We start from the raw sequence: 144,179 nt of genomic DNA, 5'->3' as shown, positions 1-144,179 counted from the left end.
ACACTGCTGGTAAGCAACAGACACAAGCATGAGCATTTAAAAAGCAAGGGCAGAAACTAGTCTTATGAATAGAAGTTCAATGAATTAGAGTTTTGCAAGCTTAGAAATTATTTTCTCCCATCTTCTAATCTCAACAAAAGAAAATATTTATAAAGACAATGATAATGAATTCTTCCCTGTGCATATGGAGGAGCAGAGAAAAGGAAATTGACTTAAATCATAAGTGTTTTTAACTGGATAAATGATAGACCTTCCTGTAAGGGTATATTTTTTAAGCCAGGGCATTTATGCTGTGATACAAATAGCACCGGACAAGGTTGCTGGGAGACTTGAATTTGAATTCTGGCTCTCCTACTAACTTGGCAAACTGCTTCAGTTTTCTAGGTCTAACCTCCCTCCACTCCACCTGCTCTCAGCTGAGAAAAAGGAAGGGCTCCAACCAGATTATCTGATGATTCCTCCAGCTATCGCAGCTTGTGTTCCCAAAAGGTGCTTCATCACAAGGCTTCCTTCCTTGTAAGAGCCATAAAAAAAGAGTAACATATGATCCTATGTCCCCAACCAAGAGCTTAAGAAGTAGGGCATCCCCAGCCACCAACGGGGACCACCTCTAACTTCACCTCCTGACCTCTCCCAGGAAGATGCTCACTGAGTCTGCCTGAAGTGCCAGTTGATCCCCAGTCCACTCTGAAGCCAGTCACGCATCTACCCCTTTCAGGTGCTATTCCATCAGCTGGGTTTCTTGGGGAAACCACTCATTCTTAAGTTCTTTTTTTATGGCTTTTATCCAGAATTGATTTGAATAAATCAGTCTAACATTCTCTCTACAATGGGACCAATTGTAAAAGAGCTTTATTTGCTTTGCTTTCAAAGCAGTTTGGAGTTACCTTCTTCTTATTCCAGGCTGATAAGGAAAAACAAGGAAATGGGCACAATGATTTCAACAAAAGAGGATTCTTCAAAAGGTGGGGACCCAAAACCCCACCAGGATTCTCTGGCAAAAAGGTCCCCTATAGGACCCACACTTGGAGAGGGAGACCAGAGGTGACCAGGAGGAATTCATCTTCTACTATTGCTAATGCCTTGAGATGATACCCACTGTGCCCACCCAGAGGCTTGGGGAAGAGAGCTTTCCCTTAAATCTTGTTTCTCTGACTCTCCTGACTTCTCATCTCTCCAAAAGGACAGAGCAAGAGCTAACCTCTGTTGAGCTCTGCCAGTGTGCCAAGCACTGTACCAAGTCTTGAAGGCACCTCCAATTCACAATCCTAGCTGCAGGAGCTTTCTTTCTATACTGCAAATGCCCCCAATGTCTTACCTACCTCAGGACCTTTACGTGTGCCAATCACTCTGCCTCTCTTATTTTTTATTTATTTGTAGAGAAGGAGGGAGAAGGAGAGGGTGAGAGACATCGATGCAAGAGAGAAACATTGATTGGTTGCCCCTCAGGGGCTCCCCACCAGGGGACCAAACCACCAACCCAGGCATGTGCCCTGACAAGGAATCAAACTAGTGACATTTCATCACATGGGAGGATGCCCACCAGCTGAGCCATATGGGTCAGGGCTCTGCCTCTCTTTAATTCCCCGCATGCACCCAGCTCTGCAAGACTGGCTCCTCCTCTTCCTTAATATCTCTTTTCCAATGTCAATATGCAGCTGCAAGAAAGAAGGAACTCCTACCTTTTGTGACAGCATGAATGGAAATGGAGAATATTAGGCTAAGTTAAATAAGTCAGGCAGTGAAAGACAAATACCATATGATCTAACCTATAAAAGGAATCTAATATACTAAACAAACAAACAAGCAAAATAGAACCAGAAGCATGGAAACAAAGAACAGACTGACAGTGACCAGAGGGGAGGGAGGAAGGGAATAATGGTGGAAAAAAGGGGAAGGGATTAATCAAAGAACATGCATGAATGACCCAAGGACTGGACAACAGTGTGGAGATTGACTGTGGGAGTGGGGGAGTGAGTTGGAGAAAGAAGGACAGAGGGGGAAAAATTGGGACAACTGTAATAGAATAACAGTAAATTATTTTTTTAAAAGACAAAGCAAAAATGGTTCTCATTTTTACCACTTAACAGATGGAAAAATTAAAGCTAGAAATCCTGATTTATCCAAGCCCGGCCAATCAGGTGTCCAAGCAAGGTGAGAGCCCACATGGCTGGTACTTTTCCCACCAGAGAACAGGAAGCGTAGACTCAAGACTATCCCCTCTCCCTCTGGGACCTGGGGATCTGGGCATAACATAGTAAAGATGTTATAGCTCCGTTCAGAAACCAGGGAATAGGGCTTCAGCACTGTCTGCATACTTTCCCACCTTCCCTCCCCTGGGGGTCCTAATGAGCTACAAAGATCAGGCTAAGGGCCCTGGCTGATAGTGCAATAAAGGGACCAAGACAGCAATACTGAGGCTGAGGACCCAAGAGCTCAGAGGGCCCTCACTCTTGAATAAACACATTGATTAGAATGTCTCCCACCCAAGGGAGTGCACTCATGAAGTGATTTGACTTTCACAATCAAGTAGAGGTGAAGACCACATGCACTTTTATTTATTGTTATTCCCAGCACTCTTGGCAAAGAGCAGCCCTTGATAATTATTTGTTGAATGAGTGAATGAGTAAACTGATGTTTGAATGAGTGAAATGCTAAATAAATAAAACATAGCAATAATGACAACACTTACTTGTCCATCTTTCCCCGTTCTCTCCCTAACCCCTGATTTCGAGGAGGTAGAACACTATAGAAGCTCAGAGGGCAAACTTTGAAAACAGACTGCCTTGGTTCAAATCCCAGCTCTACCACTTATTAACTGTGCCTCAGTTTCCCCATCTATGACATGGATGTGTCAATCCTTTCCTAGTGAGACTGTAAGGATTAGATGAGTTCATACATAAACACACTTAGAACAGTGTCTGGCAAACAGCAATTTCTCAAAATATGTGTTAGCTGTTACTATTACCATACTGGCTTTTCTCTGTATATTTATTATTTTCAGCCTTGTTCATTCTTCCTCTTGCTATAGGCTTCCTTAAGCCCTTTCAGAGAAGATGCAGGACACAAATCAATTTAATAAATGAACTATTCAAATATAACATTTACAAGGTAAAGTTAATCTAACAGATTTTCTCCTAACTAGACAGACTTGCAAATAAAACTGTCTTATTTGGTAATTTTTTTTGAAATGTTAAATGCTTATACCCTCTGTCCAAGAAACCTTATTTCTATGGAATGATCCTAGAGTTACGCTAACATGAGTCACAAAGATGGTGTATAAAGAAATCCATTGCAGCATCATTTGGGAAAGCAAATAACCAGAAACAACACACATGCCCACACATGGAAGATGGGCTAAATAAATTTATGGTGTGATCATAAAGCATAATATACACTGCTCCTAAAAAATGGAGCAAAGTTGTATGTATTGACATGGAAAGATCCCCAAGACATATATATTCTTTATGGAAAAAAAAAAAGTTGCAGAATGCTGTTTAGACCGCAACTTCATTTGTGCTTCTAAATACACACACATACCATACACACACACATATGCACATGCACATGCACACACACACACACACACACACACACACACAAACCAGAGTCACCCACATTTTACAGATGAAGAAATTGAGACTCAGAACCCTCATGTCTCAGGGTTAGGAAATGACAGCTTATGCTCTTCCCACTCTGCCTTGTGACAGGGCCTCAGCACAGAGAGACACATGGGAGATCAGAGCGAGCAGAGTCTCAAGGAGTGTTTCTGGAAACAGATAAAGAGAAACTAAAACAGCAAATGTGCTGACATTGAGCAGAGCCTCAGGCTACAAACTGGTTCTTTTTTTCTAGGTTAGTCCCAATGTCTTCTTGTATCTCTCACTTTCTGAACTCACCATTTGGGATAACAATTTCTAAAATTGTGTCATTCTCCAAAAAATAAATAAAAGACACAAATTTAAAAAACAAAATGTAGTATAACATGCTTCAACATGGATAAACATGAAGACATGCTCAGTGAAATAAGCCATACACAAAAGGACAAATCTTGCATGAATCTATTTATGTGAGGTACCTACAGTCATCAAATTTGTAAGCAGAAAAGTAGAATGGTAGTTGGGGGAGAGGACAATGGGCGTTAATGTTTAATGGGTGCAGAGTTTCAGTGTGAAAAGATGAAAAGTTCTGGGGATAGATGGTGGTGATGGTTGCACAACAATACGGACTACTTAACGTCACTAAATATTACACTAAAATGGTTAAAATGGTAAATTTTATGTTATGTATATTTTATCAACAAAAAAAGTTTTATGAAGATGCTCTTCTACTAAACCACATGTATAAAACATGAGGGTCATGAGTGGGATCATAGTTAAGGGCAAAAAATGTTCAGTTGTGAGTACCACCCATCTACCCTCACCCCAGCCTATCCGACCCTCAGCCCCAGTGTACCCATCCTACCCCCTGCCTTTGACCTGGAGCAGTTGGTTGAAACTCTTTTGTCTTGATTTTCTTTGAGAAAACATTTTATCCTAAATCAATGTATCCATAACAATTATGAATTACTTCCAAATTTAGTCAAAAGACAAACAATGACCTCATGACAGCATTCTTTGTGGGGGGGACCCCACATTGTACACCAGATGATGGGGGTACTGCATCCCATGCAGAATCCCCTCTGGGTCACCACTGATGGAGGAAAATAAAATAAGTCATTCCAGACACTTCTTGGTCTGCCAGGAAAAGGGGGTGGTGATTCCCTCTAGTGGAGAATGCCCTGAGCCCTTCTCTTGAAGTCGTTTTTTTTGAGAACCATATGTGCAGGGTTATACAGCATGGATGCAAAGCTCATCAATCAATGTCAAAAGGCTATGTTTACAGAAAACAAACAGATATCATAGATAACAATTGAAGGAACACAGAGATTTGCCTCAGGTCAGGGTCTGGTAGACAGGATGACACCTATTCAGCCCTGAAACCTGGAAAACTGAGCACATTCTATGCTCAACCCCAAACATCAGTACTCATTAACTCAAGGGCATTCTTAGCAAAGTAAGTTTCATAGGATTTAATGCATTCCTTTTCCAGGCCTAATTTGCCCTTGGAACTACCTGATTCAGTTTAGGGCTACACCTGCATTTACTATTGTTTCAGGCCTGAGCCAGGAGGGTGGAACAGAGCAGCCAAGAGATAAGGAGACTTCTTTCAGATAGAATGAGGACTCTGGCTATGACAAAGCCAAGGGATGAGTGTCTTTTGTCCCTTCTCCATGTCGCCCAAATCCCTCCCTGATGGCCCCTATGCGACTGTGCCTGTCTTAGGTTGCCCCTGCCATCGAGGGGTCTTACCCATCATTGACTAACTAGCCATCCTCTGGGGCCAAGCAGAGTGATGTGAGGGCGTCAGGGGCTGCACCCCTGCCAGGGTGACAGGTTTTGTCTCCTCAGTGACCTGTTTTCCCAAGGCCTCCTTGCTCAGCTCCAGCCTTGGGGCCTTCTCACCTGTCAGTGAAGCTACAGTCCCTGAAACCAGGCGTAACACTTCCCAACATTCTTGGGTCCCAAATTCATACTCTCCTGCTCCGTGCACATTTTCCACATAAGGGGAATTTCCACTCTGGCATACAATCCTGGTTTGAGGTAACCTGAAAAATATACAGCTTCCCTTCATGAAATCACCCTCAAAAATTTAAGGAGTGTCCCACAAATCACTCAGGTTCACTTAGTAGCCAGATCCACAAATTCATTCCAATCTATTTGAACCTTGTACTGGTTAGAATGCCCTTGAAGTCAAATAACAGAAAACCCAGACTGAAGTTGGCTCACCCAATAAGGAAATTTTTGTGGTCTGCTCACACAAATGGCAAGCCAGTGGTAGAGCAAGGTCCAGGTGCCTTATGCATCTGGATAATTTCATCAAGATCCCAGACTCTTTCAATCTCTCTCTTCTGCCAACTTCAATGGGCACTCCATCCTGAGGCTGGTTCCCTGCCTTGTTACAGCATGGCTGTGATGTCATTTGGGGCTTCTGCTCCACTTTCATTCCCAGGAAGATGCAGAGAAGCCCTATCCTCCACACATGAAATGTAAGTTCCCTTCAGCATAATGAGGTCAACTCCAGGACATGTTTACCAGACAGATAACAGTCATCAAGGTAATAATAACATGTACCAATCAGCCTAACTAACTCCAGGGGCAGCAAACTGCAGTCTGCAGGTCAAATCTGGCCCACCAGTTGATTTTGTAAATAAGGTTTTATTGGAACATAGCTATGTCCATTCATTCATATATTGCCCATTGCTACTTTCTCTCTACAATGGCAGAGAATGGTTGCAACATAGATATTCTTAGATATCTCCATTCCCAAACTGATCAATGTGGCCAGTAGGATAAAGCCCTCTGATTGGACAAGCTTGAATCACATGACCACCCTGAACCTCAAGAACTAAACAAGATTGCTCTGAAAGTGGGAGAGAGTTGCTCACCAAAAGAAGAGGTGCTGACCTTCCCTTTGTACCCAATAGTCAACAAGTACATGTAAAGAACATAGGAATATATAGGGCTAGGTGTGTACATGAAATGTCAGGGGGACCACCCTGTAAAGTACATGACTGTTTAACCACTGTGTTGTACATCTACAACTAATACAGAATAATGTTAAATGTAAACTGTAATTTTTTAAAAAAACATAGGAAATCACGAAGGGTTTTAAAATGTTCACTAAGAGCAATGCTCTAGGACCCCAAACGTTGTAAAACACACACACACACACACACACACACACACACACACACACATTTTGATGCCTTGGTCACCCTCTTCTTAGCTTTTCTCTACCCAGGCTTGAATAACTATTGCTATTACCAAATTCTAAAATGACAGCTAAGTGGGCTACTTGTTTGTTGGTTTTCATTCAGTAAAGAAAGATGTGAGCTCCAGGATCTCTTGGGAGGTTGCCAGAGAGAGAATCACGTGGTTAAAATTCACTCTTGGACCCCACACTCACAACAAATGCAATCATGCTTACACATCTGGCATCAAGAAACAGTAATCTTTCAGCAAATCTGAAATCTCACTTGGTGTATTTTTTTTCACCCTTGTCACTAGAGCTTAAAATTTATTCTGAAGATATTCCTGAGTTAGTAGGAAGCTCAACAATATTTCTGCCCTGACTAACCCCTGCACTTCAGTTTCAGCTATGTCTGGGAATGCACAGCGACTCCTCATTGGGAAAATACTGTGTTTTCCCCTTCCACAGAAAGGGCTGTTGCTCACCATAAGCAGTGAGGTTTTTCCAAAACAAGAAAGAAATATGTCTCCTTTACTCCATAACCCAAGAAGAAAATAAAACACAGATTCTTACAAATAGGAGAAGGTTGAATTGTGCTTGTTATTCTCAGCTTTGAGGCTGCATTGATTACTTCTAGAAGAAAAAAAAGGTTCCATTTCTAATGTACAGTCATTCCACATCAGATTTATATGCCTAAGTTTAAAGGAAGCCAAGTAAAGTTATCTGTTCTTGTTGTACCTGATTAACCTCAATACACAATCCTACAAATCAATAGTTAATTAAAAATGTGGCACTGCCTATATAGTTAAGTGACCTCATCCCTCTGCAAACACTACCCACCCTGTATATTATTAAGCTAAAAGCCATGCAAACCACCCTTCCAGACAATGTAAAATTATACAGACAAGAAAATAAACATATTTCTAAAATATGTCTACACAGAAACCTCAAATGTAATATTTTGGCTGTACTTACAACTCAAGGCATCTCTAAGAAGCTACCTTGTTTGGTCAGCAGAGGTTCTCATCTCTTGGAATCATTTCCTCCTATGGCCACAGCCTATATCCTTAGCATAGTCAAGATTTGTGAAGACAATCCCATGGTAACTGGAAGTACTGGGTTTCCATTTTCAAATTGTCTCCAGGCAGAGAGCCTAAGAATTCACCCTTATCCTGATCTCTTATTCACTCATGCTCCAAAACTACAAATAATCAAGAACAATAAGGCATAACTGATTTATTTTTCATTTCCTGGTTACTGATAACTCTCTGTGGGTTTCTTTGTTTTAACTTCACACTCATTTTTGCCATAACAAAACCATATATCTTAACCATAAATGTATTGGTAGCCTCCCTTATTCCAAAGAGGAGTTGAAGTGGCTAAGAAATAGTGTATTGCAAATAGCTTTGTCAGAGTCGTCCATTGTGATAGACCCACTTCACAGTGATTTCTCCTGGTGGCCTTGTCTGTGCCACCCCTCCCCCTGCCCAAGTTCTTCTGGTAACAGCTGCACCCAACCCAACCCTGGACTCAAGCTGTGTCAATCACAGTTCCTCAAATCCCTAGTTTAAATGTGGAAAAGTGCCCCAGGAGGGCCCATCATAACCCTTTCCTGGGAATTTTCACACTGGAGCCAGGAAAGGGAAATCAATTTTCTTCCTGACAAAAAAGTCATAAGAATGAATGCCCAAGACACTCCTGCCAAGATCCTTACCATATATAAAAATTCCATCTAAAGTAGGAGCAAAAAATAAATAAATAAACAGATATAGAGGTGAGAGGGAGGGGTAACATAGGCAAGAGAGAGCTGCTCCCTGGTCTGGTTATATCAACCAATACATTCCCTTTTCTGTTTCAGTGAGTTAGACGCAGAATTCTGGAAAAATACCCCATGAGGAGATGACGACAAGACACCCATCCCTCTGGACTTTACCAAAGTCAATGTTCACATATTTTAACTAATCCTGAACATCCAGCTTCGTTGACAGAAACCAGAAGACCAAGAATCACATCAGTCAAAAGCAAAGATCATTGGTTCCTGTCCCTCCATCCTCCTCAGTTGTAGCAGCTGGGGAAGACTCCACCCCTTAAACCAACCTCTACCCAAGAAACCAGGCAATCAGGGGTACCAGACCACTCCTCCTGAATTACCTGGGACTGGGCATCTGGGAACATGGGCTTGGCACTTGGTGCCTGCCATTAGCCAGTAGGATACCCAAGGAAAAGAGCAACATGGGAGGCAGGAAAGCAAGCTGGGTATCCAAATAGTCTAGATAGAGAGAAAGGACCTAAGGATCCCAGGGGAAAGGAGTTTCAAAGAAGATTGGGGAGACTCTGAGGGGACTGCCTATAGAGATGAGATAGTATCTGCAGCTGTTTGAGAGGAAGCCTGCAACATTAGGCAGAGGCATTGAAGATGTCAACGCAATTTGGGCAGGTAAGCTCAGGCACGAGCCATGGTCCTTGGAAGCCACCACCTTGCTGCTGTAGAATTATTTGTAGTGGTCCTGCAATAAGCTTGAAGGATCCACCAGCATTCCCAGCAAGCCACAGTCTCTGAGTTGTTATTAACAGTAGCTAACAGCCTTAGCTGGTGTGGCCCAGTGGATTGAGCACCAGCCTGTGAACCAAAGGGCTACTGGTTCAATTCCCAGTTTGGGCACATGCTTGGGTTGCAGGCCAGGTCCCCAGCAGGGGGTGTGCAAAATGCAACTACACATTAATGTTTCTCTCCCTCTCTTTCTCCTTCTCTTCCCCTCTCTAAAAATAAATACATAAAATCTTCAAAAAAATAGCTAACAAATTTTGAGCACTTTCTAGGTGCCAGGATATGTGATGAGAGCTTACCACATATCATATCAATTCATTCTAGGAGTAACCCTTTGGGGTACAGATTCCATTTTATCTCCATATTGTATATGAGGAGATTAAGATTCACAGAAAGTAAGTCATTTTCACAAAGTCAGTGTTACAGCCAAAATTCTAGGTGAGTTCTTTCTGACCCCAAAGCCACTACACCCAGAACCTCGTAACTCCCCCTAAGAGACTAGAGTCTGTTGCCCATATATTTAGGCATAGAATAGCACCATTTGCCCAATTCTCAGACCATCAAAATTGGATTAAGGATCAGCACTGGTTCAAAATTGCAGCTGGTAGTCCCCCCACCATGGCTAGACCACCTTGGATAGTGTCATGAGCCCAAAGTCTACTTATATTTTCCATTTTCCTCTCCACATGGTAATTGAGAATGCTGGGATCCACCACCTCCTCATTAAAGCTGAGTTGGTTCCCTCAAACTCACTTTGCTCAGTATCCCTGCCCCTCCTCATCAGCCCACCCCAGGGAAGCCCAGAATGCCTCATGGTCAAATCCACTCACATATTGAGAAAGGGTCACAATTTTCCATCTCAAGTTCAGAGCCAGGGTCTGCACTGGGCACAAATGAGAGGATGCTTTGGCTTATTTCCAATAAAATGAAAGTACAGAGCAGAGGAGAAATGATGAAAACCAGCCCTGAGGCTGCACCATGTCCCATAAATGACAACTGCTGTGCACTCATGTCAGAAAGCCAAGGCTATAAAAGCCACAAGTGAATTAGGAATGAGCTCAAAGCGGTGATGTCATGTGAGAACATCTTTATGTAGCATCACTGCCTTGCAATGAGGCTAGTGCTCACCTCCTGGTCAGACAAAGTTCTCACACCCTGGTGATGCTTCCCATAAGGAGAAGAAGGTGGAGAAAAGGCAGAATGAATTATAGAGTCACTACTTCTCTCAAAGAAGCCAGGGTAGACAGGGAACACAGCCCCCCTCTCATTCTCCATGAAAAGCATTCCAAGAAAGGTGGGATAGTAGGCATTTGTCAGTCTGTGGCTAACACCCCCATTAGCATCCAGATATGTCTTTGGGGTGTCAACAAAAGTTTGCTGTCACCAATCTAATGCCAATGGGAGTCCTTGATCTGAGTTGCAGTAAAAGAAGATATTTTATTCAGGTAAACACTTTGCAAACCAGGGAAACATACCCTTAGGTGCAGTTTATAGAGAAAGTGCCACCTCCACCCCTAGCCTCCATCCCTGAGGAATCCAAATTTGCACAGTTTGATTGGTCAAAATAGCACTGTCCTAAATGGTCAGAATTGTACATTTTGATTTGCTATTATGGAGGCACCCTGATTGGTCAGAAAAGATGCAAATAAGGATGTAACTGCACAGCTCTGATTGGACAGGGCAGGTTTCAGCCTATTGTTTGAAATATCATCCCAGGAACTCCTTTACAAAGTTCAGCTAAGCTGACAGGAACACAGCACAGAAGTGAAAGTTTAGTCTTCTGCTTTTCCCTGATATGCATTGTGTATGACAGGCTGCTGCAAACAAGGGCTGCTAGATTTTGATTATGAATTTGGACCCTGTTAACTATAAGGAGTCCTTTTGGTAAGTATATTCCTTCTCCAGGCCAACAGAGAGAAGCCTTCATTGTGTACAGCCTTGGCAGGGGGCATATCCTGAAGTCCATATCTCACTACCAACCCCCTTCCCAAATACCCACTATGCTTGCTACCAATGCTCTGACTCTTGAAAAAGAGTTGCAAAGACAGAGGTCAGTTCTATCCCAATGGATAGCTCAAGTTGGCTGGCTCTACACCCTCTCCCCCTCACACACACACACACACACACACACACACACACACACACACACACACATTCCTGCCAATTCCCCAAGTTTGTACCACAGCTATCTGTGTATTCTGAGAGCCCCCCCCGAAAAAGTTTCAGTGAACTCCCTACTTGCTTCATAAATGAGGTTAGTTGCTGTTGCTTGCAGCCAAGAATCCTGACTGATGCGCACTTTATTGTGTTCATTGTGTTTTGTTTTCAGAGCCAGCAGCCCTGAGGATATTTCAAACCATGGGCATTGGTGCAATTCTATATAAAGGAACCAAGAACCATGGAGATGCTTGCCAGAAAGAAGTACTTACAGATGCTTGAGGAAAGGTGAACAATAGCAATATAAGAATGAGGCCCAAATTGAGGGGCCAAGTCTTCTCTTTCATACCTCAGGGCCTCCATACATGCTTTTCCCTCAGGTTTCCATCTTTCTACCTACCCCTCATCCAAGTTTCAGCCTAAGTGCCACTTAGAACTGGTCATCATATGTTGACTTATTGTTTATTTGTTTAAGGTCCAAGTGTCCTACTAGCCTTAAGTTTCAGGATGCAAGGACAAGAGCTATTTTTCTCACTCCACTCTCCCCAATGCCTATCATAGCCTGATATATAATAGTCATTCCAAAAAAACATTTGTGAAGAATTTGCATTCATGGAATAGAATCACCTATCCAAGTAACTACTACTACTACTACTACTACTACTACTACCACCACCACCACCACCATTTTAAACCCTCACAACACCCATGAGATAGATATTATCATCCCTACTTTACACGTGAGGAATTCAGAAACAAATGCCATAAGTCACCTAGATGATAGAGGGTGGAAAGGGGATCTGAACTTAGGCATTCTGATTCCAGAGGCCTCTTAATTGCAGGGCTTTATGCCAAGTAGATGGTCTGATTATTTCTGTACAACGAACTACCCCAAAATTGAGTGGCTTAAAAATACATCATTTGTTCCACCAACAAACCTGGGATTCGGGTATGGATCCACAGGAAAGGCCCAGTTCTGCTCTTCACAGTATCAGCCACGGTGTCTTTGTTGCCGGACAGGAACTGGCCCAGAGCAGGGCTGCTACAAGCCAACCTATAGTGTGTGGGTTCTTGACATCATGTAGGAAAGATTCCACAAGTCCAGGTGATTTTGAGAGTACATTTATTAAGACTGGGGACAATGAAACAAAGGAAGGACTTGGGGTAAAAGAAGTAACAGGCACCCTGACTGATGTGGCTCTGTGGGTTGGGTGTCATCCCACAAATGAAAAGGTTCCTGGTCAGGGCACAGGTCCCCAGATGGGAGCATGCAAGAGGTGGCCAACTGATGTTTCTCTCCCTCTCTTTCTCCCGCCCTTTACTCTCTCTAAAAATAAATAAATAAAATCTTAAAAAAAAGAAGAAGAGTAACCAGGGAAAGCATAGGCAGTGCTCTGCTTTGGCTCCCTAGAAAAGTTATAGAAAAGAAATAAAGGTCACAGGGACAGAAGTGAGCTAAGGCAGGGCTGGGGTTAGCTCTCCAGGAAGTCAGAGAAAAGGGGGTCCTGGAGAAAGAGCAGGGGATAAGCCTGGGTGGGGCTGCCAACTGCTCCCCTGGCTGCAAGTCTTCTTGGGGCCCTTAGAGTTTAAGAGGAAATAAAAGGTTCATGCCTGGGAAGGGGCATGGGCGTGCCCTAGAGCAAACCCACCTTGAGTCTTTGTCCTGAGGGCTTTTTATCTTTTTCTATGGATGAGAATCTTAGAGGAGGTTTTCAGCAAAATATTTACTAGCAATCAGGTCCTTTGCGCATTTTTTAATTGGATTGTTTGTCTTCCTGGTGTTACGTCACATGAGTTCTTTATATATTTTGGAGATCAAAAGTTTGTCCAAGATATTGGCAAATATGTTTTCCCTTATGGTTGGTTCCTTTTTCATTTTGATGATGTTTTCTTTAGCCGTGCAATTATTTCTATGCCTTTTCAATTTGATGCAGTCCATTTGTTTATTCTTTCTTTTATTTCTCTTGTCCTAAAGGATATATCAGTGAAAACATTACTGTGTGGGATATCTGAAATTTTACTGCCCATATTTTTCTCTAGGACTTTTATGGTGTCACAGCTTATGTTTAAGTCTTTTATCCATCTTGAGTTTATTTTTGTGTATGGTGTAAGCCTGTGGTCTAGTTTCACTTTTTTGCATGTACCATTCCAGTTCTGCCAACACCATTTGTTGGAGAGGCTACTTCTACTCCATTTTATGCTCCTGCTCCCTTTGTCAAATATTAATTGATCATAGAGACATGGGTTTATTTCTAGGCTCACTATTCTGTTCCATTGATCTATGTGCCTGTTCTTATGCCAGTACCAGACTGTTTTGATTATAGTGGCCTTGTAATATAATTTGATATCAGGTATTGTGATACCTCCTACTTTGTTCTTTCTCAAGATTATTGAGATTATTTGGGGTCATTTTGGGTTCCATACAAATTTTTGAAATATCTTTGAAATATGTCATTGGTATTTTAATAGGACCTGAACAGACACTTCTCCAAGGAAGACATACAGAGGGCCCACAGGCATATGAAAGAATGTTCAACATCACTAACCACCAGAGAGATGCAAATTAAAACCACAATGAAATACCACCTCACACTGGTCAGAATGGCCATCATTAATTAATCAACAAACAACAAGTGCTGGTGAGGATGTGGAGAAAAGGGAATCCTAGTGCACTGTTGGTGGGAATGCAGACTGGTGCAGCCACTGCGGAAAACAGTACGGAATTTCCTCAAAAAACTAAAAATGGAACTGCCTTTTGATCCAGCCATTCCACTGCTAGGATTATACCCTAAGAATCCTAAGACACCAATTCAAAAGAACCTATGCACCCCAATGTTCATAGCAGCACAATTTACAATAACCAAGTATTGGAAGCAACCTAGGTGCCCATCAATAAATGAGTGGATCAAAAAACTATGGTACATTTACACAATAGAATACTAAGCAGCAGAAAGAAAGAAGGAACTCCTACCTTTTGCAACAGCATGGATGGAACTGGAGAATATTATGCTAAGTGAAATAAGCCAGTCAGTGAAAGACAAGTACCATATGATGTCACCTGTAAGAGGATTCTAATGAACTAAACAAGCAAATGAGCAAAAAAGAACAAGAGGCATAGAAATAAGGAATGGACTGACAGCAACTAAAGGGGAGGGGGGAGGAGAGAAGGGGATAATGGTGGAAAACAGGGCAAGAGTCTAGTCAAGGAACAGGTATAAATGACCCATAGACAAGGAAAACAGTGTGGGGACTGACCTTGAAAGTGGGAGGTGGGAAGGGCAGGAGAGAGCAACAGGGGGAAATTGGAACAACTGTAATAGCACAATTTAAAAAATTGAAAGGAAACCTAAAAATATTAAAATTCAAATTAAAAAGAAGAATATTCACTAGACTTCCAGGTGCATTTTAATATGTTTATGCATCAAAATGAATGTATAGGGGGGATATTCTTTCGGAATATTCTGTAGTCTGCTATACTGTTTTATTTTTATCTTGAGTCTGTCTGGCTTTTAATAGGTTTTGTTTTGGGTTTTTTGTTTTGTTTTGTTTGTTATTTGTTCTCCTGAATTCATCTGTCCTTGGGTTAGCTGCCACAAATGACATTAATTGGGTCTCGGTTCTCTAATTTTTCCAGACCAGGGAGACTTAAGCTGTGTATTCTCTTGTTAGGAAGGAGAGGTATAAACCATTTGCTCCCCAGTGTCCTTGGTTAGGGGAGATAAGTTCTTGCAATTCACCAGCTGGCCATTAAATTGCTCAATCTGCTTGGGCTTGTTTAATTTTCTTGTCTTAGTTTCCCCATCCCACTTGCTCAGGAATTTTCCTAGCTTCTTAGTATCCTGTCACATCTTGAGTCGGGGCTGAAGGGACCCCTCTCTAGGCGGCTCATTCCACGGCTGGATAGTTGGTGCCAGTGTCAGCTGAGAGCTGCCAGGGCTGTGGGCAGCGGATCCTCTCCAGGTGGGCCTTGCCGTGGGCTGCGTGGGCTTCTGCACAGCATGGTGGCTGAATTCAAAGTGTGAGCTTGTAAAAAGAACCAGGAGGAAGATGCATGGGCTTTTCTATCTCAGCCTCCAAAGTCACAGAGAGCCACTGCCACCACATTTTATTTGTGGAAACAGATTAAAGGGAGGGGAACTGTACTCCACCTCTCCATGGGAGTGTGACAAGCTTCTAGAAGAATCTATAGAACGGGAAATATTATTGTGGCCATCTTCTCAGAGAATACAGTCTGCCACAGCAAAGAGTATATTGCATGACTTCATCAAGCTGTCCTAATTTACACACCCAACTTAAAAATAACTGCTTCCAACAAGTCACCCCCGGGGGCCCCCACTGACAGTTTAGAAAAAGGGCCAGACTCAAAGGAAGGATGCCAGGATAACTATAAGCCACTCATGGGGCAGGCATAGGGGAGAGAGTCTTCCCTCACAATATTTACATGTTTGTACTTTATTTCCTTACAATGCCTGAAGCTCTGCTAATTAGAAACTCACTTGAGATAACTAGTAACCAATTTAAAAATGCAAACACCTTGGGGGCTAGCCAAAGTCCTCCAAAGAGTCCTATAATCGATTTCATCAAGGATTTCCTCCTAGCCCCTGCTGAGAGGCAGTTGCAAGGAGAGACTAGGAGAAGGCACTGGGTCACTGTTGCTAAAAGCACTTCTGGATAGAGACCTGGGTAAAAAGTAAATGGGATTCTGCAGAGGAGGCAGGGAAGTAAGCTTACTTATTCATCTGAACAAGGTTCCTGGTTGGGCTCTGCAAATACAGCCCCAGTCAGGCTACGAGATGTTGTGGCAGCATCATTTACACTCAGTCACTCCTGATGGGCCCAGTCGCTTTTCAAAACACCCTTGCATAGCCATGCAGAGCAGCTGTCTCCACTGGCAGCCGGCAGAGCCATAACTCACGCTGTCACCACTCCCTTTAGACCTCTTCTGTAAGCACTTTTAATCAATGCAACAGAAATAAACATTCGCTGCAGCGTGGCAATGTGCAGTGAGGAACACGGGTCCGCTTAGCTCAGAAAGCAAAACCTTCCGGCTGTTTGCACTTATGAAAGCCCGCAGGAAAAGCCCTCCATCCCGGCATGGCTGCCAGCCTAGGGCACATTTTCCCCAGCGGGGTGAGTTTCTCTGTCAGAGTTAATTTGCACTCTGAGTACCATCTATCAACAACACAATTCTCAGTTGACTTTTCAAACCATCACTACTCCCTAAGCGGTCACTAGCCCCTGCCCTGCAAGCCTCCAGGTGCCATTGAACTTAGATGAGAAAGCAGGAGGCTTCAGGGTAGATTTCAGTTCAGCATGTTAGGAGTCATTGTGTAGGGCTGAAATCTTTTTTCCAAAGCTGTGGGCCAACGCCTTGTTTGTAATCTGGTTTGGTCATTGGGAGCGTGGAAACTGATTTCCAGTGGAATCAGCAAGTGCACTGCAGTGGATGTGGGTCTGGTGATCGGTTAATATTAACATTAACAAGGGTTGAAAGCTGTGCTGAGAATTAGCTCATTTCATCCTCCTGGGAGCCCTGTGAGTCGGGCACCATTGCAATTCCCACTTTACAGAAGCAAAACAGATCTCAGAGATTAAATAACACAAAGTCATGTAGCTAGTGAGTAGTAGAGCTGTGACTCAAAATCATTATTTCTTGCCCCACAGCCTGTGCTTGAAATCATTCTGTTAATAGGATCAAAAAGAAATCACCCACTTCAGGTGGGGAAGGGGGATACAGGCTGGTGGACTTACAGAGGAAATAAAGCAGATGAGAGAATAAAAACAGGTGTGAGAGAGGAGAGGTGTCGTGAGACCCATGTCTCTGAGAAGCACATGGCTCTTCCTCCCAAGACAGATAGTGTGGACAGAAGCCCAAGGATTCAGAGCGAGGCGCAACTTGAGAGAGTATCAGTGTGAAAGCTAAGGGGAATCACAGGGATACCCGAGGCAGCTATCAGAAGTAGGAGGCAGAGGGGGGGGGGGGAAGAGAGAGAGATTTGGGTGGAGGTATGAGTTGCTCAGACCATTTGCTTCAGAATCTCTAGGATTCTTAGAAATACAAGTTCCTGTATATCGGTGAACCTCAAAAACATTTTGTTAAGTGGAATAAATCAGGCCCAAAAGGCCACATATTATGCGACTCTATTTATATAAAATATCCAAAATAGGCAAAGCCATGGGACAGAAAGCAGATCTGTGTTGCCAGGGGCTGGGAAGGGGAGTGAAGGGTGACTGTGAATGGGTGTTAGCTTCTGTTTGGAGTGATGGAAAAGCTCTGGAAAAAAATAATAAAAGTTGCAGTGATGGTTGCACAACAGAATGAATATGTTAAATTGTACACTTTCAAATGGTTAAAATGATAAATTTTACATTAAATGTATTTACCACAATAAAAAAAAAGTGCAGATTCCTGTTTAACCATTCATTTAACCGATACTTGTTGGAAGCTCACTATATCCCAAGTACTGTCCTGGGTGCTAGAGATACAGCATTTGAACAACACAGACAAAAATTCTGCTCTCATAGAACTGACATTCTGGTAGGAGGAAATGCAAATAAATAAGATAAATACTTTAAGTGTATATGCATTAGAGATGAAAAGGGTGGAAACAAAGCAGGGAGGGGGATAGGAAGTATGGGAGGAAGTGTGGGTATTGCCATTTTAGACAGGGAGCCCAGGAAAAGCTCACTGAGAGGTGAGAGAGCTGAAGGGAGAGACAGAGCAAGCAATGCGGATGTCTGGGGGAACAGTGTTCCAGGCAGAGAGAACAGCAAGTACAAAGACCATGAGGCAAGAGCAGACTTGGTATGATCATGGAACAGAGAAGAAGCCATTGAGGTTGGAGCAGAGGGAGTGATGAGGAGAGTGGTAGCAGATGAGAACAGAGAGGAGGCAATTAGGGGTCAGGTCATAGGGGGCCTTGTGAGATAGGGGACACCAGAGGGTCCTGAACAGAGAACGGATATGACCTGAATTCTGTTTAAAAGGACCGCTCCAGCTGCTCTAGGAGAACAGACTCTGGGATGACAAGGGCAGAAACAGGAGACCGGCGAGGAGACAATCACAGTGACTCAGGTGGAAGTCGAGGGAGGTTTAGTCCAGACTGGTGCTGAAGAGTGGCTGGATTCTGGATGTATTTTGAGGAGGGAGCAACTAATTCACTGACTCTTTAAAAGTGGGCCACAAGAGTCATCATTTGTAACAAACTTCCCATGAGATCCTAATGCATCCTGAATTTGAAGAACTTTGGGTTTATGTTCATCTTTTGTTTCATATTTTGGGAAGTACCTACTGGATTTTCTCCAAGCCAACTCAGAATGAATGCTAGGAGGTCATTTTCCAGCATCAGAACTTGAGTGCACAGCCCTAAAGCAGACCACACAGTATATGGGAAACAACATAAGCTTTGTCAAATGTCTAGTACTGAAAGTACAACACTGAACCCCCAAGGGCACTTTCCTCAATGAGTCTTTGCATTTTAGGAGGGAAATAAACCATTAAAAAATAATTTATGACTCAGAGTGCTAGGATGAGTGTTCAGGAGGAGCACATGAAAGGGGTACCTGATCTAGTATTAGGGGGTGAGAAAGACTTCCCCCAACAAACAACCTTTAAATTGAAGACTAGAAGGTAATAGGCGTTATCTAGGTGAATAAGGAAGAGGGTGAAAGATTGCTCTAAGCAGAGGAAAGAGCATAAGCAAAGACTGAGAGCTGACAGAGCATTTGAGGTGATGAAAGAAATTTATATAATTATAAGAATAAGAGATGAAGAAAGTAGAAATAAGTTGGAGCCAAATTATAATGGTTCTTGACAGCCATGTTTATCTGTAGGCAAAGGGAACCAGGAGGTGTTGTTAAGTAGAGGACTAACAATCATCTTCATGCTATAAAAAGAGAAGCTTGGCTTCATAGGATGGATAAGTAGTAAGGAGACCAGGTGGGGGGCTGGAACAGCCCAAGTGAGACAAGACAGTCGGCTGGGCCGAGGTTGCAGTGATGTGGACGGAGAGGAGAAGTAGACTAACTTGACTGAGGAAGGAGGAGGAATACAGGATGACATCTAAGTTTTTTGGAAATTTGTGAATCATGAGGTGAGTTGGACCTCATGAGCCCAGGAAGAAGAGGAAATCAAGAGACAAAGGGTAAGCTGAGATCAAGTTTAAGAGGGACATCCAAGTGGATATGACCAGTGAGCAGTTGGATATGCCAGAGCTGAGGTATACAGAGAGTTATGAAATGTAAATAAAAAGATGTAAGGACCTTGGGAGTAGGTGATCCTGCTCCCCCAAAAAAGGGTATGGAGAAATAAGAATAGAACCTAGGGAACAAATGAAGAGGAGAGAGTCGTAATTAAAACCAACCATCAGACATCTTCCAAAAAAATACACCAATTGGAGGTTTTCTTAGTAAAAGCTATTCAGGACCATTTCTAAAGATCATGTATAAAAATAACTTCTGGAAAGTCTCAAAACATGTAATGCTTTTTTAAAAAAATAAAAATAAAAAACAGAATTTCAGCTATTGCACAGACACTGAAGCAATTTTCCAGCAAGTGTCTATCAATCAAGAATCTGAACGGACTCAAGAGGGTGTCGCATCTAAGACTACAATTCCATTGTCTGTAAGAGCCTTTCTACCAGGTACAAGACCCTAATCCAGTTGAAATGATTTTCTTTTGATTAACAGGCTGGGAATACACAGGTTGTTGGTTTTTGTGATTCCCTTCCCTGGGTCCTGATGCCAGCTGTGAATAATTTTCACAGAGTCAAAAAGCTCCCAACCGTCAAAATAAAAATGACACTCGGTCACAGAGGAGGCAGATTACAGGTCAATCACCTTGATTATTTTTTAACTATAAGGAGCCATTAATGTTACTGAATAAGCAAATCTGTTTGCATAACCAGATTTTTATAGTCTACTGGGAATAAAGGTTTTCCTAAGTGGATGATTTGTACAATGATAGCCTTTAGGTCTTCGATGGAACAGCTCTGATGAGAAAATGTTCCTTTAATTATGTGCAAGGCCAATTACCATGTTATAGCCACATTGTTTTGCAGATTGCATATAATTTCACCATTTCCATAGCTTCAGCACTATAATTCTGGAGAAAACGCAGGCACCAAGAAGACACTTGAGGCACATTATGCTAGAGATGAAGATGTTTTAGCAAATTCAATTTAAGCTACAACATTAAAGTTATTTTGTTGAATAAAACATAATGCAATAATGAGCCTGTGTATGTCAACTCTATAGTGGGGGTAATAATAGCTAGAGAGGGAGCATCCCCTCTCCCCTTTTTCATGCTCATTAGAGTAATAGATAATGCTATAGAGAGAGCCTCTCTCTAGTATGTGCTTCATCTCAGGTTAATGTGTTTCCTGCAACTCTGCTTCAGGAAAAAATAAGGGGAGGGGGGAGCAGGTAAGGGACTAATTTGGAAGTCATTCACAGAAGTGCTACTACTTAATGTTTTTTACCCACTGAGATTTCTTATTCCCGATGCCAACCTGGAAAGGACTTTCTTGAGACGCTCAGATTAATCACTATCTTTACGTACTTAGCACTAGGAGATTGTGAGGAGAAACAACAGAAGTAGAGTGAAGATAGAGGAAGAAAATGATGGCAGAAAGGCAAAGCTATGGCAATGTTGGTCTCAATTCTGCCACTAATTAGTGGGACCAGTGACCTCCCCTTTCTAGGATTCAGTTGTTCTTGCCTGTAAAATAGAGAAGCCCCTGAAAGTACTACCATTCCATGACCCCATCTATCTATAAAATACTTTTAATTCATACTAATAAAAATTGTGACTACTTTGCCAAGAAGATAAAATAATCATCAAGCCGAATACACCAAACAACATAGTCTAGGACGATGTAAGCAAAAACTGAGGTTACATGAAAAGACAGACAAATCCCCAATAAGAGTAAGAAATGTTAAGCATGTTCTCACTGTGTGAGGCACAATACCATAGTCACCACACAATTTCTCTTCTCGGGCATGCAGGAAGACAACATTTCCCAGCATCCCTTATGGTTACATTGGGACCATGTGAGTGCAATTCCAGCAATAGAAATGTAAGAAATCACATGTGACTTCTGGTCTAAGATAATTAAATATGAGCTCACCATACTTCCTTTTTTTTCCATCCATGCATGCGGCTACAAGTGAAAAACTCTGAGATGGCAAAATTACAAGATGGAAACCTACCAGATCTCTTAAATAATGTTGTGAGAGGGCCACCAAGTAGCCCCTGACTGGACTATATCATGGGTTTCAAATAAATGGTTGTTTTGTGAAATCTCAGTATTTTCAGGGTTTATTAGTCATAGCAACATTGTCTTGTGTTACCCTGACTCATATGTAAAGTTCAAAGAGATCTAGCAGACAAAAAAAAAAGTTAAACTTCATTTACACGGTAACCTCAATTATTTATTGCGAAAATGAACAAAGGAAACATCATTTCAAATGGACTTGGGAGGCCTGGAGGGGGAGCTCTCATGCACTACCACTCCACATGAACTGCATATTTCAACAGGAAGAAACATCAGTTATAGACTCAACAAGAAAAGGTATACTTTGCTTTCCCGATAAGAAGTGTCTCTACGTTACTATCCAGCAGGAGGAAGATTTTCTTCTTGTCCAGCAACAAGCCCAGCCAATGGGAAACATTGCAACTCAGCCAATGAGAAACCACTACCAACTTGAACTCTCATTTTCTCCCAGTGGACTTTCTGTTCAAAACACCTCCACCCAACTTCCTCCTTTTTTTCTGTAAAGTAAACTCTGTTTGATAGACTTACCTGTAGTTTTGGCTATACCATGCTCATCCCAATTTACAATTCTCTGCTATTTCAGAAACCCACTTTTTGCTGGTGAAAATAACTGGTCGTTTTACTTTTAAGGTCAATAATATTTAAAAATGAAAACTCTCTCCTTAAAAACAGATAATCCAAAGTGCTTTTAAGCATATGTGACACATTTGTAAACAAAAATTATCACATATTAGTCTGTAAAGGAAAGCTCAACATAAACCACTACATAATTGGCATTGTACTGACCACAGTTTCTGACCATAATGCAGCAAAGTTACAAATCAACAGTAAAAAATAATAAGTGAACACAACAAACATGTGGAAAATTTTAAATATACTTCTGAGTAATTCATGAGTTAAAGAGGAGATCACAGTAGGAATTACTAAATATTTATAACTGATTAACAACAAAACTTTGTATTATGCCTCTTTTTATATCTGCAGCTACTTGGCTTTTGCTTTCATCATGTTATTCTCAGAGGCAGCAGTTGCTTATTCCATCCGTACTTTTATGACAACCTGTAATTGATAAGAACATGCCTCCTTCTCCTGGAGAGCTAAACACAGATGAATTATTTGGCAGCACAGATGAATTATTCGGCAACACAACCATGGAAGATGCAACCATGTGTTACTGGCAGAATGGTGAGTGTGCACACACTTGCAAACTTGTCCAAAGACAGAGATAAACAATCACTTGAGCAGCTCTTTCCTTATGTTGAGCATCCAGGCAGCAACCAAAAATTAATCACTAAGCCATCTCAATACTTTGATTTTATTTTAACTTTTGGCAGCAGGTTACAATTGAGAAAATAAAGTGATGAAAATGTAAGGTAATGTACACACATGTGTAAAAGAGAATGATGGGACTGGACTGTGTATTTATCTCTCTTTAGCTCTTCAGGCCATTTATCTTATCGTATACCAAGGAAAAAAGTACAAAAGTGTTCCAGGGGTAGTGCCCCAGATATATAAGGCCATTTCTAAGAGCCACCATGCAAATTAGTGCTGTGTGGCAAGGGTGAACTCAGTGAATCATGTACAGAAAGGAATTTTGGACGGCGATTCCCACTCACACTTTTTTTTTTTTTTTTTTTTTTGTCTTTTAGGAACCAGTTGAATTTCTAATGGAGTTTCTTTACAATGGTGGTGCCTGGTTCTGGGCCTGGCAGGGCAAGGGCTGGTGAAAACCTCCCCATGCTGCTGAGGTGTGAGGAAATGAATAGAAACAAAAAGTTTAGGGCTGAGGCCACTGCTATGCCCCAAATGCAGCAACGAAGAAAATCATATTAATCAAGAAAACAAAAATCCATCTAAACTCTGAGATACTATACTATCTTTTTTTATACTAGTCTTAAAAAATCAAATGAACACAAATAAGGTGCCTAAGCTGCTGCTCTCAGGATAATGATGGTCTGTCCACTCTGGGATGTGATTGGAGTTCCTTGATCAACCATGGACCTAGTCAGCACTCAAAAAAATGATTGAGGACCTACTATGTGCCAGGTACCACCTCAGGCACTAAGGATACAGTAGTGAGCAAGACAGACAAAAATTGTGGGTCTCATGGGGCCTACAATCTAGTTGAGGAGGACAGACAATAAACAAGTTACTATATTAACATGTTATTAATATATCATGTATGCAATGTCTTAATATATAGTTATATTTAATTAAGATATACTAATATATGGATACAAGGTATATAACTATATTTTAAGACATTACATATACACATATTTTATACTTACTGAGTTAGTTAGGTGGTTGATTAGTTAGTTATAAGTGCTAAGGGGAAAGTAAAGCAAGAAAGGGAATAAGGAGAGTCGGGGTGGATTGCAATCTTAGCTGGGTGGCCAAGGAAGGATTTTTTAAAGTGTTCTCCAAAGGCTTGAGTCAAGCCCTGCAGCTTTCTTAGGGGAAGAGCATTCCAGGTGGAGGGAGCAGCAAGAGTGAGTGCCCAAAGGCTTGGTTTGTTGCAGGATCACCAGGAGCAGGTGAGGGAGGGCACAGCAGCAGACGGTGGGAGACTTTGCTTTGCCCAAGTGAGACGGAGCCACTGGGCAGCTGTGAGCACAGGAGTGACATATTCTGATGGCTGCATGGATGTGGAGGGGAGGGTGGTTATTATAGAAGCAGAAGGACCAGCCAGAAGATGAAATAATAACTCAAAGGAGAGATGAGGAGGGCCTAGAGCAGGTTGGTAGCTGTGGAGGTGAAGGCAGGGAGAAGCCCTCAGGTATTGCTGATAACAACCACCGCTAGCATGGAAGTGGGGGAAGTGGATCTTAGGAGTGATTTTTTTTCTGTGTGTTTTCACATTTCTGTGCCTTCTTTTTCCCTATCTTAAAATTGGGCATAACATCACCTGGCCTGCTTCCCTGGGATGTTTTGTTCGATTTGGTGATCAAAAAGGCCCCGAGACTCGAAGGAGATAAACTCATGGTTTTGATGTGAGAATGACTTACCAAACCAATTACACTGTCATAAATGCTACACCCTCCAATTCTCTAAGAGAAAGTCCACACTCTGTTGGGATATGAGTGGTGGATAAAAACCTCCTCCTCCCCACTGAACCAGTCTCCCCTCAAAGCCCATCCCTACCTGGATCCTTTTCTATTACTCTCAGAAAGGTGGTGTGAAAATTTGATAAGGCATGATATCAAAGTTCTGGTATTGCTACAGAGAAGGCTTTCATTTGTTGATAATGTTCAGATATGGCAGGTCGAAAGTACTTTTTTATTGCTTTGGGCTCTTGCTCAGTATCAGAGTTCCAAAGCAGCTGGCTGAGTCAGCTCGTTCCCAGCCATTCAACCTTCTGCAGTGCAATGCTGATTTCTGAGATCATCCTCTGGATGAAAAGGAACTGTCCCAGCGGGTAGGGTGAAGTAGGCAGATGGTAGATGGCAGACACCCAGGCTCTCCCAAATGAAGGGTCACTTTCTGAGGGACACAGATGTTCCAAATGTAACATCTGTGAAGGATTCTCCTCTCCAGTTCAGTCCTGCCTCAAGAACCTCATTAACAGATGCAGCCATACTTAAAACTGTTAAATCTCTCCTTTGGAATATGCGAGCCTGGTGTTGCTTCTAAATAATCCAGGTGCTTGGTGGGAGAGGGAGTGAGGGAGTACATGAGGGAGCGTGTAGACAAAACAAGGTTGGCCATGAGTTGGTAGTTGTTATTGTTGAATTGCATGATGGGTACACAGCATGCATGAAACTATTCTATTTTTTATATATTTGAAATTTTCTATAACAAATTTTTAAACACTCTTAGAGCAATTTGACAATATCTAATAAAATTACAGATATACACACCCTTTGACTCAGCAATTCCATTTCTTGAAATTCATCAGATATACTAGCAAAGGTGCTAAGTAAAGCGTTACTCCTTGCAGCACTAGTTATGAGAGCAAGAGGCTGGAAACAAGTTAAGTGTTCATCAAGAGGGGATTGGCTAAGTAAATTATGGCACATCCAAATAATGGAATAATATATATGCATCTGATAAAAAGAAAGGAACACTCTGTACCCTAACACGAGACAATCTCCAAGATAAATTGTAATGGGCAGGTTAATGCACCCTGCCCCACAAAAGATGTCCATGTTCTTATCCCTAAGAACCTAAGAATATGTTACATGACAAAAGGGACTTTGCAGGTATGATTAAATTAAGAAATGTGAAATCAAATTAGTCTGGATTATCTAGCTGAGTCCAATGCAATCACAAGAGTTCTTACAATAACAGAGTCAAAGAGGTATTTCAAGATGTTATGCTGCTGGCTTCACAGATGGAGAAAGAAGCCATGAGCCTAGGAAAGCAGCAGCCTCTAGAAGCTAGAAAAGACAAGAAACAACTAGACTTTTAGCCCAGTGAGACCCATTTGGGGTTTTGGGCCTCCAGACTGTACAAAAATAAATTAGCAGTTTTAAACACTAAATCTGTGGTAATTTGTCTTATAGAAGCAATAGGAAACAAGTATATAATTGAAATGGAAAAAGCAGGGTGCAAAATAGTGTTTATAGTGAGCTATCATTTATAGGAGATGGATAGATATACGTGTAGATATAGATAGAAATATTATTATTATATCTGTATTGATACAGATATACTTTCTGGAAGAAGACTGGAAACTGGGAATAGAGCTTGCCTATGGGGAGAACTGGTGACAAAGAAAAAGGGATTGGAAGGATGACTTTTCAATGTGTACCTTTGCCTTAGTCCATTCAGGCTGCTGTAACAAAGTACCATAGACCATGTGACTTAAAAACAACAGAAATTCATTCTTCACTGTTCTGGAGGCTGGGAAGTCCATATTAAGGTGCTGGCAGATTCAGTGCCTGGCGAGGACCTGCTTCCTTGTTTATAGCTGGTGTTTTCTTGGTGTCCTCACATGATAGCAGGGGCCATGGAGCTCTCTGGGGTCTCTTTTATAAGGGCATTAATGAGGTCTCCACCCTCATCTCCCAAATGCCCTACCTCTTATACCATTACATTAGGGATTATGATCTCAACATATGAATTGGAGGGTGAGGGATACAAACATTTAGTATATAGCAACCCCTCTATACCTTTTGAATGTTGTACCATTTGAATGTATTGGCTTGTGAAAACAAAATTTCGGTTAAAATAAACCTCCCTCTATTGCCATAACATTCAGATTTTCAGGGTTCAGATTATTTAAATTGTATAAATTCAAGAAGCATAGAAACATCGTGATTGCTACCCAGTGGTTTTGGCTCATGAAAGACCTGAAATATCTGAGAAGTAGAGACAAAAAAGGGAGGAAAATTTCACCAGGTTTCATTGGCTACCTGGCACTCACCAATTCAAAGGGATTCAGCCAGTGACCCCTTTCAAGACTGACTCAGAGAAGAAATTTTTCCCAGATAACATATAAGACCATATTACAAACTTCCTCCAGTCTCCTTTGGAATCTGCCCCCTCCCTAACACACCCCAAAGTGGCAGGTGGAACACGCTCCAATGCCACCTACAGCATGTCCAGGAGCCTGGTCTGTCCTTCAGTGCTCCAGGAGGCCCCAGGTAACTCTTCAATAGCCCTCGCTATAACCAAAAAAAAATCCTCAATTCTTCTGATTTTATATATCAGCTAGGGACACAGAGAAAGACTGTAATAGCCCCAGGCAAAAATAGCTTCCAGACCTAAAGTGATTAGCTTTATGGAAGCCATTATGCAAATTTATGGCCATTTCAAAGCTATTCAGCCTTGAGGAGATATAGCAGAGAATGGGGAGTAGAATTGAAAAGTTTTTGATTATCCAAGTTCACTCAAATTCTAATTTGAATATTAAAACTCACTATGATTACTATGTGGCCCTTGTACCATCAGATCTTTTTAAGCTTCACTTATATTATGCTCAAAATCAGAGCTGTGGGGAATTGAAAATACTGATGACTCAAAGAACAAAGGTTGATCCTGGTGTCATCAAATCCTGGGGGGTTTCTCCTCTCTCACCTTTGTACCTGGACCACAGCATCAGCCAGATATTACCACTTATCTCTTGGACAACCAGCATGGGACAGCTGCAGACACACCCAAGCTCAAAGACTACGAACCAGTGTCCGGGAGGTCATCCCTGACAACTCAGAAAGAGACAGGGAAGCATTTACTGAGCACTACTAGCAGACACACTGCAAAATACCTCACTTGTATTAATTCATTTTCTCCTCTCAGCAACCCTGTGAGATCAGTACTGTTATTCCCAACGAGATTTGCCAAATGGGAAAACTGAGGCACAGCTGAGAAGTGGCAAAGCAAAGATGCCATCCTGTGATTCACCACTACGCCACACCATCTCCTGAATCATTGTACGTTTCTCTTTGAAAACCTGTAAGACTAGTAATTTGAGATTTCTTAGGTATGACATGAATATCTCCTACTTGGAAGGACAAAGTGAGGCTTGGGGTCTGGAAGTAGACTACCTAGGTTCAACCTTGGCCCTGGCAGTCCTCCTTGTGTCATTGTAAATGAGAATATTTTATTACTGTTTTATTATTATTGTTATTAAGATATGATTTACATACCATAATATTCACCATCTTAAAATGCACAGTTCAGTGATTTCTAAAATATTCACAAAGCTGTACAATAACTGCCATTCATCAGTTGATGGAAATTTGGGAGTGTTTCCACTTTTTGGCTATAATAAACAATGCTGCTATGAACATTCATGTAAAAGTTTCTGTGTAGACCTCCAGCCCCAAAGCATAACTCAGAAATTCACGAGACTGTTCAGCAATTTCTCTCCTGAGAAGAATTTTGTGGGTGCATATAAACCCTGTTTGATGAGTCCTGGACCCCACACCCAGCTTAGGGCTTGGATAAGACAGTCTCAAACTGGCCTGATCACGCCACTCCCTTTCTTAAGAAACTTCAGTGCCTCCACACTGTGCAAAGATGAAAATACAAGCATGACTCTCCACAATCTGACCTCAACCTATTTCCTCGAATGATCACTAATTTTTGGAAAGATTCCAGTTACTCTGGATAAGTTCCTTTGAACTCAGACTGATATGGTACCTCATGGTGTTGTCAGTGTGACCTTGAAAAATCACTTTACGTTTGAGCCTAAGGATCTTCGTCTTTACACTGGGGGAGATAATGGCTTCCTTTCAGAGTTGCTATGGTTATTAAATGGGAATATAATCAAAGAATACCTGGCACAGTTCCTGGCATACACTAGATCAGGTGTTATCTATTCTTTTTAAAGAGCAAATAATAAATATCTTAGGTTTTGTGAGCCAGACAGCCTCTATCACAATTACTCAAGGCTGTAGTTGTAGTGTAAAGGCAACCATATACCGTATGTAAACTAATGTGCATTACTGTGTTCCAATAATACTTTATTTACAAAAGAAGGAGGCAGGCCAGTTTGCCAATCTCTGTGTTTATTGATAAATATCTCTCTTGTTCACCCACTATGTTTTATTCTTGAGCCACACCAGATTCCTCACAGTTCCCTGCACACAACCCTGAAACCTTACTCAATGCTTCTACTCAGTCCAGTCCATCATCCCAGAATGTCCAGCCTGAACATCCCACCTCTTTTGTGGAGACTCATCTGGCTCTCCCATGCTCTGCAGGCTCCCAAAGTCCACATGTACCCTTATACATGTATGGCAACACCATCTCATGGTAACTGGTTTATAATCCTCCCTTCTAAACTGGAAATGGAACCCCTATAGTCTTTATGTTCTCAGGGCCTAGCATAGCACACAGCATATCACAGGGAATTGGTAAATGTTTATGGAAAAAATAGATGATTGGATCAAAAAATTATGGTACATATACACAATGGAATACTATGCAGCAGAAAGAAAAAAAGAACTACTAAACTTCGCGACAGCATGGATGGAACTGGAGAGCATTATGCTAAGCAAAATAAGCCAGGGGGCAAAAGACAAATACCATATGATCTCACCTATAAGTGGAACCTAACCAACAATACAAAGATGCAAGGAAAATAAGACCAGCAACACTGAAAGGAAAAGAAATCAACAGAGACGAGAGGGAAGGAGGGAGGGGGGGCAGGGGAAAAGGAAGGGAAGGGGAAAGTCAAGGAACATATAGCAAGGACTCATGGACAAAACCAAAGGGGAAGAGCTGAGGGAGGGAAGGCGGGAGGGGGCAAGGGGGCAAGGGAAAGTGGTGGGGGGTAGGCAGAGACAAATGTATTTGAAAAAATAAATTTAAATAAATTTTAAAAAAAGAAAGAAAAAATAGGTACTAATCTGTACATATAGCACAATGAATGAGTCTTGCAGATATGATGTTGTGTGAAAGACAGACAAAGAATAATTCCTACCAGATCATTTCAATTATACACAGTTCAAGAATAGGTAAAACATATCAATGATAATAGAAATCAGAATAGATGATTACCTTGGGTGGAGAGAGAGGTTATAATCAGGAAAGAACCCAAGGGAAACTTCTGGGTGTTAAAAAGGTTCTGTATGTGCATCTCAGTGGTAGTTACATGTATATCAGTTTGCTATGCTGCCATAACAAAGTACCATAAATTGGGTGGCTTAAGCCAGAAGTCTGAGATAAAGGTGTCAACAGAGTCTCTCTCTCTTTCTCTTTCTCTACCTCCCCTCTGCATCCACCTTCTCTGATGGCTCTAGGGGGAAAGCCCTCCATGCCTCCTCTAGCTTCCAGAGGTTACCAGCAACCCTAGACTTCCTTAGCGCGTACAGGCACCATTTCAATCTGCACCTTCTTCTTCACATGGCCTTCTCCATGTGCATGTCTGTGCCCAAGTTTCCATCTTCTTATAAGGACACAACTCTAATCCAGTATTATCTTTCCTTAAAAAACTACATTTGCAATCAACTTGTTTTTCAGTCAAGTCACATTCTGAGGTACTGGGAGTTAGGACTTCAACATAACTTTTTGGGGGGACACAATTCAACTCACAATAGGTGCATACATGAGTGAAATATCATCAAATTGCACATTTAAGATGAGTGCACTTTATCATATAAGTGTTATGTCTCCATAAAACAAAATGGAAGGAAAAAATAAGCATTGGATATGCACTCCCTCCCCATAAAATCTTCCAGGGCTCCTGGGATCTGCTTTTTCCAGAATTCAGGGAGAGACTGATGGTGAAGCAGCCGTCCTTTTCACTGTGAAGCTGCCTTGAAATTAGCAGGACCAGCCAGCTGCTCACTTTCCATCCTCATGTGCTGCCCTTGGCAGTCAAGAAGGAATTTTTAAAGACTGATTACACATTCTTTTTTATTGGTGCCATATTTGTAGTATTTGCTGTCCCCAGCTGGTGCCACAGTAGGTAATATAAGAAGATGTATGAATAATGTATCCAACAGCTCCAGAGTCATCAGTGAACCTCGCTGCCAAAACCAGGAAGGCACAGCAGGCCAAGATAAAGGATTTGAGTGGGAAGTGGGAGAAATGCATATTACTGCCCAGTTTTTCCCTAAAAACTGTGGCTATGGTTGGTTTGAAGATGAGCAAGCGGATCTTTATCTGGCCCTAGAAAAAGCTTCCAACAAGAACGTATGGGGTATTCAAACAGAGCAAACCCACATCCAGAAATCTATCCTACTAAAATACAGTCACAGATGTACAAATATTTATGGACAAGATGTTCATTTCAACACTGTCCTAATTGTGGGGAGAAAAAAAACTAGAGCTACTGAATTATTAATGATTCTCCAGAAAGTGCCCATCTTGGGGCATGAGCCTTCCAAACAAAAGCTGCCTGACATGAGTTGATGCATGAAGGTCTTGAAAATAGTAGAATAGAAGAGCATAATGGATTAGTTAGTAATTTGTTTGGCAAAGTTGGAGGGTTGTTTGTCCCTGGGTAGATGCCCCTCTTCAGTTTTTTCTTTCTTGTCTCTGTCTATAGAGACTTAATAAAAGATGCTTGCTTTCCCAGCCTCCCTTTCAGTTAGGCATGGCCATGTGATTTAGTCTTGACCAATGAGACATAAAGGGAGATTTCCTGGGGAAGATATCTCCTCCTTCATAGAAAGACCAACCTGTCCCTCCCACTGTCTTTCTCCTTCTTTTCTTCCTCTGATCCTCCTCCTTCTTCTTCTCCTGCTCTCTCTCTCTCTCTCTCTCTCACACACACACATATACACATACATGCACGCACAAGCACACACACACTCCCCCTGGTCATCCCAATCCCCCTTACTCACATTTCACACCTTTGGATGGAACTATATAAAGATTCCTGCTTGGGCCACAGCAGCGATCTTGCAACCATGAAGGAAAAAACAAAAAAATTTCAGAATCCCCAACCCAGAATCCTGATTTCATGGAACGGATAAACAACCCCCAGAAACACCAACCTTCAGGTTTCTTGTGGATTCCCCACTCACCTGCCAAGACTTGGGCTCTTAGTTGCTTGCAGGTGAATGCTCTCTAACTGCTCCGGGGCATAGCCTATGACTGCCTAAATAACACAATAACACTTACTGAGCCTCCAAAAAGTCCTGGCCTTTTGCTTGGGGCAACTGAAAGTACCAGGACACTCCCTGTAGTGAGCTGAAATGTCTCCCCCCGAAAAGAAATCATATCTAGCCCAAACTTCAGAATATGGCCTTATTTGAAAGTCTTCGCCAACATAACTAAGGTAAGAACTAATATGAGATCATTAGGGTGTGCCCTAAATCCAGTAAAAGAAAGTATCCTTATAAGAGACAGGAAAGGACATATAAATATTCAGGGAAGAAGGCCATATAAAGAGAGAGGCAGGGATGGGGGCAATGTGGCCACAAGCCAAGGAATGCCAGGAGCCACCGAGATCTGGAAGAGGCAGGAGGGACTCTCTCCTAGAGCCTTCCAAAGGACCATGACCCTGCCAATGTTTTGACCCCAGACTTCTGGCCCTCAGAACTGTGAGAGAATAGATTTTTGTCATTTTAAGCTATGCAGTTGTGATTTTTTTGTTTTGTTTTGTTTTGGAGCTGCTGGAAAAAATATTCACTCAAGTCTGGTCTGTGGCCCCAACACTTGCTGGGACACATTGGTTACACTGCTGTGTCTCCCTGACCCAGTGGCCTGACTCACACTATTCAGGGGGCCTCTCAAGCTGTAGAAATGACCACCCCACCCTCACCCCATGGCTATCAAACCTCATCCCTTCTTGCCTAGCTCAGAGACCCTCTACACTAAGTCTAGAAGTGGCAGGAGGCAGCAAGGAAGCATTTTTTTTTTTATTCAAGTCTAGAGAGTCTGTGTCCTCAGTATAAGGGCTCTTTCAGAAGCGGGGGGGGAAACCTTTTCATTTAATTCCACATTTACAACTATAAAAATGTATCTTTACCTAGATTAAACATAACTAAAATGCCCATTATAGGAGATGGGATAAATAAATTATGGAGTATCTCATAGCAGTTAAAAAGAAATGAGGCATAATAATATATTTATAAATGCAGTGATATGATGTTTAGAATTTTCTTCAAAATAATGTGGAAAGGAGGAAGTAGATGTGAGGTTGTATCTACACAAAATAAATCTGAACAGGTCCTGACTGGTATTCCTGAGTGGGTTGGGTGCCATCCCACAAAGCAACCAGTCAGGGTGCATGCCTGGGTTGCAGGCCTGGTCCCCAGTCAGGATGTGTGCAAGAGGCAACCTATTGATGTTTCTCTCTCACAATGATGATTCTCTCCCTCACTTCCTTCCTCCCTTCACTCTCTCTAAGAATTAATAAATAAAATCTTTTTAAAATAAATAAATAAATAAATTTGGACAGGAGTTGGTAACTACTAAAGTTGGGGAAAAGGGGACTCATTTTACTATTCTCTCTACTTTGGTATATGTTTGAAAGTTTCTGTCATAAAGAGAACATACAGATGGCCAAAAGACATATGAAAAAATGCTTAATGTCACTAGTCATCAGAGGAATGCAAATTAAAACCATAATGAGATATCACCTCACACCTGCCAGAATGGCTATCATCAATAAATCAACCAATAACAAATGCTGGTGAGGATGTGGAGAAAAGGGAACCTTCATGCACAGTTGGTGGGAATGCAGATTGGTGCAGCTACTGTGGAAAACAGTATGGAGTTTCCTCAAAAAATTAAAAATCGAACTGCCTTATGACCCAGCAATTCCACTTCTAGGAATATATCCAAAGAAATCCAAAACATGATTTGAAATATATGCACCCTTATGTTCATTGCAGTGTTATTTGAAATGGCTAAGATTTGGAAGCATCCCAACTGCCCATCATTAGATGAGTGGATAAAAAGCAGTGGTACATTTACACAATGGAATACCACCCAGCTGTAAAAAAGATGGAAATTTTACCTTTTGCAACAGCAGGGATGGACCTGGAGAGTATTGTGCTAAATGAAATAAGCCAGTCAAAAATGACAAATACCATATGATTTCACTTATATATGGAATCTAATGAACCAAATAAACAAACAAATAAAATATAAACAGACTCATAGATACAGAAAACAAACTGACAGATGTTAGAAGAGAGAGGGGGGTTGCAGAGCTGGGTGAAGGGATTAAGAAAAGAAAAAACTCATAGATACAGACAACAATATGGTGATTACCAGAGGGAAGAGCAGATGGAGGGGGAGGGTAGTAGAAGAGACTAAAGTGGGAATAAATGTTGATAGGAGACTTGAGTTTGGATGGTGAACACACAATACAATACACAAATGATGTATTAGAGAATTGTACGCCTGAAACCTACATAATTTTATTAACCATTGTCACCCCAATAAATTCAATAAAATTTAAGTTTATTAAAATGTAGTCTTCATGTACTCTCTTAGAAAGAAGTCCATGATATAAAGTAAAAGAAACAGGTAGTTGTAAAATAATGTACACAGTATAATCCCATTGATTTATGTGTGAATTTTATATGAATGTAAGTACAGACAGTAATCTATTATTATAGATAACAACTGTACAACCTATAATGATTTAATTGTAAAATCTATAAAGTATATAATAATCTATACAACAAACTCAATAATGGTTATAAAATTTGGTCCACTGTCATTCTCTCTCATATCACCATTTCTTTTCCATAATAGCTTTCTTGTGTTTGTAATTACACATTTGCTGGCCTGTGCATATTAATCATTCCATAGATATTTAACGGGTGGATGGGTGTCTGACTTTGCTACCTCGTACCCATGGAACTCAAGAACTTGCTAAATTCACCAAACAAACAAGTGAGAGCATGGACCTGAGGAGGCTCTGGAAGTTACTACCATTCTAGAACATTTTAGTATTATTTATTCTTTGAAAACAGAAATTCTACTCTTGCCAGAATAACCTGTGGGCTTAAGTGCAAAATTATAACATGAAGGCAGGCCTTGAGAACAACAGGGCAGCCACAAACAAGATCAGAGTCTTGAAATCTATCACACAAAAACCTTAGAAGTCTTTCTCACTGGCAAAATTCCATTTTGAAAGAAGCATTTCACTAGGACCCAGAGGTCAGCTCATAATGGGGAGTCGGGGGTGGAGAGCTTTGCTAAGGCCAAGGGCAGTGGGGAGAGGGGATACTACACCAGGAAGGATCTATCTTGATGGGGGTTGACTCTGAAAAATTCAGCTCAAGTTGTCAAAAGGCCTAATTGTAAGAAAGGCCTGAGGTGGACACATTGGCTCACTAGGGGTACAGCAGCCACATCTGAGGTCAGAGTTCTAGAATCCCCTACCCATATTTCAAATTTAAAGAGGTACACCATGAATGCTCCTCTTAACTGGTTTGGGAGGAGCAAGAGAAGAAGAAAAGTTTGCTCAACACACATCACTTACTATCCACCACTTACCCATAAACTTTGAGTATAGAATACAGGCTAAGAGTTTGGGTATCAGTGCCAATAGGCCTGGATTCCAGCCCTGGATCAGAAACTAAGCCTGGACAAATGGTTTCCATTCTAAAAGCCTCAGTCTCATCATCTGTGAAATGGAACTGAAGATGATATATACCTCCTAGACAAGGCTGATGTGAACATTAAATGAGATGATATGCCTAATGTGGTTGAAGCATATGATGTCCCAGAAGCAGACCTCCTTTGATAAGGATTTGTGCACAAGTAGTTGACTTTTGAGGTGATCTGAAGGTACACTGACAGGGGAATGGAGATGTGACACAGTGACAGGAAGAAGCCAATACTGGAAGTCTGATAAGCAGGTCCCTACTATGGGAATCTGGGGCTCAGTTGCACTGGGAAAGTCAGAAATACTACATAGAGTATGTCCCAGAAGCTTCTCTCCTGAAGGGGAAGGAAGTTGGCGCAGGGGGGATTACCCACCAATGCCTCCCTGTGGTTGGCTGGCGGCTGCTCCCAGTGTGGTAACTTCCTCATACATCTGGACTACCCCATGCACTGGCTGAGCAAGCAGATGATCATGGGTGCAGAAAGGAGCTCTGTGCACAAAGGAGTGTGAGTACTGAGCCCTTAAGGGGAGTCCCATTAATCTGCTATCGCTGCATGCTACAGTGGGTAAGGGAGCTGACTTTGAAGCCAGGTTGCTTGGGGTTGAATCCTAACTCCACCGCCTACCAGCTGTAGGGCTTTAAGGCAAGGGTCCCTAGATTATAACCTAGGCTACTGACAAAGCATAAGGAAATGAAGGCAAGCAGCAAATGTCACTACACTGGGCCACAGGGATCATTTAAATAGTCAACCCAGTGATCCCTGAGAAACACACAAGTGCTTTGTAATATAAAACACAAGTATATTGCATAAGCAAGACAACCACCTGAAGATAAGTGGAATGACCCAGCTGACATGCAGAAAGAACCCTATGAGTCTCATCAACAGCAGAGATCCCCCAGACTCCTATGCTTCAGGGTCACCAGGAAAGCTGATAAAAATGAAGACTCCTGGACTCCAGCATGAGAGATTGTAATACAGAAGGTCCTTGGAAGGGCCCAGGAAGTTGAATTTTAGCAAGCTCCAGGTGATTTGATGCAGGTGGGCAAAAGACAATGTTTGGAGAAAGACAGTGCTAATAGAACCCAAGACACTGGTTTTTCAGATCTCCTGACAACACCAAGTGGGTAAAGACAACATCAGGGAGAGGTCCCTATTCAGCATTTAAAACAAGTGTGCACAAGTGAACATTCACACAAGGCACGTATATGCACACATCAACAATACTAACAAATAGGGCTTGAAACACCAAGTATGTTTACTCAACAAAATAAATGACTCTGCTTCCCAACACACTCCAGGAATTATCAAAGAATAATTCATAAGCTCTACTACCACCACAATCTCCTCCACCTACCCCCACCAAAAAAACCTCTTGATAACAGCCAAGGTTAATGAGGCTGGTGGCTAACTGCTGAGTAAGTGCTGGCCATGCAAGTTAAACTGCCTGAAGGCAGATTCAATTTATGGGTCCAATTTTTCCAGGAACACAAAGAAAAATGCTTGCAAGAGAAGAGGAGACCAGACGCCACAGGCCTGGGTGAGGAGTGTCGACAGGGTTCCTCCAGGCTGTACTAGGAATTTGGTCCAGGGAGGGCAGCTGGCTCTCCAAATGTCTTTGTTTCCTCTCTCAGACTCACCCTTTTGCTGCTCCATCTATTGAGCCAAAGGCAGCAAGAGGAACCTCTCCAAACCTTTCTGTCACATTGAACAAAGCTCCCTCCTCCCTGCTTCTAAAGGTGAAGGTAGCTACGGTTCCCACCTGTCCTGCTTAGCTCCCCACCCGTCCCCAGACAGTGGGCAGACAAGTGAGGTTCAATGAGTGTCAGAGCTGGGGGATTTCTCTTCTGATGTGCACCATGGGAGCACATGTTCTTGAAAGCTTGACTGCTCAAAGTGAGGTTCTCAGGCCAGGAGCATCAGCAGTGGCACCAACTGAGGAGCTGGTCAGAAATGCAGAACCCCACCCCAGACCCACTGAATCAGAATCTGCATTTTAATAAAATCCCTAGGTGACTTGCCTGTACACATTAAAAGTCTCTAGTGTCCTCCAAATAGAATCTGATGTGCTCTCCATGTGTAGGGACACCTGCCTTAGAAAGTTCGGGGGAGGGAGCATTACAGAACTTAGCTGTCTCTGTGACAGCCATTCTAGGTCTCCCTGGAGACACCACTCCGACCCTTTCTCCAGTATGTGTTTCTTTAGAGATTGGTCATTTCATACTGTCCCAAAACAAACATAATTGTGTGCGGCAATTTACATTGATGATTTTACTTACTTTTAAACATCTCTTGTCAGATGGTAAGACCACGATCCAATTCAGAGCTGCAGCCTTATTTGGTTTTGCCTACACAGTGTTTTCACATTTTTGTTAATTAGTTTGCAATATTTTAAAATTAAGATTTGCTACACTTTTTTAAAAACCTGATTACTAATTTATGCTAAAAAAAAATCAGAACACAGGGCACACACAGCAGCTGAAGCTGAAAGCCCCTGTGGACCTTTGTTTACTTCTGTCCCCCATCCAGCCCCTGTGGACAATTGAGTCGGCAAGCCCAGTTATCACCACATTTTTGGCATTTACTCAGCTTTCTGTAACTGAGGGAACATGTACATTCCCCCCACACATTCCACCCCTCTAGATTAGTGTCCTGTGTCTGCCATAACAAATTACCTCAAGCCAGTTGGCTTAAGACAAGAGAAATTTATTGTCTCACAGGGCTGGAGGCAGAAGTTCAAAATCGAGGTGTCAGCAGGGATGCACTCTCTCCGAATGTTCCAAGGAAGGATCCTTCCTCTCTTCTTCCAGCTTCTGATAACTCCCAGCAATGTTTGGCAATTCCTGGCTTGAAGCTGCATCACTCTCATCTCTGCCTCCATCACACATGGCCTGTTCCCTGTGTCTCCTTTGTGTCTCTGTATCTAAATCTTCCTTTTCTTTGTCTTGTGAAGACACCAGTCATTGGATTAGCCCTCCCCGCTACCAATCCAATATGACCTCATCTTAACTTGATTGCATCTGTGAAGACCCACTACACCACTAACTATACTCACCTCCAGCCTCATTTCTTACCCTTCCCTCTGTGCATCCCAGCTACCCACACCACAACCCTCAGAAGCTCCACTCTGACCACCCCCCATGCATTCACAGGGATGCTCTTTAGGATTTTCCCCCTGGCCCCACCTCCTTCCTATACATCCTTCAGTCTCACCCCAGCCATCACTTCTCTTGGGAAGCCTTTCCCCTGACCCAGTCTTTCATTAAAAAGCCCTCATCTCTTCCCAAGTTATACCCCATTGCTTGAAACTGCCTTTTAAAGCATCTCTCCTACCACTGTATGTAAACTCTAAAAGGGAAAACAACTGTGTCCATTTGTTCACTATTTTAACTCTAGTACCTGCACTTTGCAGATGTGTAGCAAGCACTCAAACATTTGTTGACTGAATGAATGAATGAATGAGTCACCGAATGAATGAAAGGGAGGGAGTAGGGGAAAAGAGGAGGAAACAATAGCATATATGACACCTCGGACTTACAAGGATATATGCTGGGCAAGAGATACTTTAAACAAAATGCCTTATACTGACTTAGATTGTCAAGAACTGGCCAGCACATTTTATTTCCTCTCTTAATCAATACTGCCCAACTTCAGTGCAGGCTCCTGTCTCATTAACATTTATCAGCAATGCTTGATGATATGTGGACTTTTCCAATTGTTTACCGACTCTGAATTTTAGTTCATCTCATAGGCAGGCCATTTAGCGTCAGGCGAGGACAGAGGCTGCTTCTAATCTGTATCCCATTGAACAATGCCGGCTTTATCAATGTCATTCCAAACACAGGCAGGCTGGAGCTCTCCCTCCCTTTTTGGAATTATATGAATTCTAAGAACACTTCATAATCCAAGCTGATGCTCCATCTTACTCTATCATGCCACTTTTTTTGTTGACAGAGGAGGGTCCTTCTCTACCCTGCCTGGCAGTGATATACAAGCAAGTGTTTTCCATTCATTCTATAGGGCACATGTTGACAAGTACTGAGTGCAATTTCAAAGTGTAGAATGGAGCTGCATCTGCAGAGGAGGGAAGGAGGCTCCCAGGCTGGCTAAAGACCTCCATAGGTATTTCCTCTACTGCAGTCCCACTAGGGAGTTGGGGGCACCGGTCATAGGCCCCCAAAAGGGTTCTCACAATTACCTTCTCAGTTCCCTCCCTGGCAATGACCTTGTCAGCACAAGGCTTTGTTGAGAGGAACCTAGAGTCCTCAGGGTTAGTGGCTTTTTGTTTCTAGCTGATACTGACTTTTATCTTGCTTATTAACAAGTATGTCCCATGGCCCTGTAAGCAAAAAGAGCCTGTTTTCCTGCACAGGTGGTTGGTAATTTGTTTCTCGGCACATCACACCAGCTTCTCTGGACCTCCTTCTGCAGAACCAGACAGCATTTGTTTTGCTTAAAAGAGCCTCTGACATCTGGCAGACTCTGAAAAAAAAATCACCATTTTAAAAAAAAATCACCATTTAAAATTATCTTCTTTCTGGGTTTTATTTCATTGAAAGTTTGTTTTCCTGTGCCTGTGGTTTATGAAGCCTTTGGGAAGAACTATCTTGAATATTTCTTGTTCCTATCACCCCACCTATTGCTCACCTGCATCTGTGATCATGGCACCTAGTGATTTCCTGTTCATACCTGGGGGATCTCTGGGTGGGAGGGGAAAGAAGGGTAACTGCAGGCACTGCCTCAAGAGGAAGACAGAAAGAGTCTAAATGACCTGCTTTACCTTGGTCTTGGCTGGTGTTAGGCTAGGATAGAGGAAGCTGAGATGCAAGTGTGAAAAACTTTGTCCATTTTGCCTCTCAGCCTCCTCCATCCTAGCCCAACACCAGGCTGTCTTAACCTCTGGGCTGTGCTCATATGTGTGTAACCACTCCCTGCCAGCTACCTTTCTTGGAGGAAGTAAACTTAGAATTCTAAGATGGACCCCAAGGTCCCCACTCCCCAAGTATCCATGTCTATATAATCTCTCCCTGAGTGTGGGTAGAATCTTTTATTAGGTTACATAATAAAGGGGAAGAAATTTTCAAATACAACTAAAGCCCCTAATCAGTTGACTTGGAGTTAATCAAAAGGGAGATCATCCTACGTGAGACTACCTTCATCAAGTGAGCCCTTTAAAGAAAATAAAATTTCAGAAATTCACCTCTTGGCCTCCAAAGCAGTCAGTTGCCTATGGAGAAGGGCAGCCTCTAGGAACTGAGGGCCTCAATCCAACAACCACAAGGGACTGAATTCCCCCAACAACCTGAATAAGCTTGGATGAGGTCCCTGAGCCTCAGATAAGACTCTCCAACCAACACTGTGGTTTCAGCCTTGTGAGACCCAGTTAAACCCTGCCCAGACTCTTGACCCATGGAAACCATAAAATAATAAATGGACCATGCTTTATGTCACTAAGTTTGTGGTAATTTGTTACACAGCAATAGAATATTAATATATAAATAAACTAAAACTTTTGACCATCAATAGAAGTTACTGCTATCCCCTCTGACATATCGTCTTTATCTCAGTCCTGAAAAAAGTGGATGTTGTTAACTCCACGTGTTACAGATGAGGCTGGGGCTCAAGGAAGTGATGGAATTTAGCAAAGGCTGCCGTGCTTTCTGGCACTTAAGCTAGAACTTGGCCCCAAGTCCATACAACTGAAGTCCACAATCTTTAAAACACCCACTAAATTCTACTCCCCCAACTCCCTCAGACTTGCTTTTGGGAAATGTGTTCCTTCAATGACAGACATCAATCAAGTGTTAAGAGTTATTGAACTCCTGATTTTGACAAAGGTTAGTAATTATCTACCAAAATTAGTAATGATAAATAGTATTTTTGAACCCATATGTTTTAAGCACTGGGTTATCCCCATTGGGATAGATATTATTATTATTATTGTTATTACTATTTTTACTGAGAAAACTAAAACATAAAAAGTAAAGAAACTTGCCAAAGATCATACAGTCAAAAAGCTATATAAATAACACAGCCCTGTTTTTAACCATCACACCATTCTTTCCTCTGACAAAAGTTTTAAGTCTGACGCTCTGAAATAAAATGGCTTGGAAAGGCACATATCTTCTTCAGGTTAACAGATTACAATTCACTTCAGGGTAATCACAACTGAGTAGCTACATTAAATGAGATTTTTTTGTATAACTGATGAGAATAGTCAACAAGGCTGCTCACAAACATTTGATTTTCCTTCCAGGCAAATGGAAGTTGGGCATAACCATGTGATCTATTTTGTCCAGTGAAACATGAGCAAAGGTAACTTGTGTCACTTCCATGTGGAAGAGTTAAGAGACTATGATTTACCACATTTCCTACCCCCTGAGATGTTGATCAACCATATATACACAGATGCTTTCAACAGCCTGGATTCCTGAGTGTCTAGAATGGGCAATTTATTAGTCACAATGATTTGGGTTATGCTATTGTAACAACAAACCCAATCTCAGTGGCTCAACTCAGCAAGGTTTGTAAAAACCCAGACACACATTGGACATGGAACGTGACCAAGAATATGAGGACTGCCTGGAAAAAGTCCAACCATTGTTAATATAACAAGAATGATTTGAGTGACATTGATGTAACCTGGCAGCCAAGGAGAGCAAGCTGGAATGTGCATGCATGAAAATGGCAACTTCACCGTACTAGTCAGCAGGGGTGGTAGACTCCATTGAATAAGCATGTGTACTGTGTGGCCATTGCATTCAAAATGACTGAGCGAGTAAAGCAAAAAGTCTGCATAAAATTTTGCATTAAGATTGAACATTCCTCCATGGAAACTAGTTGGATGATTCAGGAAGCTGCAGCTATGGACAACTCGTGATTATCAGCTTCATCACAACAATGTGCTTGCTCATGCATCACATCTCATGCAGAGTTTTTGGTGAAACATCAAATCACTCAGGTAACTCAGCCTCAGTACTGCCCAAGTTTGACCCCCTGTGACTTCTGGCTTTTCCCAAAACTAAAAATCACCTTTGAGACTTCTTGCCAAGATGGAAGTGTAGCTAGATACACTTTGCTTCCTCGCACAACCAAAAGTAGAAAAACAACAAATATAAAACAAAAAATACCAGAACTGCTAGAAAATCAAACTGTATGGAAGTCCAACAACCAAGGAGCCAAAGAAAAAACATTCATCCAGATCGGTAGAAAAGACAGAGATGGAGAGCTGGGGCAGAAAGGACATGAAGCAAGGCAGCAGCTGGAGGACCAGGGGATGAGACCGCAGTTCATGGACAGGGTGCTCACATTTGCATGCAGATAAACTTGGAAGAAGAGCTGGGGAGCGAGACAGATTGCACAATCCAGGGTTCCAGCATGAGAAAAGAAAGCCTTAAAACCTCTGAAGGTAAAAACCTGTGGAGGTCGTGGCAACAGGAGAAATTCCCAGTCTCACAGGAGAGTCCGTTGGAGAGACCCACAGGGTGCTAGAATGTACACAAGCCCACCCACCCAGGAATTAGCACTAAAAGGGCCCAATTTGTTTGTGGGTAGTGGGGGAAGTGACTGAAAGTTGGCCAGGAGCCAAGCAAGCAGCACTGTTCCCTCTTTGACCCCTCTCCAACACACAGCAGCACAATGCAGTAACCTGGGTTGCCCTGACCTGGCAAATACCTAAGGCTCTGCCCCTCCCAACATAACAGGCCCCCGAAACAAAGAAATATGACCCAAATGAAAGAACAGATCAAAGCTCCAAAAACAGAACTGAGTGATGAACAGAGAGCCAACCTATCAGATGCACAGTTCAAAACGCTGGTAATCTGGATGTTCACTCAATTGGTTGAGTATGGTTGCAAAATGGAGGGAAAAGGGAAGGCTATGCAAAGTGAAATAAAGAAAAATATTCCAGGAACCAACAGTAAAGGGAAGGAAACTGGGACTCAAATCAATGATTGCAAGCATAAGGAAGAGATAAACATTTGACCAGAACAGAATGAAGAAACAAGAATTCGAAAAAATGAGGAGAGGCTTAGGAACCTCTGGGACAACTTGAAACATTCCAACATCTGAATCATAGGGGTGCCAGAAGGAGAAGAGAAAGAGCAAGAAATTGAAAACTTCTCAGAAAAAATAATGAAGGAGAACTTCCCCAATCTGGCCAAGGACATCGACTTCCAGGAGATCCAAGAAGCTCAGAGAGTCCCAAAGAAGCTGGACCCAAGGAAGCACACACCAAGGCACATCATAATTACATTACCCAAGATTAAAGATAAGGAGAGAATCTTAAAAGCAGCAAGAGAAACGGAGACAGTTACCTACAAAGGAGTTCCCATAAGACTATCAGCTGATTTCTCAGAAGACACCTTGAAGGCAAGAAGGGGTTGGGAAGAAGTATTCAAAGTCATGAAAGGCAAGAACCTACATCCAAGACTACTCTGTCCAGCAAAACTATCATTTAGAATGGAAGGGCAGATAAAGTGCTTCCCGGATAAGGTCAAGTTAAAGAAGTTCATCATCACCAAGCCCTTATTATATGAAATGTTAAAGGGACTTATCTAAGAAAAAGAAGATCAAAAACCATGAACAGTAAAATGACACCAAATTCACAACTATCAACAACTGAACCTTAAAAAAAAAAACAGAAACAAACTAAGCAAACAACTAGAACAGGAACGGAATCCTGGAAATGGAGATCAGAGAGGAGGGAGAGAGTGAAGAATGTGGGAGAAGGTACAGGGAATAAGCAGCATAAATAATAGGCACAAAAAAAAGGCGTGGGGAGGTTAAAAACAGTATAGGAAATGGAGAAGCCATAGAACTTGCATGTATCACCCATGGACATGAACTGAGGCAGCGGGAGGAATGCTGGGTGGAGGGGAGGTGCAGTGTTTAGGGGAATAAAGGGGAGGAAATAAATGGGACAACTGTAATACCATAATCAATAAAATATATATTTAAAAAATAAAACAAAATCACCTTTGAAAGGGTAGAGATTTGAGACTTCGATAAGATTCAGAAAAATATAATGGGGCAGCCTGACAGTGATTGAGAGAACTATGTGAGGTCCCAAGGTGCCTGTTTTGAAGTGGACCTAGGCATCATTGTCCTGTGTACAATGTTTCTTGTATCTTGTATCTTTTTCAATAAATGTGTCTATCTTTCATGGTGTGTGGCTGAATACTTTCTGGACAGACCTCATAAACCTTGCTGAGTTGAGATTGGGTATTATTGTTACAACAGCATAACCCAAACCATCCTGACTAATAAATTGCCCTAACTAGGGCTTCTTACCAAGAGCAGTGGCATTTTAAAAGTTAATGACATAAATAAAAGCAAATATCAATATAACCTGCCACTTTGTCAGGCTAACAAACCCAAACAAAGCTAACAGCCATTAGTTAAAAGAAACAGATCATTAGGTTGAAAACAGAACTGTCAAAACAGGCACAACTGACTAATCTAGTGATTGGTGGTGAACATCAGGCAAGACACAGATGTTGTCATCATCATCATTTATTGTATGTCTAATTGCACATAATGTCTAAGAAAAACAGTGTTTAAGCTCATTGTCTTTAGTTCAGAAAAGTAACTCTCCATTATTTATCCCTTCATTCTGGATTTATTTATTTATTTATTAAGAAAGCATTACATGTCAGGCACTGTGCTGAGTGCTGGTAATACAATGATGAACAAGGTAGGCGTGCCCCACCCTCAAAGAGCTTATGGGCATCGGAGGAGGCAAGAATAAAAAAAAATTATAAAGAAATATAGAATTTTTCAAAAGAAAGTCTGTGAAGGGAATAGCAAGAGACTGAAATAAAGAGTAAAGAGGATCAGGAAAGACCTACCTCTCTGTGTAGATAATTAAGCTACGACTTAAAGGGTGTTAAGAGGCTAATCTGGCAAAAAGCAAAGGAAAACCATTGCCAAGGAACAACAGGTTCTAAGATGGGAAAAGCTTGTTGGGTTCAAAGAAACTAAAGAAGGCCAGTGTGAAGAAGGTAGAAAGGTGGGCAGGAGCTGGCAAAAGACTCAAAGTCTTGATTTAACTCTTTGTGCAATGGGAAGTCAAAGGAGGGACTTTAAGCTCACTTTAGCTGCCAGGTAGGAAATGTACTGCTAAGGGTTGAGAGCAGAAGCAGAAAACCAGTCAGAAGGCTGCAGCCATAGCTGGCTGAGATGTGGTTGGTGTCCTGGGCTAAGACAGTGATGATAAAGATGGAGAGAATAGACAAAGTTCAGAATCACAGGACTTGCCGAGGGGAAAGAGGGGAAAGAGGGAAATGCCTGGCTTACTTCCCTGAATAGCTGGGTAGATGGTGGTGCCACTTAAGGAATGGGGAAGGCATGGATGGGACACGGGTTGGGGAGGGGGGTGGGTGATGAAAAGCAAGAGTTTGGCTTTAGTGTCTTTGGGCATGTTAAGTGTGAGATGTCAACTTTGTTGACAGATGGAAAAAACAAGAAAAACTTCGAATGTGTAAACCTGGTGTTCAAAGTGGAAGTCTGCATTAGAAACAGATATTCAGGGGTCAACAGCCAAGAAATGGCAGCTACACCTATGAAAAACAGATGGGCTCATCTAGTGAGCGAGTCTAGAGAGAGCAGAGTGTCAGGGCTAGGCTGTGAGAACAACTATCATGTCAAAGATGATTGTGTTGGACAAGCAAAGACCAGATTATATGCCAACTTCTATCCCCCAGTCTCTACACTATGCCAAGAGGGGGTTCAGCCTCTGGTGACTTCCAATGAACCCTCACATGTAACTCATTCTTCTGAGACCATTTCTAATATCGTCCTTCCATATTAGTGAAATGGGATTCTCAACATAGTTGCGTTTCCTTCCCTCAGCCAGTCTAAGCAAAAACTTTTGACTATGAGAGGAATAAAGAAGCTTTCAGTATCTGTTCTACACTGCAAATTCCATAGATTTCTCATTATTCATGCTTGGCAATCTAATTTTCTTCTTTTGCCTTGTCTAGCAGTCATAGCTTTAATTATCGACCTTTTCAGCCTCCTAACACCACTCTTATCCTCATCTCAGTTCTCAGGAAGTTCTGCTCACAAGATCATCTTTTGGATCCTCACCTAAAGTTAGACATTGTTTATGTGGACATCTTCCCTTCTAATCTTTAATCAAATAAGTCAGAGATCTCTGTGCATCAAACATTAAGTTCAAACTTGACAGATCATGTTTCTGGTTTCTGTTCTTCCAGCCTGTGAATTAACAGGTTTACAACCTTCACAGAAAAGTTTCGTTAAATTTTCACGAGGTCTGAGTTTCCAAGGATGATAGTCACTCTTGCCCTCTTTCTCCTGCTCAAAATGTGGCATGAGAAAGTGTTAGCATCATCACATTTGCAGAATGAGGCATCTTGTTCTAGGGGCCATATTTTAAGAGATGGACAAATTAACAGACATTCAGAAAATGATTACCACCAGAGGGAAGAAAATCAAAGCCACACCAAAAAGCAATGGTCAGAAGAGTTAGAGATGTTCAGACTAGGGAATTTCTGGAGCAGCAGGGGTCAGAAAACCACAACTCATGGGCCAAATCCTACCTGTCCCCGTGTTTTTGTGAATGAAGTTTTATTGGAACTCAGCCACGTTTACAGTTGTGAATATGTGAAACACAGTATATTCTTGTATTATTATTTATTAATTACTGTATTACTTTCCATACAAACAACTGTAAACCTACTTTTGCTCCACCCTGTATTTATTTATGATTATCTGTGGTTGCTTTTCATGCAATAGTGACAAAATTGAATAGTTGTGACAGAGACCGTATGGGCTGCAAGAACTAAAATATTTACTATCTGGCTCATTATAGAAAAAGTTTGCCAACCCAACTCTAGAAAACGAAGGGAAGAAAGGAGGAAGAGAGAGAGAAGAGGAGGGAATGTGGTTGTATTCAAACATCTATTGCAGAAAGAGGGATTTGACTTGTTTGACATGGTCCAACATATCAAACAAGGAGAGTAAAATTGAAATTATAAGAAATGGAGGTTTTGCCATATGATATGCAACATAATCTCTTCTTTTACATTCTCCTAAAATCTTCAGTAAAATTATTTTACTGAATGTTTTATCAATGCTTCTGAGGTTGTATTAGTGGAGATTTATAGGAAAGGATATGACATGGTAGCATTTATCTTAATGAAAGAGCATATTAGCCCAAAGAGATCTGGATGATCTCTTTTCCAGTTGAACTGACCCTTCTAGGTATGTCATAGATGTTGGGAGGCCATTCCCATCCCATCCACCCTGAAGCCATTTGAGTCTTTGAAACCATGATCTGGCTTAACATCATTACTTAATCTAACTTAACACTATTACTTAATATAACACTCAACATGAACTTTGCTGACATGAAGCCATAAGAATACATTCTGTAAATTTTTCTTTCATTTCAGATCCTTCTCAGAAATTCCTAAGGCCTAACCACATGTGGAACATACCAGAAGGAAAAATAATTTCTGAACTTTGGGATTTCCCTGAGATGGTCCAAATCCCAAATCCCACTGAGATGGTGAAAGTTTCATACAAGTTGTCCAAATTTTTGGTACAACACCAAAAGTAAACTGTCATATAAACTATGGACTTTGGGTGACTATAACATCTTATTGTAGGTTCATCATTTGTAACAATTATGCAATTTGTTGAGAGGTGTTGATGATAGGAGGAGGCTATGTATGTGCAAAGGTTGGTTATTTATGGGAAATCTCTACATTTGTCTTGATTTTGCTATGAACCTAAAGCTGCTCTAAAAAAATTGTCTTAAACATTTTTTCATTGATGTTTAAAACAATAAGGGCAGTGAAAACGTGTGAGCTCTGGGTTGGATCCTAGGAACCTATGAATCTTCAACAGATGGGATATATGCACCCCACATGCCCACACCCCCATGGGCTATTTCTTTTACACCTAAAACTTAGTAGAGTTAACCCACAACAATTTATTACTTATGATTCTGTGAGTTGGCTGGGCATTTCCTCTGCTGGTCTCACCTGGGCACACTTGTAGCAACTGGAGGTGCAGCTGGGCTGGAAAGTCAATGATGCTTTATGCACATGCCTGGCAGCTGGTGCTTGTTGTTAGCTGGGGAACCTGGTTTTCATCCACATGGCCTCTCATCTTCCCAGGCCCCCATGTCCACGCTGCCCCTTGAGCAGGACAACAAGGGATTACTTGGTGCTGGCTTCCAAGAGGGCAAATATAAGGGAAGGCACAAGGGCTCTCAAGGCCTAGGACCAAAAGTTGGACACCATCACTTTGGATACATCCATTGGTCAAAGTAAGTCATAGGCCAACCCAGATATGAGGGGAGGGAAACAAACTCCACCTTGCAATGGAATGATTCACAATCACATTGCAAAGGGCATTTATGGGATGTTTCACTCATTTTGGAAACTACCACACACACACACACACACACACACACACACACACACACACGTGCAACCTTCCCTCAGGGTGCATCCACTGCCAGCTAGAACCTAAACTTGACAGTACTCAGTGGAAGAAAGAAATTAGATTGCCCTATATGCCAATTCTCTTCTTGCTTAACTACAGCCCCATCATAAGCAGACCCTATCAGAGTTTACGTCTCTTGCAAAGTATTATAATTGATCTTTGGATCATTCAATAAATATCTGAATCTATAGCAACAGCTTGTACATAGGACATGTTAGGCTCATAGCACTTTTCTCTTTTCTGCTAAATCATGCTGCAAGAACCATAATGAAACTTTATATTCAAAATAAAATTTTTAAGCCCCCGTTAACAGGGCCTTAAACCTGCTAATGGGTTTAACAGGATGCATCCCCTAATCCTTTCATCATAGACATCTATTGTTTTTTCACCCTACCCCTCCTCTCTATTGAGACTTGTACTTCTTTGTACTCCAGTCATGGGTCTCTAGTAGGGGCTACCATGTTTCCAGATGACTCCACCCGCCTCCTCAGTAATAATTGACCGGTCCAGAGATAGGCATCTGACAAAACAGGCCAATCAGAACCCTTCCCTTGGGCTTTTGTCCTAACTGGAACTGGAAAAAATACAATCTTTTTCTGTGATGATAGGAACTGTGGAGTGAGAAAAACAGGAGCTTTTGTGACCACATTCCTCACCTCATTCCTCAGGGTTGGTATGAAGAAAACCAGTCCTGAGTGAGAGAAAGGTTGACATGCAAAAAAAAAAGGGGGTGGCTGGTATAGAGATGGAGAGTGGTCTGGTGGTGAGTTTCTTAAATATATAGGAAAAATATACCAGGAACCAACAGTAAAGGGAAGGAAATCAGGACTCAAATCAACAATTGGGAGCAGAAGGAATAGATAAACATTCAACCAGAACAGAATGAAGAAACAAGAATTCAAAATGAGGAGAGGCTTAGGGACCTCCAGGACAACTTTAAACATTTTAACATCCAAATCCTAGGGTTTCAGAAAGAGAAGAGGAAGATTGAGAGACTGAAAACTTATTCAAAAAATAATGGAGAACTTCCCCGATCTGGCCAAGGACATAGAGTTCCAGGAGATCCAGGAAGCTCAGAGAGTCCCAAAGAAGTTGGACCAAGGCTCATCATAATTACATTACCCAAAACTAAAGATAAGGAGAGAAATTAAAAGCAGCAAGAGAAAAGCAGAGAGTCACCTACAAAGGAGGTCCCATGAGACTACCAGCTGATTTCTCAAAAGAAACCTTGCAGGCAAGAAGGGGCTGGGAAGAAGTATTCAAAGTCATGAAAGGCAAGGACCTACATCCAAGATTACTCTATCCAGCAAAGCTCTCATTTAGAATGGAAGGGCAGATAAAGTGCTTCCCAGATAAGGTAAAGTTAAAGTTCATCATGACCAAGCCCTTATTATAAGAAATGTTAAAGGGACTTATGTAAGAAACTGAAGAAGATCAAAAACCATGAACAGTAAAATGACAAAAAACTCACAACTATCAACAACTGAACCCAAAAACAGAAAGAAACTAAGCAAACAACTAGGACAGGAACAGAATCACAGAAATAGAGATCACCTGTATGGTTATTAGTGGGGAGGGGGAGGAGGAGAATGGGGGAAAAAGGTACAGTGACTAAAAAGCATAATTGGCAGGCACAAAATAGACAGAGGAGGTTAAGGATAGTGTAGGAAATGGAGAAGCCAACGGACTTATATGCACAACCCATGGACAGGAACTAGGGGGGAGGATTGCTGGAAGGTGCCAGACAGAGGGGATAAAGGGGGGAAATGGGACAACCATAATAGCATAATCAATAAAACACATAAAAAATAAACTGAAGGAAACATAAAAAAATTGCTTAATAAATATTTGCTAAACAAATAATGGATTTATGCCCTGTTGAGTGTGCCTCAGTTGGTTGGAGCATTGTCCTGTACAACAAAAGATTATGGATTTGATTCCCCATCAGGGCACATATCCGGCGGGTTCAATCCCCAGTCGAGGCACAAATGGAAGGCAACCAATCAATGTTTCTCTCCTTCTCTCTCCCTTCCTCTCTTTCTAAAATCAATAACATATTTTTTTAATAATAGATTTATGCCTTCCAAACCAGAACTCACCATGGAAAAACCGAGACACACCACAATGCTGTGACCATAGCATCATGGTGACTATGACAAGAATTCTCTCTAGCCACCCACCTCCACAAAGCTCCACTAATTACACCAAACATTGCACCTTAGGGAAGTTTCAGTGGACTTGGCAGATTGTTGCACAACTGCTAGCTATTTTTTCGGTGTTTGCAAAATATAAAGATATGTGTGGATTGTACCTAATAGGGCCTAACTGATTAGTATACAATTCCCAAAGAGCCAAACCACTCAGTACAAGTATTCGTATTCCCTTGGAGAACCTACACAATGGAACTTAAGGTTCTCTCCAGGTCAAAGAAGGCTTGGCCTCACACAGTCCCAACCCTGGTATCAACAGCAACTCTCCTCTGGCCCTGGCTGTCCCAGAGTAGCATACATTATTCATTGGCACCAAGGACATCCAGGGACACAAACTAAAGATAATGATGCTTATTTATTGGCCCTTAATCACTTGTCCTTCCCACATGCTGGAAAAAGTGCCAAGTCGAATTTGTCCAGCATTGGTCTCGTCAGATCAGATAATGAAACTATCGGTAGTAATTTATTATCATGCTAAAAGTAAGTAACATCTGTCGGCACTTACTATAACTAGGGACCATGCATAACATGCTGCATTAGCCAAGATAGACTAGGTTATGTCACAGTAGTAAATTAACCCCAAAATATCACTGGCTTGGCAACAGAAGTTGACTTACTTCTCACATTCCATGTCCCCCATGGGTTAGCTGGGGACTATGCTCCATATGGTCACTCAGAGACCTAGGATGATGGGAATTCTCCATGTCAACACAAGTCCCCCACAGTTACTGCAGAGAGTGTGAGAGAGCGGGATGGTTATGTACCAGCCTTTGAAAGCTCTGGGATGGAAGTGATGCATGTGGCTTCTACTCACAGCATACTGGCCATAAATTACCAGGAGTTTGGGAAATGAGGGCAAGCACATGGATATCACATGAGCAGTAAGCATTCTTGCTGACATGTAATATCTTATCAGAGCATCACAACCTTGGGAAATATATCATCATTCCTTCTTTCACAGAAAAACACAGAGGCATAGAGAGGTTGTGAGACTTGCCCCAATGTGTCATCGATAGTAAATGGCAGAGCCGAGATGTAAACCCATGCCTGGCAAGCTTCAAAACTCTCTCAACCACAATGCTGCATACTTGTCACAAAATTCTATGGAAATACCACATATAGAAAACACCATGCTAAGTAATTGTAGCAAAACACTGTGCTAACAAGCCAAGTTATACAGATACAAAATGGAGCTCCCCTGACACACTACCTCCTCACCCCAAAGATTCAACCTAAGCAAATGCCTGGAACAGAATTCTCAGGCAATTTCACAAAAGGGAATTGGATCATCTCATCTGAGTCTGACATCCAGCCTTCACCCCACCATGTCAAGACAAAAACTTAAAACAGAAAACCCAGGCACACTGCACCAGAAAACCCATTGGTGACATCTTTATAAAATGCACAGAACTTTCTAGAAGTGCAAAGGTAAGAGTCATGCCTGTATCCACAGGAAAAGGCGAGCCGCGGGGAGATCTATTAGGAGGGTATTGTCATATCAGAATGAGTGGATGAAGGAAGGTGCCTCCAAGAAGCTAACTCATCCAAGCCTACAAATTTGAAGTCTAGCACCACCTCCTCCAAGAAGCCCTCCCCTGCTCAGCTTCTCAGGGTTAGGACCTGCTCTTGCATTACATCCCACATGCACCTCCAGCAGGCCTTTCCACTGCACATAACCCTTTACTTGTCTCCTGGAATCTGAGCCACACACAGACAACCTCTGTATCTGTACCTCTGTCTCCTGCACAATAAATGTGGAGTAGGTGGGAAGATGCTCAGCTGTGTTCAAAGCAATTTATTCCCATGGGTAATTTAATGCCCTTGTGCCCAGAAACCATGTAGCCAAGTATTAAAACCATAGGCCTGACCTCACTTGTGCTGTGTGACCTTGGAGTGGTGTGAGTTATTTATTCAGCTACAGAGTAAAAACCACCTCATACATTGTAAAAATTAAGTGGCAAGCAGGGATTATTCAAACCAAAGCCTTTTTGTGAACAAAAGTTCACAGCAGCACTATTCACAAAAGCCAAAGGTAGAAACACCCCAAACATCCATCACCTGGGGAATAGATATATAAAATGTAAAATATCCGTACAATGGAATATTATTCAGCCATGAAAAAGAATGAAGCACTTATTCATGCTACAACATGGATGAGCTTTGAAAACATTATGCTCATTGAAAGAAGCCAGACACAAAAGACCACATGTTGTATGGTTCCATTTATATGCAATGTCCAGAATATGTAAATCTGAACAGATAGAAAGCAGATTAATGGTTGCTGGAGGCCAGGGGAGAAAGGAATGAGAAATGATTGCCAATGGGTATAGGGCTTCCTTTTGGGATGATAAGAATATTCTGAAACTAGATAGTGATAATGGTTGCACAACTTTGTGGATGTACTAAATATCACTGAATGTGCAAATATCACTTGCAAATGGTTAAAATGGTAAATTTTATCCTATGTGTATTTGACCACAATAATTTTTTTAAATTCTTATGGGAAATTTTCATCTAATAAGCTTCCTAAGATTAAAAAATAATAATTGAATAGAATAGATAATGTATATACAGTTCCCAGCTCTCATGAGTACTTAATCCATGTTGACTGTTTTCATAATCATAATAAACAATCATTTGTTCTCCCTATAAAACAGGATGTACTAAGCAAAGGGAAGCACCAATCTAATTTGTTCCCCAAATCTTTACAGTAGTGGAATTAGTATAACAGTCCAAAATATTTCACATGATTTGACTTTTCTTATCAGGGTAAAATACATGCAACATAAAATTTACCATTTTTACCATTTTTAAATGTACAGTTTAGTGGCATTAAGTGCATTCACAAGGTTGTACAAACATCATCACTATTTCCAGAACTTTTTCATCATAGAAAATGTGCCATCTTCTTACATTCCAGGCATTTTGACCCTCAGCAGAGCTGGGGCAGAATTATCAATTTGGACTTTGTTCAACCACAGATAAAAAAAGGGAGAAAATGGGAGCGGGCCCATGAACTCTGCTATGTGTGCATGTGAGGCCCTCACAGCACGATGGGGCTCAGGGTCCTTGGGCTGCTGCTGTCTGTTCTACTGGGTTGGGCCAGCAGCCACCCCATCCCCGGGAGGAAGAGCTTCAACAAGCTGTTGCTGATCTCGTTTGATGGCTTCCGCTGGGACTACGACCAGGATGTGGATACCCCTAACATGGACCGCCTGGCCCAGGAAGGCGTGAAGGCCAAGTACCTCACCCCACCCTTCGTGACAATGACCTCCCCATCCCACTTCACCACAATCTCAGGTAAGTTCTGCTCTGTAGCCAGTCCACAAATGCTGGTGGAAGGCTCCAGCATCTGTTATTCCCTGAGGGGGAACCCATTCTGGCTCAGCTCTGGAGAGACTAAGGCAGCTCATGCAACTTGGGGTCACTCCCTGGAAGAAGCACTGACTTAGAATATGCTGGGGTCTCAGGGCTATTTCTAGAAACCCATGGGCTACACAGCCCTGACCTACAAACCGAATCAGAACTAGGATGGCAGCCCCCCAAGGGATCTCCATGCTCCCTGGGCCCATCCCACCCTCCACGCTGCCTTGTACACAGAGGCTGATGATCTTTTTCTAAACTAAGTTGTTAAAAGAATTTTATAAAAATAAAAACTTGCCCTGGCCAGTGTGGCCATGGCTCTGTTGGTTGGAGTGTTATCCTATAGAATGAAAGGTTCCACTTATGGTCAGAGCACATACCTGCAGGTTCAGCCTTGTCAAGGCATGTGCCAGAGTTGGCTGACTGATGTTTCTCTCTCACGTTGATGTTTCTCTCTCCCTCTCTCTCTCCCCACCGCTCTAAAATTAATGGGTATGTCCTTGAGTGAGGATAATAATAATAATAATAATTTAAAAAGCTTAAAGTTTAAAGAATTCAATTAGATCAAGCAACTACGCTGCTTAATACTGGCAAGTTAAAGAGACACCAATGCTCTTAGAAGAGAGTATAAATTTCATTTTTCTGTGACCCAAGCGATCCCTACAGCCTGGCCCCTGGTCTCTCCTGGCCTTTCTCATCTCTCTTCCCCTTGAGTGCTTCCCTCAATATCACAAAATCCTCCTATCTGTGCCTTCACTCAGCCCCACCTGCCCCAGGGCCCTTGCCTGTTCAGGTCCTCCTAGCTCACCTAGAGCATGTAGTCCACTGGGGCAGACAGACATTAGGCAAACACACATACTAACAAATCTCAGTACAACTCGGAGACACACCAAGAAGGAAGAAGAGAGTTTCTCCAGGAGAATATGGCCAGAGTAATTTGATTTGAAATTGGAGAGACAGGAAAGGGGTCTCTGAGATGGGGGAGCTGAGCTGCAAGAGAAAAAGGCCTTGAGTGACAAGAGAAAGGAAAAGTGTTCTAGGTAGAGGGAATAGCATGCGTGAGGTCTCTGTGACAAGAAGGAACATGATTGTTCCAGAATCACTGTAGCAAAGGACTCCACTATAGTAAGAATAACAATAGCTTCTGTTTCTCTGGCATGGACTTGATGTCAAGCACTGTGCTAGGTGCCTTTGTTGTCTCCAATATAATACTGCAAAGCAGTGTTGTCTCCGTTCCATAGATGAGAAAACTAAAGCTGAGTAACTGCCCAGTCACCTGGCCAGGAAATATGGAAGGGAGGAGCCAGGCCTGGAACCAGGGTGCCCCTGGCCACACAAAATCGGTTCTGTCCAGTTCTGAGCTAGGAATCCACAGACCTCTCCTGGGGGCAAGGGGCATAGGAAGGGGTGCCTGGCAGCGTGAGCCTCACTCCTATCCTGAGAGCCACTCCCCAGAGGACATGCAAACTGCTGGTGCCATTTTTCAGGGAGAGGGTTTTATTGCTTCCTCAGACTCTCAAAGGGGCCCTCTAATCAGAAACTTAAAAAATAAAGCTGAACACACACTCAGGGGGAGATTTGCTGAGAGAGATTTTCCTACATGTAAACTCTTTGAGAGGCTAGTCATTGGGGAACTATTAGCACCAGGAAGCAGGAACTAAATAGCCGTTTTCTGGAGAAAGCAAATGCCACTTCCCGTCGACTTTAAATTCATAACACTGAAAAGAACTTCCGTCAGCAGATGCTGGGTCCTTTGACACTGAGAATACAATGGGCACAAAATGTTATAAGGCTCGCCCACTGCTTATTTATTCCCAGAAGGGTTTTGATGAGAAGATATAAACAGTGAGAGCAAACTTTAAAAATTAAAAAATTACCTCAACTTCTCTACTACATTCACTGCCAGTGGGGTCTAGAAACAGAACAGCTCCAGCGGAGAGTAATTTGGCAACTTGCAACACAATCACACATGCAGGAATTTCTTATTTGGCAATAGCACTTGTAGGACTTTACCCTACAGATATATATCTATATGGTGGAAAAACATGTACTTACAAAGTTATTCATTGCATTAGTGTTTGTAACCACAGAAGAAAATATCCAACCAGTGGGAAGTGTCTAAATAAAATATATCCACAGTATGGCATACTCTGTCACCTTTAAAGAAAAAAATGAGGAAGGGTCCTGGTGCCCAAAAAGAAGCTCTCTCCAAGATGCACAGAATGTATGTAGCATGTATATATATGTGGATATATGCACATACAATTGCTTCTAGATGCATAGAGGACCTCTGGATAAATCAACAAGAAATTTTGGTAACAGTGGTTCCTCCAGGAAAGGGGATGGGTAGCAGGGAGACTTTAGACTGTATGCCCTGTGTACCTTTGATTTTGGAACATGTGAACAAATTGACTATAAAAAACAAAGTGCTATAACTCAAAATAATCTTTTACTTTCACCATTATGAAAAAAAGCATGTTCCTGCGCCCCTCTTATTCATAACCAGACCTTCCATTTATTGAGCAGGATTCACCCTGCGTCAACTTTAAAAGAAGTTTCTCTGTGGACATTTGGGACAAGATTGTTCCCTGTGGTGGGGCCATCCTGTGCACCATGGGATGTTAAGCAGTCCCCACGCACTAAAAGCCAGAAGCATTCCCTCCTCCCACTGTGACAGCCAAAAATGTCTCCATACATTGCCCACTGCTCCCAGCTGAAAAACCACTGCCTTGCGTGGTTGAGCCCATTACTTGGCTTACGTAAGTGCCCAGCAGGTACCTCAGTCATCGTGTTCTTCAATTTTCATAATGGTGATATGAGGTCAGAACAGTTACCCTCTTTACAGGTAAAATATCCAAGGCTCACAGAATATACCAATCTTCCCTGGGGCAGGAGCAGGATTCGAACTCAGCCTTGAACAGTTCAGACAATGGGTCTTCAATCCCTCCCCTCCATCATGACTACAGCCCTCTCTTATCTTGGGTTTAATTAAATAATCATTCCAAACCCCTTTGACTATTGACCATCCTCAAGCTTCCAGGCAATGAGTATATACACTGAATATGTTGTATTAATGAAAGAGAGGCCACCCCAGACCCAGCAGAACCACTGGTATTAATCTTCATGAGCTAGGCTCAAGCTGACCTCTGTCTGACTCCAATGTGGAAAAGAATCATCTGTAATAGAAAATATAATGGATAAAAATTGGTGCTTCCAGCACCCAAAGACCTCATCAGATTCCAGGGGGTCAGCCTGACACAAACTATGATAAAAGAGGCTCTCTGGCCCAAGAACTCATTCACTGGTGTTCTTACAAACACCTCTGGGCAATTTAACACAGGAGAGAGGTGATGATGGGGAGCTGCTACACTGTTCCACATCTCGGCTGCCAAGTGGGATGGCACAGCTCCAGCAAGGGCTCAGGTCTGAGAAGCCACGTGGTCACCCCTCTAAGTGTCCTAGACAGAGTCCAAAGAACAAGGACCAGGTGGTCCCCAGAAGGGGGCAAGTCTGAAGAGGCCATGCCCCAGGTGCAGAGCCCAGGAGCAACACCCTGCCCCCCCACACACACACACACAAAGAAACATAGCTGAGTTGGCCGCCCAGGTCAGAACTCTGGGCCACCAGAGACACAGTCTACATCTGGGCAGCAGGACCTCCTCGTGCTTTGGGCTGCCAGGTGTGCAGATAGCTCAGCCTTCACCTGGAGTCAGGACCTCATGACCCTCATCAGCTTTCTCTGCTGCCGGTGAAGAAGGTCTTCCTGCAGAGTTTTTTAGAGTGCTCCTCCTATATGCATTCTTTCATTGGACAAGCTTCTCTACTGCATCAGGCAGTGGGGACAGTGACAACTAGACACATGTCTCCAGGGTCTTGTTATCTTTCCAGGGCTTGTCCCACAACACAGGCTCACATTCCACGTGCTCCCAGATCTCACAGACCTTTCAGGGACTTGCTTCTGTTTCTCTGTAGTTCCACCAGGAAGGACAAAGTGCTACTTACCTAGGGATCCTTCCGCCTCTGCTTCCTTTCTCTGATAGCTCAGGGCATCACACAGAGGAGCTTTGTTCCTACTCACCTGTGTCCTCTCAAGCTTTTCTCTGCACCCCAAGTCCCCTGTGGTTCCCATAGGAATCAAGATTGTGAAACTCCAAAGCCAGAGGAGTCTCTGCTTTCTACATTTTCTCCCATGGCACCCTTTCCTTGAAGCATGGAGGACAGAAGTCTTGGCTGTTTAATGAGGGAAAGGCTACAGGACAGAGAATTTTTTAAACTGGCTATTAATTCAAAATATCCAAACTTACCATTTCTCCATCCAAGAAAATCTTTTCATCCTTACAAAGAATGTGTTATTTTCCTCCACGTATTTGTCTCCCAGCACCACCTACAAGAGGGAGAAGGGGCCTCATTCTAAGGACATGGCTTCTGAGTGCAGCGAGACCTGGCTGTGGGGTAACATTCTCCCCCCAGCTCCCCAAGGCTGGGCACTGAACAGGCCTGCGTATTCATTGAGCTCCTCCCCTCCCTCATTGGATGGTCCATGACCTCCCCCAAGATAGTTTTCTTCCTCCCACCTGGCTCTATCCCCCGACCTCCATGCCACACATACACAAAGGGATCTTGGCCACAAAACCTGAAATGTGCATTGGTTTTCTATACCTGTGTAACATATTACCACGATCTTAGCAACTTAGAACAATACCCATTTATTATCTCTCAGTTTCCATAAGTCAGGAGTCTGAGCATGACTGAGTTTGGGCCTCTGCTCAGGGCCTCACAGGGCTGCAATCAAGGTGTTGGCCAGGCTGAAGCCTTCTCCCAAGCTCACCTCCCCTTTGGAAGAAGTCATTTCCTTGCAGCTAAGAACTCATGCTTCCTTAAAGCCAGCAGGAGAGGGTTTCTCTCCTCTAGACCTTCTTTTAAGAGCTCACCACATTAGGCCAGGCCCACTCTGGAGAATTTCCCTTTTGGTTAACTCAAAGTGAACTGATTAGTGGCCTCAGTTACATCTGCAAAATTCCTTCAATTTTTCCTTGTACTACTGGTTACAAGCAAGCCATAGGTAATGCCCATGTGCAAGGGGAGAGAATTACGCAAGGGCTGTATATGGAGGAGCAGTAATCTTGAGGGATATCTTAGAATTCTGCCTATCTCAAACAGATAACCAGGGGGTATCAGTATTTGCTTAAAGATAACAGGAAACAGGATGGTGTCCCAGAGTGGAGCTCCAGAAAGTCCCCAGAATTATAGTCTTACCTCTGAGCCCCAGGGGTTAATGCAAGAGAGACAATGAGTAACCATAGAGGCTGGACTCCCCACATCACAGTGTGTCACCACATTAGCATTAGACCATTTCTGTTACTTAGGATAAAATGATGGGGATGAGGATGACAATGATGATGATAATTTTGAAGAGTAAGAGAGCCAAGGAGAAGAAGGAGAAAGGAGGAGGCAGGTAAAAAGGATTATTAATCTAAAACTACTTACATGTATTTCTTAAGGCTTCCATAACAAAATACCACAAACTGGGTGGCTTAAAATAGAAATTTGTTGTCTAGCAGTTCTGGAGGACAAAAATCTGAAATCAAAGTTTCCTTAGAGCCATGCTCCTTATGAAACATGTAAAGAATCTTTCTTTGTCTCTTCTTAGCTTCCTGTGGTTCACAGGCAATGTTTGATGTTTCTTGGCTTGTATGCAATCTGCCATCCAATCCATGGAGTTCTCCCTGTCTTTGCATGGTCACCTTCTCATAAGAACACCAGTCATTCAGATTAGGGGCTCATCCTACTCCAGTTTGACCTCATCTCTGCAATGGCCCTATTTCCACATAAGGTCACCTTCTGGGGTCCTGGGGGTTAGGGCTTCAATGTATCTTCTTCAAGGAATACAGTTCAACTCATAATAGCCATATGACACATAATTAATCGATAACTTCAGGTATGGCTACATCCAAGTCCTCAAATTATATCATCAAAATGATATACCTCTCTCTTTCTTTCCCTTTCCCTCTGCTTCTCCCACACTCTTTTTTTTTTCCTGAGTGACCACAAAATTCCCAAGATGACTCTCATTAGGCCAATCATCTCCTCAGAACCAAGTGCTGTGGCCAGGGGGGTAAAATGATGCTGAACACCCAAGATGGGACCATGTGCCCACCCTCAGGCCAGGGTGGGGGGTGGCAAGCCCTACACAAAGCATATGGACTATGAGTGGTGGGCTGGTGGGTCCCCAGTGGAAAATCAAGGATTATTATCAGAGGGAGTAGCAAGTGAAGAAGGACTGTCAGAAATGACAGAAGCCCATCACACCAGCCTGAGCCTGACAGTGCAGGAATAGGGGCTTGTAGCCTGGCGACCAAGTACTCAGTCCCAAGAAATCACAACTCCGTCTGTGGGGCTGCCCACAAGGCATGGATCTGGTTATCACACATGCAACAGACACCATCCATCACTGCCCCTCTGTCTCCCTGAACTCTGAGATCCCCTCAGATCTCACTGAAATGAAATGCCATTCTCTGAGGGTTAAGCAGCTCACGGTGCTAGTTGAAATCACCCAGTTCCCTTTCTTTCTTGAGAAGCCTGTACTTACTGCTCCATCATTAATAATGACAATGAAAAATTTTGCAATCTCAGTTTTTACTGTGAAGTGATTGAGACCAGTAAGAGTAAGTTATGCTGTTGAAACTAAGGAAATCCTGCCAAGCAAATGGTGGATGGATAGGAAGTCTTATGGCGGCAGTGTAAATATATTTTCTCCCCCAAGAAACTGACTGAAATTAAGAAGCTATCGCCACTATGTTTCAGACAAAATCTATCATAAACATAAGCCATGATATTATAATTTGACAATTTTATATCTAGTCTAATGGATATGGCCCCGGGTGTAAAGGAGACGCTCCTTAACTAGACGATGGTCAATAATAAAAATGAGGTCCTCTCTGTTCAACATTTTCTCCTTCCTTGAAAGGGCACCTGATGGTATCCTGAAGGCCCCAGCTGGCCAGAAATTGTCTCTCCCAGTTCCAGAACCCTCCCTCCAGGGCAACCCCAAAACCAGAGCAATCACTTATAGTCATATAGATTATGTACAATACAGTTTGTGGGGGGTTGTTTCATGAATAACATGTGGGTGGTGCCCCCTGGAAGTGTGCAGGGCACAACTTGCACAAATGATCAGTTACTTGCGTTTCTCCCCAAAATCAAACTGTAAGAGGTAAAAATTTCACATATATGTAATCAATCACGAGTCCACCTTCCTTACCACATGAGACAGGAGCAAAGGAAGTGTGGTCGAATGTATTTGGACGATCATTTGCACTAAATCAGAGTTTCTCAGCTTCAGCGCTATCGACATTTTGGGCCAGATCATTCTTTGTCAGGGTGGGTAAGGTGCTGTCCTGTGCATTGTAGAATATTTAACAGCATCCCTGGCCCCTATCTACTAGATACCAGTAGTATTCCCTCCCCAAGTTTTGACAAGTGAAATTGGCTCCAGACATTGCCAAATGATTGTTGGGATCAAAAATCATCACCTAGTTGAGAATCCCTGGAATAGATGTATAATATGCAAATCACATGTAAATCAGAGAGACAAAGATCACACATATGACAATCTAGCCAGTGGGAAAAAGAAGTCTGCAAGGGGTAAAGAAGGTAGGAGAAAAGAAAGAAAATTAAATTCCTGCTGCCAGTAACAACACAAGCCCAGCAGATGTTGTTGGAAACCTAGTTAGAAGATACTGTAAACCTTAGTCAGTTCCCATCCTACTTCCCCAGCAAGCAGTTCCCCACTAAAAAAGTCTTGGAAATCAACAAAGCCCAAAACATAGGCAAACAGAGCAAAGAAACCCAGACTGAGACAAAAAAGATGTCTCTTCAACACCATTCATTTCCACAAAAGAAGATAATAAACGGAATAGTTGGAAAAAATGAAAAATAAAAGAACGCTGGGAAACCAGGGTATCTTCTAACTTTTCATTACAGAAATTTCTGCAGAAAAAGCAGAGAAAATTGCACAGTAAACTGCCATGTACCCAGCACCAAGATGCAAGAATTTCTCCATATTTTCCCAACTTAGTTCTATTGTCCCCAGCCAATCTCCTTTTCATATTTCCTTCTTTCCTTCTGGAATCTTTTAAAGAAAGTGGCAGACATCATGTTATTGCATCCATAATACATCAGTAAGTATTTCTAATTTAAGAGTTTGCTTTGATTTGGTTTTTACGTAACCTCCATGCTGTATTTAACAGATTTAACTTGAAGAAACTGGAATTCTTGCAAGTGGAGAAAAGATCTAATTGCCGCCTCAGAGTCTCTCTTACTAGTGCTACTCAAATTACAATGTGTATATGAACCACCTGGAAATCTGGTTAAAATGCAAATTCTGGTTCAGTGGGTATGAGCTGGGACCTAAGAGTCCGCATTTCTAACAAGCTCCCAGATGATATTGACACTAAGTGTCCACGGATCACACAAGAGGAAGGTCCAGCCCAAAACACCATAAAAAACAAGCAAAAAATCAGCCGCTCTGGACTTCAAGGTTTTGAGTGAGAGGAATAGCAAGAACAATTTGAGACTGAGAACACAAGTGTATTAGCTTCCTGTGGCTTCTGTAACAAAGTACCATAAACCAGTGGCTTAAAGGAACAAAATGTCTAGAGGCCAGGAATCCAAAATCAAGGTGTCATCAGGGATGTGCTCCTTCCAGAGTTTCTGGAAGAGAATCCTCCCTTGCCTCTCCTGGTGGCTGCCAGCATTCCTTGGCTTGTGGCAGCATCACTCCAGTTTCTACCTCCCTAGTCACATTGTCTCCTCCTGTCTGCGTCCTCTCCTCTTCTGCTTCTTATAAGGAAAGCTGTCTTAGGATTTAGAGCCCTTATCTCCTCATCTCAAGATCCTCAATTTAATTACTTCTGCAAAGACCTTTCCAAGTAAGGTAACATTCACAGTTTCTAGGGATAAGAAGATGGTTTTCTTTGAAGGGAAAGGGCGCTACCATTAAGCCCACTGCAGTGGTAAAGAGGGAAAAGTGAAGGGAGAAAAAAAATGCAGAAGCAAGAACAGGTCCAGTCTCTTTGACAGTAGCCAGTAAGTCAGGCCAAAGGTAGAACTGTGTGTCAATAGGGTTCCCGGATGAAATTCAAGGACAGCTCATCTGCTTCCAGTTCCTTAAAGAGACAACATTTCTGTTTCTGGCTGTAGATTAAAGGAAGAGGTGGGGGTGAGAAAGCCTATTCTCTGCTGGCCTGGTTCCTAAGGAATTGTGCCTCTGCCTTAAGCCATTCTCGAGTCTTGTTCAAGGATAAAATGATTTCTTGATGGCCATAATTAAAAAGCAATGTCAAAAAGAAGCAGTGTCAGCATTTCTCATTTGCATTTACACATGAGCAAGAGCAAATTAGTAAAATGGGTGCACTGTGATTTTTTCTTCTCCAACCAGAGAAGGGCTGCCATCACCTGGTGCTAGTGTTGGAGTCCAGCCTCATTTCTATAGCAGAAGTTGATACGGTATTGAAGTTCTATTGGCTCACTGAGGCACCTGTTCTCATTTCAAAACTTTTGTTATGTTGTTGATGGACAGCACTCAGGGTTGTAAACTTTGAGGTGAATGCGGTTTTGAGCCCCAGTGGGACTGTTTTTCCATCAGCGTCTTGGCTGTGGTTCTGAATAAGCTTGTCTGCTCAAAACTGGAGCATTTGGGTTGATTTAAGGTGGTTGGTTGACTTGATTTGGCAACTGTTCTTTCTCACTGATTTCATACTAGGTGGCTAATAAGACATTTTCTTCTTTGGTTTTGGGAATGTGAACTTAATGAAGCACTGGACCTCACAAATCAAACGGAAAATTAATATACATTGATAGCTTGTATGGTAGATTAGTTCAAAGGAATTAGTAACTTACGCATAGTAGGTCCTCAAATTATTGTTAAGTGAATGCACGAAAGTGTGTCAATGCCCTAATTGACTATTTGTAAAACTATATACTGTTCCACCTGAAAATTAGTAGGTAGAAGCTGAGGAAATGTTGGAGGGAGATGCTCTTATTGAGTTATTAAATTATGGCATGGTTTATTTTAATTTCACTAAAGTATTTTTCTCAAGTTGACTTTGAACTAAATCAAATTCTGCTTTCTATTTGTTCAGATGGTACCTGGCCATCTACAAATGGGGTGGAGGGTGGGAGGAGTTAATTCAATTAAATTCAACAAACATTTGTTGAACACCTACGAAGAGTAAAGCCCTATGCTTTGTGCCAGGGAGCTACCAAAATAAATGAGGCACTGCCCTACTCTCTGCCATGTCAAAGAAAAAAATGGCTATAAGAAACAGAAATCTATTCATGCTAGCTCAAGGAGAAGGACCACTTTGCAAGACTCTAATGAGCAAACTGATGGATATGAGAACCAAATTAGAGGCAAATTAGAAAATGGAAACTTCCCCTTTCTGGTTCCCAGAAGCCCAGTGCTCTTTCTCATCAGTGCCATGGACTTTCTTATCTCTGCTTTTCTCACTCACAACCATCTTTCTCTTTTTGCTCATGGTCAACCATGGTAGACAGCAGAGCCCACCACTGGCTGATTAGGTGCTATGTTTCTTGGTTCATGTCTTGAGAGAGAAAGAGAGAGAGAGAGAGAACTGGGTTTCATGCCAACCAATTGAATATAGGGAGGAAATATCACATGGTAAAAATATGGTGCCTAGACCCACCTTTAGGCAGGATTTATGAGTAGGGAGAGTCTAAGAGAAGGTACCTGTGAGCACTGCAGGCATGCCAGAAGATATTTTTTTCTGTTTTTAACTCTCTCCCCTGCTCCCTAGTTGTAAATACCATGAGACAATCTAGGATGGTACTTGACTCAAAATATTTGAGAAATGGTAGGAGAAAGGAAAAGTTGGGCCAAACTCTGGACTTCACAGTTTTCTAAATTCACTCTGCAAGAATGAGAAACAAATATTGGTCCCCGAAAACCAAGAAAAGGAATTGCATTTATCTGAGTTTGTTCCCAGACCTGAAATGCTTGGGTGGGTGAATTTATCTGTACCTTGCCAGAACTGACATGGAGTGGGAGTCTGCATTGTACCCTGATTAAAGCATAATTAGCAAGCAGCAGGAACCTCATTCATGAGGAGAGCTCATCCTACTTCCTGTTTAACTTGCATAATTATCCACATCACCAGACATTGAAGTGACATCTATGACAGACTCACAGTATGACAGAGCCTGAAAGGCCCTTGGAAATCATTAACCTAGCTTGTTTTACAAAGAGGGAAACTGAGGCCCAGAGAGAGAGAGCGAGGGCATGCAAGAGCCAAGGCTAACCCTCCTCTCCAGTCCAGCCCCCGTGTGCAGGATTGTACTGCAGTAAGGGCAGCATCCTCTGACCCCAGTGAAACCTGCTCCTTTGCAGCTTCTGGAATTCCAGGTACAACCAACAGTGTACCCATCATGTAGTTTTTCTAGCCAGGTCCCTGGTTGTCTCCAGGGTAGACAATGCAATTTAAGTAAAATGTGAATACTGCTCCCTACCTGTTCCTTTCTCTGCTTTTCTTCTCTTCTGTCATGTTTCATCCACATTCCAGAACTGGCCCTTGATCAGGATCAAGAGGTTTGAGCAGCGGGAAGGAGAAATCAAAGGGGCAGTGGAAACTTCTGCTGGGTCATTAGTGGTCCCCAGCCACTGGTTGGATTTAGTACATGCCTTTAAGTGTTAGGGTGGAAATAACCCAAACACCACAGAGATGGTTCCCTTTGTGCAATTACTGAGACTAGCCATGCCACAGAATGGAAGGGTCATGCTCCCTGCACTCATTTTAGCTTCATCATTTGAATCTTGGGTAACATCACTTTGAGGGGAAAATGGATTCTATGGTTGGATCCCAGGCTAGTCTACTTAACTGAAATTATAATTGATCTCTGGGTCCCAGGACCTGCAAGCAGCAACCTTAAGGCACAGTAGGGGGAAGTTTCTCTGTCCATGGAATCCTTTTTATTTTCCCATCCCTGCTTCCAAGTCCTCCCAGTGACTCTGGACCCCAAGATACTGGAGTGAACCAGGTTTTGATGGCTGCCTACCCTACCTCTTATTCATCTGTAATGAGCAATTTTCTGGAATGAATGCATGTATGTTAATGACTAACATGTACGTGTGAATGACTAAAGCCCCTGAATCAGTTGTTCTGATGAGTCAGTGGGCACTAAAATCACTGGCTTGTTAAAATACAGGCTCCAGACCCCACTCCAGAGGTAAGGATTCAGCAAGGGATAGAATGGGGGACGAGGGAATCTGTGTTTTAACAAGCAACTTAATCGAATCTAATGTTGGTGGTGAAAATTCAATGGAGAAATGCTACAATAGGTGAAATGGCAGGTTTGTCATCCCAGGGTGATTTGCCCTCTATTGTGCAGGAAGATAGAACAGAACCTCAGATATTGTAGGTTTAAAAAAATAAAAGGCAAAATAGAGCCACTCCCAGGGTGAATTATCTCTGTACTTCCATTTCATCTGCTGGAATGTGCTATGGCTCAGCCATGAGAAAGCTCAGACACTGTAACAGGAAGAGAGCTAATTGTACATTTTAGGAAGCTTCCACGATTCATTTGTGAGGCTTGAAAAGTTCTTGCCCATTATGGCCTCTACCTGCCAGTAACAAAGTAATCCCACTCAAAGTATTCAGCCCGCACTCTTGAAAGATAGGATAGCACAGAGATTAAAAGCACCAACTGTAGATGTTCAACATCATCAGGAATTGAGAAATGCAAGTCAAAAGCACAATGAGACACCACTTCACACACACTAGGTTGGCCATAACCTAAGAAAAAGGGACTTCTAGCCAAGATAGAGGCATAGGTAAGCAAACTTCACCTTCCTCACACAACCACAGAAAGAATTACAGCTAGATCTCAAAGCAAATAACACCCAGAGCTGTCAGAAAAACCAAGCTGTATGGAAGTCTGACAACCAAGGATTTAAAGAAGCCACATTCATCCAGATGTATAGGAGGGGCAGAGACAGGTGGAGAGGCACAGAGACACATTGTGGCATTGAGAGGTGGCAGCAGCGGTACAGGCAGTCCCACGTATATATGTGGTGGATAAAAATCAGGAGGGATATCTTCGGAGCAAGTGATCCCAGGCCCAGACAAGACCAAACACTCCAGGGTTCCAGCACCAAGAAGTTAAGTTCCCATAACTTCTGGCTATAAAAATCAGTGGGGGGTTGAACAGTGGAAGAAACCGCTGGATTTTCAAGACACTCTGCTTAAAGGGCCAGCATGGACTTAAAACATACACAGACCCACCCCCTCTGGGATTCAGCACCAGGACAACAGCTGGAAGGGCACAAGTCACACAGGATGAGTGCTGGGCAAACCTCCAAAAGTGAGTCAGCGGCACTATCCTCTTTCCCAGCGCGCCCCCCAACACAGAGCCACAAAGTGGTGAAGGAGGTTGCCCCACCCTGAAAATTACCTAACATTCCACCCCACACAATTTACAGGTGCTTTTTCTACAATAGGCCATACTGCTACTAAGACAGGGGGTCAAAGAAGCTCTACCTAACACACAGAAACAAGCAGAGGGAGGCTCCCAAATTGAGGAGACAAAGAAATATGGCCCAAATTAAAGAATAGAGCAAAACCACAGAAAAAGAACTAAATCAAATAGAGATAAGCAACCTATCAGATGGAGAGCTCAAAACATTGGTTAATCAGGATGCTCAAAGAACTCACTGAGTAGAGCAACAATATAAAAAAGACCCAGGAAGAAATGAAGGGTACACTAAGTGAAATAAAGAAAAGTCTATAGGGAACTAACAGTGGGGGGAATGAGGTTGGGATTCAAATCAATGATTTGGAACATAAGGAAGAAATAAGCATTTAACCAGAACAGCAAAAAGAAAACAATAACTCAAAAAAATGAGGATAGTATAAGGACCCTTTGGAACATCTCCAAACATGCCAACAGCCTAATCATAGGAATGCCAGAAGGAGAAGTGGAAGAACAAGAAATTGAAAACTTAATTGAAAAAATAATGAAAGAAAACTTCCTCAATCTGGCCAAGAAAATAGATATACAAGTCCAGGAAGCACAAAAAGTCCCAAACAAGTTGGACCCAAAGAGGACCACACCAAGATCCATCATAATTAAAATGCCAAAAGTTAAATATAAAGAGAGAATCTTAAAAGTAGCAAAAGAAAAGCAGAGTCACCTACAAAGGAGTTCCCATAAGACTGTCAGCTGATTTCTCAAAAGAAACTTTGCAGGCAAGAAGGGACTGGCAAGAAGTATTCAAAGTCATTAAAAGCAAGGACTTAAAACCTATATTACTGTACCCAGCAAAGCTATCATTTAGAATGGAAGGGCAGATAAAGTGCTTCCCAGCCAAGATATAGCTAAACAAGTTCATCATCACAAAGCCATTATTACATGAAATGTAAAAGGGACTTATTTAAGAAAAAGAAGAGGATCAAAACTATGAACATTAAAATGACATCAAACTCACAACAATCAACAACTGAATCTAAACAGCAAAACACACTAAGCAAACAGAAGATGGAGGCGTAGTAGATACACTTTGCCTCCTCCCACAACCAAAATAAGGACAACAACAAATTTAAAAACAAAAAAGTAACCAGAACTTCCAGAAAATCAAACTGTATGGAAGTCCAACAACCAAAGAACTAAAGAAGAAATATTCCTCCAGACCAGTAGGAGGGGCGGAGACAGGAAGCAGGGGCAGAGAGATCGCACATCAAGGTGGTGGCTGGAGTACCGGGTGGGCAAGGCAGTGGCAGGCAGACCAGGCAGACCCACATATGCATGCTGATACACCAGAGAAACAGCTAGGGAGCGAGACAGACTGTGCAATCCAGGTTTCCAGTGCAGGAAAAGAAAGCCTCAAATCCTCTGGAGGTAAAAACCTGAGGGGGTAGTGGCGGCAGGAGAAACTCCCAGCCTCACAGGAGAATCTGTTGGAGAGACTCACAAGATCCTAGAATGTACACAGACCCACACACCTGGGAATTAGCACCAGAAGAGCCCAATTTGCTTGTGGGTAGCAGGGGAAGTGACTGAAAGCTGTCTGAGAGCCCAGCAAGCAGCATTGTTCCCTCTCAGAGCCCTCCCCCACAGACAGCAGCACATCACGGGAACCAAGGTTGCCCCGCCCTGGTGAACACCTAAGGCTCTGCCCCTTCCAACATAAGAGGCATGCAGGGACAAAGAAATATGGACCAAATAAAAGAACAGATCAGAGAATCAAGATGGTGGAGGAGTGAGTGGAAGTCATACAGACCTCCTCCCAGTACCAAACTGGAATTACAACTAAATTGTGGAGAAATCACCTGGAACAAACAACTGAACAATAGCAAGAGAGGAGCCTTATAACCTTGGACAAACAGAAGAATCAGCTTTAGCACAACCTAACTGCTACTTACCCCGGTCTCTGGCAAAGGTGGGGGAAGAGTGGGCTAGAGAGATCTGAGGAGAGACTGGGGAAGAAAGCTTTGGGAAGAGAACCAAGAGAATAGCCAGTGGAATCCCAGTGCTGACTCCTCCCTCATATGGCAGCAGCATCCTCTACCCAGCAAGGCTCTCAATTAAAATGGAAGGTGAAATAAGGAAGTTCCCTAACAAAAGAAGGCTAAAAGAATACATCTCCATCAAGCCAGTATTGAAAAATATACTAAAGGGAGAAAGAAAGAAGAAGAAAGAAAGAGAGAGAGACAGAGAAAGAAAAAGAAAGAAAAAGAAAGAAAGGAAGGAAGGAAGGAAGGAAGGAAGGAAGGAAGGAAGGAAGGAAGGAAGGAAGGAAGGAAGGAAGGAAGGAAGGAAGGAAGGAAGGAAGGAAGGAAGGGAGAGAAAGGGAAAGAGAGAGAGAGGAAGAAAGAAAGAAAGAAAGAAAGAAAGAAAGAAAGAAAGAAAGAAAGAAAGAAAGAAAGAGAGAAAGAGAGAAAGAAAGAAAGAAAGAAAGAAAGAAAGAGAGAGAGAGAGAGAGAGAGAGAGAGAAAGAAAGAAGGAAAGAAAGAGAAAGAAAGAGAGAGAAAGAGAGAGAAAGAAAGAAAGAAAGAAAGAAAGAAAGAGAAAGAAAGAAAGAAAGAAAGAAAGAAAGAAAGAAAGAAAGAAAGAAAGAAAGAAAGGAAGGAAGGAAGGAAGGAAGGAAGAAAGAAAGAAAGAAAGAAAGAAAGAAAGAAAGAAAGAAAGAAAGAAAGAAAGAAAGAAAGAAAGAAAGAAAGAAAGAAAGAAAGAAAGAATCTCCTAACTTTTGTGACATCATGGATGGAACTGGAGAATATTATGCTAAGTGAAATAAACCAGCTGGTAAAAGACAAATACCATATGATCTCACCTATAAGTGGGATCTTTTCAACAAAATACACTAACAAACAAAATAAACCACAGGTAAGGGAACATGGGGCAGGCTGAAAGTGACCAGAGGGGATGGGGAAGGAGGACAATGGTGGAAAGAAGGAGAAGGTACTAAACAAAGAACACGTATGGAGGGCCTATGGACATGGACAACAGAGTGGGAATTGACTGTGGGTGAGCGTGGCAGGGTGGGATGGGTGAAGGGCAAAGGTGGAAAAATTGAGACAAGAGTCATAGAATAAACATGATTTACAAATAAAATAAAAAACAAAGAAATTGTTGGGGAAAAAAAGAAAAAGAAAGAAATGTCCTAAATTTCACTGTCTATGTTTTCTCATAGGATTTTTATAGATTTAAATTTTACATATAAGTTTTTAATCCATCTTGAGTTTATTCTTGTGCATCATGTAAGGAGGTTGTCCAGTTTAATTTTTTTTGCCTGTATCTGTCTAATTCCTCAACACCATTTATTGAATAAACTGTCCTTATCCCATTGAAAAAAATAATAAAAAATAAAATAAAATAATTTTAAAAAAAAAAAAACTAAGCAAACAACCAGAACAGGAACAGAATCGTTGATATGGAGATCATTTGGAGGGTTATCAGCTAGGAGGTGGAAGGAGAAGAATGGGGTAAAAGGTGTAGGGTTTAAGAAGCATAATTAGTAGGTACAAAATAGACAAGGGGATGTTAAGAGTAGTATAAGAAATAGAGAAGCCAATGAATTTATATGCACAACCTATGGGCATGAACTAAGGGGTGGGCTTGCTGGAAGGAATGGGGGTGGTGGGCAGAGAGGGGCAAAGTGGGGAAATCAGGACTACTGTAATGCAATAATCAATAAAATATATTTTTTAAAAAAATGAAAATAACAAGTGTTGGTGAGAATGTGGAGAAATTGGAACCCTTGCACATTGCTGGTGGGAATGTAAAATGGTGCAGCCACTATGGAAAATAGTTAGGCAGTTCTTCAAAAACTTAAACAGAAAGTTACCATAGAAACCAGCAATTCTACTCCCAAAAGAATTAAAAGCAGAGGCTCAAACAGACACCTGTACAAGACTGTTCATAGCAGCATTATTCACAATAGACAGAAAAATGGAAATAACACAAATGTCCATCAACTGATGAATGAGTAAACAAATCCTGGTCTATCTACACATGGAATATTACTCAGCCATGAAAGGAAATGAAGTACAGATACATTCTACAGAATGGATGAACCTGGAAAACATTGTGTTCACTAAAAGAAACCAGACACAAAAAGTCAATATTATAGACTGAATTTCTATAAAATGTCCAGAATAGACAAATCTATAGAGATAGAAAGTAGATCAGTGGCCAAGAGGTGAAGGAAATAGAGGAATGGGGGTGACTGCTAATGGATACAGGGTCTCCTTCAGCGGTGATGAAAATATCTTGGAACTGGAGGGTGATTATTTGATCCACTGTGATGATTTTCATAACATTGTGAGTGCAGAAAATACCACTAAATTATACACTTTAAAATGGTTTTCCTTTTCATTTTTAATATATATTTTATTAATTACTCTATTACAGTTGTCCCATTTTTTTCTCTGCTTTATCCCCCTCCCACTAGCATTCCACACCCACCCTTAGCTCATGTCCATGGGCGGTACATATAAGTTATTTGGCTTCTCCATTTCCTATACCGTTCTTAACCTACCCCTGCCTTTTTTGTACCTACTATTTATGCTGATTATTCCCTGTACCTTTTCCCCCATTTTTCCCCTCCCCTCTGATCTCCATTTCTAGGATTCTGTTCCTGTTCTAGTTGTTTGCTTAGTTTGCTTTCGTCTTGTTTTGTTTTATTGTTTTTTAGGTTCAGTTGTTGATCGTTCTAAATTTGTCATCATTTTACTGTTCATGGCTTTTGATCTTCTTCTTTTTCTTAGATAAGTCCCTTTAACATTTCATATAATAAAGGCTTGGTGATGATGAACTCCTTTAACTTGTCCTTTTCCAGGAAGCACTGTATCTGCCCTTCCATTCTAAATGAGAGCCTTGCTGGACAGTATAGTCTTGGATGTAGGTTCTTGCCTTTCATGACTTTGAATACTTCTTCCCAGCCCCTTCTTGCCTGCAAGGTGTCTTCTGAGAAATCAGCTGATAGTCTTATGGGAACTCCTTTGTAGGTAACTGTTTCCGTTTCTGTTGCTGCTTTTATGATTCTCTCCTTATCTTTAACCTTGGGTAATGTAATTATAATGTGCCTTGGTGTGTGCTTCCTTGGGTCCAACTTCTTTGGGACTCTCTGAGCTTCCTGGATCTCCTGGAAGTCGATGTCCTTGGCCAGATTGGGGAAGTTCTCCTTTGTTATTTTTTTGTGAGAAGTTTTCAATTTCTTGCTCTTCCTCTTCTCTTGCTGGCACCCCTATGATTCGGATGCTGCATCATTTCAAGTTGTCCCAGAGGTTCCTAAGCCTCTCCTCATTTTTTCGAATTCTTGTTTCTTCATTCTGTTCTGATTGAATGTTTATCTCTTCCTTGCGCTCCCAATTGTTGATTTGAGTCCCAGTTTCCTTCCTTTTACTGTGGGTTCCAGGCATATTTTCTTTATTTCACTTTGCATAGCCTTCCCTTTTCCCTCCATTTTGCAACCATACTCAACCAATTGAGTGAACATCCAGATTACCAGTGTTTTGAACTGTGCATCTGATGGGTGGGCTATCTGTTCATCGCTCAGTTCTCTCTCTTTTTTTGTTTTTGTTTTTGTTTGTTTTTTTGGGGGGGTGGAGCTTTGACCTGTTCTTTCATTTGGGCCATATTTCTTTGTCTCAGCGTGCCTCTTGCATTGGGAGGGGCAGAGCCTTAGGTATTTGCCAGGGCAGGGCAACCCAGGTTACTGCGTTGTGCTGCTGTGTGTTGGGGAGGGGCCAGAGAGGGAACAATGCCGGTTGCTCAGCTCCTGGCCTGCTTTCAGTCATTTCCCCTGTTACTCACAAGCAAATTGAGCCCTACTGGTGCTGATTCCCAGGTGGGTGGGTTTGTGTGCATTCTAGGACCCTGTGGGTCCCTCCAACAGACCTTCCTGTGAGGCTGGGAGTTTCTCCTGATGTCACAACCCCCTCAAGTTTTTACCTCCAGAGGTTTTGAGGCTTTCTTTTCCCACACTGGAACCCTGGACTGCATGGTCTATCTCACTCCCCAGCTATTCCTCTGGTGTATCCGTATGCATATGTGGGTCCACCCAGTCTGCGAGCCACTGCCTTACTGCACAGCCTCTCTGCCCTGGTTGCCCATCTCTGGATGACTGTTTCTTCTACTGGTCTGGATGACTGTTTCTTCTTTAACTCTTTGGTTTTCAGACTTTCATACAGTTCAATTTTCTGGCAGTTCTGGTTATTTTTCGTTTTTAAATTTGTTGTTTTTCTTCTTTTGGTTGTGCAAGGAGGTAAAGTGTATCTACCTATGCCTTCATCTTGTAAAGTGTTAATGGTTAATTTTAAGTTATGTGAATTTTACCTGAATAAAAAAACAGAAAAGCATGGGTTATAACCAAACCTCCCAGGTTCAAACCCAGCTCTGCTGCATGACCTTAAGCAAACTCTACACCTCAGTTTCCTACAAAGGGAGAAATCTTTAAAGGGGACTATAGTAATACCCACTTGCAGTGCTGTTGGGAGAATTACATGAATTAATGCCCTTAAAGGAGACTTGGGAGAGGTGTTGGAGCATGGCATGGTAAATGTGTGCCATGTTTTCATTACATAAATCTACCCCTATTACACAGGAAAACCAAAGCCAGGAGGGTTAGACACTTGTTCAAGTTCATGCAGCAAGTTCAGAAGTCATGTCCTGGTTGGCACCCAGCTCTCATGGACTCTAGGCCACTGGCCTTCCCCTGCTGACAATATAATTTGATCCTTAACCAAGAATCTTGACACTGCGAGGTCACAAACCCTGAGAGAAGCACAAATTCTTTCCAGTAATCCCACTTGTGGTTGGCTATCTGGCCTACATACAGGGCAAAACAACAGTTTTAAATTTTACAGCACAAGTCTTTTTGCGTTTTCCCAGTTGAAAGCCTTGGTCATTATAGGGTGACCAAGCAGCCTGGTGGTGACTCTGATCTAGTGGAGAGCTTGTCCCTTCTCTCTCCTATGATCACAAATGTCCTGCCTCAGTTTACCTTGGACATAAGAGAAATTGTCACTATCTTATTACTGTCAGTAGGATCATCCAGAGTCTTTCTCTTCCAGGAAGTGAGGGGAGTAGAAGTCCAGTTCTCCCCTTAGACTGCCTCCCATGTGGACTCCCTTTCCCTGGTTCAGTGTAACATCACAGGGATTTTTTCATAATCAGTTCGATTCCTGTATCTTCAGGAACAATCTAGCTTACTCACTTTCCCCAACATCCACCTTCCTCCCTCAAGTAGAGTGAAATAAACCTACACCCATCTATGTCTAGAAATCCTTCCTGATTCTGTTGGTTGCCTCAAACTGGATAGCCCATGGGAGTCATAGGAGAAACTCTGGGAGGTTAGCTAAGAGAATCATGCCAACTGGATGTTAAATATTGGATCAGATCATCACAAGAAGAAGATAAGAAAAAATGATCCCACAGGAAGTGTCCAAATCCCAGGCTCATAGCTTCTAGTTGCAGAATAACCCAAGGACCTGGCCTCCTTATGCCCTGCCTTCCTTCCTCCTTCATCAGTTTCCACAGCCAACATCAGCTTCCTCCTGGGCTGTGATGTCTGTTCCAGGAGCAGATCCAATCTCGCATATGTGAGATGTGATTAACCTTTGTTGTGGCTACCAATGTTTGTACCTCCAAAAAATTAAGTCTGAAGTCCCCGGGTGGCCATCTGGAGTCATATTCCACCAGAAGACATAGACCAACCAGAAGGATGTTGGGAGGGGTGGCTTATGACCACATTAATACCCCTAGAAGCCTGTTCATAGAACGTATACCTTCCCTCCTTTATCCCCAAGGTCGCTGGATTGAGGATCATGGAGTCATTCACAACATGATGTTTAACACTGAAACAGGCTGGAAGTACTCCTTCAAGACCACACAGAACAAGACTGAGTGGTGGGACAATGGCGTTCTCCCCCTCTGGATCACAGCCCAGAGACAGGTACAGTCAGAAACCCTAGGTTGGCTTCCAGGGATTTTACCTCTCATTCTGTAGCATGTGGGATGGAGATTAGAAGGCGTGTGATCTTGGGCAAGTGACTTCACCTCTCTAAGCCTTTTTTCCCCTAAATGTGTAATAGGAATCATGATGATGTGCTTATTTAATATATTTGATGTAAGGATTAAATGAGATATACATGAAAAGCAGTAGGAACAGGGGAAATGCTCAGTAAATGTTAGCTGTTGCAGATGGACAAGTCAGGGCAGAGACTGGCTTAATTATGATTGTACCACCAGGGCTCACCATAGCATCTGGACCCAGCAGCTCTTTAATAAAAATGTTTATACACTTCCTCAAATTTATGCATAAAAGCCCATAAGAATGAAGTTGACCATTTAATTCATCTTCAGACCATGTAAAGCCCTGATGAGAACATTCACTTGAAAGGATTCCACTGGCCATTCATTATTCATTCATTATTGCTTTGAAAAAGTAGAAATCAGAGCTGCGTGTTCAACTCCCAGTCCCAAAACCTGTTGCCAGCTTTGCATTTTCTCAATGAGCTTCCAGTTGTCACTTCAGGATAGGACCTCTTTCTTCTTCTGCGAGATGCCAACCTTTGCTCCAAAGCTATCCTGGGTTCTGGGACTTCATCTCTGTGGTCCAAGCCGACGCTAAGCATGTTACATTGCAAGGTAGTGTAATTCAACCTTGAGCAATGACCTCTTCTCTGTGCTTGAGTAGTGCCATCTGTAAAATAAAGATTCTCAGGGTCCTTGCCTCATAGAGTCTTTGGAATAATTAATTGAAATAATGCCTGTAAGTGCTTAGATCTAAATGTTCAAAAACTACCAGTCATGCTTTTGAATGGAGGCTGAATCATTTCAGTACTTCCTCAGCTGGTCACTACAGCTCTAGGCCAGAACTATCTAATGGAACTGTCCATGGTAATGGGCATGTTCTATTGCACACATCCAGTATGAAAACCACTAGCCACATGTGGTTATTGATCCCTTGAAATATGGCTAGTGAGGCTGTGGAACATAATTTTAATTGTATTTAAGTTTAATTAATTTCAATTTAAATCTAAATACCAATGTAGCTAGGGGCTACCATATTAGACAATGCAGCTCTAGAAGAATCACGGTGGGTGGTCAGTGATCCTATCCTACCTCATGCTCATTTTTTTTCTATAACTGTTGCACCTTAATTCCTTCCTCTTCTGTAATGTTTTTTAAACTTTGAGGCATATACCATGCAAATAAATTCGGTCTTTCAAGAAAATAACACTCATAACACTATGAGCCAGGCACTGATTTAAGTGCTTTCCATATATTAATGTGTAACAACTCTGAGTTGAGTATGATTACACCCATTTAACAGATGACAAAATTGAAGCACAGAGTGGTGCCATAACTTCTCAAAGTCACAAAGCTAGTGAGAGGCAGAGCTGAAATTTAAGCTCAGCTCACCCTGGGCAGTGGAGCCTTCCCAGAAGAAGAAATTCTGCTTGTGGAATAGCAGTTTCAGCCATTCCAGAGAGTTCCAGACTGCTCTGCCTGGCAGCCTTCCCAACAGATTTCATGCTTGCCTAGCTGGGTTCCAGAATCAGAGACTTCTGGTCAAGATGGTAGTGTAGGCAGACATGGCTCACCTTTTCACAAAAACCACATCAAAATTACAACTAAAGTATAAAACAACCATCACTCAGTACCATCAGATACCAAGTTGAATGGAAGTCTGACAACGACAGAATTAAAGAAACCACATCCATCCAGACTGGTAGGAGGGGCGCAAAGCAGTATGGGCTGGTCCCTCACCCACATGTGGTGGATAAAAATTCAGGAAGGATATGTTGGAAGCAAGGAGTCCCAGCTCCACACCAGGGCCCCCAGCCCAGGGTTCCAGGGCCAGGTAGATAAGTCTCCACAACTTCTGGCTGCAAAAACCAGCAGGGATTGAGTCAGTGGGAGAAACTTCTGGATCTCCAAGCAGTTCCTCTTAAAGAACCCACATATGGACTCACCTATTCATACTCTTTCTGAGTTCCAGCACCAGGGTAGCAGCTTGAAAGGCACCAGTGGCATAGAAGGAGAAACTGAAGTGTCTGGCATCAAGGCAAGCAAACAGAGGCCATTGTCCCTTTTCTAAACCCTCCACCCACAGAGCTGGAAAACTGGTGCCATATCTGAGTTTCCATCAATTTGGCTTACACTGTTTGACCTGCCTTGGAGATCCCAGAGACTCATCCCACCCAACTTATGGACCTACCCAGGCTCCGTTTCCATATGAATGGCTGGTCTTCACTCCTGTTCACAACTTCCTGAATCCTATCAAATAAGCAAGAGCTGGCCTCAGTGAGCCCCAGGCCCAGCACCAGCAGCAGCCAGCCTAGAATCACAGATTGGCTTTGCCTGGGAATCTCCAAGCTCAGCACAAGTAGCAGCCATCTCAGATTGCTTTATAGCTCAGGCAGGGTGGCCCTGGGCAAAACACAAGTTGGGACTGAACTTGGCCTGTACCACCCAGGAAACCCCAGGGCCAGTGCACCCAGTGGACAGCCACAGGCCACGTTGGAGCAGCACCACCCTGTCCCTCCCTGCACAGCTGATCCTCCATGGAGGGCAGAGGTTGGTGGTAAGTGGTCAAAGCCAATCCTTGCAGCTGACTGGCCTGGGTAAATCCCTCCCATTGATATGCCAACAGCAACCAAAGCTCAACTACAAGAGGAGAGTATACTCAGCTCACACAAAGGGCATACCTCAAGTACCCAGCTTGAGTGATAGAGGAGGCTGTGCCACTGAACCTTACAGGACACTTACTACATTAGGCCACCCTACCAAGACATGGAGTCAAAGCAGCTCTTCCAAAGACATAGAAACAAACACAGGGAGGCTGCCAAAACAAGGAGGCAAAGAAACCTGGCCCAAATGAAAGAACAGATCAAAACTCCAGAAAAAAGAGCTAAACAAAATGAAGATAAGCAATCTATCAGATGCAGAGTTCAAAACACTGGTTATAAGGATACTCAAGGAACTTAGTGAGAACATCAACAGCCTAAAAAATATCCAGTCAGAAATGAAGGATGCACTAATTGAAATAATAGAACAATTAACAGGGAAACAACAGTAAAGTGGATGAAGCTGAGAATCAAATCAATGTTTTGGAACATAACATTGGAAGGAAAAAACAACCAATCAGAACAACAAGAAGACAAAAGAATAAAAAAAATGAGGATAGTATAAGCAGCAGCTGGGACAACTTCAAGAGGTCCAACCCAGTGGACAGACCATGTTGGAGCACTACCACCCTACTCCTGCATAGCTGATCCTCCACAGAGAGCAGAGGTTGATGGTAAGTGGTCACAACCAATCCTTGCAGCTGACTGGCCTGGGTAAATCCCTCCCATTGATCTTCCAGGAAGAACCAAAGATGATTATATGGATGCCAGAAGGAGAAGAGAAAAAGCAAGAAATTGGAAATCTACTTGAAAAAGTAATGAAAAACTTCCATAATTTGGTAAAGGAAATAGACATGCAAGTCCAGGAAGCCCATAGAGTCCCAAAGAAAATGGATGCAAAGAGGTCCATGCATGCAAGGTATGATGATGCAAGGCACATCATACTTAAAATGCCGAAGTTAAAGATAAAGAAAGAATCTTAAAAGTAATAAGAGAAAAGAAGTTCATTATCTACAGAGGCGTTCCCATAACACTGTCAGCTGATTTCTCAAAAGAAACTTTGCAGGCTGGAAGGCATTGGTAAATATTCAAAGTCATGAAAAGCAGAGACCTACAGTCAAGATTGCTCTATCCTGCAAAGCTATCATTTAGAATCGAAGGGCAAATAAAGAGCTTCCCAGACAAGAAAAAAAATAAAGCTCATCATCACCAAACCATTATTATATGAAATGCTAAAGGGACTTATTTAAGAAAAAGAAGAATATCAAAACTACAAACAATAAAATGGCAAGAAAATACATATCTATCAACAACTGAATCTAAAAAACAACTAAGCAAACAAGAACAGAGACAGAATCAAGGATACAGAGAGCATCTTGATGGGTTGCCAGTTGAGACAGGGCATTGGGGAATGGATGAAGAGGTGAGGGGATTAAGGAGTACAAATAGGTAGTCACAATATAGCCATGGGTATATAAAGTACAGTAGAGGAAATGGAGTAGCCAAAGAACCTATATTCACGGCCCACGGACATGAACAATGGTGGGGGGAAGTGCCTGAGGGAATAAGGGGTGCTGGGTGGAAAGGAAGGCAAAGGGGAAAATCAGGACAACTGTTATAGCTTAAGCAATAAAATATAATTTTTAAAAAGAAAAGAAAATACCTAAAAATAAGTAAATAAACAAACAAACAAACAGACTCACCCTGGGTTCAGCAACTCTTAACACTTAATCATGACATAATATTATTTCCATGGCCAAAAAATTTAGCCATAGTAAATCATCTATATGCCTAGCTTCAGGAGAGGCCTGGACAGTCTTCTTTATTCACTATTCTAAACCCAGGACCTCTTTAGTCTCTTTCCATGATATTTGTTCACTGGCATACAGCCTCTGGTAGCATTCTCCTTTCCTGTCATTTTTTTAAATATATATTTTATTGATTATGCCATTACAGTTGTCCCATTATTTTTCTCCCCTCTATTCCCCTCTACACTGCACCATCCCTCCCCCCAGCAGACCCCTCATTCTTTAGTTCATGTCCATGGGTCATACATAAAAGTTGTTTGGCTTCTCCATTTCCTATACCGTTCTTAACCTACCCCTGCCTTTTTTGTACCTACTATTTATGCTGATTATTCCCTGTACCTTTTCCCCCATTTTTCCCCTCCCCTCTGATCTCCATTTCTAGGATTCTGTTCCTGTTCTAGTTGTTTGCTTAGTTTGCTTTCGTCTTGTTTTGTTTTATTGTTTTTTAGGTTCAGTTGTTGATCGTTCTAAATTTGTCATCATTTTACTGTTCATGGCTTTTGATCTTCTTTTTCTTAGATAAGTCCCTTTAACATTTCATATAATAAAGGCTTGGTGATGATGTACTCCTTTAACTTGTCCTTTTCCAGGAAGCACTGTTTCTGCCCTTCCATTCTAAATGAGAGCCTTGCTGGGCAGTATAGTCTTGGATGTAGGTTCTTGCCTTTCATGACTTTGAATACTTCTTCCCAGCCCCTTCTTGCCTGCAAGGTGTCTTCTGAGAAATCAGCTGATAGTCTTATGGGAACTCCTTTGTAGGTAACTGTTTCCGTTTCTGTTGCTGCTTTTATGATTCTCTCCTTATCTTTAACCTTGGGTAATGTAATTATAATGTGCCTTGGTGTGTGCTTCCTTGGGTCCAACTTCTTTGGGACTCTCTGAGCTTCCTGGATCTCCTGGAAGTCGATGTCCTTGGCCAGATTGGGGAAGTTCTCCTTTGTTATTTTTTTGTGAGAAGTTTTCAATTTCTTGCTCTTCCTCTTCTCTTGCTGGCACCCCTATGATTCGGATGCTGCATCATTTCAAGTTGTCCCAGAGGTTCCTAAGCCTCTCCTCATTTTTTCGAATTCTTGTTTCTTCATTCTGTTCTGATTGAATGTTTATCTCTTCCTTGCGCTCCCAATTGTTGATTTGAGTCCCAGTTTCCTTCCTTTTACTGTGGGTTCCAGGCATATTTTCTTTATTTCACTTTGCATAGCCTTCCCTTTTCCCTCCACTTTGCAACCATACTCAACCAATTGAGTGAACATCCAGATTACCAGTGTTTTGAACTGTGCATCTGATGAGTGGGCTATCTGTTCATCGCTCAGTTCTCTCTCTTTTTTTGTTTTTGTTTTTGTTTGTTTTTTTTTTGGGGGGGGGTGGAGCTTTGACCTGTTCTTTCATTTGGGCCATATTTCTTTGTCTCAGCGTGCCTCTTGCATTGGGAGGGGCAGAGCCTTAGGTATTTGCCAGGGCAGGGCAACCCAGGTTACTGCGTTGTGCTGCTGTGTGTTGGGGAGGGGCCAGAGAGGGAACAATGCCGGTTGCTCAGCTCCTGGCCTACTTTCAGTCATTTCCCCTGTTACTCACAAGCAAATTGAGCCCTACTGGTGCTTATTCCCAGGTGGGTGGGTTTGTGTGCATTCTAGGACCCTGTGGGTCCCTCCAACAGACCTTCCTGTGAGGCTGGGAGTTTCTCCTGCACCGCAACCCCCTTCCCCCGGTTTTTACCTCCAGAGGTTTTGACGCTTTCTTTTCCCACACTGGAACCCTACATTATGCAGTGTGTCTCGCTCTCGAGCTGTTCCTCCTGTTTATCTACACACAAATGTGGGAACACCCAGTCCACCAGCCACCGTCTTGCCATGCATACTCTCTGGCCCAGCTGCCAATCTCCGTTCCTCCTATTGGTCTGGATGTATGTTTCTTCTTTAGCTCCTTGGTTGTTGGATATCCATACAGTTCTATTTTTCTGGCAGTTCTGGTTATTTTTGTTTGTTTTTAAATTTGTTGTTTTTCTTCTTTTGGTTGTGCAAGGAGGCAAAGTGTATCTATCTATTCCTCCGTCTTGGCTGGAAATCCAGATTTTCTCCTTTCCTGTCATTTTTTAACTCATGGTTCTTGCCTCATTGCCATTTATTTGCAGGACTTTGTTTCCCTCTGCTCAATTCATAATCAGAGTTGCTCTCCTCTTTGTTTAATTCATAAGTGGTTGTGCAAAAAGGGGATCTGGTACAGGGCCAGGCAATTGACAACATGCCACTTGTTTGGTATGTGAATGCCAAGTTGGTTTATCTCATTCTGCCACTGGCAGCTCCTGCCACTGGACAGGGCCATTGGCAAGCTCCCTGAGGGGCTGGCAGAAAAGGTGCTGCAACCAGATTAAACCTGTGGCCCCAGGCCAGTGCCTTAGGAATAGAACTCCAGCTGGCTCCAAATGCCATTGAGGGGCACATCTGTATTGCCAGGCAAGACTGGAGGAAGGGGGTCTGCCCCATATCCATCATTGGGAAAATCCATCCTTCTCCCAAGTCTCTTCCCAGTGAGCTTTGTTGAGGTTGAAACATGAACCTTTACTGTGACTAAAATGTTTTCTTTCAGTGACACTAGTGCTGCTGGAGTCCATCAAGATACACGAGAATTGACATGCCTTGGTCAATGATGCATAAAAGACAGGATTCCTGACCACCTTTCATCCATTATTCACAGCCCACAAATATACCCACATTCTAGCAGGACTTCACTAATGGTCAGGGCATAAACTGAGAGGCTCCATGGCTCAGATTTTCAAAGAGCACCCCCAATAACTGAATGTGATCAATGGCCAAGGTATTTTGCCACATTCACAAATTCTAATTCTCAGAGAAAGGCAGGCAGCCATGGCTATAAAACCTAAGAAAACTATAAAAACCTAGGAACATGTTTTGCCTCTCTCTGGAGAAGCTAAAGAGTGTAGAAAGCAGTGAGATAGCAGAGGATGATCTGAGTGAGATTTTCATTAGTGCCAAGAGCCTATAGCAGGACTACAGTAGGCAACTACCAGGAGGGGACTTCAGGAGAAGGTGGGAGGGCAGCTATAGTTCCCAGTTCTCATTGTAAGCCAGATCACCTAGACAATAGCTCCCAAACTTGGAAGAGCTGTGAGCAAGATCTGCCTAGAATAACAAAATAATGCATCCTAATATTGACCCAACTCTGTCTTTATTATGCATCATAAAGTCTCTAAGAACAACAATCTTCCCTCCAAAAAGGGTGGGAGGGGAAGAAAACAGAATCTTGAATGTCTAACTGCCTTCTAGTCAGTGAATCCTAAGCACATGAAAAGCAAGGAAAACACTCAGAACCAGTTTTGACTTTTGAATTTCAAATACATGGAGTCCATCTCTACCTACTCAATCATTCCCTGGAATAAGTAATGAACTCCTTCCCCTCAGCCACACATACTCCCCACCAAACACAGGGGCATTCATAAAACGTGTGCCTTGTGACATTAATTCTGTCACCTAAAGGAAAAGACAAGACAAATTGCAAAGCCAAACTGAAACTTTTCCTCTAATTACTGGTTCTGAAGAGTATGATGAGCCTGTTCAAAACCCAACAGTCAGGATTTCCCCTTAGGAAGTACCAGATCTTGTTTTTAAAAAGCAACTTAAAAGTAATAGCCACATTGATGCAACACTACACTAAGGGAGAATAATGAACCTAATAAAATTAGCGATTTTCCAATTGCTATTGCTACTGGAAACACTGATTATGCTAATTAAAGGGTAGAATAGTAAATACCAACTCTTTTGCATCCAATTAAGGGCTCAGATTATTTCTCAGAAGTATTTGTTTAAAATAGCACTTCTGATTATCATGAGTCCCAAATAAACAGAGTCAAGTGTGTGTGTGAGTGTGCATGTACATTTCTCTCTGGAGCTCATTACACAGAGTGGTAGAACTCCTAAAATTCCTATGGGACCAAGTGAGAAAAATCATAGTTTCCTAAGACTACAGCTTGGGATATCTTTAAAGGTGTGTGTTGTGAATACAGCACAAGAAAATAATTCAGTTCCAAGTTGGGAACATCTAAGATTTAACATGCAAACACCAGGAATTCAACTGGATATGCAGGGCTGCCTAAGTCCCTCAGAATATCGATGTCAGTTATTCTAAATAATAAAATATCCAGTCAAACTACATTCTACAAAATTTTAGAAGTGTCATCTTTGCAGTCAATTCCATACTTCAGAGCAAAGTCAATTTATATGTAAGTTAAACAAAGCACTGTCGCTAAAAACTGAGAATTATGTTGATTGCCAATCAAAAATACAATAAATAAATATTAGAGGATTTGCAAGTTAAACCAACCACAAAAATTCTATTATCAGAAAGAGAATGTGTTACCTGTGAAGGTTACAAATAAGATGGTAGAACCCAAAGGAGAGTTTCTGTAACTATTTTCATAAGTTAATAAGGAGTGAGAACAGGACAGGTTTTGTACCCACAAAAGAATATATGATTCATTCAGCATGCATTTATTTTTTTTTATTTTATTTATTTATTTTTAGAGAGGGGAAGGGAGGGAGGAAGAGAGAGAAACATTAATGTGTGATTGCATCTCACACGCCCCCTGCAGTGGACCTAGCCTGCAACCCCCTACACTGGGAATCAAACCGGCGACTACTTTGGTTCGCAGGCTGCCACTCAATCTACTGAGCCACACCAGCTAGGGCTCAGCATGTATTTAATCAACAGCGCTTACTCTGAGCCAGGCCTGTTCTAGTTCCCAGGAAAGTGTGGTCAACAAGATAGACACATCCCCTGATGTCTCTAGAGGAGAGAAATAGACAATAAATAAGTAAACAAATCGAGATAATTTCAGATTGAAGAAAGCACTTTAGAGAACATAAAATGGAATAATAGAAGATGAATGCTGGAGAGTGGAAGGGATAATACTTTACCTATAGCTATGGATAGCAGAGCTCCTAGAGACTTGCAAAGCATTTAATATTATGACTATGTCTTAGGTCAAGTTTCCTAAAAGCAGAGCCTGAGGCAGGGATTCAGTTCATGTAACACATTGAGGGAGAGGTCTCAGGAGATGGGAATAAGGAAAACTGGAAGGGCAAGGGAAAGTGCTAAGTGAGATATGGTCACAGCTGGAGACCAGCTTCAGCCTGACACCACAGGGAGCTCTGGAGCAATAAATTGTACCTCAAAGGTATGTCACCCTAAGACTAGGAAGCTGAGATTTTGTCCTCCCTTCAGTCAATCACTGGCCACAAGCAGCTGTTGTTGGAGGAGCACTATGGGGCACCTTCCAGGGTGAGACAGGACTTGGCTACTTGAATGAGGGTAATTTTCCAGATAATGAGGTAGTTGAGAGTCCTTAGCAGCCACCCTCACAGAAATAGGTGTGAACACATTGGCCCAGTAAGGAGATCTGGGTGGGGTACCATTAGCATCCCCTACAACTTCCAAATTTCTTTCTTACTTCCTAAACATACATGAGAAGTGTTGGCATTACCCCTGGTTATGTTTTTCTGCTCATTTATTGACAAAACAGCCATAACCCAAGGGCCATCGTTCTTCCTAGCCATTTACTCTCCATACCAAATCAACATACCATAGTCATACTACTGCCATCCCTTGGTTCTTCTGAAATCGATGAACTTCAGAGTTTTTCAGAACATCCAAATCTTGGATCATACAGATACAAGGTGTGTCACAGAACAACCCTCAAGGTAATAGCTTAGCTGAGATGAAGGAAAGTACATGCTCCCCAAAGAAGCAGGCCATTCACTCACTGAACCAAAAATCTATTGAGTATCTGCTATGTGTCCATTCCTGGAAGAGGAGCTGGTTTGCAAAAACAGAATCTACTTAGCAAGATATGTCCATCTCATTGTTAACACAATGGTGAGCATACAGAAAATTGTTTTCTTTTCCTAACTATTTTACCAAGCTTTATCAAAAAATCACCTCTTTGCTGGGAGCAGATCACTTAAGAATATTTTCATGACTTTGCAGTCACTTGTGTTGTTAAAACAGCCTTATTTCTGAAGACTCAGTTCTGCTCATGGAAGAATCTTCATCTCAAATCTCAGCCAAAGCTCCCCTCCCCAGATGTCTCCTACCCTCCCCACAGAACCCCTGGTGGCCCCAGCAGCCTCAGATAGAAGGAGCATGGCCCTGTGCTCTACTCCTTCAGACACAAACACACACACACACACACACACACACACACACACACACACACTCCCCTGGTTTTACTCTCTGGAGACAAGCAGAAGGAAGAGATATCAGCAACTCCCACGAGAGATTGTAGGAAGGCCATGACCCTTTTCCTGTTGGCTATAATTAGCTGCCCTGCCTAGATGCCCACGGCCTGAAACAGGAGTGAAGGTCACCAGGCCCCATTGACAAGAGTCTCAGTGTCAAGCAGCAATCCCAGGCCCCTCTGGGGCCTTGCAAGACTCAGCCACATTTCATAGCCAACCCACCCCGTTCCTCCTATGCAAGGAGCCCGATATCCCATTCTGCAGTCTTTCTGCTATTACTGAAGCCCTCAGCCTCATCTTCTCTCTGCATTTCAACCCTGGGGCATACAGGCACATTCTAGATTCACCCTCAGTGCCCCACAGGTGACAGAAACCAGAGGAAACAATCATTGGCCCCCTTCACCTGACTATGCCTCCTTGCCCAATGCTCCAGGAAGAATAAAAGCTAAGTTAATTAAATACTTACGAATGTGCTCTACATGCATTTAGTCCTCATGACCAGCCCATGAAGTGGCATAATCATTCCCATTTTACAGATGTGGGAACTGAGGTGGAGAGTGTAACATGCATCCAAGTGGTGGAAAAAGGATATAACCAGGAAATCCTGCATTATAGCACACTTTTAACTGCCATATTGTTCTGCCTCTGGGTGGGTCATCAGGCCCAGTGGTTGAGCAAACATCTGCACAGGGAACAAGATAACAATCCCCCTCTTCTTGCAAACACCTTCAAATTTTAAAAGAATTAGATATAGGAACCAGTAAGGCAGCTTCTCCCCTCTCCAGCTCCAGAGGAAGTCCCAAGATCATATTTCATTAGCTTTGACTGGCACATGGGCCCAGGGCTGAACCAACTTCAGTGGCCAGAGGATGCGGTGTTCTCTGCATCCAAGCTAGAGCCTCACCCGACTTTGGGAGCCAGATGTGAAGTCAATACATCCTGAACCTGGCAGGGAGCAAGGGCAGAGAGAAGTGTCTCCTGGGAAAGTCAGGGGACTCTAACCAGTGGACAGGGGAGTGGGTGCTGGACAGGTAAACATATTAACTGTCCACTACACACGCTGAGTCAGGCCTGTGGTGGCTTGTTATAGCCCGAGGCAAAGAGTGACTACTACATGCCAAAACACGATGCCCAACACTTCACCTTCAAATTATCTAGCTCAAATCTCACAAAAATTCCACCAGCTTTTTGGCATTTTTACATGTAGAAACAGTGAATCATAAGAGATTAAAGAACTCACTATCACCAACTTAGAAAGCCATTTTTCCTCCACTCTAAGAAACTTTTTTTTTCTTTTTGCCATCTCTGAAGTTAGAGTACATCTTCCAGTCACTGGAGTGTTGTGATTACACTCCATGTCTTTCATCTAACAGAGGTTTAGATTCAATGAGACCCTGGTGAAGCCAAGAATGAAATCCAACCACCATGACTCCAAAGCTCACATGTTTTCTAAACCTCTGGACAGAGGTGTCAACAAGTTGGGCTTTGCTAATTATGAGAGAGATATGAGAAATGGCCCTAATGGAATTTTCTTCTTGTGCTTGCAGGGGAGGAAGACGGCGTCATTCCACTATCCTGGGGGAGGTGCTAAATACAAAGGGGAAGCTGTCGAGAGATCCCTGGTGGAGTCTTACACTCACCCAGACAGCAATGAGACAGAGTGGAGGGAAAACATTGATATTGTAATGAACTGGTTCACTAAGGAAGACTTTGACTTTGTGACCCTGTACTATGGAGAGCCAGATAATGTGGGACACCGATATGGACCTGAGACGGAAAACCGAAGGGTAATTATTAAGCAAATCGACAGAACCATCGGGTACCTGCTGGAAGCCATTAAGAGGCACGGCTTGACTGACCACCTCAATGTCATCATCACATCAGACCATGGCATGACCACAGTAAAAAAGAAGCCCAATGTCACTGAGATCCTCTTAACCAATTACATCAAGTACAAGGACCTGGTCAAGTTTGATATCGTGGACTATGGAGGATTTGGGATGCTCTTGCCCAAACCAGGAAAAGAGGAAGCCCTTTACCAAGCACTGAAGAATGCACACCCACACCTCCATGTTTATAAGAAGGAGGAATTTCCAGAACGCTTCCATTTTGCTAAGCACGAGCGGGTCCTGCCAATTGTAGTGTATGCTGACTCTGGTTATAACATTAATGGGGTGAGTTGATTCTAAAATGAAGTCATCTTGGATCTGGGAGACAACCACTAGGGAGGGATGGTTCTGGAAAACATTAAAACATAAGTGCATGCACAATGAGTGGTAACCCACTATGTTACCACTATGTGTTCCCCACCACCCCACCCCATATCCCAACCACACACCCCTGCCCCATGTTACCATTATGTAATAATAATGACAAACATCCCTGACCAAGGCTGAATGTCCAGCGCTGTGCCAAAATCTTAATGTGAGTTATTTCAATTTTATCTTTCCAACAACCTTAGAGACAGATGCTCTTATCTCCCTTATTTTGATGAGGAAGAAACCAGAGCTAGAGAGAAGTGATTTGGGATTAGATGTATAAGGCTGAGGTCTAAACCCAAGCCAGAATGCTTGACTATTATGCACAGATCATCCGGAGAGTCACAAAAAAAGTAACCTCCTGGTTCCCCTTTGCACCTGTTTTAAAAAAAAATCCTGTTCACACAAAAATGTATAGACAAATGCTCACAGCAGCATCGCTCACAGTAACCAAAAGGTGAAAACTACCCAAAAGCCTATCAACTGATGAACGGATGAACAAATATGGTATATCCACACAACAGGATATTACATAGTCATTCGAAGGAACAAAGTCCTGATACATGCTACAACTTGAATGAGCCTCAAGAAAATTACGCCCAGTGAAAGAAGTTAGAAGGAAGTTAGATATTGTATGATTCCATATAAGTAAAATGTCCAGAACAAGCAAATCTATAGACACAGAACATAGATTGGTGGTTGTCTAGGGCCAGGGGTAGAGAGGACTTGGGGACAAATACAGGGAGTGACTAAGGAAAGCCACAGGGTTTCTTTTTGGGGGTGTTAGAAATCTTCTAAACTCGATTGTGATAATAGTTGCACAGCTCTGTTAAGTACACTAAAAATCACTGAATTGTACACTTTACATGGTTACATTGTATGGTATATGAGTTGTATCTCAACAAAGCTGTCATAAAAAAATAAGCAAGTCAAAAGAAGAAAATACCAAAATCAATGCTAATTGTGAAACTTAAGTGAAATGGTGCTGTTTTTGTTAACTACCAACCAACAATTCATAGCAGAACAAATTTGAGGTGATGTTTAAACATCGGCAACAAAAGACCATCTCAGATACAGCTGGAAGAACCCCTTTCTAAGGCTGTGGACAGGAGCCAAACATTATAATTATGTTTGCAATCTGTATACAAGTCCTGAGTATAACAGGTATAGGAAAACTCATTGAGTTATTGTCTACTGGTTGTGGAAGTATTCACAATAAAATGCAACTATTTATTGGTATTTCGTAATCCCTCAAGTAGCCCAAAACCCTGAGGATGTATGTCCAAAGCTAAGGCCTCTCCAAGGAGAGATTCCAGAGTCAGTGGCCTCTTTGTAAACCTGGTTCATGATGTAACAGGTGTCAAGTGATATAAAGTCATTTAATGGGACAGTCACATTCCCAACATGACCAGTCAGATAGTTTGAGGGAATACAAAGCTCTGATAAGTTTAATCTTCTGGCAAACTAACAATTAGAGAGAATATGCTTTGGTCCCAGTACATCCCGCTGAGTACACTTTCTCAGGTTCCCACCTACCTCCCTGCCTTGAGATGCAGAGTAGAGTGGTTGCTGCTCTTCTCTCTGCAGGTGCTAAGGAGCCTGCAAACCACATGAAGTCATCACTCAGGCACTTGCTCTTGATGGGCTGCTCTGTGGCCTCAAAGGTCATTGGACTTGTTTCTTTAGCAAAGGTGAGGGAGCCTGAGCTGAGTGACAGGAGCTTTCTCTATTCACCAGGCCAAATATGAGACCAACTTTCCAAAGTACAAAGCATCACATTTCTTACATGCCAGAATATCTGTTGGTCCTAAAAAAAGATGAACAGTGTTGTGACTAATGTTATTTAGTCATTTAAAAAAGGGCACGGACAAAAACCTATCTGTCATTCATTAAACAATTACCTACAGTCCTTATTCCCTCCTTTTACCTACAGTCCTTATTCCCTCCTTTCCAAATCTTCTCCCACCCCAAAAAATATATATACACACTTTTGTGACACAAAAAATTTACTCTGTTTTGCCATGTATAATGCGTACTCACATTTTGGTGCACATTATACACGGGATTATTATACCCATGGTATGTAGTCATTGTACCTGTGTATGATGTACATCCTTATTTTCCTCTCAAAAATTTGAGCAAAAAAGGCTTGCATTATACATGGCAAAACATGGATAGTTGGCTCTAGAACCATACTCAGAGCAGGCTTCTCAGTTTTCATATCCTCAAAATAGTGATGAGGATAATGGTGTCTTTGCTGGGCCACTGTGAGGGCAAGAGAGCTAACATATATGTATAAAGCGTTCACAACAATTCATGGTACATTGTAAGAGCTCTGTGCTTGAGCTTATTATTATTGTCAGTGTGGCTATCCTTACCTTCTTGCTGTTTCTAATTGGTATGCTTTCTTTATTCTTTCTTAAAGATCTTTTATTCTTTGTTCTCTCTGCCACTGTGAGAAGCAGTGTCCTTCCTTGTCATTTAAATTTTCAAAGATTTCATGGGTCTGACAAGCATGATATTAACTAAGGGGCAGTTTTCTTTCAATGAACTGGAATCTAAAATGGCTTTTTTGTTATTGTTTTTCAGCGACTTATAATATATTTCAACAAAGGCGATCATGGATTTGATAATGTCCTCATGGACATGAAGACCATATTCAGAGCTTTCGGGCCAAATTTCAAGAAGAATCATCTGGCTGAGCCTTTTGACAGCATACATATCTACCCGCTCATGTGTAAGCTCCTGGGTGTTACCCCCGAACCCCACAACGGCTCCCTGTCGGTCACCCAGGGAATGCTTGTGGACTCTTACGACCAGCAGCCAGGTGAGATGTAAAAGCAGCCACCAGGAAACTGGCAGTGTGATCTGTTCTGTCCTGACAAAGAATAGATTCATGATGGGGTCTCCTGGGGAGGGGTTGAAATCAAGCAGAATAATCCTGTTTCCCAGCAGCTTCAGCACCCGCAGCACAAGGTATCAGCAGCTCTAAAAAGACAGCAGAGGACATGCCAGTGACATTTTACAAAGTGCCTCTGGGGCAAAGGGGAGGCTCGCCATAGGAAAATAGAGGATAATCGTTCTGATCCTCAGAAACTGTGTTCAGTCTGCCCCTGGCACCCACCCAATGCCCCTTATAAATACCAAAAATTAGCCTTCCTTCTACAACTCCACGCATTCTGGTGCCTGGAAAAATGCTACTGACCCATTCCACTCATTGCTGGAAAAAGGGGGCAGGGACTCCTGTAAATGATAAGGCTGCTAATTCTTAAGACTTCAAAATCCCACATCTGGGCAACATAAAGGAATAAAGGAATATCTCTGGGAATTCAGTTGTTTGCAAATACTGGCCAGCTTTTCTTCTGCCAGGGAGACTTAGATACTGTTTGATGACTTAGCAAGTACTTAGAGCAACCACATTCAATCAAAAGAGAGTATAAAGAACAGCTTCCTGCACCCTTTTCCCTTCTTCCAAGCCACTGCCCACAATCTTCTTGTGAACTTACTGAAAGCAGGACATTTTGCAGAACACTAATCAAGTAAATGACCGCTTCACCAAATTATTGAGGATTTTTTTTTTTAGAGTTTTGCTCGACTGTTTGAACCCCACTTCTGTCCCATAGCACATTGACAGCTGGGGCAAGGTGTGTTTGACCATCAGTTATTGATAAGCAGGACATCCCACAACTGCTTTTCAGTGACTTGGCTTTTAGCAAATTGGTCATTTGGCAAAGCGGTCATTAGGCAAATGGGTCATTTGGCAAATAGGTCGTTTAGTAAATCGGCTTTCAATGACTTGCCCTGTGAGATTTCTCGACAGTGAGCACTTTCTTGGGTTAAATGTACATTTCATTTCCATAATTAATATTCACTACTGTCTGGATAGGAAACTTCCCAGAGACCCTGGAGCAGCTGGAATAGCATCTTAATAATCAGGCAATTAAAAACCATCTGATTTTTTTTAACAGGAGGAGAGACGCAGAGGGCATATGATCTCCAACCCACAGCGATAGGTCTCGGGGTTGTCACAGGAGTTCTCGCAGTTCTGTTTGTCACTAGCGTGATATACACAGCCATTCAACGGAAAAAGAAGTGAGTGGCCCTTGGGTTTCCTGTGGTTGGTGCGCATAGTAATAATCCATTTCAACCACTTCCTGCTGCAGGGTGTCCAGCACTTTGAGAACCAAGCAACCAGAGCCAGCTTGGGCCCAGGGCACAGAAGAGCCCCCATCTTGGTGTAATAATCAACTGTCACAATCTCAAAATTCTTGATTTTTAATAAGGACCCTGCAGTTTCATTTTGCACTGCACCCCTCTACCACCACCACCAAATTATGCACTGGTTGCAATTTTCTAGGGCTGCCATAACAAAGCACTACAAACTGGGTGGCTTAAAACAACAGAAATGTATTGTTTCACATAGATCTGGAGGCCCAAAGCCCAAAATCAAGGTGTCGGCAGGGCTACGGTCCCTCTGAAACCTGAACAGAAGGGTTCTTCCTTGCCTCTTCTAGCTTCTGGTCATTGCCAGCAATCCTTGATGTTTTTTCTTCAATCTCTAACTCCACTGCCACACAGCTGCCTTCTCCCTGTGTCTTTCTCTTCTAAGGACACCAGTTGTGGGATTTAGGGCTCCCTGTAATCCAACATGATCTCATCTTAATTATATCTGCAAAGGCCCTATTTCTAAATAAGGTCACATTCCTAGGTTTCTTTCCGGGGGACATAATTCAACCCATAATATTGGCCCTGCCACCAATCAAAGCATTATATGAGACTGGTGCACTGCTTTCTGTATCTCAATAGTTTCTCATTATACTGAGCCTCCTGTATTATTCCACCCAATCCTGGCCATTCCTGTACTTTAACATAGCATGAGGACATCCTGAACACTGTAAACTAAGGAAAGTTGGAACTTCACTTAACCTTAACTCCATTTCAAAGCCCATATATAACGTAATTTACATTTAAACTATAAAATTTTCCTGTAAGTTGAAACATGACCTATAAAGGTCTTTACAACCTGAAGCAACATTTTAGAAAGAAATCAATTGGTGTTTTTTTTTTTTTTATAGAAACCATTAGCCATAGGAGACATACATGAAAAACTGCAAAGTACTGATTAAATTGCCATGCCAACAGCTTAATTTATGAAAGGCAACCATCCCATATAGGCATTAGGTTTATTATTGTTGCTTTTGTTGTTATTATTGAAATCCTCAAATCCAGGAGCAGAGTCTTTAACATAGCATGGGCACATACACATCCCTTTCGCCACTAGAAGGACCACTGGGACATGCCCTAATGCTTCTCTCCATATTAGCACCACCTAGAATTTTCACCTGTTGTGTTAAACAGCAGTCCTAATCTTCACTTACGCCTGAACGTACTGCACCTTTGAGGTTCATAGAACATTAAACATCCCTTCAGTGCTTTGATCCTTCCAGATTCAGATCTGAAATGTATCACTTTGTCCCTTCCGAGAGCCCACACGCAAAGATAGTTTTCTTCTGAGTGCGGGTCAATGCTGCTGCCATTCAGGGTCCTTCTCCAATCTTCTTCCCATCTATGGCATTAGGAAAAGTTGTGCAAGCCTAGATTTATTAATATGTTAGTATAGCATTATACAGTATTCCTATGGCATTGACAAAAATGTCCTTTTGCTCCTCAGAGGAAAGGTAATTAATAGCTATTATGTGTGTTCATAGAATAAACCCTATATTTATGAGTTTAACTGATCCATTCCCATTGGTTTTCTCCTACAGGCAGAGAGCTGATCAAAACAACAGAAATGAACCAATACACCTGACCCAGGTCCAGAAGACAGCCTTTTAGGAACAAGACTCAAATCATAGTTAAGACTCATTGTTGTATCACAGATGACTCTGTCTCAGGACACGGTGACTAAAGAGGATTTATGCAACATCTTGGAACCAGAACCTATTAATTCCATGTAAGAACATAGCAATAACTACAGCAAAGCTTCTTATTTATTTAAATCAACAGTGTTAAGGGAATAAAAGATGAAAAATTTTTGTGTCAGATCCTGTGCTCACTTGGTTGTGGAGGAAGCACAACAGACATGAGAGAATAAATACATTCAATTAGAATTAATTCTCCTCTCTTGTTCTCATAGCTGAGCAGGGCTCTAGTGCTTCTCATCTGAAAGGGGTAATGAGATTTAATCTGTCCTCTTATTTACCTTCTGCAAGTATATTTAACAAATTAGCTCTCGAGACACTTCTAAATGGAGTTTTATGAGAGATTAGGGAAGGTAACTGTGTAGACTTTGAACACATTTCAGAGTCCAAAGACAGCACTGGTGAGCTGTGAACTGTCTGCCCTGCCTTTCACTCAAGACATAACAATGTCAAACAAAAGTAATTATTTTTCTTTTCCTCTCCTTTCCCACCTCTGTACCACCCCACAACACCCAAGAGCCCTCTTACTCTTTTTCCAGATTCCTTGTTCCTACAAAATGAGAACTCCCACTCAGCTCTATGTGCTTGCCTGCCTGGCATATAATGCCATCATGCTTCTGCAGGTATCTGTGTGATAATTAGTTCAAGAGACCCTGAGCCCCTGGACAGCAGGGACCACTCCTGGTCTTTCTCACTGTTGCATCCTCAATGCCTGACATTGCCAAGCATATAATAAGTGCTTCATAAGTATCTGATGAACAGAAGTCCTCATGAGTTAGGGCTAGACCCAAAGGTTTGGGGAGTGAGAGTTCTTGCCTTGTGCTGTCACCAGAGAAACCCTCATACTTCTTGCCAACACAGTAAAGAATTACAGGTCAGCAAGCCTATTAGCATGCAAGCAAAGTTTATTAGTGAATGGGAGAGCAAAAGCAAGGGTAGCTAGAGCAAGGGTGGCAAAAGCAAGAGTGGCCAAAGGCCCGGGTGGCCAGCACCCAGATAGCTAGAGGCTGGGTGGCCAAAAATGAGTGGCTAGGGGCCTGGTGGTCAGAAGGCCCCCTGCCACAGACTGAGTGGCCAGGACCCCCTCCCCTCCATGTGCAAGAGAGCCAGGAGCCAAGAGAAGAGGCCAAAAGAGAAAGTCCTTTGTTCTGAGGACTTACATAGTTGGTGGAGTAGGGGTGGAGAAGTGACATATTGATTGGTGGGTAAAGGTGGTGCCAGTCTTCCATGGAGGTGTGACAGCCTAAACATAGGTATATGTGAGGGTCTGTTAGCTAGAACCCTTACCTTTTTTTCTTTTTGATGCAAAATAAATTTTATTTTCATTTTAATGAACTGTAATGAATTACAAGCTTTAACAAAAGTTTGGGACAGAGAGATTGGCAGATGGTAGGGAAGAGGGCTGAGAGGGAGTGAAAATGAGATGGGTCCTGTCAGCTGGTACTGACATCCTAGGTGATTTTCTCTAGGTTTCTAGAAATTTCCAGAAGTCCAATTTACCTAAGAGGAGGCCAACTATTCATTAGTGCCATATTATAAAAATGTCTCTATGAACTATAGTGAATTCATCATCCTTTTTTTTCCTCACATGGAATAACATTCACATTCTAGATTTTTTTTCCATTTTATGCAGGGGGAACAGAGGCAGGTGCCTTCACTGGGGGCCACTGGTTGACTGGCTTCACTGAAAGGCCACACAGTTGATCTTGAAGTCAACTTCTGCCACCAAGTAACTGATGGCCTCCAGGTGGAGACATTTGGGGAACTTGAACATGTATCCATCTGGCAACTTAAAGATCAGGTCTGCCTGGTGGTAGAAGGGGATGCACACCCCTGTGACACTTCCAGGCTGGAAGGGGAAGGCGGACTCCCAGTGCTTGGTCTCCAGGACCCTCTGTCCTTGCTATTACACACAGTAGTGTTGGTGACCCTACGTATATTGAAGCAAAGGTTGAAGTGCAGCCCTTTGTTGTCATCTTTGCCCATGTTCAGCATGAAGTTCTTGCTGTTGCGGGCCACTTCCACCCGCACTCTAAGGCACTCTGTAGGTTTGAGATACAGGTTCCTGGCGAGCAGACCGCAAGCCGTTACTGAGGATGGTCATTGGTTCTGTGGCTCCAGCTATCTGAAGACTCCATCCTAGTCTCCAGCAAAGGCAGGGGCAGAGTGGGCTAGAGACACCTGGAAAGGAGGCTTTGGAAGAGAACTGAGAGAGCAGCCGGCGGGATCCTGGTGCTGACTCATCTCCCATGCGGCAGCAGCCATCTTGCTCAGGCAGAGACCACCTAGAATCCTTATCTTGCTCTAGACTCTATTTGTTCACTTTGTACATGCCTGAGGCAGGCAGTTAACCAAAGAGTTTTATGGGCCCTTTCTTCGGGCACTGTGGATACCCTCCCCTTCCCCCTTCTAGGCCTTGGGATGAATACAGAGTCTCAAGATTTTCCTTTTCTCAGTGGAGATGATATACAAGGACTTTCAAGGGGTCCCTCACACCCCTCACTATCACTGTTTACTTGTGCTGTTTGGTTCACATGGAAGTCTTTGCTTTCCAGGATAACTAGGCTCAAGGATAACTAGGTCAAAGGTGTGGCATGCTTTTCTTCGCTTTCAGCCTCCTGTATTAAGTTCTTAGTTAGATTGCAATGGTGAAGGCCCTGACTTTATTTCCCTTCTAGCCACCCATTCCTAGCTGCTACCTGAATGTTAAAAGATGTTGCCTGGCAACCAGGAAGCTAGACACTGACCAGCAACAGTGGCGCAGTCTCAGGATTTTTCCTATGTTATCTCCTGCAACATTGTCATAGAGAGGACATGACCGCGGTTTGACCTGCGAGCCGGCTCAGGGCAGTTGTAGGCTCCTCACCCACTCCCCTGCCCGCCATTCCCAAAGTGGGAGCTGATTCTAGGACACAGCCTTGAGGGAACAGTGGCGTTGAGACCACCTGGACTGAACCGGTTAAGGCCTCTACAGAAATTTCAAAATTCCAGCAGGTAGTTCGGAAACCGGCTCCTTTTGAGACACCGAAGACAACCTGCCACCTACCCGTCTGGAGTGGCCTGCCTCGCTTCCGTTTCTCTTTGCCTCCTGTGTACCAGCCAGTTGGGAGATCAACACCCTGTACTAAATGCCCTTTTCCAAGGCGGCCATGGCCTTAACCCACCAGCCCTTGAGCCTGAGTATGTGCCCCCACACCCACGAGGGGCATGGTGGCTGTCAGGACCCCTTCTGCCCATTCACACAGAGGGGTGGTACTGAAGGACACAGGGCTACGATAAGGCCGCAGGGGCAGTCCCTGACATAAAGACCCTTAATAAAGGTGCAGGAACAGTGAGAATGACTCGCTTCTCTGTAAAGCCCTAACGTGGCACCAAACGTGGCACCAAACATGGACTCCGCCCCGCCCATAGTTTGACCCCGCCCCCTCCGACCCTGACCCCACCTCCTAGCTCTCAAACTACGCTCAGGCCCTCGTCCAGCATCTGCCTCGAACCTTCCCCAAGTCCCGCCTCCCACAATCCCACGACGCCGAGACTGCCTCCCCAACACCACACTCTAGAACCTGAGCACCGCCTGACCCCGCCTTGATACCACAAGCCTCGCCTCCCGGGGCCGCGCAGCGCCTGGTCCCGCCCCAAGCCCCGCCCCGGCGCGGCGAGGCGCCTCTGGCTTGGCTCGCCCCTCCTCGGTACCACCCTGCTTCCGCCCTGCCTCCGAAGCAACGCTGCGGCTCCGCCCCGCCATGGCGCCGGAGGAAGGCACCGAGACCTCGCGCCTGCTGCGGAATTTCGAACGCCGCTTCCTGGCGGCGCGCGCGGTGTGCTCGTTCCCCTGGCAGGTGGGCGGCTCGGCGCGCCGAGGGCGATCGTGGGTGGTGAAGGACTGATGAGGGAGATGCTTTGGGCACCCACCTCCGTCCTCTCCGCCACGTGACGGCGTTAGCTTTCTCAGGGGTCCGGGCCGTATCTTTGGTTCTCGACCCAGGGCTCCGTCGAGGGCCGCGCAGGCTGGCGGCAGAGAGCAGGAGGTGCACCTGCGCCCCCCTGGGAAGCCCGCCCTCCACCCAGCCATCAGCTCCTTCCTCCCGTAGGCTCTTCCGGCCCTGGGCTGTTTTTGCTAATTTGGGTCCCACGAATTGAAGGAATGCAGGGTTTCCTCCCAACTCTCTTTTCACTCAGGTTTTTAGGGTTATGGGCAGTTCCCAGTAATTTTCATGAGTTTTATTAGCCAGTTATCATCCCAGCCATTGAATAAACAGCCTTTGTTGCCCATTTAAATAGTCAAGGGTCTCATGACAACTGGAGATATGTTTCAGTGAGCGCAATGACCAGATCACAGACAACCCCTCCCCCCCCCCACACACACACACACACTGGGGTGTTCTCATCTATATTGTCAGCATTAGACAAAATCCTCTTAGAGGCAGCTTGAGGCGCTTAAGCCTCTGATGGAAGAAACAGGGAGGTACAAAGCTGGCCAGAAAATAGATGAAAGAGGTCTCACCACAACCCACCTCCCCCCGCGCCCAACCCAGCCCCTGAGGACCTGCCATTGTCGCACAGGCCATTGGCGGGGCAGCAGCTTCCTCTGCCAAGGGGGAACTTCTAACGACGCTGCTTCCTTTATAATTCATTTATGCTGAGCTCACTGGAGTGACTCCCAGGTCTTGCGCATCTTAAGGAGTGGTGGTTAGTCATTTGTATTTTATTGATGTAAACCAATATAAACCATTTCGCATTCTAAGAGTTCATTTTCGATCAGAAAATGAATGTGTACATTTTTTAACCCAATTAAACCTTTATAGCAGCATCTATGGGACCCAATTCAATATCAACTAGAATTGTTCACATGAAATTAGTGCATACTCTGTATCAGGACCATCCTAAGTGCATACTTAGGCTGGCCCACAACATCTAAGTGGTAGGCACTATTATTATCATTGTGTCTGAGCACAAAGGATTGACTAGAAAAGAAGCAGAGTGCAGCGGTGGAGAGCTCAGACCTGGAAGGCAGCCTACCTGCTTGGAATCCTGGCCCAGTCCCATAAAGATGTGTGACCTTGGGCAAGTGAGTGCATACCTTTGGGCCTTAGTGTTTTTTATTAGTAAAACAGGAGATATACTAATGCTTATTTCATAGGATTGTTGTCAGGAGTATATGAGAATGAAGTATCTGAGGCAGTGTCTGGCTTGTGGTAAGTGGATGTGAATGTTAGCTAGTATTTTTATTCCATCACCAAATGTTCACTGAATGCCTCCTATGAGCCAGGCACCAGGATCAGCAGCATAATGATGAGGACCTACTCAGATAGGAGAGCCAGAGGGGGGAGGAAAAAAACATAAATGAATAAGCAAGAAAATGCCAGAGGATGGCAGTAGCTATAAAGTCAATAAAACAAGGAAATGTATCATCAAAGTAGGGGAATCAGGGAAGGCCTCCCAGAGGGAACATTTGAGCCAGAACCTGAACAGTGAAGCAGCGGGCTGTGGGAGGTCTTAGGGAGCAGGGAGTGCAAAGGTTCTGCCAGTGAGAGCAAGCTGCTGCGAGGAGGCCAGTGTGGCTGGAGTGGCATAAGCAGGGATGGAACGGGGTGGTGGCAGATGAGGTGAGAGAGAGGCCAGGGCTAGGTCTTGTAGGTCTTTTAGGGTGTGATAAGTTGCTCTGGAGAAATGAAGTGATTTGCCCAGTGTCACATACCAGCCAGGCAGTCAGCCTGATTCTGGAGCCTGTGCTCGCTACCGGGCTGGAGGCCCCTGCAGGAAAGGACAGTATATATAGCTGGCCCTGGCAGCTGCACGTTCTGTATGTCCACTTTAACTTGGATGTCAAGTCCAGGGCAAGCCCATCAGGCGCTGATGTCTAACTGTAATTCCTAGCTGACCAGTTCAGCCATGGAGCTTGTCTGTCACCCAGGTGAGGTTTAGCAGCCAGAGCTAATGCAAACCAAGAGTCTATCTCCTAATATTCTTTCTGCAACTCATCCAGGTGTAACCTGGGACTTTCAAGGTCAGGCTTTCAGCGCCTGTGGCTTCCACTTCCAATTGGCCCCAGGTCCCAGGGGAGAAATCACTTAGCACTTTGCCAACATGCCCTGCTGCATGTTTAATGTTCCTGTGAAAATGCCCTTGAGACCTCTTTCTCTCTCACCCTCTGTCTCCAAATAGAGCCTAGAAGAGAAATTACGGGACTCGGGTTCTGAGCTGCTGCTGGACATTTTGCAGAAGGTAAGAATCACGGAAACACGAGACACGTTACCAGCCTCCTGACTTGCCCAAGAGGACATGACAGGAGTGAAGTGGGTGTGCTTGTATCCTTTAAAAAGAAAGGCACTGTATTTGGGTGGAAGCACTTCAGAGAGCTCTGGCTCTTTTATGTTGTCTTGGATGAAGATATAAGAATATACAAAAATCTACTTGAGAGGAGGGGATCTGGGGGATGTTTTTTAAACTGTAGAGAAAACAGATGACAGCTGTGGGAACATCTAGCATTTGCTAGCTGTTCAGAGACTTTCTTCTTTAAATTTAAGGAAAAAAATAAGGATATGGATCTTGCCCACTTGTGTCTCTTTTCTAGCTCTAGATGGGCCCCTGCTTTTCAGAGGTGAGTTTGGGATTCTCAGGAGCATGTGGGTGAGGGTGTATATGGAACCACCGCTCTGCCTGGCCTGGCCCCAGCCTGCCAGGCTATCCACATAGTGTGATCAAGTGCAGATCACACTGCATCCAGGCTGTCAGCCCTCTGAACGGTCCTGGACCCTTCCCAAACCCAAAGTTATGGACTCTCCCCCTAGAAAAAAAATGCATGAGAATACATTTCGCATATAAATTCAGGGAAGTCACAGGCTTGCCCCCTACTACTAAGCCCATCCAAGGATCCCAGATTAAGAATTCCTGTGTGAAGGGTGAGCCCGGAGTATCCATCTGACCACGAGGTGGAGAAGATGGAGCTGTAGCTATGGAGGACTTCCAGGGCAATCTAGCATTCAGGACTGTGATCTCGGAGATGTCCGAAGTCATTGTTCATTACCCTGTAGCCTACTCTGATTCTAACCTACACCCGCGTCTAACACCAGCCAACTAGAAAGCCCCTTGAGCAGTGTGTGGATATTTTATTGCCCTTGGGTAAAATCATGTCCCTCTAGCCAAGAGGCCCCTGTGACCCGACCCCTGCTCTCATTGTTCCTGTCACCCTGCCCTCCTTCCCAAAATTCCAGGCTGTGGCCACCTTGGAGCCTGCATAAGCTATACCCTCTGCCTGGATCTCGCTCCCCTGCTCTTTGATTCTCTATGTTTCCACCGAACTATTCCCCCTGAGCACCCCTTTTCCCCCTCCTCCACATCCCAGGCAGAGCCCCCACCTTCTTCTGTTTTGGCCTCATCACACTCTGGCTCCTGCTCATCTCCTTGGCCCAGGATGTGCACTCCAGGAGGATAGGTGCCAAATCTGCCTCGCTCCCACCATTTGGGCTCTTGCCTCTTCCACAGAGCCAGACAATCCCACACTTGTCCTTACTACAAACTCTATAATTCATGCTGGCTGCCCTGGGAACAGATGTGTCTTAGTCCATTCCAGCTGCTGTAACAGAATGCCATAGATTGGGCAGCTTATAAACAACAGGGATTTATTTCTCGCAGTTTGGGACACTGGGAAGTCGAAGATCAAGGTGCCAGCAGGTTCAGCGTCTAATGAGGGTCTGCTACCTTGTTCATAGAAAGCCATCTTTTCATTGTGTCATCATATGGTGGAAGGCACAAAGGAGCTCTGTGTGGTCTCTCTTATAAGAGCGCTAAACACATTCTTGGGGGCCGACCTCCATAACCTAATCACCTCCCAAAAGCCCCACCTCATAATACCATCACATTGGGTGTTAGATTTAACATATGAATTTGGGGAGGCACAGACACCCAGTCGATAGCAGGGTGTTAGCTTAGGTCCATGTGCCTCATGGTCCCGCCCAGAATGGGCATTAGAAACACTGCCACAGTCTGTGCTGCTGTGGTAGAGAAATTTTTTTGAGAAAGGACTTATCTTAAGATTCTTTCGATTGCGTGAGGAACACCTGGAGCCAGAACCCGTGTGTGAGTGTATGTCTGCAGAGGGATTGGGTAGCTGGGGTTTGCCCTGTATTCATTTAACACTCATGGGAGACTTAAGGCTGGGTCTCTCCAGCATCTCACATGTGTCCTTTGTCACAGACCGTGAAACATCCTCTATGTGTGAAGCATCCACCGTCAGTGAAGTATGCCCGGTGCTTTCTCTCGAAGCTCATCAGAAAGGTAAGCAGTGGGCACTGTCCGGTAGCCACACAGCATCTGGGACCTGGCTGGCTCTCCAGAAGTGGGGCCTCTGCCCGTCTTTGCGTCTTGGAGCTCAGACCCAGCCTATGCCCTTTGCGTGCTCTGCAAACCCCCATTCAGCAGGTGTTCCCTGGACAACAGCCTCCCAGCTCGGTTCCACCAGTGAAAGGCCATGGAGGGCGGGAGGAAAGGAGAAGCCAGGGCATTTCTCCCTCTCTGCCTCAAGGCATGTCTGGCAGCAGCTGCATCTCCTCTGTGGCCCCTGTGCAAGTTCTCCTTCCTGTCTGGCAGCCCTGAGCACTGCAGTCCCCACTTTCTCCCTCTGCTCTGCCACCTGAAAGGTATTGACAGTTTCCTGCTGTTGCCAGTCTCTATGGCTGATTTGTCCCCTTTGCAGGTTTTAGGTCTTGCAATGCCTTTAGAACTAGTCCCCCTTATTACTGCCTTCCCTCCAACAAATTACCTGGAATACCTCTTTTCCTGACTGATACTGGATGGATTTTAAGGATGAGCCCAAATTTGCTGAGTTTTCATGTTAGGCTGGACTTCAGAAAGTCAGTTCCTCAGTGGTCAGTAGCAGACCCAATGTGTTTGATCTCTGAATAGAAGGGCTATGCCTCACCCAGGCTTAGCACATGGAATGATCCAGGCTTTTCCATTACCTCCATCTCCATTGCTCACCAGCATGATGCATCTAGGGTCACCAGCAGGTCTCCCCCATGCCACCTGGAAAAGCGTGGCCACCCGATGCCGTCCCACGCCACCCCCATGGGGCACAGGACGGGGATGCCCACCAGTGAAGCTACCCCCGAAACGTGGAATGCTTTGGCCTGGGCCCACTTAAAAGCACCATTTGTTTTCTCCACTCAGGACATCATGATCGAAGAGCTGAGCTCCCTGTCCCTGTCACGTGGCAGCTCCCATGCAGTTCCATTTCTGCTGCCCTAGACTACACCTTACTCACCCTCACCCTCTCCACACCTCTTTGAGATACCCAAGGTTCCCCAACCAGGTGAATTTTTTATATGCCAGCTAGCCTGTATTATGTTAATTCATCCCACACTGTACCTTCGAATTGGTGAAAATCCTCCAGCCATTTTTAGAAGTCAGATAAAAGCAAATAGAGAGGACCTTTGTTTGATTCATGAGGGTCATTTTAATGCCCTTGCTGAAGCTATCGCTCCACCCACGCGCAGCACGAAGCTGTCCACCAGGAGCCTTTGGATGAACTGTACGAGGCATTGGCAGAAGTCCTGACAGCCGAGGAGCCCGCTCAGTGCCACCGGACCTATCTGCTGGTAGGAGCCAGACGCCTTTCTTCCCACACAGGGCAAACACTCACCTCTGCACACAGAGTTAAAACTCAGGCTCCAGTCAGCCTCCCGTGGGTTCATATCTTGACTCATCAGCTCTATGGTCTTAGATGGAGTCACTTAACCTCCCCGAGCCTTAGTTTCTTCATCTGTAAATCAAGCACTTTGACAAATAATAGTACCTATCTCACAGGCATGTCTGGGAGTTAAGTTAGGTAACGCACAGCATTTACACAGCAGGGACCTGGTGCTCAGTGTCCAATAAATACGTGATGAGTGGGTGTTATGGGACGGCAGTCACTTCCTACTCTCCCCGCCACCACCCTCACCAGCCTAGACCAATGCCAGGGCCTTCTGACTGGTCTTCCAGCTTCTTGCCCCAGAAAAATTCTTTCTGCACACAACAGCCAGAGGGATCTTGGATGTTTTTGTTTGTCTGTTTTTAACCTTTCACTATAAAATAGAATACAGATACACAAAACCACACAAAAGAAGTATACAGCTTACTGAATCCTTGCAAGGCAACCACCATGGCAACCGCCACTCCAGTCAAGGGACAGAACTTTGGCAGCCACCCCACAAGGCCCCCATCTGACCTATCTCCATCCCAGCCCTTCGTCCCTGCAAAAGTAACCACCATCTCCCTTTCAGACTAATCTGAGGTTTTGTCACTGCCCTGTCTACCCCTGGACACTAGCATTTTGTGTCAGCTATTAAGTAGGTGTGACTTGCAGTCTCCCTTCCTCCGCAGGTACCCTACCTCCATCCCAGCTCGCTCTTTTCCTGGCAGTGCCTCCTTTGAACAGCCCTGGAGATTTTGTCTAGACAGCTTTTCACAGGATGGCTTTTGGTTGCTCACACATGGTGTTACTCAGCTTGTTCCTCCATCCTCTGTTTCCTGAAAATTGGTGTCTGGATTCAAAGGCCCACTCAGATTCATGTCTGATTGCTTTGCCAAGGACACAATATGGAGGTCTGGGAGGCACATCATATCTCTTTTTCATCCTTTTAATGATCATGGTTCTGGATGCCCAAATCTTAGACTCCTTTATTCACTGGAGGATACAAAAGGGTGATTTTCTGATTCTATCATCTTGTTTTCATTCATTAGCTAGAAAAATTTTGTAAGGAGGTGCCTCCCTTCATCTATTATTTGTTTACTCATGGGTACCACTTGTAGAGAAAAGGCAAGATACAGGCTTGATCTTTACTTTTCAAGACAGTGAATTTGTTTCTTATCCTCCCCAGCAGGGATTCAGTCCATGCAAATTATGTCCTTATTAAAGCTCAAAATGTCCTATTTTGAGCCACTTCAAGTAGGTTTCTGAGCCCTTTTGACATTACTCTTAATAGTTTTCTGGCCTTATTTTTTTGTCAAGCTTTTCCAGACTCATCTTGTGTATTTCCTTGCCCCAACCTGGAATTAGTCATGTCTTCAACGAGCCCTGGTTTCTTTTAGCAAGAAATGATATATTTAAAGACCACAGCCTGGGCATTAGGATACTCATTGCTACAGTGTAGGTCTTCTTGTGGACAGACTGGGATATGAGTGGTGATATGTACATCCACACTTTTCACAATAGACGACCCCGTGGGTCCATATTGATGTTTCTGATTCAAAATCAGAATTGCAGGGTTTCACACAACCTTTTTACAGTGCATCTGTGTCTCCTTTCTCCTACACCAGAATTCTGGTTCTGAAGAACACGGGGGATAGTGTTAAGATATCCCTCAACTCCCTATTTCCTTTTTCCCAAAATACTTACACAGCCATCTCAGAACAACAGTGCTAATCCTATCCACCAATTATGGTTACTGAAAACAGTGTAAAACTTTTATACGTACTATTCCCATTCTCCCTCGTTTTGTTTGTTTATCTGTTTGTTTGTTTGCCATACCATAACTACATTGTCATCATAAAGGCATTACCTAGTATTACCACAAACTTAGCAGTTTAAGGCAACATAAATTGTTGCATTGTCTTATAATTCTGTAGGTCACAAGTCTGGTGGACTCTGCTGGTTTCTCTTCTTTGAGACTCACAACACTAAAATCAAGGTGTCAGCAGGGCTGGGCCCTCAACGAAAACCTGCTTCCAGGCTCCTGCAGGTCATTGGCACAATTTTGTTTTCTGTGGCTACAGGACTCGGGTTCCATTTCCTTGCTGGCTCTTGGCTGGGGGTGGTTCTCAGCTTCCAAAGGCCGCCCCTTGTGCCCTGGCTCACGGCCTCTTCGTTGCCAAAGCCAGCAACAGCATGTCGAGTTCCTCTTGCAATTTGAATCTCTCCTGCCTCTTTTTCTCTGCCTCTGTCCATCTTCAGCCAGGAGAAAAATGCTCTACTTTTAAGGGCTCAGATGATGAAATTGATCCTACCTGCATAATCCAGGATAATTTCTCCATGTTAAGTTGTAACCTTAAGCACATCTTCAGAGTCCCTTTGCCATGTAACATAACACAGTCACAGGGTCAGGGGTTAGGGCTTAAATAATACTGACTTAGCACACATTCCATAACCTCTTTCTTTTCAATTTGTGCATCGTTAGAGCTTCCCCTCAATCCACATGATGACATCTCTCTAACCATTTTGGTTTTCTGAAGTTTGTTCTCTAGTAGATTCTTTAAGAAGAGCTTCTGGGATTGACCTTCCTGGAGTTCGTACATGTTGATAACAGTTTGAGCCATTTACACTTGAATCCTGACTCACATTTTCTCTCTTGAGTCTCTTAAATATATTTGTCCGTTTTCTTTGGCATAAAGCATTGTAGAAAAGCCTAATGATAATCTAATTTTCTCTCCCTTTTATCCTACGTGCCCTTTTCTCTTAGATGGCCAGAGGATTTTCTTTCTTTAAAATTCAGTGATTTTACTAGAATATGTCTTGAGGGCGATTGTTCTGGGCCAGTGATCTCAGGTACAGTGTGTGTACTCCTTCAACATTATTTCAGATCTTTTTGTTTTTTCAGGAGTGCTCTTTTGAATTATAATTTTTAGCATTTGTTTAGGTTTTAGTATCTAAAAATGAGTGGCTTAAAGAAAAAAAATTATTATCTCATAGTTCTGGAAGCTATAACTCCAAAATCAAGGTGTGGGCAGGGTTGCCAGGGAAGGCTGTGTTCCAGGCCTTGCTCCTCAGCTCGTAGACAGCCATCTTCTCCTCTGTCACTTCACATCATTGTCCCTCTATAGTGTTTTGATGTCCTACTTTCCTCTTTTTATAAGGACTCATGGTAATGGATTGGGTGGGGGGTGGGCAGTGACCCCCAATGACCTTATTTTAACTTGATTCCCTCTATAAAGACACAGTCCTCAAATAAGGTCACACTCAGAGAGAGGTGCTGGGAGTTAGGACTTCAGCATAGGAATTTGGGTGTGGGGAACACAGTTCCTCCCATAGCAATCTCGTCCTTAATTTCTTTTCTATTTTTAAAAATTGCTTCCTTTCACCTCCTGTCTCTCTTGACTTTATTTTTCTTTTGTGTTTATTCTCATGTTCCTTTGAGTAAACTTTATTTCTGAAGTGAAGTTTTCTGTTATTGTCGCACACATCTGAGTGTTTCTAGTTGCCATCAGGCCCCATCCCAGGTCCCTCACACCCACCATGACAGGTGGTCAAGTTCCCTCTTAAGTGTTCTTGCTGTTCTTGGCTGGTCCCTGCATTTCCGGTGAATACCTTTCAGCCCTGGATTCTCCAGGCCTCAGGTCCGCCACATGGCCCATTCCATCCCTCTTCCATCTCCACACGCACGTTGAGCATGAGGGTTGTGTCTGTGGTTTTTTCTTACCTGTTCATATTTTCAGGTTCACAGAGGTACATTCGTGTAAACACTGTCCGTGTCTCACTGCTCTGTCTGTTCTTACGTGGGGATTCAGGAAGGTTCAAAACTATGCAGCAGCATCTTCCCCAAATTCCGCTGAGTGGACCTCCTAATTTAAAACATAAATCCTATCATGTCACTCACTTGCTCAGAACTTACCAGTGGCTTCCCTTTGCACTGTGACTCAATCCTAATTCCTTCAGCAGCCTATGAGGCCTCACATGCCCTGCCCGAGCCTTTCTCTCTTGTCTAGTTCCTCCTGCTCTCCCTATGCTCCGGCCCCCGGTCTTCTTTCTCTTCCTTGAACTCACTAGCTGCAATGCTGCCTCAGGGCCTTTGTACTTGCTCTGCTTTGTACTTGCTCTCCCCCTAGAACCTTACATGCCTCACTTCTTTTTACCCAGATCTCAGGTCATGTGTCACATCCTCCAGAAAGCTGTCCCTGACCAATCTATCTGAAACAGACCTCCTCTTCCACACCCCCAATGTTCTATTATTGTACAGTGCCTTCTTACTTTTGTAATGGCACTACTGGATAACTGTGAAATTATCCACAGTGCAGGCACTGCCACAGCCAAGGCAAAGAACTGTCCTGTCACTGCAAAGACCTCCCTCAGGCCACCCCCTTTACAGTCACACCCGTCCCCCGTCCCCATCCCTAACCCTGGTTGCCACTGACCAGTTTCTCTATCTCCACAATTCTATAATTTTGAAAATGTTAGATAAATAGAGTCACACGGTATGTGACCTTCCTGAGACTGGCTTTTTTCATTCAACATCACGCCCTTGCCGTCCATCCAGGTTGGGGCACACATCAACACGTTGTTCTTTTTTTTTTTTATTGCTGTGTGAGTAGTCCACGGCATGAACCAGCTATTTAGCCATGCACCTGTTGTGATTTTTTTCTCTTTAACACCAACTCCTCCTCCTCTGGTAGCTGGGTTACTCTCTCTCCCTGTCTCCATCCAGCCTTCTGGGAACTCGGTCACACTCTCCGAGAGCACAGCCATCATTTCCCATGGCACCACCGGCCTGGTCACGTGGAATGCTGCGCTCTACCTTGCAGAATGGGCCCTAGAGAACCCGGCGGCTTTCACTCACAGGTGACCTCGGGGCGCAGGGCAGGGCGCCGAGGCAGGTTTGCCCCGACACAACTGTGGACACGTATCCCTTCTCCCACTCAGGACTGTCTTAGAGCTCGGCAGTGGAGCCGGCCTCACAGGCCTGGCCATTTGCAAAATGTGCCATCCTAGAGCATATATATTCAGCGACTGTCACAGCCATGTCCTCCAGCAGCTCCGAGGGAACATCCTTCTCAATGGCTTCTCGTTGGAATCAGATGCCACCACCCCAGCGCAGCACACAGGACACAATACCCACAACTCAGAGAGCCCCATGGTGACAGTGGCACAGCTGGACTGGGATGTTGTGACGGCCCCTCAGCTCGCTGCCCTCCAGCCAGACATCATCCTCGCGGCAGGTACTGCTCAGCCTTGGCCACTGAAGCCTGTGGCTTCCCTGTGGCTCCGCCCAGCTCTCAGTTCAGGGAAGGGGTCCGTGGACTCTGCGGGGGCAGAGTGGGTGATGATGAGACGTCTGGAAGAGTCACTGTGAACCTCCAGGGTGACATCAAAGCATAGGGTGTGCCCATAGGACTATACCCTAAAGCCACAGTCCTTCTGTTTGAGAAAATGGCCACGTGCACTCCCCATTTTAAGTGGTTTCATCAGATAAATGAACCTGGCTCTTTCCAGGAAGGCCTGGGATGAACAGAAAACGCCCCGGGGTGCCAAGCCAGTCTGACCTATTAGCCAGGCCACAGCCGAGTAGACAGGCTTTTATGTCCCTCTCCGGCAGCGGGAGGGAGGCCGCTCGGTTGCCATCTAGAACGTAAATCAAATAGCTAGAGCAGCCCCCTCTCCATATGGGAGCATGGGGGGAATGGCCGTGGCGGCCTTGTCCTTTCTGGTCCACAAAGAATGGCACGATTTTCCCAAGACCATGTCTGATTCCTCTGCGTGTTGTGGGCACCCGCAGGCTTAGGGACCAACTATAGTGGTGTCTGAGTCGGGGAAGGAGCTCTGAGTGTCCCCACTGCTGTGAGCACGGGCTTCCCTCTGCCCTGTGTCATCACCACATGTTTGCATATCCCTGAGGGAAAGAGTTCCTGCATGTTTCTGTCCCATGTGCGTACCCCACGGAGGGGGATGCCCACTTCCAGTGCGAAGACAGGGTCCTTAAGAGAAGGGACATTTGGCTTGGCAATGGACAGGCTCTTTGTCCTCTGCCAAGCTGACCCTATCCCCTGTCTGGCTGACAACACTGTGCCTCGTCCTGGGCCACAGCCCTGAGACCCGCAGACGCACGGTGGCCAGAATGCAGAGCCTGAGCAGCACAACCCAAGGCAGCACCCATCCCTGCAAGCCTGGCTGTTAGGTAGGAACAAGCTTGTTTCCTGCAGAGAGCAAAGCAACAGGCCACTGGAATCAAGAAATCTGAAGCAGGCTCAGGGTTTGTTTTATTAATTGTCTTCTAAATAGGCCATGGGCAAACAATTGATTTTTTTTTTTTTTTAAAGGAACACAGTGAGTCTTGGATATTTTTCAGTTGTTGCATTGCCTTTCAGCAGCTTTTGTTCTCTCCTAAGGATTTTCTTTTTTTACCACATAATTTTCTTTCCATATAATACAACTGCTGCTTTCCCAGCCCTTGCCCCACTGCCAAGGTTGGCATAACCCAGTGTCCTCAATTCTGGGGTCCTGAGTCCTAGAGGGGATCCCTGTCAGTAACCTGGGGCTTTCATTGCAGATGTGCTGTATTGCCCAGAAATTATCCTGTCCCTGGTCAGGGTCCTGCAGAGGCTCTCTGCTTGCCAGAAGGACCGGCGGGTTCTTGATGCCTACATTGCCTTCACCATCCGCAACCCCGAGACATGCCAGCTCTTCACCACCGAGCTAGGTGAGTCCCGGAACCCCTGGACAGGCTGCTGTTTCAGAGAGGCCATCCAGGCCTGCCTCCAGTGAGGCAGAAATTGGAGAAGTAAAAGAGTGGGCCCTAAAGACAAACCAGGAGCCTCGACACCTGCTGCCCTGAAGGTCAGCAGGGGAGGCAGGGCCGGAGAGTGGGCTCTGTGGGGATGGAAGTAACTCACACCGTGATCCTGGAGGGCTGGTTCCACCAGCAGCCCTGCCGTGTGTTTAGAGCAGGTTTCCAGAGCTTTTTGGCCTTTGTAAAGTGGAAGGGATGGTGGACGCCAAAAGGTGTCAGGGTAGATGAGGTTCAGGCCACATGGCAGTCCTGCACAGGCTCTGGAAGTAGATCCTACCGCCTGCCCTGGTGGAGTGGGGCCGTCCCTGCCTCCGGGCGATCGGTACAGCAGAAACGTCCACCTCAGAGGTGGAACAGAACCTGGCCCATGGGGAACACTCAGGAACACGGTAGCTGCTCTTACTAGGTAAAGCACCCAGCGAATGGAAGAACAAGGGGTAACTTTGGAGAAGGAAGAGGAGTCTGCCATTTACAGCCCTGACCTGGCATTGCTGCAGGACAGGACTGTCTCCTCAGACCTGACATGTGTCAGCCCCCAGCAGCCGGGAGGGGTGTGCTGTCATACTCCGTGTCATCTGTGGAAACACTGGGGCATAGGAAGGCTAAGTAACCACCCCAGCTCCAAGGACGAGAGCCAGGCAGCCAGCTCCTGCTCTCCACCCCTCATCCCCCACCCCACGACCCAGCCACATGCCAGGCCCGACCCGGCCTTCCAACTCAAAACCCGGTGGCAGTGTAGGACCCGTTTGCCAACACCCACCCGCGCAAGCAAAGCCCGACCTGCAGCGGCCTCTGCTAGCAAACAGCAAACACAGTGACCACCCGGACACCTGCCCACATGTGCCTACGTCCCATTGGCAGAGTGCTGTGCACCCTCGAAAAAGAATGAAGTCCTTCAGATATTTGTGGGTAAAAAGACCTACAATTTATTTTCTTAATATTTTTTATTTTTAAATTACAGTTGCCATACAACATCATATTAGTTGCAGGTGTACAACCCCATGGTTAGACATTTATGTAACTTACCAAGTGACCACCCCAATAAATCTAGCACCCATCTGACACTAAGTTATGGCAGTATTATTGCCTGCATCCCCTCTGCTGTATTTTACATCCCCGTGACTATTCTGTAACTACCACATTGTACTCCTCAGTCTCTTCACCTTGTTCATCCATCTCTCTCAACACCCCCTCCCATCTGGCAAATGTCAAAATCTACAATGTATTTAAGTGAAGAAAGCAAAGTGCCAAAAGATTATATAGTGTAAGCCAATTTTTATTTTAAAAATAATTACCTTTATATTAAAATGCATATGGGGGAAAATCTGGAAGAATATACACTAGCTAACAGTTGTTATACTTGGATGGCAGGATTATAGATGCTTCTACACTTTTGTCTCACATTTCCTTTTAAATATTAATTTTTCATTCATAAAAAACTGATGATAAAATGAACCTTGCCAATGGCTCTTCAGACACCTGTGTTTATGAAGAGGACGGGAGCCCCTTCAGATGTATGTCCAGATTTTGTGAGGAGGCACAAGGCTGGGCAGTGAGGCCAGTGACTGGGTGGAGGACAGGTGCGGAGCGCTACAGGGAACCAAGACAGGCCATGACCTTCCAGCAATGGGCAGAGGCAGCAAACCTGGCTGTCAGGAGCCGTTCAAAAACATGATTCCTGGTCCTGCCTCTGGAGGCTGATTCTAGGTGTCTTGGATGGGGCCCAAAAGTCTAGTTTGTAACCCCACCCCCAGGCCTGTCCTGCAGCCCTGCACTCATCGGGTGGTGTCCTGTCCCCAGACCCCACCGTCCTGAGACACATGCTGTATTTCCAGGCCAGGCTGGGATCTCATGGGAAGCGGTGCCTCGTCACAACCAAAAACTATTTCCCTATGAAGAGCACTCGGAGATGGCAATTCTGAAACTAATGCTCTAGGTGTATAAACTTTTTTGAAAACTACCATGAAAGTTAAGTCACCTGGGGAAAAATTTTTATCTGGGAAAAGCGGATAAAACTTCCACTGGACTTACATGTTTGAAGAATGTTAAATTCTGAATCAGGAACCACAAACTCTGTTCTAATAAAATATAAATTGTTCAAGCATGGGGCTGCCCCTTTCTGTCAGCAGTTCTGGTTTGTAAGCAAATCATCATAAATCAGAAATGAAAATTTTGGCTCAGCGATAAGCATTCCATTTGTGCAAGTAAAAACACATAAATCAAGTATGTTTCCCCCAACCTGGACAATATTCAGGACACAAGAGAGCAGATGCTGAGAAAGGCACCTATCAGGAGACAAAGACAGGGGCAAAGTGATGCTGAATAGGCCACAGGCAAATAACAAAAAGTAATAAATGGGGGGAAAGAAAAGACTCAAAGGAGAGGAAAAGAGAGAGGTGACCTGGGCCTCCAAAGAAACAACCAGGCTGAACCAGTTTCCTAGTCCACAAGTTCCTGGTCATTAAAATAACTTCATTCTAATCCCAACATTGACAGCTTGTCTGGTAAATCTACGTCTAGCTCTTTGGATGTGCCAGAGCACTGCATCCCCTGTACTACAAAGGTCACGTTAGCTTCACCTGTAGTCCTGCGGGTGCTCCCTCACGAAGTCTGAGGTCAATACCTCCTCTCCCGACTTTAAGAGGTGGGACTCGTACCGCAGTGCTCTGTAAAGGAGTCCGTAACAACAAATCCTCTCCCCTCCACCGTCCCAATCACCCCAACTCTTTTACCTTTGATAAAGCATGAAGAGCAGTGAAATGGTTTTTTCATAGATTTCCTTGACAACTTACACTGGGAACAAGCACTTAACATGGTAGACAACCTTCCCCATCTTACTGAAAATTCCATTTTTGGCCCTTTGGTTTGAGATTTCTCCATTTCTGACATGTGTTAATGTTGCTGACTGTGACAGCCCAATGCATACGACAGTCTGCTGTGTGAACACAGGCCCACAGACTGGCTCTCTGGAGGTGTTTAAACAAATCATCCTCAAAAAAAAAAAAAAATGATGACTATAGTTAGTGATGGGACTTCCAACAGATTCTGTGTGGAGTGGACCTCCCCAAACTGGAGGCTCAGAGAGAGCAGCCAGCCTGAGAAAAGCCCATCTCCCACAGAGGTGCAACTGACTGTTCGCAGCGGTGGGAAGCCATCTAGACCAGCACCAATTAAATGAAAACTTTCTTACTGCCCTCACCAACCTGTCCTAACTTGAGACTGGCAACTTATAAATAACCACAGGATTTTTTTTTTTTAATTGACCAAAATGTGAAACTGCCAGAATTTGCCTCTTGAGAAGTTTAAAGGAACGCGGGGAAATAAAATAACTTCATTCCATGGGTGGCACCTGCTTCTGTCCTTTCAACTATTGTCCACTGGGAGGCGCTGCTATAAACAGTTTGCCCAGGGACTGGGCAGCTGCTGAAGGAGGCTGGAGGAGGGAAGTGAGCCAGGTTTCTGGTAGCAGAGCCAAGAGGAGTCGACATCAGCATCAGGGTCTCCCTTTTCATGACATTCAGCACCAGCACATGCTCAGGGGAGTTCAGTCTTTGGACCAAGGAGTCATGTGTCCATAAGCAAAGGGAGAACTGTCTGTTTCCAGTTCTCATCCCAGCGAAGCTGCTTAGATTCCCGGAGGTTCTTCCGGAACTGGTTCAGTTTGCCAGAAGGATCAGGAAACTTTGAGAAAAGCATCTAGAAGAAAAAGACCAAAACTTCCCTCATCACTTTCTCCTCACCCTCCTTCTCAGCAACCTGGGCCCTTGGCACACCCCCAAACACCAGCTGCCAGGTGAGTGATTCTGAAACCCTCCCTCTGTGGCCGCACTACCACGAACAGGGTCCCGGAGCCTCCAGTGGCCTCCCTGTGCCAGCCAGCCCGGCTTCCACCCTCAGGCTGTAGAACTGGTCTCAAACATCTCTGACCCCAGCATCCCTGACCTCACAAGCCCCCTCCCTCACCAAACATTCTAGAGCCCTCACACCCCAGCCACGCTCCATCTCCTGCTCTGCTCCTACTTGACAGCTCGGCCACGCTGCAGTGTTACCCATCCATACACTGTGACCTGCAGTAGCCCCTGCCTCTGCTGTGCTGCTCCTTCCACCAAGGGCATCCACCCCTCAGTCTCTGCCCAGCACCATCCAGCCCATGGGCTGGGGACAAGGCAATGTCCGCGTTCTTTCCAGTTTTGCTAAACTAAGTCAGGTGTCTGCAAACTACAGCCTGTGGGCCAAATTTCAGCCTTCCAACTGTCTTTGTAAATAAAGTCTTACTGAAACACGGTCGCACCAGATATCTAGCTGGGCCTTTCCAGAAAGTTTGCCAGCCATGATCTCAACTGTCAAAAATACTGATATATTACTTTTTGTAATAAGAAATAAGTATCCTTTGAAGACTCCCACCTTGCAAGGCTGGTTTAGGAAGCTCCCTTCACTCCTCACTCTCCCTCCCAATATCCAGTCACTCCCTAAGTGACACACAACAGTTCACCTGTGCACCACCATCTGCATGGTGGAAGCTCCCCAAACCAGACAGCAGGTGGCGGAGACCTTAATTCCCCCGAGTCCACTGAGGCCCAGCCTCTGGGACCACTGCTCCCTCCTGTTGCCTTTCACCCAGACCCAGCACAGGCCCATTGCCACTAGGCTGCAGGAGCAAGGAGTCCGGGAGTGTGGCTCAGTGGCAGCCTCCAAACCCCGCAAGCCCTGGCATGGGGGCAGATGTGGCTACCTGCAGCTGAGCTGCCAGTTCTTCTGAGTCCTTGAAGACCAGGCCATTTTCCTCATGTTTCACAAGCTCATGTAAGCTGCAGAGACGATCGAGAGAGGACTTAGAGCTGCCTGGAGAAGAAACTAGAACCCCATGGTGCCCACCCGGACCCCGACACCACTACTCCCCACCCACAGGCTAGGCTAGGGGTTAGGAACAGTCAGTCTTGGCCCAGTGAATCTGTTCTTAGATTTGACATCTGAATAGAAAATAGGCCTGGGAAGATACACATCAAAAACCCAAACCAACTTGAGGACAGAAGGGCAGTGAATGGGGATCTGGACCTTTTCTGCTCTAGGCTCTTTCCAGTGAGAATATGCTCAGTGCGTTCTGCATCTTTTTTTTTTTTTTTCTCCTTAATCACACAGCAGAGAAACAAGGTAAAAGGCAAATGGAGGTAGACTCAGCACATTAAGGATGACTTTTCTGGGTAGCGCAGCTTGCAGAGCTCAGCTCACGCGAGGGTCTAATATCCTGATTTCCTGTTCAGAGGCTGGCCCCTCAGCCCATGAAGGGGCACTGTTCCTAGTGCCTCTTCTAACACTGCCCTCTCCAAATGCTCATCTTCACCAGGAAGAGTGGAGACAGAGAATTACACTCATCTAACTGATTTGAGTCCAAGTAAATTAGACAAAAGGGACAGAGATATAAATAAAATCATGTAAACTGTGGGCAATTCCAGCTACTACTTGGCGCACAAGCCCCAAGTTGAGTATTTAGGACACGAAGTTCTCATTCAACATGAGCTCTAAGTGGAAGCCAACACCTACAGCAGGACTCGGCCCACCCAAGAGGACTCCTACTCCCCAGGGCCACCTGGCTGAGCTTCATGGATCAGGAGATGGCGCATTTCTAAGGGGCAGCTCTGACCACACTGGGTCCCCCCAGATGCTGGTTTGAGAACCTAACTCCTAACTCTGGGAAGATTCAGTTTCCACTCCTACCACCGGAAGTTCACAGCACACACAGGCAGGCAGCATCCAAACATGTCCACCACCTTCATGGGCAGGTCCAGGCCACTGGAGGACTTGTGCAGGCACACGCCCAGGTCTGCTGACCCTGCAGGGTGAGGGGGCTGTCAGAGCACTGGCCGTGCTCCCTTTGACCACACAAGCTGCAAGGACTGTGGATCGGCACCTCTGGTGGAGAGTTAGGAGTGGAAAACACTCCCCACCCCACATACAACTGGCTGGAGTTGGCCAAGCAGCCTGGCGTAGGGCGGGGCACACGGCAGTGTCCGCTCCTGGCCACTCAGCTCTATCTGAAAACTACCTGCCTATCACTAACATTTTTATTTAAACTGACTCCCTTTTTCTATTTAACCCCAATTTGTTGTAAAAGAATCCATTGCAATTATACTTAATGGGGTCAGAGTTTCTGCTTGGGTTGATGAGACTGTTTTGGAAATAGACTGTGATGATGACGATGCAACGTCGTGAATGTAATTCATGCCACTGAATTGTATGTACGCTTAAAAATGGGAAAATAGTTATAATGGCAAACTTTGTTATAGATTATTTTATCACAATAATTAGAAAAAGAACCCACAGCAGACTCCACAGAAAACCAGCTGTCACTGTGAAAATAAAGCCAAATAAACAACTTCACATCACTAAATACTAGCTGGAAATGCGTGCCTACCACAGGCTCTGCCCAGCACTGCTTACTGGCTACTGGAAGATGAGGCCTTCGGGACATACTAGTACCAAGCCAACTCCTCCCTCCCCAGAGCAGGGAAGACAGGAAGAGAGAGGGGAGGGCCAGCACAGTTCACTGTGTCATCTCTGCACTGCCCTCCCACGTTTGGAGAACAGTGGGCCCCAACCCAGGCCCAAGCTCAATCCCAGCCCTTCTGCCTGCACAAAAGAGCAGGACTGAATGGAGGGCATGGGAGCTAAGAGGGACTCTTAGGACCCATGGGCAAACAACTCTCAAGCCCACCAGGCAGGAAGGAGCTGGCACTCCAGGAAACAGCCTCATTTCCTGCAGTTCAGCCAAAAGGTCCTCTGACAGGTTCCTGGCAGGTGGCATGTCCCTGTCCCAGGTGGCTTTTGGAGCAGGGCCCAAGGCAGGGCCCAACCCAGCCTGAGGCCTTTGTGTGTATGGCCCTTGAGCTAAGAATGGCTTTTAATTTTGAAAGGGTTGTAAAAACAAAGAATACACAACAGAGGCCAGTACTGCATTAGGTGTCTGCCAACTACAGCCTGTGGGCCAAATTGGGCCTTCCACCAGTCTTTGTAAATAAAGTCTTATTGAAACACTGTTGCACCAGATATCTAGCTGGGCCTTTCCATAAAGTTTGCCAGCCATGATCTCAACTGATTAACAGTATTAATAATCTGGCCATTTTCATAAAAAGTCCTCTCGCCCAAAAGTATTCCCTTTTAAACCTCAGCCCTCTCCCTGCAGGCCTCCTGCCTGGTGTTCTTACCTAGAAGCAGGGGGTAATCCTCAGCCTCCAGCCATGGGGTACAGACCTGGATGTGCTGGAAATGTTTCTGGTCAATGAGGCGGCTATAATACTCCTTCAGAGGCCCTTTGCCTTGCAGAGAAAATCAGAAGTCACTGTGCTGGGCCCCGCTCTGGCTCCATCCATGGCCCCAGGCCTGAGAAGCCCATCAAAGGTGTGAGCAGGAGGCCCACACTCCACAGCTGCAATCAAGCCCCCATCCGGCCCCTTCTAGAAAAAAACCCCCACCCAGGGGTGTGCACCCTGACCGCTGCGGCCATAGCAACCTGCACCCAGCAAGCTGTGGACATGGCCAGAATAAATTCTGGCTGGGCACCAGGGTGCCAGCCAGACACAACTCCTCATACAGACTGCCCCTGTGCCCGGCCAGGTGCCCCAGGTGGTGTGGCATGTGCAGGGGGCTCCTGCCGCCCTGGAAGCCCAGGGGCCAGGAGGAGGGGTGTGCGCAAGGTGGGACAGCTGGCCCAGGACCTTTCTCCCACTACAGCCCTCTACTGCTCTCCCGACTGGGCCCCTCTGGAAGCAGTTTCATGTCAGACAGTGGCCTATTTTAAAAAAAAAAAGGCCTGTAAACCACTACAGAAGTGAAAAGCTCAGTATCTCTGAGGTTGTGCTGACGCTCAAATCTAGACTCCATGCCCTGCCATGTGGTCCCTCTGAGCCTCAGTTTCCCCCTGTCAAATGGGTATAGAAAATCCTATGTTAGAGAGCGGCCATGCAGATTAAACCAAGGCACTTTACGTGCCTGACATAGGAAAAGCGCACAAGAAAGGCAGGTGCCTTCCCTGCTCTCCACGGCCCCCAAGCTAAATACAGGAACATGGAGGGTCCCAGGTGGTACCTGTTATCACACAGACCAGAGAAGGAAAACTTTCTCCATTCAGGATCAGCTGTTCATACTCTGTTTAAGAAAGTGCATACATGATAAGCAGGATCATCTAGTCAGGTGAGGGAAGGAGTGGGACAGGGGCATGGGGAGGGACACCTTCCAGACACAGGTCAGTCTCCCAGAGGTGGTACTTCAGATCTAAGGCCTGGTCACTCAATGACCCAATGGGGACTCAGAGCCGCCCCGTCCACCACCCGAGCGCTCAGGCTAGCCCACCCTGCAGCCCCGGGGGCAGGAACACTCTGCAGAGAACACCACACATGGCTCAGTGAGCATCTCACAGCTCAGCAGCCCCTGACAAGCCCAGCTCCTGATCACAGCCACACACCTACTTTCTAATGCTGCCAGCAAGATGGAGAAATCTTCATCCTCTACAAGAAAAAAGAGCTACTTGTCATGGCTGGTTTCTAGATGCTTCCCTGCCCAGCCCCATGGCCTCCCCTTCCTGATCAGGACCTTAGGGTGCACCAAATACATGCGGGACACAGGCCTAACAGGGATGAGAATGCAGGTTCAGGCTAATGCTTGTACAAGCCCCAAGTGCCCAGAAGGGTCCTGAGACCTGTCCAGCTCGTGCTGCTGACCAACAGAGCCGGCCGCCCACGAAGACGTGTCACCATCCCGCTTCCGGCATCCTGCTCTGTGAAGGCTGACCTCTCCGTGGCCAGGTCCAAGGGTTCTGGGCTGAAGGAGCAGAGACAGAGCCTGTGAGATGCCACAGAGCAGGCCCACAGGCCCCAGGATGGCCGTCTCCCACCACAGTGAGGCCCAGAGGCTCCCCAAGGTCAGGGTATGGCCATGTCAGAACCACCAAATTGCCCTGGCTGGTGTGGCTCAGTGGATTGAGTCGACCTGCAGTCTGAAAGGTTGCCAGTTCGATTCCAAGTCAGGGCACGTGCCTGGGTTGCGGGCCAGGTCCTCAATTGGGAGAGAGACGCAACCAATCGCTCTTTCTCTTGCACATCGTTTCTCTCCCTCTCTTTACCCCTCCTTTCCCCTCTCTCTAAAAATAAATAAAATCTAAAAAAAAAAAAAAAAGAAACACCAAGTTCACCCTACTACCCTAGACCTGGGCACAGATTGTGCCTTGCTTCCTTTATCAATATCTATCTGTTGCTAGGTCACAACAGCAGACAAGACGGACTCAGCCCCTGCTTTCACCAGCGTACCACTCTTATCATTCCCTCATCTTAGGATGAGGATGCTCTGACCTCCCAACTGGCTGCCAGGCTACTGAAAGTAGCAAACAACTGGTGTATGAAGAGCTACTCAAAGGGGCTTAGATCTGTGAGATACCCTACAGAACACACAGGTCCACAGACCCCACCATAGGGTCAGGAACCTGCACTCAGGAGGGAAAAGATGACCACAGCCTTGTGCAGGACAAAGATTTCCTTAAGTGGCCAGAGAATAAATACTTTAGGCTTTGGGGGCCTTTTGATCTCTTTGACAAAAACTCAGCTCTGCTGTTGTGGTATGAAAGCAGCCATGGACAATGCATAAATGAGTGAACATGCTGCATTCCAATAAAACTTTATTTATGAACAGGCAGTGAGCCTGCAGCCATAGTTAGCCAAACTGTGGATTAGTGGATTCGCAGGTCTGCAGCGAAGAGACAGGAGAGAAGCCAGGACAGCAGCAAACACAAGAGAGGATGGAAGACAGGAGACCTACCTGGCCCTGAATGCAGAGTAGGTGCGGCCCAGCTTCATAAAGAGCCGGTGTTGCAGGTCCAAGGGCGTCTCTTTAAAGAAAGATGCTGGCTTGTCATAGACAGTCACAGCTCTGCAATGAGATCATTGGGGGGCTCTAGGAGGAGTGGAAAATGGCCTAAGGAATAGAAGGAACAGGAGGATCTGGAAAAAGGGCACTTGGGGGATTCATATTTCAGAAAATAACAAGTTAAGAAATACTTAGGGAAGCACAGAGAGGTCTAACATCAAAACTGCCTGGGCCATGTGACTGGCTGGGAAAGAAACTCCAGCCTCCTCCTCCCTCAGCTTCCCATCTCCCAGGCCCCGGATATTTCCAGATGCCTCGCCAACAAGGCACAGCAGGCACTGCAGCTGGGACCACCCATGCTGGGACCCTTTACCCCCAACCCCCAGGTCCCTACTTGATGCCCCAGTTCTCTGCCAGGTCTTCCCGCATCTCATTGGTCACGCACAGGTTCAGGTGGGAGAGGCGCCCACAAAGTTTCTCATACCTGAAAAGACATATCATTGGTCAGCCTGGGGTTCTGAGCCAGGGCCCATGACCATAACCTTCCACCTGAAACCTTCCAATACAGAAAAGGCTGCAGACTGGGCTCTCCCAAATCAAGTCACTGGCAAGGCAGCTTACCAGGGTTTGTACTATCTGAGTTCCACCTGTGCTATTATTTCTTTCACGCCTTCCTTTACATTGTATCACTTTTATCACTACAGAAGGGGAACTGCAGTCCCTCTTGCCATAAAAAGAAGAAACATAATGAAGCTGCCATTACTAAATTTTAGCCACACTCCATTGTTCCCTGCAAAGGCAGTGAGGCTGAGGATGCTTCCAACGTGTTACCAAGGGAGTTTAGCAAATGTTAGAGAGGCATTAACAACAGATTATCTCCAAACTGACTTGCGACCTGATGACAGGGCAGAACTGAACGCGAACTGGAAAAGGGGAAGGAGCAACTCCAGATTAACAGCGTTGGTGTACCATGGCTTGTTCCTAACTCAGGATGCAAAACAAGCTCCATAACTGGATGGCCTGCGACTGACTTTCGGTCCTCCCACTTATTAGCTGTGTATCAAGAAACAATGGTTCTCAGCCTCAGTTTCCTGGCTTGTAAAATGGGGGCAATGTAGACTAAATGAGATAAAGGGCTTGGCCTGATCCTGGCATACAGCAGCAAGTGCTCAGTATGTTGCTGCTCCCATTGCTGTTACTGCCATCAAGGAATGGCCCATCAGGGGAAAGGCCGCAGCTGACGCCTTGAGGTGGCAAGCCCCCACCGAGGCCGCTGTTATACACTGCTGAGGCTCAGAACAGACCAACGCTTCCTGCTCCAGGTCAAACCTGCCACCACACGCCCTCCTTCCCTCTCCCTACCTCACCCGCTGCATGTCCGTATCTTCCAGCAGCAGCCCCAGTTTTTATTTGGGGATCTGGTCTGGGTACACCTGGACCCCAGCTCTTGCAGTGGAGCACTTGTCCCAAGCCTGAGACAATGGGATACTACAGCTCCCAGTGTCAGTGGGAAGGTCACAGGGTGGCAGGTAAGCAGGTGCCAATCAGAGGCTCACTCTCTCTACTGAGCTTGACAGGATGAGGCTAAAAGCAAGGGGAACGCCCCGAATCTGGGAAATAACTCCAAGAGGGAATGAAGAAAGAGAGATGAGAGGGGTCCTGATGACACCCTTTTTGAACTCAAAGTCAGCCATTTCTCTGGCGTTTTCTGTTTCATGAGCCAACCAACAGCCTCCTGCTCTGAATGGTGTGGCTCAGTGAGTTGAGCATCGTCCTGCAGACCAAAATGTCACGGGTTCAATTCCCAGTCAGGGCATATGCCTGGGTCATGAGCCTGGTCCCCAGCTGGGGTGCATGCAGAAGTGGCCAATCAATGCTTCTCTCCTTCTCTTTCTCCCTCTCTTCCCCTCTGTCTAAAAAATAAATTAAATGGTTTTTTTAAAAAATAGACACCCTCCTTTTCTTGGGCCTGTTTCCATCACTTTTAACCAGCATTAGCCCAATTCCCCAGCCTAGCCCTTACCTCACAGAGAATACAAGGAACCAGCTTCACTGAGTCTCTGCACAGACCCTTCTTCCTACCATAGTTTAGGGAAGGTGTCTGAACCATCCTCCCAGACTCTTACCACTTGGCCAGTAGAACAAGGTGGTGGTTGGGGCCATGCACCAGACCCATAATGGAGTAGCCATAGTTGTGCCAGTCAATGACGAGCTTGCTCCCACAGAGGCAGCCCACAAACCAGCAGACAGCAATGGCAGGCAGGCCCGGGGGGTTCTGGGAAAAAGAGAGACTTGAATGAAGAGGAGGAAATCAGACCATCACTGACACAAAAGAAACAACCTGAGAAGTCCAAGATCGTCAATAATCAAGGAGACAAAAAATGGAACAAGGAGGTACATTAAGTTATGTGGAAAATAAAACAGCTAACAACAGCCAGTGGTGGTGCAAATGTGGAGGAAGAGGCATCCCATCCCCTTGGGTGGAGGAAAAATTGGCCCAGACTTACTCTAGGACTCTCCAGTAGCACACAACATTTTCAAGTGCATGAGTTTTGACAAGCACTTCCATTCCTATGAATTTATCCCAAGAAAAAGACACACACACACACACACACACACACACACACACAAATATGTTCACTGATGCTCTTTGCCACACTATTTGTAAAAGTAAAAAAAATAAGAATCTGAGTGTCTATTAAGATAAGACTAAATAAATACATTAGGGTACATCAGCCAATTAAAAGAAGGTACTTCTATACGTTAAAAAGTGAAGGGAAGAGGTTAAGAGCTTAACTCTAGAACCAGGCTGACTACTTAGGTTCAAATCCTGCGTCTAGCCCTTCTTAGCTGTGTGACAATGAGCTACTTACTGAGTTTCTCTGGGTGTAGGTCACCTCATTTCCAAAATCTAAGTAATATAAGAACCTACTTCTTAGGATTGTTGTGAGTGATTAAATGAGTTAATACATGTAAAACACTTAGATATAATAAGTACAGTGTAAGATTTATCTGTAATGACATAGAAAAATAGACTAGATGGGTACTATAAGTAGAATGGACACATACCATAGGCTCCTACTCATGTTCTTAAAAGTTTATACATGCACACATATATATGCAATTTATTTACCAACTTGTACATTGTTAAAGGCTGGAAAGAAAACTGTTAACAGTGATTCTCATGGAAAGAAGCAGGGCTGACATACACCTGGAGAAAGATGTAGGTTGCCGGTTCCCTGCACATCAACTTCCACAGCAAGTGCACCGCCTGAAATACAACTTTGACTCCATATTGAAGAACGTGTGGCCCAACTGCAAGTCAGAAAAACAGCTGTCACTTCCAAAGGAGTTCTTGGCAATTTGCAGACCGCCCCCCCCCCCGCCCCAACACACACACACCCCAATTCAGAGGAATCTGGAGTTGACTGCATCCTACCTGCAAGTCTCTGAAGTTCTGTCAAAGGCACAATCCGAATTCTGTTGCTGTGTAAGAGTTCATCGTGGGGTTTGGAGTCTGAAAAGAATGTCCCCTTTAATGAACTAGATAGGACAATCTAATTTAAAGTCAGATGACCCGCCAGCTCAGGCAAAACAGTGGAGAGTATTTTGGAATATCGGATTTTTCCAAACAGCTCTGTTCCTCAACAGCCAGAACAGAGAAGGAGGCCAATTCTTGTCCAGATTCCACTAGACTGACCCCAGAGGGAGGGCCCGAATCTTAACCACCTTTACATAATACAATGCCTGGCACACAGTAGGCCCTCAAACTGATCTAGATTCCTTGGATAGTGGAATTATCCCACCACAGGGAGAACCCTCTAATGACCCACTCCGCCCCCTCACCCTGGGACAGGAGCCTCTAAACAGGGACCCAAGGCAAAGAGTGTTATTACTGCTTTTCCCTGACATGAAACTGAGCTACTCTTTATCTAAAGATGTTAACATGGTGGAAGATGGAAGAACAGACACGGAGCAAAAAAGCTGGACATGCGGCGCAACTGAAAAAACATCTGCTGCTTGCAGAGCTCTGCATAAGAGTAATGCAGAGACAAGCGGCCTGTCCCTCCTCAGACACAGCCTGACAAGGGTAGCCTCAGGAGTGCCATTACCAGTACTCGCCCTGGAGTCACAAGCACGTGGGTTCCGGCCTGTCTTTCCACTTCCTAGGAAGACTGAAACTAAACACTGAGTTCATTTAGCTTATCACTGTCCTGGCATATGGCAGGCGCTCGATCTAGAGACGCACCCCCAGAGACTGGACAGAAACCTAGCAACAGCGGTTCAGACCAGAAATGGGCTCGTCCAATCTCGAAGAACTGCCCGAAGGAGGAGATAGAAAAGAGGTGTCCTCCCCGCACCCCCGGGTCCTATGGAGTAATCAAAGTTGGGAGCGCTGCCTCCTTCCCAGATCCCCAGCACTCACTGCAGAACCCAAGAAGGGTCACGGAGAAGCCACGCTCAGCCAATGACAGCGCGTGGTACTGCATTCGGGGGCTGCGCCCCACATCGCCCAGCACCACGATGGCCACGTGCTGAGCCGTACGCCCCCGCCGCCAGCGCTTCCACGCGATCAGCAGCAGCAGTGGGAAGCATATGGACAGCGCCAACAGTGCCACAGAAGAGGCAGCCATCTTGCCGGGGAGGCTTCAGTCACGTGACCGCGTGTCTCTCCGCCTCCCGCCCCCGCCCCCCTCTCCCCCGGGAGGGCTGGCTGGCTGTGCGCAGCCGCAAGTCGGTCCCGCACTGGGGCGGAGAGAAGTCAGGTGAGGGCGTGGTGGCCCAAGTGGTGGCCCTTGGAGCCCATGAAGAGTGCCTGAGGGCCAACAATTAGTCGTATTAAGTAAGGTAAAGCTTTTACCATGTGGGGATCTAGGAGCACTTTATATCATAGTTCTAAGATAACTTCAAAATGTAGTGAAAGAACAATTTGGATGAATCTCATAAACATATTGTTGAGAAGACAGGCCAGACGCAAAAGAGTTAATGCTGGCTGGTTCCATATATACCAAATGAAAATTAATCTTTGATCTTTCCGGCTCTCAGTATGACCAGCCTGAGGTGCTTCTGGAAGTTAACATCGCGACGGTTGCCCAGGGACAACCCCAAGTTCAGCTGGTGATGATCAGATTGGGGAAACTAGAGTCGTGAAACATTATCTGGTGAATTTGAGAAGTTTGTAGCCACCTTGGTTGTTGAAGTCCATCCCCTCCTGTTTCACACGAACAGAGTGCCTGTCAAGTTCAGTGGGTGGGATGCATCTAGTAGGCAGGAGAAGTTCCATGGACTGAGAGATGTCTATTGCATCCAAGCCCAGTGTGCTGTTATAATGTTTGCTGTAACTTGGAGAGTTACTTATGAGAATGTGCCTAACTGACATAGAGATCTGGTATGAGTACGGGAAAACATCCCCATCGTGTGTGTGGCATATTAAGGACAGGAAAGGCAAAATCAATCATCTTCCACCAAAGGAAGAATGTCCAGTACTATGATATTTCTGCCAAAAGTAACTACCACTCTGAAAAGCCCTTCCTCTGGCTTGCTAGAAAACTCATTAGAGACCCCAACTTCGAGTTTGTCACCTAGGCTGCTCTTGTGCCACCAGAGGTTGTCAGGGACCCAGCTTTGGCAGCACAGGGTGAGCACAATCTAGAGGTCCCCCAGGCCACGGCTCTCCTGGATGAGGATGATGCCCTGTGAGGAAGGGAAGCTGGAGCCCAGCATAGTCAGAAGTCTAGTTTTATAGACAGCTGTGATGTCAGTGGTGCAGCGTGTTTGCCACTTTCTTACATAGCTAAGCAGAAGTGGGCTTGCTTTTTGGGTGCTGAAGGAGGTGAATGGACTTCAGAGTGAATGTAGCAGTTAAAAAAATACCTTCATTTTTTTTGGACCAGCGTATTTAGCTGTTTTGGAATACAGTTTTTCCTTGAGTTGCAAATATAAAACTGCTGCAGTCATGTTACAATACTCAGTGGTGAAACCTTGTATATTTTACTCATTCCCATTGCTTTCGTTTAAAATCAGAATAAAGTTGGTTTTCAAATATCTTTTTTAAAAAAACATAACATTTGCCATTAGAATGACCTGCTTGGGGACTCAGGAAGTGAGTGGGAGGGGGCCAATAGGGAGCTGGGGTGCGGTGGGGGGCAGCCATGTTCTCTTTCTTGGTCTAGGGGTTCCTAATATAGTGTGTTCCATTTGGGAAAATTCATCTAGCAGCGAACGTACTCGTTTTTTATGATGTGTGTTGTACTTGAGTAGAATATTTAAAATATAAAAATAAAGGGAAGAGAAAGGGACAAAGAAAATAAAAACCATAATTATTTTAAGTATCCGTAGTATTGAGGGAAAATTTCCCCCCGATCCCCCAATTTCACCTCCCAAAATAGCCACACGACAGAGTTTAGTGTGTGTCCATGTGACAGCTTTTTGACTTTGAAAGGGGTCCCCTTGCTGACAAACATTGAGAACATGTTGGTGAGGCCACCCCCACTACCCCTACCTTAGGAGCTGCCTCAGAACCTGCAGAGCATCCAGCACAGCCACCAGCCACCCTCAGACCTGCCTCACCCAGTTACACATGCCACAAGGAAATAAGAACCTGGATAGCTTAGTGCCCACTGGACAGGGCTGATGTGTTTTTGCAGCTCTTGGCACATTTCTTATTTGATTCTCACGGTAGCCCTATGACTCCTCTTTTTACAGATAAGGACACTGAAGGTCACACCATTAATGAGTGCACGGCAGAGGCAGGGCTTGAAACCTGAGCTGAAGAAGGGGAGGAAGGATGAGTAATAGATACAGATGGGAGGGATGGGCAGACAGACACTGTGGGCAACCTCATTATTCCCTCAGTTACCAGCGAGGCTCCTGCCTTTATATGCGTGTCCTGCCCACCCTGTCCCCTGTCTTTTGTGGGACAGGGCTGAGATCTAGAAACCTCAGCTTCATGGGTTCCTCGATCTTGAACAAGTCACTTATGATCAATTGGCTTTCCTTATCTGTAAATTAAAGGAAGGAACTTCATATCCCAGAACCCCTCTTGTTCTGATAACCTAAGAGGATAAGGACCAGGCACCATGGTTTTGACAAACTGAGAGTAAACACCTAGCTATGCAAGATGAAACCCCAATTGGAAAAGAAGTTGAGAACTTTTTCTCTAGGAAAAGAGGAACAAGGTGCCTGTCAGCCAGCCCTTCTTATCCTGTTTTCCTGTTAATATTCATCACACGTGAAATTCAGTCCTTCCAAAGGTCAGAAGGCTATTGTTTCCCCTTCCAGATATGGGAGGTGGACCCTGGCAGGATTACCTGATGCTGAAGATGTCAACTCAGGAACGGGTATCCCTGTACCACTTGATATGAGCTATGAGAGAGAGGGTCACAATAAGTCACTGCCCTGACTGGTGTGGCTCAGTGGTTTGGATGTCATCCCACAAACCAAAAGGTCACCAGTATAATTCCTGGTCAGGGCATATGCCTGAGTCTCAGGTCAAGTCCCATGTTGGGGGCGTGCAAGAGGCAACCTATTGGTGTTTCTCTCCCACATCAATATTTCTCCCTCTCTTTCTCCCTCCCTTCCCTTCTTTCTAAAAATAAGTAAATAGTCCTGCTGACGATGAGGCTGATGAGGCTCAGTGGATTGAGTACTGAATGGTTCCTGGTTCAGGTTGCTGGTTCAATTCCCCAGTCAAGGCTAGGTTCCTGGGTTGTGGGCCAGGTTCCCAGTTGGGGCAACTGATAGATGTGCCTCTCCCACATCGATGTTGCTCTCCCTCTTTTTCTCCCTCCTTTCCCCTCTCTCTAAAAATAACAAGTAAAATATTTTTAAAAATAAAAACAAATAAATAAAATCTTTTTAAAAAGAAATAACAGCTTTAAAAATAAAAATAAGCCACTTACCCCCCTCAGAGCCAAAGAAATGATGATAATGACAAGCTTTCCCTGGAACATTCATTCGCAATGGCACACTCAACAGGGCAAAAATGGTTCTTGGGGAGCAAAGAAAAACCTGCAGCTTTATGTAAAAAGCCCGGGTACATACAGCTCATAAACAAATATACAGTATATCTGCAGTATTAAAATTTCATAGGAGTTTCACACAAAAACTTGTGCATGAGGAGCCCTCATACATCACTGGCAGGAATGTAAAATGCTGCCACTGTGGAAAATAATTGGCAGTGCCTCAATAGTTAAACATAAAACATGCTGTATGACCCAGCAATTGCTCCTAGGTATACACCCAAGAGAACTGAAGGAGGTTTTCAAACAAAAACATATAAATGAATGTTTATATCAACATTATCCACAATGACAGGTGGAAACAACTCAAATGTCCATCAACTGACGAATGGATAAAATGTGATTCATCCACACAGTGGAATAACAGCCACAAAAAAGGAATGAAATACTGATGCATGTTTCAGCGTGGATGAAATTGAAAATGTTATGCTGACAATACCTCAAACTCTGTCTTTCCAACTTGGGCCCAGCATAATGGCTCCCGCAAAGAAGAGTGGCGAAAATTAAGAAGGGCCCTTCTGCCATTAACGAGGCAGTGACCAGAGAGTACACCATCAACATTCACAAGCGCATCCATAGAGTGGGTTTCAAGAAGCATGCCCCTTGGGCACTTAAAGAGACCCAGAAGTTTGCCATGAAGGAGATGGGAACTCCAGATGCGCGCATTGACATCGGGGTCAACAAAGCTGTCTGGCCAAAGGAATAAAAAATGCCCCATACTGTATCCGGATGCAGTTGTCCAGAAAATATAATGAGGATGAAGATCCACCAAACTGTGTACTTGGGCCACATACATACTTGTCACCACTTTCAAAAATCTACAGAGAGTTAACGTGGATGAGGACTAACTGCTGATTGTCGAATAAAATTATAAAACTGCCACACACAAAAAGACAGAAAACAATGTGCTAAATGAATGAAGTCAGACACAAAAGGTCACATATTGTATGATTCTGTTTCATGCAGTGTCCAGAATAGACAAACCCATAGAAAGGGGAAGTAGATTAGCGGTTTGTCAGGGGCTGGAGGGCTGAGGGGGTGGGAGGAATGAGGAGTGACTGCTGATGGGCATGGAGTTTCCTTGGGGATTGATGAAGACATTCAAAAGTAAGACACCGGTGGTGGTTGCACCACTTTGTGAATATACTTTCAAATTCACTGCCAGTCCAGTTTAAATGGGTGAATTTTATGGTATGTGAATTATATCTCAATAAATTTATTATTCTTCAATGTTCAGGAAAAAAGCATCTAAAAAGGCTGGGCATTGGAGATGTGGGGAAGGGCAAGAATGAAATAAAAAGGTTGAAAAATCCCTTACCGAGAGACTGCCTACAAGGAGCATCAGCGGCACATTTGTGCAGTGATATTTTTATTATTTTTACAGACCTATAATCTCTTAACTGAAGCCCTGGAACCAGGTATGTTTCTGAACTCAGAATTTTTTGAGTTTTAGAAATGTAATATGGAGTGCATACAGGTGACAGGCAAATTTTGGGATAGCACCCAGTAAACCACACTGAAACTTCCACAGGGAAACAAGCATGCTTTCACACTGAGTGAGCTACCTCAGCGCTCTACGGCCTCACCGTCCAATACAGAAGTACAGGTGGCTCTCAGACTCTTGAAATGCAGCGAGCCAGAGTTGAAATGTGCCCTGAGTATAAACACCACCCCCCCAGATTTCAAAGACTTCATATGAGGAAAAAATATTTTAAAAAGAATGTAAAAATTAATCATTTTTATTGATTACAAGTTGAAAAGGTAATATTTTGGATCTACTAGATTAAATAAAATGGATCACTAAAATTCATTTCACCTGCTTCTCAGCTTTTTTTAAAGATTTTATTTATTTACTTTTAGAGGGGGGGAAGGAAGGGAGAAAAAGATGGAGAGAAACATCAGCGTGTGAGAGAGACATCGATCAGTTACCTGTCACACAGGCCCCAGTCAAGACCTGGCCCACAACCCAGGCACGTGCCCTGACTGGGAATCAAACTGGTGACCTTCGGTTCACTGGCCAGCACTGAATCTACTGAGCCACACCAGCCAGGGGTGCTTCTCCATTTTTTTTTTAATGTAGCTACTAGAAAATTTGGAAGTGACCATGTGGCTTATTTTTGTGGCTCATGTTCTGTTTCTACTTGATAGGTGCTGCCCTAAGAAATCTTCCAGTCATCTGGGCAGGTGTGCCCTCAAATGAGTTTGTTCCAAACTTATTTAAAAAATAACAAAACTTTGCATGTCAGTGCTTTGGGATTTCTGCATTGTAACTGCAATTGCTAGATCAAAGATGTAGCCTGTGGGCCTGGAGAATCAGGTGAAAAGGAAAGGGTGGGAGCTCTTCTCTCCAGCCCTGGGCCAGCTGGCTCCACTTACAGGCCTGGCCAGACTGATGCCCCTCCCCGTGCCCCCGTCCTCCCCTGCAGCCAGTCCCCTGCAGCTGCCCTTCCCAGAACCCTCTGTCCAGGCCACCCCAGCTACTGGATCAGCCCTGCCCAGCCACTTCTCTGCAGCTCTTCAGGGGGAAGGGGAGGAGGAGGCAGGAAGAGGTGGGTGGGGGTGGGTTGGCCTCGGCTCAAGCGCTCCACCAGCCTCAAGCAGAAACCAGCCATGTCCAGCCTGGGGTTCCTGCTCCTGCTCTTGCTGCTGGCGCCACCACCGCTGTGGTCCTCCTCATTGCCACCGCTGGACACCCCAGAGGGCAAAGCTACCATCGCGGGCCTCATCCTCTCAGCACTAGAGAGAGCCACCACCTACTTGAAGAAGAGGCTACCCGAAATCAACCTGGATGGCGTGGTGGGGTTCCGGGTGCTGGAAGGTGGGTGCGCTCTCCTTCCCCTGGACTGGCCATCGGGAAAACCTGTTCTCAGTTCACCTGCCTGCTGTGAACCTCTGGGACCTGGCCACCTTCTGGTTTGACTATAAGGAAAGAGGGATGGGGGTGACTTGCTTCTTTTGGGTGGTTGGGGGCCCTGCTGTTATCACATTTTTTAGAAGCAGGACAGATTGAAAGGCCACATGAGAAAAGATTAGGAAATTATTATTTCCCAGGAGGGAATGATCCATTTGACGGTTCTTCCCCCTTGACATGCCACGAACAAAGGTGGGCAGAGGCTGTGTGCCCTTTGAAGGAGTATTTATGGGAGGGTGGCCATGGAAAAAAACGGGGACCCCAAGGCCATCCCAGCCCCAGTTCCGCCTACTTCCAGCCAAAGCCACCTGGAGGCTCTGAGAAAAGAGCCAAGTGTTTGTTCAGCTTTGAAAAATATAAGATCCCCAAGGAGGGGACTGGAGACAGGCCAAGGCAAACAGGGAGCCACACCTCTCTCTCTCTCTCTCTCTCTCTCTCTCTCACACACACACACACACACACACACACACACACACACACACGCCCCTCCCCACAGGCCACCCTAAGTGACAAAGAGCTGATTGGGTGTCAGCCTGGGGCTTTGCCTGGCCCGCTCCCAAACAGCCCCCCCAGCACCCCCCCAGCCCCCGCATTGCCAGTGTGGCTTTCAGCCCACCAGGAATCAAGGTCCCCGCAGGAAGAGGGGCTCTGGGACAGAGACAACTCCTTTCTTTCTGGCCACCCCCATTCTCTCCTACCACTGCAGGGCCGCTGCTGGTCTGTCCGAAAGGCACCTTTGTGAGATTAGAAAAAGGCTCCCCCTTACTCAAGTCACTTGACTGCCATCTGCTGGAAATTGTCTTAATCCATATACAAATCCCATGACAAGAATGTGTGTTGTCCTTTTACAACTTGCTCAACTGTATGTGGTTCTTCCCCTGCAATCTGAATCCCTCCTTTGTTTTTCTCTCCTGTATAACAACCCTAAGTCTCCTGAATTATCGCTAATAACTACATTCTATTAAGTGCTTACTTGCACTATGGACCGTGCTAAGTCCTCTCATGCGTTAGTTAGCTCAAGGAATCTTTTTTTTTTTTTTTTTCAAATTAAAAGAAACAGTTTATTTAGAAAGTTACAGAGATAGTAGAAGTGAGCCTGCTGGGCTGCGTAGGCTCAGAAGACAAGTTATAGAAGCAAAAGAAGGGCTTGTGGAGGTTAGGAGAAGGGCAAAGGTAAGACACCTGGGAGGGAGAAGAGGGGGAAGGGGAAGGCATGGCATGCTCCCGAGAGGGAGCGCGCACCTCAATTAACCCTTATGAGCCCCTCCTTGAAGAAGTATGGACTATCATCATCCCCACTTTACAGATGAAGAAACTGAAGTGGAGGGAAATTAAATAACTCTCTAATTACCCAACAAAAAGCATGAGAGTCAGAATTTGGACCCAGCCCATCCCCATATATCTTAGCTGCCCACAACCTTCTCACTCTGGTCCCATTCCCGTCACCAAGCTGAGCCCCGTGAAGGCCTAATTTCCAATAAGCTCAGCGAATTCTTTCTCCTCAGGAGCTGGAGGAGGCAGAGAGGCTCAGTAAGCGCTGTATCTTAGGACCTTTTTTCCTATCCACATGGCTTGTCTGATGGTGCAATGGGTGCACTCTGTTCCCTCCCAGAGCAGCTAAATGGCATTCAGGAGGAGTGGGCCCAGGACCCCCAGCTGCAGCCGCACAGCCTGCGCATGGGGAAGCTGGCGCAGAAGCTGGCACCTCTCCTCCACAGATCCATTTTCTACCTCAAGCTGAGTGACCCCCAGTACCTAAGAGGTAATGGCATGGGGTGGAGTCCCATTTCTTCAGGAATACAGCCTCTGGGGACATTTGCTGAAATAACCTAGTGTAGCCCTCTGATGCAAAGGGAGGATCCAGGACTGCTTGTAACAGTAACCAACTCAGTCCTGTGGGCCAAGTGCACCTCAGGCTGACCCGGGGGAATATCTGTTCATCCCTGACCTCAGACTGACATGATCTCTCCCACCCACATAGAGGGGGTGGAAAGGAGGGAACGTGTGGCCTCTCATTTGTTCAACTTGTATCCAGGCTTAGAGACCTTCATCCTAAACCAAAAGGGACAGGGGGGGGGCGGGGGGGGCGGGGGGGCGGGGGTGGAATCTAAGTGGTAATTCATCCCTTTGCACAGCAAATTAACTAGAGTCTCTCTTGTGCCTTGTAAAGCTAAAAGATTGTTCTCCTCGTCTGCCTTGAGTTACCGACCCTACCAAGGGCCCCATCCTGCAAGCCTGGCCTGAATTGTTCAAGGGGTGGGGACTAGGGGTTATAAAACCAGCCCATCCTGCTCATCTGATCCTGTCTCCCAGGCTCATGACTTAGGTCAGGCCCCACTTCACGTGCCCACAGCCCAGCCCTCCCTACCCTGGTCTGGCTCTCCGCAGTGGAGGTCCTGCACCCTCTCCCCGGTTCGGTCCCCAAGTCCCTCACAGCTCACATCGTCCTAAAGAAGCCCCTTGACTGGGTATCTCTCTTGTAAGAGCTTCACTTTCTAACCAGACTGAAGAAACCAACTAACCCTTTTTATACATCTCAGGTTTCCACAGATGCAGTGGATTTAGCCAAAACCGGTCCCAACATTATTCTATTAATTTTTTTAATAGTTTTTGTTTTGTTTAGAAAAAGAGCCTCTTGAGTGTTTCAGAAGCAATGCCCAACCAGCAAGCGAGCCTTAGGGCCCTGAGCAGACGACCGTGTGTGGTCAGGGTTGCCCAGGGAGAAGCCCAGGGAGATTCGAAGGTGAAGTAGCCGTTTAGCTATTATCTCTTCCTGGGGAGGGGACACCATCACCTAGCTCCTTGGCTCTGAGCCACAGGAGCCCGGCCGGGGCGGGCAGCAGGGCTGGGGTAAGCATAGCGTGGCCCACTGCTCCTGGGGCTCTTCCCCACCCCTTCTTTTGGCCAGAGTTCCAGCCCACCATCCAGCCCGGATTTTGGAAGCTCCCACACGTCTGGACACACACCAACGCATCCATGGTGTATCCCACGCTCGAACCCCAGGACTTCTCAGAGGAACAAAGTGACTTGTGCCTGGCACAGCTGTTGGGAACTAGGTGGGCTCCCTGTACTTGCCCTGATTCCCAAAAACCCAAAAGCTCTTTCTTTCCTCCAGTCCCTCTGCTCAACTAACTCTCCAAGTCCCCAAGGGTTTCCACAAAATCAGCTTCCCCAGAGCCACCCTGACACTGCCCTCTCCCAGCCCCAGCACCTGGGAGTTAGCTCCAGCTCTCCACCCAAGGCTGCCTGCCTAGTCCAGCCGACGCCCCACCTCTGCACTCCCACCCTCACCTCCCGACTGGTCCCCCTGCTCCAGAGCGATCTTGTCAAAAACCACACCTGAGCACCGCACATCCAGTGTAAGGCTTCCTGCTGTTCTCAGGACAAAGCCCTCCATCCTACTGCCCTTCCAGATCCCCAGGCCCCTCTGTTCCAACCCTGAGGGGCGCTCTCCAACTATAAGCCCATCTCTTTGCCAAGAATATGCTACTATGGGGCCTCATCCTGCCCCCCCCCCCCGCCTAAGTAACTGCTCACAGTTGAGGACTAGCTCCTGCATCCTTCCTCCAGAACCTCCCTGGCCCCACTGCACGAGGCTGACTTCCCTGTTAGGAGATGGGCTGCCTCTCCTAACACCACCGGTAGCCACAGGTGCAAGATACGCTTGTTTTATGGTTCTGTTTCCCACACCCGGCTGTACATCTGGAAAGCAGGACCCAAGCCTAGTTGAGCTCCCCATTTTATCCTGCTGAGCTGTGGTCTTAGAACATATTCCCCAGGGCAACCCTAGATGCAGGGACCCATGGGCAGAGGGGCAGCAGGCACTCAAGCCCCCATTATCTTAACATCCTTCAGAGAGGCGTTTACGTCAGGACACAGCTGGGCTCATAGAGGGTCTGCCCTCCATCTAGTGAGGGACCCACCCTTGTTGCCCCATCCCTTTTATGGGTGCAGGGGGAATGGTCATGCTGGGCCCAGACCCCAAGCTGTCTGGACTCAGAGTTCCCATGGAGCAATGGGAAGTTGCAGCCCCAGTGGCTCCTCCAACCCAAGATAGCTGCAGGTCACCTCCCTATGCCAGGGGTGCCAGTTTAGCCAAGCAAAACACAGACACCTGTGCTTTATCCAGGAGTCCCTTGTGTCCAACTGGGTGCCTGGAACCTACTAGGTTCTAATAACTAGTAGGGGAAGAGAGATGAGGGGAGGCTCCAGGCCTCTGGGCTTCCTTGAGGACACCCTTCACAGCCTGGAACCGCCTCTCCTCCAGCACGGACAGCAACCAGCCCTGCGGACTCTCCGAATTCTGCAGGACCCTGATGACCAAGCCTGGCTGCTCAGGCTACTACCTGTCCCACCAGCTGCTCTTCTTCCTTTTGGCCAGAATGGTGAGTGGCCGGTGGAGTGGAGGAGGGGAAGGAAGACAAAAGGAGCTCTTGGTGGTGTGGTTTTGTACGCTACACACTGGGAAAATAAGCAGGTTTGGGGACTTGTGCTTTGGGCATCAGGAAGGGGGAGTGAGAGTAGCCTGCCATCCACTGGCTGTCAAATCTAACCAAACTGGGTGGGGGGTGTGGCTTCGGGATTCTGTTGGACGCAGAGCTTCACCTGCTGAACTGGATCACAGGGCATCAGAAAACAAAAACGGAGTCAAAGAGAAGCAGCAGAAAGAACTTAGCAAATACCAACAAATGGAAAAGGACTTAGAATAAAGTTGATAGCTGCTTCCAGGAGACCAAATCAAGACCAAACAAGCCCCACCCTATCTCCAGTGGCCAAAGCTCTTCCAAGCCCAAGAGCTCAAACTTTGCTAAATGATAATGATGATCATTTAAAAACATCCATATTTGTTTACATAGAAAGGTAGGACCCATTATCTATTCAAAAATGTAATTTAATGTCCAGAAAGTTTAGCTGAAAAGAGACTTGCTGGTTTTGTTTAACAGGTTCTTTTATTATTATTATTTATTTGCAAATCGTCATGGTCCAGCATCTTCATAAACACAATTAGAACCGAATTATGGGGAAAATTATTTTGACTATTAGATTCGACAGGTAGAAAGTCATCCTGACACATTGCGATAGACGTTTCTAAAGCCTATTCCCATCTTCTGTCCTCTCCCAGCCGCCATGGCCCACTCTTGGAGCCCAGTGTGCCATCAGAATGTTCTAACAGCAGCTAGGGGCAACGGAGTGCCCCCTAGTGTGGGGCATCCTGTAAGGCACTTTCCTGGATGGTGTCACTCACCTGCGTGAGCACCCCTCCAGTGCAGCTCCCAGCAGCATTGCCCTTTCCCTGTGAAGACCCTTGAGGCTCCAAAAGGTTAACTTAGCAGGTCAAGGTCACAGAGCTCCCAAGTGGCAGAGCCAGGACTCAAACCCAGATCTCTCTGACACCTAGGGATCGAGCTTCCCGCAGGCGGGGAGTGTGGGTGGGGAAGAAATTCTGGGAAAAGGGAGGAGAGCTGACCCAAAGATAACTGCTTGCAGGACCATCTCAGAACTGCGAGTCTTTTCCTGTAACAGAGCACACATCTGTTACCTGTTCCACCAACTTCCTTTGTCCCCGCAGAAGGGATGCACAAGCGGGCTGTTCCGCCAGAGCCAGCACTACATGAACCTGTTCTGCACCAACATGATGGACCTGAACCAGAGAGCTGAAGCCATCGGATATGCCTACCCGACCCGGGATGTCTTCATGGAGAACAGTGGGCATTGCTGTCTAGGGACTAAACAGCAGGGGTCCCTGATAACGGACATAGGCTTGCCGAGTAGGGCTGCCAGATTTAGCAAATAAAAATAGAAGATGCCCAGGAGAATTTGAGCTTCATAAAAACAATGAATAACTTTTAGTAGAAACGAATCTCAAACATTGCATGAACTATACTTAAAATTTTTTCTTTGTTATTTTTTGGAAACTCCAATTTAACTGGGCATCCTCTACTTTATCTGCCACTTTTTTAACTGCTTCCTGACCCCAAAGGCTGACCCAGTAACGAAGCTCTGGACGGACGGACTGACTAGCAAATAGACACGTGAAGCCTTCGCGATGAGGCAAAAATGGGGCCTGCAGGTGGCCGCTCCTTGGCTTCAGTGTCCAGACCCCTCTTCTGATCTGACTCTTGAGTCGCTTCGAACAAGGCCCTAAGTGGGAGGCAGGAGCCAGGCCTGGGAGCCCCTACTCACTAAAGCAGAGCCTCAGGCTGCCTCCTTCCAGCCACTGCATTGAGTGCCCACCTTCTGGCACTGCCTGGTCCTGGTGGGAGGGGGCAGATGGCACTGTAGTGGCCTTGGGGAGTGGCAGGAGGTGGACCTGTGGGAGCAGAGCTACAAAGAGTCCCCTGTGTTGGCTTCCAGTCATGCTCTGTGGAATCGGTGGCTTCTCCGACTTCTACAAGCTTCGGTGGCTGGAGGCCATTCTCAGCTGGCAGAAGCCGCGGGAAGGATGCTTTGGGAGGCCTGGTGAGCTGCCCTTTGGCTCTTGCTGGGAGCAGAAGGTGGTGGGGGTCAGCATGTTATAGGCCAGGTGAGGAAAGGATGCGGCAGTGTTAGGGACACAAAAAGAGATCTGCAACATCCATGTGCAAACACACACAAACCACACACAGGTGGAAATGGGCTCAAAACTTTGGAAGCCAAAATCTTGAGGGACAGGAGGAGGTAGTCATGTTGGAAGGCCTTGGCCCCCTGCACCTGCATTAACAAATTCATTCCTTTGAGTATTCCCTGAGCACCTACTGTGGCCAGACACTGGTCCAGGCTCCAGATAAACTAGGGCACTGAGGAAAAAGAGGCAAAACACACCTAAACAAACCAGTAAGTGAAATAATTGTAAGCTCTGAAAGCACTGTGAAGGAGACACGAGCTGAGAAGGAAAAGAACATCAGGGAAGTTTCGTTAGGCAGAGTGGTCGGGGGAGATGTCTGGGAGGGGATGACATAGAAGCAAAGGGTGGAAGACGCAGTCCCTTTCCAGCTGTGTGGCACTGGACAGCTGATCCTCTTAGGAGTAAGCTGCTTTACCTCTCTGAGCCTCGATTTTCCCGACAGTAAATAAATGGGCACCACAATCTCCTTTCTAAACTGTGAGGAGCAGACATAATACATGTGAAACCACCTGGGTACAGAGGAGGCTGCCAACAAATGCTGGTGTCCTAAATGAAAAGTGATGCTCAAAGAGGCAAAGCTTGTGAAATTAGAGAGTCTGTTTTGAAACAGAGGAGTTCATGAAATGAAGATTCTCTGCAGCCCCCCGACCTATAGATTCAACCGGCAGAGTTGGGGCTGCAGAACCTGCATTTTTTTTAATGTTTTAAATTTATTTTTCAATTACAGTTGACATACAATATCATTTAGTTTCATGAGCCTGCATTTTTATTTTTATTTTATTTTAGTTAGCAGGAAGAGAGGGGAGGGGAGGGAGAAAGAGAGTGAAAGGAACATCGATCAGTTGCTTATCACACTGGCCTTGAACCAGGGACTGAACCTGCAACTCAGGCATGTGCCCTGACCAGGAACTGAACCAGCAACCTTTTGTTTTACCAGATGATGCCCAACCAACTGAGCCACACCAGTCAGAGTCATGAGAGTCATGCATTTTTAATGCGCTCCTCTGGCCATTCTGACGTGGGTGGTTGAGGGACCACAATTTGAGAAATACCAATAGATGACAAATTTAGGCCATGTGGAAGGGCCTGCAGACAGGTACTCAAGGAAACTTCTGGGAGAGCCTCCAGATCCAAGAGAGGAACTGAGTTTCTTGGGATGTTGTGAAGGGAAGGAGGTTTAGCAAGAAATGTTTAAAAATTCATCTTGAGAAGTATGTCTTTCACTCTTCTCCCAGATGCTGAAGATGAGGAATTATCTAAAGTCATTCAACACCAAGAGCATTATCTGAGAAGAGTAAAGAGGAGAGAAAAACAATTTTCAGGTAATAAAACATCCAAAGGACCTTCTTGGCATGAGATGGAGGCTCTGCAGAAAGGCTGCACAAGATGGCCCTCAGTGGAAAACAGGCCCCAGTGCCTCGGAAGGGGGCCCGTCACGGCCCTTGCATTGGGGGACGGGGGGAGGAATCCCTGGTACCCTCCTCTTGGAAAGCAGGGAGTCAAGAAATGTTGTCTCAGTGAAAGGAACAGAAGAGAAATTCCAGTGTACTACTAAAAATCACAGAGAGAACACCTCTCCATCGAAGTCTAATCAGAACATAATCCACACGTGAAACTTCCCAGGAGGGAATTGAATATAGGGAACATGGCTGAGAGGTGTGGCAACAGCTGAAACAGTAAAAGTGAGAAAACCCAGAGATGAACCACTTCAGGATACCACTGCCCTCCCCGGAGGCAGAGCTGCAGGGAGGGGGTTGTTAGCCGGATCCTCAGGGGCTGGACACAGAGGAGACAGAGACGGGGAGAACTAATACCTCAGCTTCTACCTTAGCTCTACCTGTGCCTGCTGTTGGTCGGCAAGGCCACCTGGGATATGCAGTTTGAAGAGATCAGTGCACTGGGATATGGAGCAAAGAAGGGCAGGGAGGGAATCTGAGAGCCAGCATGCAAGTCACCAGCACAATCCCAGGGGCCACATGTCCTGGAGTCCCCATCTTACACCTGTAATCCTGGACAGTGCTCCTTTTCCTCCCCAAAGCGTCCTAGTTGAAATTATAAGTTATGTGGTCAGACCACAAATACAGAGAGACTGAGAATAGTATGTAACGATATTGGAATGGAGAAAGGCAAAATGTAACATGGAATAAAGGGATAGAAGTAGGGAGGGAGAGAGAAGGAAGGGAGGACTTGATGTCAGTCTTTTTATTAGTAAAAATAAATAACTGCTGGGCAAAAGCAGGAAGGGACAAGAAATAGCCAGCCCAGAGCAGATGTCCAGCACCTGTTGGGGAATGACTTCAGTAACTAAACGTCTCACCATCAACCGCACCGCAGCCTCATCATCTACCCGCAGACAGACGAGAGGGGAGTGGAATCACAGATCCACTTTGTAGCTGCCACCAGGGGCTGGGCAGAGCAAGGGAGAGACTTTCTCAGCAGGCTCCTAGAGGCCCCCTGCCCTGGCCAGACCTGTCCAACACCAAGGGGTCTGGGACTACCTACGGCAGGTGGTAGGGAGCCTGCAGCGTACACCCTCGGAGCTGGCTGCTCCCTAACCACGGGGAGCTGGAGAGGGAGCTGTAGAAATGCAGAAGCCCAAGGCCCTTTACAGGGCCCCTGAAGGTTGACCAGCAGCCTAGAAAACTGCCCAGGAGGGAGTGATGTGCTCCTTCCTTTGCTTACAACACACACCCATGGAGATTAAGAGCACGGGATTTGAAGTCAGGCTGTCTGGGTTAGAATCTGCTTCTGCCCCTATTCACTGTGGGAATCACTTAACATCTCTGAGCCTGTTTTCTCATCTGTGAAATGGGGACCAAACAGTGCATCCTTCATAGGGCTGTTGGGCTTAATATCAGGTCATTGTGGGGTATGGCAGGCCACTGGTGAGTGCAGACTGCCAGGGTGAGTAACTGGGCTCCTTGAAATCAGCATTCCACCCCCCTCCAAGGGGCCTGGCTAGGGTTCTTCTTTTCTCCAACTTCGTGAGAGGCGAGGAAACTCTTGGCTCCCTCCACCTGCCCAGAGACTAAAGGTGTGTGGCCCACTCTGAGTTCAGAGAACTGAAGAACATCCAAGAGTTCCTGTTTCAGGCAGATGCTCTCATAGACCCACAGGTCCAAGGCAGCAATGAGGAAGTCTGTCGGGGTCAAGATATGAGCTGTGAAATTACCAAGACTGGGAGCTCAGCTCTCCTATCTGAGCCTCAGTTTCCCCAACTGAAAAATGGGGCAGTGAGGTCCTGAAGGTCTCAGAGGGCCAGAGAGCAGGGGAAACAGGAAGGAGCTGGGCAGGGGTGTGGCCTTAGGTCAGACCCTACAGGGTAGGGGGGTGGCAATCGAGCAAGAGAGCGTAAATTATATCACAGGGTCTCACCCCAAGACAGGCGCCCTGCTTTTGTGTCCCTTATTACTATGTCATTGTGAGGAGGTGTAACCTCCCAGATGGCTGAAGACTTTTCTCTGGAGAAGGAAGCCATGAGCAGCCAACACACTCGCAGCAGCTGGTGGATGGGTGCCCAACCACAGTGGAGCTGTGGGCACTAGGCTTGCACTCATTATGGAACAGCAGCTCCCACCCAGCACTGAGGGTAGGGGGCCTCTGACTCTCTCCCCAGATGGCTGCTCCTCCCACAACACAGCCATGGCGGTGGCGGCCCTGGGCGGCTTCCTCTACGCCCTGGCACAGTACCCTCTGGCAAGCGGAAGGCTGCAGCAAGCCACAAGGGCACCACCAAAGGCCACTGATATGATGGCTCCATTCCTGCCGCTCCAGGAGGATAAAATCCATGCCTTTCGCCCTTCCTTCCTGAAGTCCTGAGTCACACCCTGAGAAGGAGGTGGCTGAGAGCAGAGCACGCAGCTTTGTCCCCTTGGGGCACAGGGCCAGGGAGGGGGCTGGGATGGGTCCAGGCTTAGCAGCAGATGAATAAATTTAGAGTGCACTTGAGTTGAGCCTTGTTTCTCAGCCTTTCAGACAACTTCTAAGGCTGTATTCTGAGTCTTCAACCCCACTCAACACAAACTCTGAGCAGGGGTGTCCAATCTGTTGGTGTCTCTGGGCCACACTGGAAGAAGAAGAGCTGTTTTGGGTCACACATTTAATACATTGCAACCCATAAACACACACAAAAAAAATCTCATAATGTTTTAAGTAAATTTACAATTTTGTGTTGGGCCACATTCATAGCCATCCCGGGCTGCACGTGGCCCATGGGCCACGGGTTGGACAGCAGCTCTGACTCTAAAGAGACCTGTAAACTTTGAATCTTAAAGAAAATTTGTTCAAATGTCAACCGTTGCATCTTCCCCAATGGGAGAAATAAGGGTCTTGAAAAATAAGTTAAGTTGTGACCTAGAACTCGAAATAGGAGCACAAAAGGCGGCACATAAAATCTTTATATCCTGTGCAAAATCTCCGTGGTGTCATGAAGTCACAACACGTCACAGTCATGTCACTTTACAAAAGGCAGTGTAACATAATGGTAAACTTTGTGTTCTTCACTTTGGCTGCCTGAGTCCTGGTCCCAGTTGTCCCATTAATTAGCTCAGTGTCCCTGGGCAAAGTCACTTAGTGCATCTGTTACTCTGTTACCTCACCAGTACAAGTGGGATAATTAGAGCACCTACGTCAGTGTTAGCTCCGCCGCTGTGAGACTTACATTAGAAGAGTACCAAGAATGGTACCTGTGACGTAGAAAGTGCCAGGTAAATATTACCTGCTCCCATAAGGGTGGTGACGTCAGGTTACATGGGGACTTGTCCCCAAACAGTTGGAAGGGGCAGCTGACTTGTCAACATTTCTCTTACCACATTTTGTGGTTCTTCCCTCCTGTTCTGCCTCAGTGTGAGCGTATCTAAACATGTCAGCTGGAGTTCTGACAATAATTTAGTATTTGCCAAAAGATCTTCCGGAACTTTGTTATGGATCCAGACCCCGTCCGTGGTGCTGATTTCAGGCTAACGTCAGACAGGCATCAAAATTAGATTCCAGGGTAGAAAAGCCAGCTCAAACCCAGTCCTTGCGCTAGAAGGCTCTTTGAGTCCATCTTCTTGCTTTGCTTCAAAGTAGGAAATCACAGCTAATCATCCTTATGTAACAATTTAGTCATATTTGAGTATCTAAATGAAAATATCCTGGGGGAGGGG

General features: G+C 44.7%; 4 protein-coding genes and 2 pseudogenes across 4 annotated transcripts; 4 read left to right on the top strand and 2 right to left on the bottom strand.

Annotated features, from left to right (window-relative positions):
• The first annotated feature begins 54,475 nt into the window (after positions 1-54,475).
• LOC129083390 (ectonucleotide pyrophosphatase/phosphodiesterase family member 7-like) lies at positions 54,476-95,083 on the top strand. The gene is made up of 6 exons (XM_054589226.1): positions 54,476-54,722; positions 76,109-76,254; positions 88,538-89,164; positions 91,838-92,075; positions 93,217-93,340; positions 95,014-95,083. The coding sequence occupies exons 1-6, from the start codon at positions 54,476-54,478 to the stop codon at positions 95,081-95,083; spliced, it is 1,452 nt and encodes a 483-aa protein (XP_054445201.1).
• Positions 95,084-96,850: 1,767 nt separating this feature from the next.
• On the bottom strand, positions 96,851-98,914 carry LOC129083296 (galectin-1-like; annotated as a pseudogene).
• EEF2KMT (eukaryotic elongation factor 2 lysine methyltransferase) lies at positions 98,900-113,626 on the top strand. Its single transcript, XM_054589556.1, has 8 exons — positions 98,900-99,008; positions 101,335-101,394; positions 103,366-103,446; positions 104,664-104,765; positions 109,566-109,699; positions 109,781-110,076; positions 111,405-111,554; positions 113,480-113,626. The coding sequence occupies exons 1-8, from the start codon at positions 98,913-98,915 to the stop codon at positions 113,578-113,580; spliced, it is 1,020 nt and encodes a 339-aa protein (XP_054445531.1). The 5' UTR covers positions 98,900-98,912; the 3' UTR covers positions 113,581-113,626.
• A 276-nt stretch (positions 113,627-113,902) lies between these two features.
• ALG1 (ALG1 chitobiosyldiphosphodolichol beta-mannosyltransferase) lies at positions 113,903-126,145 on the bottom strand. Its single transcript, XM_054589555.1, has 13 exons — positions 125,923-126,145; positions 124,936-125,013; positions 124,708-124,811; positions 123,623-123,771; positions 121,891-121,980; positions 121,449-121,559; positions 120,337-120,458; positions 120,107-120,145; positions 119,727-119,786; positions 118,847-118,957; positions 117,360-117,474; positions 116,377-116,452; positions 113,903-115,340 (listed from the first exon to the last, which is right to left on the bottom strand). The coding sequence occupies exons 1-13, from the start codon at positions 126,128-126,130 to the stop codon at positions 115,209-115,211; spliced, it is 1,395 nt and encodes a 464-aa protein (XP_054445530.1). The 5' UTR covers positions 126,131-126,145; the 3' UTR covers positions 113,903-115,208.
• Positions 126,146-126,543: 398 nt separating this feature from the next.
• Positions 126,544-127,196, top strand: LOC129083295 (GTP-binding nuclear protein Ran-like; annotated as a pseudogene).
• A 4,925-nt stretch (positions 127,197-132,121) lies between these two features.
• Positions 132,122-142,969, top strand: CUNH16orf89 (chromosome unknown C16orf89 homolog). The gene is made up of 8 exons (XM_054589225.1): positions 132,122-132,335; positions 134,041-134,190; positions 135,337-135,484; positions 136,696-136,813; positions 137,998-138,133; positions 138,783-138,887; positions 140,268-140,354; positions 142,649-142,969. Exons 1-8 carry the CDS (start codon positions 132,128-132,130, stop codon positions 142,849-142,851), a joined length of 1,155 nt encoding a protein of 384 aa, XP_054445200.1. The 5' UTR covers positions 132,122-132,127; the 3' UTR covers positions 142,852-142,969.
• Positions 142,970-144,179: the final 1,210 nt, after the last annotated feature.

The sequence above is a fragment of the Pteronotus mesoamericanus genome, unplaced genomic scaffold (assembly GCF_021234165.1).
Source record: "Pteronotus mesoamericanus isolate MK-2021 breed Mesoamerican mustached bat unplaced genomic scaffold, CSHL_Meso_final scaffold_167, whole genome shotgun sequence".
NCBI classification, from domain to species: domain Eukaryota; kingdom Metazoa; phylum Chordata; class Mammalia; order Chiroptera; family Mormoopidae; genus Pteronotus; species Pteronotus mesoamericanus.
This window is presented reverse-complemented; position numbering and strand designations above follow the sequence as displayed.

Excerpts from the sequence above, each read along its gene's own strand:
- EEF2KMT (XM_054589556.1), top strand. The coding sequence starts at position 98,913 with ATGGCGCCGGAGGAAGGCACCGAGACCTCGCGCCTGCTGCGGAATTTC. Across the intron at positions 99,009-101,334 it reads TGTGCTCGTTCCCCTGGCAG|AGCCTAGAAGAGAAATTACG; the intron begins GTGGGCGGCTCG and ends GTCTCCAAATAG. Across the intron at positions 104,766-109,565 it reads GCCACCGGACCTATCTGCTG|CCTTCTGGGAACTCGGTCAC; the intron begins GTAGGAGCCAGA and ends GTCTCCATCCAG.
- ALG1 (XM_054589555.1), bottom strand. The coding sequence starts at position 126,130 with ATGGCTGCCTCTTCTGTGGCACTGTTGGCGCTGTCCATATGCTTCCCA. Across the intron at positions 118,958-119,726 it reads TCTGGTCTGTGTGATAACAG|GCAAAGGGCCTCTGAAGGAG; the intron begins GTACCACCTGGG and ends TTTCTCTGCAAG. Across the intron at positions 117,475-118,846 it reads GGATTACCCCCTGCTTCTAG|GGTCAGCAGACCTGGGCGTG; the intron begins GTAAGAACACCA and ends CTCACCCTGCAG.
- CUNH16orf89 (XM_054589225.1), top strand. The coding sequence starts at position 132,128 with ATGTCCAGCCTGGGGTTCCTGCTCCTGCTCTTGCTGCTGGCGCCACCA. Across the intron at positions 132,336-134,040 it reads GGGGTTCCGGGTGCTGGAAG|AGCAGCTAAATGGCATTCAG; the intron begins GTGGGTGCGCTC and ends GTTCCCTCCCAG. Across the intron at positions 140,355-142,648 it reads GAGAGAAAAACAATTTTCAG|ATGGCTGCTCCTCCCACAAC; the intron begins GTAATAAAACAT and ends CTCTCTCCCCAG.
- LOC129083390 (XM_054589226.1), top strand. The coding sequence starts at position 54,476 with ATGGGGCTCAGGGTCCTTGGGCTGCTGCTGTCTGTTCTACTGGGTTGG. Across the intron at positions 54,723-76,108 it reads CCACTTCACCACAATCTCAG|GTCGCTGGATTGAGGATCAT; the intron begins GTAAGTTCTGCT and ends TTTATCCCCAAG. Across the intron at positions 76,255-88,537 it reads GGATCACAGCCCAGAGACAG|GGGAGGAAGACGGCGTCATT; the intron begins GTACAGTCAGAA and ends TTGTGCTTGCAG.